The sequence below is a fragment of the Pituophis catenifer genome, unplaced genomic scaffold (assembly GCF_029215685.1).
Source record: "Pituophis catenifer annectens isolate HBS135680 unplaced genomic scaffold, rPitCat1.0.hap2 SCAF_2, whole genome shotgun sequence".
Taxonomy (NCBI): domain Eukaryota; kingdom Metazoa; phylum Chordata; class Lepidosauria; order Squamata; family Colubridae; genus Pituophis; species Pituophis catenifer.
In genome coordinates this window covers 104,972,586-105,116,764 of record NW_027256882.1, presented here as the reverse complement: position 1 = coordinate 105,116,764, position 144,179 = coordinate 104,972,586, and the positions used below count along the sequence as shown (strand labels likewise).

Sequence of the window (144,179 nt, the reverse complement as noted above, 5' to 3'; positions counted from 1 at the left end):
AACATTCCTTCAAACTGCTTGCCAAGAAGTAGTTGGGCAAACAGACGAGCCAGAAACTTCATCACGAAACCATCAAAAGGAAGATATGTTGGGTGGACTGTCTTGAAGTCATGGACAAGAGGAAACAGCTGTGGCTATACTATTCAGCCACCTAAGAGAGGTTATGGCAACTGTGCACGGCCTACTAAATAATGGGAAGTCTCAAAATCATATTCAAATCGTGTCCCATCTCTGAGACAATTAGTTTCTGGACTTGACTTCCTTCTGAGGTGTATCTTGTGCAGATATGAATAGCTTTTATTGGATGCTGTATAACGTGTTGTTTTAATTTATGTGGTCTATGTGAGTATATTTTAACAAACCAAACTAAACAAATCAGTTTGCAATCTAACTGTAACTGTGAGGAGAACAAGAGTGTCAGGGTTCACCAAAAGAAACGGTTTAGCTGTTAACCCAACTTTTTCACTTTACAGTAACTGGTAATCCTCAACCTACACCCACAATTGAGCCCACAATTTCTGTTGTTAAATGAGACATTCGTTAAGTGAATGTTGTCCCATTTTGAAACCTTTCTTGCCACAATTGTTAAATGAATTTGGCTTCTCCATTGACTGTGCTTGTCAGAAGGTCGCAAAAGGGATGATCACATGATCCTGGCCCCCAGATCCATCACTAGTGGCTGAATTTTGATCACGTGATCATGTGGTGCAACAACGGTCATAAATGTGAAATATGGTCATAAGTCACTTTTTTCAGTGTCGTTGTAACTTTGAATGGTCACTAAAACTGTTGTAGGTCGAGGACTACCAGATAGATTTGACATTACTGACTGGCAACCAAGCTGGAATAATGCAAAAATAGTTTTACTGTCTGTTAACCAATCTGATATCCAACTCATCTTTCTACTAATGAAAAACTTCCTTTTCTTTGTCCAAGTTATACCAATGTGTGTTTTTCCAGTGGTTTGGCTGTTGCCCACAGAAAAAGTTAATCATTGTGGTTTTGAGATTTCTGATGATAATGCACTTGAATGCCTAACTGCATCTTCTACGTCAACAAGCAAACAAAACTTTGCAGATAATCAGAAGGAATCCTTGGATGATTTAAATGAGGTGAAGTTCCAGGGGTGAAATGCTCCCGGTTCGGACCGGATCGCCCGATCCGGTAATGATGCCGGCAGATGATTCGGAGAACCGGTAGCAAAAATCCCTGCCCACCCCCCATGCCCAGCTGAGCCGTGCGATCATCAGAGGCTTTTTTAAAAAAAAAATTTAAAAGCATTTTTTCTTTGGCCAAAAAATTGCTTTTAAAAGTAAAAAAAGAAGCCTCTGATGATCGCACGGCTCAGCTGGGATCGTCAGAGCCTTTTAAAAGCATTTTTCGGCTGAAGAGGTTGTAGAAAAAATGCTTTTAAAAATAAACAAAAAAAAAAGTTGGCCACGCCCACCCAGTCACATTACCCCCCCCCCCCCCAAGCCACGCTCACAGAACCAGTAGTAACAAATTTTACATTTCACCACTGGATTATTTCCCCTGCTCCTCTCTCCCGGGCCAACTAGAGATTATTTTTAATTACCTGGAGCACACCTTGCTTTTGAATCATCAAGTACAATACACCTCTCCCATCAATATTGTCTCTGAAAAGCAAGTGTCAGGTTCCGGAATAATAGACTCCCACACTGATGATGATTGGAAGGTTCTTTATCTTTCCCGGTACAGACTGACATCCATTAATCAGAAAAGAAATTTTTGTTGGAGCTATTGCTCTGTGCTTCCTACCATCTTATATAGTTATGTGCATGATTATCTTAACTAACCTAAGTAACTCAGCCCCACCCCTCCCACACGTGCTCCTCACCCACCGGATACCTGCCTACATCTTGATTACCCCTCAGCTCCTCCCACAGTGAAACTAGGCTTTGGCAGCAGACCACAATCATTTTCTTCCCAAATCATTCATGGTTGCCTCTGTTCTCTCCAGCAAGTAAATAGCATTACAGTTTGAGTTTGGAGAAGTCAGAGAGGGCTGCCGGCCGCTGAGTTATGTCATCTGGTGGCGCCCAGCCCAGCGCCTCTCAGCTGTTCAGCGGGGAGCCGGCTTAGACCTGCCGTGAGGTCATTTGGCGTCGCTTTGCATTTGGCGGCATCAGAAGGGCACGGGCAGTAGCAGCTGCTGTCTGGGTGAAGGAACGGGGCACCTGGTGAGATCCGCCCGCTGTAATGGTGGGCCTGACGCGGCAGCCATGCCAGGGCTGACAGCAAGAACACTTTAAATCAGCGGTCACCAACTGGTGGTCCGTGGACCACTGGTGTTCTGTGAGAAAATTTTGGTGGTCCACAGAAAAATTATTTGCATTTTTTATATTGCACTAAATCAGAGGTTCTCAAACTACGGTCCCTGGGCTGGATACGTGCAATAAACGCTTGTGTTACTGCAGAGTCTTTTTATGCAGGTTGAAGCGGGGCAGAAATTCCGACTTGGGGTCTGTTTCAGCCTCCTGGTGTGGGGCTTTGGAGGAAGGCTGGAGGGAAGCGCCATTGGTGGTGAAGAGAAATTCAAGTTGGAGGGCCTTGCTCCAGTGGGACAGTATCATGGCCTGGAACTGACTGACCATCTCAGTCTGCTGAGCCTCCAGGTGCCGGTACCTGGCCTTGCACTCCCACAGGTCTTGGAAAGCTTATGCTCATAGTCCTCAGTGAGGCGCTTCTGCTGAGCCTCCTTCTCAGTCAGATCCAATTTGAACTGAGCCAGCTGTTTTGCCAACTCTTTCTCATGGTGGCTGCTTAGCTCCAACAACTGCTTCCTGTTGGGGCCCTAAAGAGCCCGGGCAGGCAGACGAGGAGGGGCTGGGAGAGGAGGGGCAAGTAGAGGCCGTCGAGGCGCCCCTCAACGTGAGTGACATCAAGTTGGCCATGACCACCCAGTCACATGGCCACCTAGCCACGCCCACCTAGCCGGTCATTAAGCAGATCATATTAGTGGTCCATGGGATTTAAAATTATGAATTTAGTGGTCCCTGAGGTCTGAAAGGTTGGTGACCCCTGCTTTAAATGACTATGTCTACATTTTCTCAAGAAAGAAAGCTTTGGAGGGTCCAGATCAGAATCATAAATCAATGCTACTTTGTTACAGTTTTCAAGTGCTGCTTGAGAATGACAATGCCTGTGATTATGACGGGATGTCCCACAGTAGCATGGAGAATGAGACAGCCAAAATTATTCTCCTCAGCAGAGAAGCTAATAGCTGGAAAAGTTTAGCATGATCAATGCCAGCCATTTACCATTCCGTCTCACAGTCAGAATGAGCAAGGTTAAAGGAGCTATGGCGGAATTTATCAGAGTTCACAAATGAGAATTTTTCAATGAATTCTGCATTTCCCCCTACATTTTGATATAGGAACAATAGCCTCCAAAAGCCTGGGACAAGATAACCAGGCTGAGCCCGAGGGAGGGGTCAGAGGCATCATATGTCACAAGTCCTTGCGTGCCCACAAGAGATCCAGCCCACCTTGAATGCCTCTCTTATCTCCTGCTCATTTCCCTTGATGGCCAGTTGGTCAGATTCTTGTAGAGAGCTTAAGCTTGCAATACATCTTTATACTTGTTTGAACTGCCTGAATCTCCTGAGTTCTCCAGTGTTTGACAAAGAGAAGCTTTCTGCTCCCATATTTGTGCCAGTAACATTTGAAACCATCCCATGTACATCAGTGGTAGGTTGCTCCCTGTTCGGTCCAGTTCTTGCGAACCGGTAGTAATGGTGGCGGGAGGCTCCGCCCACCCACCCGGATGGCATCATGGACAATCTGCGAATGCGCAGAAGTACGCATGTGCACAAGTGAAGCAAGCATGAGCGCTCCCGTTGTGAACCGGTAGCGGAGGTAAGTAGAATCCACCCCTGATGTGCATCTTCTATTATGCCTCTTGAAATCCCTGCTGTTGCAGGGAAATCACAGGTAGTCCTGGACGGTTGCTTAGCAATTTATCAAAGTTACAACAGACATCCTCAGGGTTACTTATGACCTGGATTCAAAGTTCTGTTGGCTGCCTTGTTCCCCATGGTCATGTGATTGGACATTCTGTAACTGGCTGTTTGCAGTGTCACACAGTCACACAACTGCAATTTATGATTTATTTATTTATTTTGCTGGAAACCAATGTTACTTCTGGTTTCTGACAAAAAAAGCCCATTGCAGAAGTGGATTTGCTTAACAACTGCCACGTTCACTTAATGACTGCCGCATTCACTTAATGATTGCTGCATTCACTTAATGACTGCCCCATTTACTTAATGACTGCGGCAAGAAAGATTGTGAAATTCAATGCAGGCACATAGTGATCTACTTAATAACCACTAAAGACTTACAATTGTAATGCCAGGCTCAATTATGGTCATAAATCAAGGACTACCTGTAGTGCATCTTTTACTGTATATCAACCAGAAAGTTTATGCTAGGAAGAAGGGGAGCAATTTAAACTTCAGTTTAGACTGCACAAAGAATACCTATTTTATTTTTCTATTTAAAGAGCTAATGTGGCCATCTATCTCACATAAGAACCCCAGCAAGATACAAAAGCAACAAACAAAAGGTTTTAAGAGAATCTTTAAAACAAGTTAATAATATGAAAAAGTTGTTGATTCTGTCACAGTATTTCGCCAGTTTGACACAGAAAGCTAGAAAAAACCGTGTTTTTGGCTGCTTGTGCTTTTTTTCCTTTTTACTTATTCACTAACCTGGAACTGGCATAAGTGATTTGAATTTCTGTGCTGAATATTACCTGTTTCCAAGAAATTGTAAAGCTTCTGAGGTATATTAACAAGCTTCATATTAGATAAACCAGAGTAGGGGAGTTAACAGTCTGGATCGGAATTGTTAAAATATAGTATGGACTGGGAAATCCCAGGATCGGCAGAATTTTTCCCATATGGATAGATCGCTATATATACCCCCAGGGATTCTGTCTTTGTCCCAATCTAAAAAGTAAGAAAGCAGACTCCGCTAACAGTCATTCTATTAGTTTGCTAAACGTTCTACTGTAAATAATCTTTTATGTCAGGCACTTCCTATAGAGACTGCAGATTGCCTGGAGCAAGAGAAATTATGGCCATCATGGCTCACCAACTGATTTTTAAACACTGAGCAAAGAAATATGTCTTTGGTCCAATATGTCCAAGGGAGACTTTATGTTATCTTCATAGATTTAAAATTGGCCTTTGATGCTGTTCGTAGGGATAAGCTTTGGAAGAACTAGAAGTCTCCTCAACAGATCCTTTGCTGCTTGCGCTGATTAAACAGCTCCGCAAGGACACCTATATTTAAAAGATATATAACAATCTAGGACAGCTGTCTTCCCCTGTTGCTGTTTAAAACAGGCTGCAGCAGAATGCATTTTCACTCTTTTGTTTAATTTTTCAATCAGCGGGACAGAACAGGCTCACAAAAGAAAAGCACTTCCCCTAGATAGTGGGTTAACTAATGGCCGTGTTAGTCTCTACAGATGTTGCTGCGGTTTTTCACTCAGGATGATGAGAACATTGTGAGCCTTCAGCATCCTAACTGGAAGCAGAAGATCTATTGATAAATGATAAGATGAAAATACTTGTTTTTGTTTTTGCTAAGTGATAAAGTAGACATTCCCAGTGTTGGATGTTAAAAAAATGAAGAAAGGTTCCAACCTTTAATGCTAGGTTTACTTTTATGAAATTTGAAACAGATAGATTTTCATCTCTGTAATCCTTCATGGACTTTTGCTGATCAATGAGGCTATAAGGATTTGTTTATATAGATGAGAGACGGGATATGGGGAAGAGATTATTTGCTATATTTTAAGACAAGTGATAAGTTACTAAAATGGTTTATATGTGTGATGAGGGTGGAAAGTCAGTTGATTTTTCTTTATTATATCCTTATTTTTTTTCTTATTTTTCTTTCCTGCAGTTTTTATATTTTTTTAAAAAATTAGTATTAATTTATATATTTTTCACTGTCTAAAATTACTATGCTACTATTTTAAAAAAAAAGTCATTCTCTGGCTGGAATCTGGTATGCCCTAAACTGAAATAATAGGTTTTACATTTTGATTAGTGGCTAAAACCTTCCTCAGCCTCCCCAGCATCCTTGACCTTGAATAACTCTTGTCTGTTATGTGGGCGGATCTTTTGCACACTGTGTAATATCACTGGGGATAGGCAGAATTGAAGAGATCTCAGTCCCCCATTACAAGCATATAGATTTATCTATGTCTTCCAGGCCCACAATCTATTATAAAGAACACCTAAGTATTTGAATGGGGGATGTGATGGCTCAATGGCTAAGATGCTGAGCTTGTTGATCGAAAGGTCAGCAGTTCAGCGTTTCGAATCCCTAGTGCCGCATAATGGGGTGAGCTCCCGTTACTTGTCCCAGCTTCTGCCAACCTAGCAGTTTGAAAGCACGTAAAAAATGCAAATAAAAAAATAGGGACCACCTTTGGTGGGAAGGTAATAGCGTTCTGTGCGCCTTTGACGTTTAGTCATGCCAGCCACATGACCACAGAGACGTCTTCGGACAGCGCTGGCTCTTCGGCTTTGAAACGGAGATGAGCACCGCCCCCTAGAGTCGGGAACGACTAGCACATATGTACAAGGGGAACCTTTAATTTAATTTAATTTAATTAATTCAATTTATATGCCGCCCCTCTCTGAAGACTCAGGGCGGCTCACAATACATTTTAAAAAATCATTATAAAAAAAAACATTTAAAAATTAAAAACATTAAAAACTCATTCATTTACCTTTACCTTTAAGTATTTGAATGCCTAAACATGAAGAGAGCTTACAACTTAGTCCTCTGTTCAAATAGTCAATCCAGGCACAGTGAATAAGCACTCAGTAAGGGCTATGTAAAGCCCTTGAAAAGAGCCCGTTGCAAAGAGTGTTGGGGCAAATGAATTATTTCTCCTTGAGCATCTTCTACAAAGCTCAGCATGGCTGCTTTGAAGGCTTTCCTTGGTGATTTCTGCATCTGCAGCAGAGGTGGGTTTCAGCAGGTTCTGACCAGTTCTGGAGAACCAGTAGCGGAAATTTTGAGTAGTTTGGAGAACCGGTAAATACCACCTCTGACTGGCCCCATCCCCATCTACTCTCTGCCTCCTGGGTCCCAGCTGATCGGGAGGAAATGGGGATTTTGCAGTAACCTTCCCCTGCCTTGCCCACCAAGCCACGCCCACCAAGCCACATCCAGAGAACTGGTGATAAAATTTTTTGAAACCCATCACTGATCTGCAGCCATTGTCTTGGGATCTTGAGACCCAAGGAGGCTGCACTGAAGCCTGGGGTGATAACTTGGAAAGTCTTCTAAGCAGCCACATCCAGGCCTCCAGAGCCCATGACTGCTTTAACACTTGAAGAGGGCATTTTGTCTTCACCAACATCCTTTGTGAGTGTCCCATTTGAATCCTTGACACAACCATTTGTACCCTACAGTGCCCTATCCATCATCATTACTGACAGACAGGCTTCGGAATATTTGGGTTTTAAAGCACTTCTGTTCTGTCCCTGTGAGTCAAATGACACTGAGTTTCTGCTTCAGTGTTTGTGATTTATAATGGTTAAATTGATAATATGGTTCTACAGCATCCAGTTAAGAAAAAGGCCAGCAATGATGCAGGAACACATTTTTTCTCTGCTTAGATCAGGAGGACTGGATTACTAGATGTTGCTAGATGTTGCATAATTGCTATGAGAGAAAATGTCTAATTAAGATATGATAGGGGATAATAATTGAGAATTTTCTATTGATGTGCAAACTTAGAAAGTTCCAGAGAGAGTTTTATCCCTCTTGTGATGATGCTGAACCTCCCCTCCAGTATGCTGCTCAGGGGCAGTACAGGGTTTTCTGGAAGTAAATGCTCCAAATAAAAGTAGCACAAAAAGTTTGGAAACCATTGATCTGCACTCAGAATAGCATGGTGAGTTTTATATATCCCTACTATTTCAGCAATTAATTGACATAATAATTGTGTTTCTCCAGGTCTGTGTATTGTATATATATTCAGATATATAATTAACTAAATTTAATATAATGGAAATATTACATATCTTGTTTTGGAAGTGACGTTTAAATTGATTTGCCTAATTAATTCTGCAAGCAATTCAGGCCACTAATAATAGGATCTACCCATCTGTTTTTGGGAGAGCAAGAAAAATAAGTCAGCAAATTAGTGACAACTAGAGAAAAATACAGTCATCAAAGAGAGTATAGGCGTGGTGACCGAACCCCCTTTTCTAAGACATCCATCATGTGGCTTTTAATAGCTTAGCCCTGGAGGGATGCAGCCTGTGACAAAACACAAAACCGGTTGTTCCTTCATGGTTTATACAGCAGGCAAGATATGCTCACATGTAATTAGTTATGGGATATAACACCAAACGCATCTTGTATTAAATATATCTGGAAATCTAAAATCTGGTTAGTTTTGAGAAGGGGATTGGCGAGATCATGAATGTTCCTAAAAATGATTCAATGACTTCTTGCTTGCTTTTAGCATCCTTTCTGCTCTTTTACCTCTATCATAAGCCCTCTATTGGAAGAATGGTGATTATTATCCTGGAAGTCACTATGGGTTCCTTGCATTCATTTCACGGGAATCTGATGGGAGCCTTTCAGTCCAGTCCCAAAGGTGACCCTGATGACACAGATAAACCTCCAGGTGGCCTTAACGACCCTCTAAAAGGATATAAATGACCAGCTGTCTGCAAGGAATATAAATCCTTCCATTTCCCACCATCCAGTCAGAGCTGAAGAAGCTTCTTGGATGAGAAATGAAAGTCTTCAAAGAAAAACCAGAAACTCCACTTGCCTCTTGAAAAAGCACCTTTGGGACAACAATGACCTGGATGACTGAGAATCTCCATAGGCTTTCAGTCAGGTCCTGCATTTGCTGCTTAAGTCACTGAAATGTCTTGCTTTCCTGCAGGCACCGGGCTCTCAGTATAACTGAGGAAAGCCTCCTCCTGTGCAACTCTTTGAGACAGACAGGTAGGCAGGTCATCTGGTGTGCTTGTGGAGCCCAAACATAGTGTAAACCTAGACAGCAAAAACCAGCTTGATTTCTACTTTATGTTGGCCTCAATTTGCATCTAACTTTGCGGATCATTTTATGCAAACTGGCATCTCAAAGGGGTGAGCCCAGTTTTTTAAACACTTTTCAGCATATGGGTTTTGACATGGCTGGGCACATTAACACTGTACCACTTGAAAAAGGGACGAGGAGCCTCCCGTGGTAGGTTTTGCATGAAGTCTTCTTTAAAGAAATGGATCAGAAGAAGACTATGGATTTTCAAAAGAAAAAAAAAAAAGAGGAAAGCTCAGGAGAACAACAACTTAATGATGAAGTCTCCTGGATGTTCCATAAAAAGGGACAGTTTGTAAGAAAAGTAGCTACCAGGAAAAAGCAACCAAGACTCATATGACACCTTGGTTTGTGTTGCAAAAAAATCAAGACTCGTGCAACGGTAAACAATAGTAAATGTCTAACCACAAGGGCTTTTGTGGATTGAAATCCTGATGGTTGTCCATTGCTCCCAAATGCTTACATCTTAATAACCCAATTAGTCTTTAAATGTGTCAGTGAGCTAGGAGAGACCAGCTATTTTTAAAGCAAATACAGTTTCCAGAGAGTAATAATTACAGAAAAGGAAGAGATGTTTTTGTACTGTACTTCTTAAATTACGAATGACAATCTCTGTCTTCTGGGAAGATAACAGTTTTAGAAAAGCTATGTGTGTTCTCCATTACCTATTGCTTAGGTCAAGGAAACCCTTCTTTTAAAATAAAAAAAAATGGACACAAATGTGGGCCATTTTGCATTATTTGGGCCTTGGGACAGGCCAGGAATCATCGTTTCTATTATCTGCCAGCTCAGGTTGCTTTCAGTAGCTCATCTGACTTGGAATAAAATGGTTTGAAGGCCCTGGTGTGGAAACTTTCCCATAGCTTTGAGAAAAGTTAAACACTATGAAACAAAAGATACTTGGCTAATAAAAAAACAATGGAAAGCTTGAGGTTTCTTATGAAAAATTAAAGTCACAATTAATAGAAATGCGATTGATCAAAATTCCCTCCAAGTCTGATTAGTACCTCACACATCTTGTGGTGAGGTGAATAGCAAAACTCAGTAGTCTGAATGTCTGATATCACAAATTATACTTCAATCTCTTCCAGCTGCTGAGGATGGAGAGATTTGCTCTTTTCATGGGCGATCCAGGCTTAGATAGATCAGGCAGATACATGTAGTATTTCCACCGCATGTATCTTGAAATCAGTCCCACTCGCATTATGTCATCTTAGTCTTAGATTCACCAAGACAACAATAAGTGGTTTACTCCCAGCAAAGGGGTTTGGAAGCCATCTTTTTGGAGCATTAGAAGAAGCCTTGGAGAGAAATCCTTACCAGATGAGCAGGTAATCATCTGGCTTGCTGAGCTGACCAGGGAAAGTATGGAGTTAGTCAGGAAGAACAAGCACATTTTAATGACTTCATGTGTACATAAGAGCAAATGCAGCCCAACCCACTTTTTACAAAGCCTTTAATCTATTTATATTACAAGACTGCCCAACTCAGGAAATCTGAACCTCAAAGTCTAAATGTTTAAAAGGAGGAACATGTGCTAAAGGAGAGGGGTGGCGTGAGGATTGGATTTCAGGGCTTTTTTGTAACTATACTTTTCTCCAGAATTAAAACAGTTTACGCAGCTGAGTTTTGAACTGGGCCTTTTGATACCATAGTTACGGCCTTTGTAGGGAATTGTGTTTAATACAACCCTCTTCCATTTTGTTGTGTTTGAAAATGGTGACAATTAAATCTGGGTGAGCTGAGCTTAGTTGGGAGTATAAACAGACAACTAAATTAAAACCACATTTTGGCAAAAATGCTTCCATTCGCTTTTGGAGGAAGGATCATATGGACATCCCTTTCGAGAAAAGAGTTATAGATACTGAATGACAAGTGGGGAGTGTCATACAGAAAGTCCTTGACTTACAACAATTTGTTTAGTGAACATTTGAAGTTATAATGGCATTAAAAAACTGACTTATGACTGTTGTTCACACTTACGACCGTTGCAGCATGCCCATGCTCATGTGATCAAAATTCAGACGCTTGGCAACTGACTCATATTCATGCCGGTTGCAATGCCCTGGGGTCATCATGTGATCACCTTTTGCAGCCTTCTGAAAAGCAAAGTCAACGGGGAAGCCAATTTCACTTAACAACTGTGTTACTAACCGAACAAGTGCAGTGATTGACTTAACAACTGTGGCAAGAAAGGTCGTAACTCCCCCTTAACAACTGTCTCACTTAGCAGCAGAAATTTTAGGCTCAATTGTGGTTGAAGGTTGAGAACTACCTCTACAGGTTTTCCTTATTACATCTCTTTAGATTAACAATCTAAATATGTTCCTTATCAATATGATTCACCCTAGGAGCTTCAAGGAGCACTAGAGACCAAGAGAGGCACCGAAGTAGTTTTTAGTTCCATAACAGGGAAGGAAAAAGAAGACTTCTGTCTCTTGCTCATGCCAAGAAAGACCATTTTAGCAAATGGGTGCTAGGCAAAATGTGCACCTTCATCCAATACTCCTTGGCTAGTTTGCATTCAGATTGCAAGAAAGAGTCCAAAATCCTTTATGTTGTCAATCCAGACAATTGATTGCTTTGCATTTGTGTCAGAAGCTGTGCTTACACGGCACAATAAGCCATTAATTAGCCAAAAAAATTACATGTTGTACAAACCCACTAAATTAGGTTAATTGAATCAACTATAGTGAATTACAGGCAAGGATGTTATACAAACACATAATTGAATGTAATGGAATTGAGTCTATAGTTTCACTTTGTAGGTTTTTTTCTTTGTTTTTCTGCCCTTGTGGCTGAAAAAAATGGTGTGATGTGCTTCCATTTCATTACCTGGTCCAGACAGCAATACGACCTTCTTAAATTAGATTGGTGATGCCCAGACAGACAATGTAACCGATGCAGAATACATATAACATCTTGTGAGGAAAGAAGCAAACTCTTGATTTATCTCCGAGCCAAGTTATTATTTTGTTGCTTATGTATAAAAAAATCTGAACAGCAATCAGGCATCAACCAAGATCACAATGATGGCAACTCCATTTTAAACTTGTTTCAGCAGATGTTTTAGAATGCTTGTACGATGGAAAGACACACGTTTCCTTCTTAAGGTCAAAAATGCCAACCGAGGACATTCTCTGGAGTCAACATATTTTTGTGCTGTCCTGTTACTTTGCAGTTCACATAGCCATTTAGAATGAATCAACTTACAGTATTTTTCAAAGTTTGTTCTAACTCCAGGTGTAATTGTGTAGAAGGAGGCATAGGAGTCCCCCTTTCATCCATTCTGTTCCACAGTGCCATCTATCAATGAATTCTTTGCCCATTCAAAAGGCTGATTAAAGCTGGAGAGAAAGGACTGTGGATTGGATCAATGAGCACTTGAGGTCGGAGTATTTTCTTTTTTGTCTTTTGTTTCGTGCCAATTATTTCTCCTTTTCCACCTATTCCTTTGGAAAAAGATACTAATATTTAGTCTGGTTTCCTGAAAGCAGACAGTCTTTTGTAAGCCGATGAGTTTTCTCTAGCAACATTGGGGATTTGGGCCCTGCCTCCGCTTCCCACATCAGACATTTGCATCCAATGTTTTTCCCATAAACGAATGGCTTTTTTCACAAATTCAAGATTCCATCCTTGCACCTCTGACATTTAATATTTCCCTTTTGGCCTTTGAAAAATAGAAAAACAGCAAGCCTGGGTGGACTGATTGTTTCAAGGTTCTTTATCCAAATCATTTTCTGTGAAAGTGAACTTTATTTTCTCTCTCCAAAATGATGGTAAATATGATTACTTCCAATAATTCAGACATCCAGTCAGCACTTTCCCACCTCCAAGATCAGCAAGCCTACACAGAGCTAGAGGTGGTTTTTTTAAAACTTTATTTTATTTTAATTCATTTTAAAAGCTATGCTATGTGTGCTATGCCATTATACTTTCAGAGTGTATCTATTTACATGGTAACAGCAACGAGGCACTGTAGATATTCTGAGCTACATTTTCTGTTTCAATGAGTCTTCCCAGGTACATGGAAAATGCCCTTCTGCTTGTTCTGATTTTAGACCAGCTGATTTTAGAGCAAACCACAGACTGTCTTTGGATTTCAGACTGGGTTTCACTTGGCTCTACCTGAATATGGAATTGTTGCTTTGCCACTGACCTGTCTGTAGCCCTACCAGTTTGGGTCACCCCATTAGCTAGGAGCAATCTGTGGTTATTCAATCAATCAGAAAAGAGCTGGAAGGGACCTTGGAGGTCTTCTAGTCCAACCCCCTGCTCAAGCAGGAGACCCTATACCATTTCAGACAAGTGATTGTCCAGTCTCTTCTTAAAAACCTCCAGTGAAGAAGTACCCACAAATTCTGAAGGCAAGCTGTTCCACTGATTAATTGTCCTCGCTGTTAGGCGATTTCTCCTTAGTTCCAGATTGCTTCTCTCCTTGATTAGTTTCCATCCATTGCTTCTTGTCCTGCCTATGGATGCTTTGGTAAATAAGTTGACCCCTTCTTCTTTGTGGCAGCCCCTCAAATACCGGAATACTGCTATCATGTCCCCATTAGTCCTTCTTTTCTTTATACCCTATTCCTGTAACTGTTCTTCATATGTTTTTGTTTCCAAGTCCCTAATTGTCTTAGTTGCTCTTCTTTGCACTTTTTCCAAAGTCTCAACAGCTTTTTGGTAATGTGACCAAAACTGGATGCAGTATTCCAGGTGTGGCCTTACTAAGGCTTTTATATGGCTGAGAATTGTATTGAGAAGCCAGAACAGGGAGATTGAAGGGAGCCCCTGACAATCTACACAAATTAAAACATGCAGGACATGCTAGTGCAGAAGTGGTATTAGCAGAATATTTTTTTTTAAAAAAAAATGGAAGTGGAGCTATCTTGGCAGTGCTACTAGATCAGGGCTGCAAAATTCCAAATGGTGGTAGCAAAGCAATACAGAAAATCTTAGCTATATGCTCTCCTCTATTGGTTTAGAGTTTTGCAGTCCAGATCTGATAGCTCTGTTCTTCAAAACACATTCTTATTGAAAATCCCTGATATTTATTTTAAAATGTACTATAGATTCCTTCTATCTGCCAGAGCATTCAAGGTAGATGAGTAACCAGGAACATTCAACTGAGATATGTTTATTTTAAAACAGAGTCTTCCCCCTAATCCTAACTCTTCAATATCTTAGGCAACCTTTTCTGAATAGAATTGAGGAGAAGTGCACCAGTTTGGACTATATCATGCTCACTTGAGTTTTCTCTGATGTCTTCAGGGATGTGTGCTTTTGCTTTCCACAACTGGTAGATTGAGAAGAAGAAAATTCTAAAGGAATTTCCTTTCTAAAGGAAGACAACAATGAAACACTTTGAAAATGCTACCAAGGAAAGATAGGCCCCAGGAGTCAAGCTTGACTTGAGGACAACTTTGTTATTTTAGGGAAATTCTGAGATATATAAATTGATATATCACCAAATAAGCAGTCAATTCTTTAATCACCTGGTCTGGTGAGTTCTCTTGCTTTCCTTTTTGGAAATGTGAGATTGCTTTTAACCTCATTGTGCACAATGTTACAGGCCACAGATTCCTCATGAGATTACATGCACCCAGGTAGCAAATAGCTGTAGATCAAAGAATAAAACTCTAGGACCACACAACATCTACATTGGTTTTGGTAGGCACAACCAGTCTTGGATACCTTCATCAATAAATACACAATACAGTATATGCCTGTATTTATATCTAGATAGTTTCAAGTAAATCAGTCACGTTTATGATTTATATTTTGGTACAAACATCTTAAATGTGCACTTAAAAGGCAATCTCAAAAGTGCTTTTTCAAAAGGCCATTTGATTTTCTTGTTTTCTTGTTTCTTGTTTTTCCTTGAAGAAGCTGAAGAGATTCTTGGATGAGAAGCAAAAGTTCTTCAGTTTCTTCAGTTCGTCTCATCCAAGAACTGAAGAAGCTTCTTGGCTGAAGAAGCAAAATGTCTTCAAGGAAAAAGCAGAAGTCCAGGTTGCCCCAAAGGTGCTTTTGAAAAAGCACCTTTGGGGCAACCATCACTTGGATGACTGAGAATCTCCATAGACATTTAAATGTAATATAAGTAGTTGGCTCTCATGTTTTATTTCAGTGGTATTCACTGTTCAAAATCTTATGTTCCATGAACTCAACAGGGTAGCTCTTAAATTCATTGCAATAATATTGAATTAAGGTAACGGATGAATCTTTGTATTATATTCTAGCATTTAGCCATCTCAAAAATATGTAAGACAATAATATTTCAAAATCATTGACAATTTCCTTATGGAAACTAGAGTTGATTGGATGTCCCATTTTACTGTTCAAGATAATGCATTCTATTCTAACTAGAACTATACCTAATTTCTAACACTTTCTTGAAATTTACAGCATTGGTGTTTAAAACAGGAATATGATATGGTGATAGTATAGGTTTCCATTTAATGAGTTGACAATCTAACAGCCTCCTCTAAACTTTCTCACGAGTGCAAATAGCAAGTCACACTATTATTTCTCATTTACCATTTTAAAATAAATCCCAGTCATTTAATTGGACTGTTTAAGATGCAATCTGATCTAGCACAAGATTTTGAAAGGAAATCAATATGGCAGTCTTAAGTTTTAATCAGAGTAATGCATTATGCTGGGAACCTCACATTACATTAAACCATAATGGGATTTGACAAGCATAGACATTAGGAGACTATGAAAAAAACTGAAGAATTTATGAAAAGGTACACTAAACTGGAAAAAAAAAATCAAGACTCCTGTTGCCTTCATCAACATATATGCTAATTCAGAGAATGTTACCTGGAAGGGAGTCTTTGTGTCTATTACCTGGGGTTCTTTGATTGATTTGATTTTTACTCTGTCACAATCCAGCAGATTTTCAGCAGCAAAATATAAAATAAAAACCCAAGGCAAAGCAAATGTGAAACTACAGAGAAAAACTAAAACCATAGAACACACAAAACTATGAGTCTCCATGATCGCCCTGCAATGGCCAACTCAGGACTTCTCAGTATATTTTCCTTTTCCCAACATCATTTTGATAATAAACAGTTGTGTCCCCTGCCATTATTTCAGGTTAATGTTAGAAGTATCCTGTTTTCCCTACTTCCCTGGTTTATTTATTAACATATTTTAGAGTTTTAATCCTTGCAGAAACCATGTCCATGTAGAAGAATTTTGTTTAAGACATAATAAACACACTGTATTATAAGAACTGAATAAGACCTTTAAGCAATTGTGGTCTTGAGACTTAAGCCTTAATTAGGGGTTATAAATGGAGAGAGGCATAATATAAAGAGGGACCAAATGTTGGGCAAAGAAAAGGTTATTTTTTAAACTCATAAGAATGAGAATGTATATTTTTACAAACATGAGCATTATTTGTTTCTTTTCAAAAAATGAAAACAGGCCTCCTGTGCCTTACAAAAATAAATATGAGGGAACAGAATCATAAAAGAGGCAGAAATGAGAATAGCTGGGGGAACGGAGATGGGCAAGTTGACAATGAACACACAGACACATATGAGTGGCGTTGTATTACTTCTAATTCTTTCCATCCCTCCTGTGATTGTTCCGTTCAGTTAAAGGCTTTGTTGGCAGGGAAAGAAGTATGTCATGTGGCTTTGGTGATGACCACATAGCTGAAATTATTCTGAATCTGCAGGGAGCCAAGGGGAGAACGCGTGCTCCAATATCTTTAGAACATCCAGTTCAGGTCCAAAGATTCCAGCTAAAATCGAGACTTATGATCTATCCCTATTCTTCTGCCTGTCACAGGATTATTTAGAAAAGATAGGTGAAATACATATTACTACTGTTATACAATGAATCAGAGCACCTTTCTTTAACTCCTAATAATCTAGTGGCCAATTTGGTGTAGTAGTTAAGGTATCAGGCTAGAAAAGAGGAGCCTGTGAATTCTAATCTCACTTTAAGCATAAAATCCAGCTGGGTGACTTTGCCCAAATCACTCTCACCTTGGTCAAACTCCCAGGGTTGTGTTGTGGTGGGGAAAATACCGGTAGTAGGAGTAAGAATATTAGGTCATGTTTGCCCTCTTGAGTTACTTTATTACTTTATAAGTAACTCAAGAGGGCAAACCAGGGGTGAAATTCAGCAGGTTCTGACAGGTTCTGGAGAACCGGTAGCAGAAATTTTGAGTAGTTTGGAGAACCGGCAAATACCACCTCTGGCTGGCCCCAGAGTGGGGTGGGAATGAAGCTTTTGCAAAATCCTTCCCCAAGGAGCAGGGAGGGAATGGAGATTTTGTAGTATCCTTCCCCTGCCACATCTACCAAGCCACGCCCACATAACTGGTAGTAAAAAAATTTGAATTCCACCACTGGGGCAAGCATAACCAAAGGCAGCATAAAATCTAATAAATAAATTATATATTTGTTAACTGCCCAGGATCATAATAACACCAAAGATAGTGTTTTATCACCTACGTTTTAGAGGTAAAAATATATAGAGCTAATGGCGATGAGAGATGAAGGGTCCTCACTGCTTTTGATAAACCAGAAGCAACTCTCCCAGATGAGAAACACCGAAAGTTCCAGTAATTTGTGTGAAGAGAAACAGCACTCCTCAAAAATGCTTGAAGCATCTTTGTCAAAAAGTCCATCTCTCTCTTCTATCCACTTATATTTTTCTTTGAGTTTTCCTGGTGGAATCCAGCTGATGACAAAGCATGGAGACAAGTAATAAAGGCCTCCTTATTTCATTGCCTCCATTTCAGTTTTAAATTTAGAACACTTTATCACAGAAGATTGGTCTGGGATATATGATGTGCTTGGGTGACTAAGCGAGAGTGACTTCATGCTTGGGGAGAAACATTTTGACAGATGTGGTAAGAGGAAAATATTCTTCAGGAAAACCAGCAACAGCTGCTGACTGAGCTGGCTGGATCATTGCAGCTGTGCAGGCCTAGAAATGCTGTTCAACCCAGCACAAAATTCCAGGTGCAGAAGTGAATTTGGGGGGGGGATTAGTAATTGAAACATGCCTATTCTGCTCACTCCCATTTGTGAATCCAGGTGGCTTACAAATAGGAATATATAATAAAAAGTCACATTCAGTATTCAAGGCAGAAGAAAATACAGCATGGATTCTTGTGTGCGTAACTTTGTAACTTTTATCAACTGCATCAAAAGATGAACAGGGGAATGCAAGCTGTTATTCTTTTGGAAAAAGAATACTTTCTGTAGGATGGCTGTTATGCTCCACAACACTGGATAAGATGTTGAATTCAATAGATATATTTAATGGGTTATGAGTCTGAGAGCACCTCTTGGGATTTGCGTGTACATACATGGATGCATGGCCCTGCCTTGCATAAATGACTTTAGAGGTTTTTGGGGCATTAGGAAGAACGTTATTTCCTTCCCACCCTCCTTCCCTCCCATGGTTTCTCTGGTGCCCTTAGCAGTGAAGGAACACCCATTTTGTGGAGAAGACTGAATTCAGTCTTCACCCTTCACTTTTCTCAACAAGAATCACCGGTAAATTCAAGATGTTACGTGTGATAGTGTGATCAAAGCTCTGCCTGGTTTTTGGACTACAGATAGTTCTGGACTTACGACCACAATGGAGCCCAACTTTTCTGCTGCTAAGTGAGACATTTGTTAAGTGAGTTTTGCCCCATTTTACAACTTTTCTTGGCACAGTTGTTAAGTGAATCACTGCAGGTGTTAAGTAAGTAACACGGTTGTTAAGTGAATCTGGCTTCCCCATTGACTTTGCTTGCAGAAGGTCATAAAAGCTGATCACATGACCCTGGAACACCAACTGTCATAAATATGAGTCAGTTGCCAAGCATCTGAATTTTGAATTTTGATCATGTGACTATAAGAATGCTACAATGGTCATAAGTGTGAAAAAACAGTCATAAATCACTTTTTTTAGTACCGTTGTAACTTTGAATGGTCATTAAATGAAGTGTTGTAAGTCAAGGACTATTTGTCTATCCTGTTGACAGCCCTGGTTAGATTTGTAGTCACAAGAGGGCACAAGGTTGGGGAGAGAAGAACACATGGGTTACATCATAAAGTTGATCTTTGTGTTATCTCTTGAACATTAGATTGCAGATCTCAGTGTCGACTGTCCTTAATGGATTACATGGGTTTTAAAAAGTGGCCATAATTTATAGTATATTGTGGCAGTGCCTACTTCTATATAAATAAATATATATTGGAGGGATGGCCCATAGCAAATCTACTCAAGGCTCAAGGTTGACAGAGCCTTCCATCCTTCCGAGGTCAGTAAAATGAGGACCCAGATTGTTGGGGGTAACATGCTGACTCTGTAAACCACTTAGAGAAGGCTGTAAAGCATTGTGAAGGGGTATATAAGCCTAAGTGCTATTTCTATTGCTACTGAAATGAATGGGTTGAACTTAATACAGCCACAACACAGGGTTTCTCCCTTTCAGCTCCTTGAGAAGCTGTTCTTCCCATCTCTAAAAGGAAAGGCTTGCTAAAGTTAAAAAAGAACTACCAACCCTTACTTGTGTATGTAATAACCTCTACAGGATGGGAACAATCATCTGAACATTAGAGGTTTTCTCGTGAGAGATGAAATACACTCTTCGTGATGACCAGCTCATAGTGAAATGACTGACAGGTGTATAAGAAACATGCCTAAAAATGTTAGGAAAGAGCAATAACAAACAACTCCAAGTTCCAGATGCTTTTTGCTATGCATGTCACACCATGATTTGAATTTGTTTATGTTCTTTGGACCACCTATCTGGTTAATAGCTTCCTAGCCCATGTCTGGTCATATTGTGTTTATAGAGTGATTATTTCCAACATGACAACATGGAAATAGAAGGAAACAGAAGCGAACTAATCACATCTGACCTTTTGTGTGTTTTATTGTCACCAAAAAAAAAATGGAAAACCTTACGGTTAAAGCATGGACAAATGATGCTTTTGTAATTCCAGTAAAGGCAAATGCTTGAATTCAGCATAACAACAGAGTTTTTGCCCACATGTCATCTACAAAATAAGAATTCAGCAGAGACATTTGATATGCTTCAGATGCTCACTTAGGTGCCAACCCATCTGTCAACCAAATGTGCATTTCTATGCATATTTTAACATGTAGTAACTAGTCACACAAGAACGTAAAGTATCTTTTGGGGCATAAACAAAGTTGATTTGGAGCGTTTCATTTCAAATGCTGTATCTTTTGCCCTATCTAGTGATATAATATTAATTGTTTGTAACCAGTTTAATCTTCTAGTGCATGGTGAAATCTAACACCGATGATTTGAACCTCCCAGATTTGCTCCAGACACTTTTAAAACAAATGTATCTTTTCCATTTTAAGTCATAGACTTTCATTATAAGAAAGTCCAACATCAACGTTGGAAGACATTAAAAATTTGAAGATAACAAGTGTCCTCTGCTCATAAGATATTGGTACCATTGAGTTGGTGCCAAGACTTTATCTTGCTTACTCATTACTTCCTATAGAGGTCAAATAGACATACTTTACTTGGGAGCAGTGGAAAGTATGGTAGATATAATAATAACCTACTGGTCACCCCTAGCATCCAAAATAAAAAAAAAAGGCTTCAGGAATTTATTGAATATTTTTTCAATACACAGACATTTCATAATTATAGTGCAAGGCATACATGGGGAGAAAAAAGAAGACTTGTGGTCACCAGCATGGTTCATAGAGAATGCTAAATTGTACTGGGTGGGTTCACAACTCCATCAGGCCATTATATGTTGCTGTTCCTCAAGCACGTACTTTGAAAAAAAACTGGCCTAGTCTTCTGTATGCACTCAATCATTATTGTAATGCTGACAATACGTTCATAGCAACCTTTCTCCCCACTTCCTTCCTTAGAAATAGAACAGAGTCTGAAATTAATGCAGAAGAATAAGAAATTGATCCAGAAATCACAAATGCTTTATGACAGCAATCTGGCTTGAAGGCCAAAGTGGTAATTTTTTACTCATTAGGTTAGTATTCCCTCTTTGGCAATTCCCAGGAGAAGCTTGATATAGTCTGACTTCCAACCACTCCTTTTTTGGCCTCCAGTCTTGGTTGGCCAAGGAAACGGTCCCACATTTCTCACAGTTGGAAACAATTTATCAGCAGAAGGAAACTGGCAAAGAGAGTAGCTGAAACCACACGGTGTAGTCAGAGATGAGGCTCTGGAAGGGCCTCTAAGAAATCTAGCCTGTCTTCGGTGGAACATGTCTAGTCACTGAAGAACTGTTGCAATCATTGGCCTAGTTTGTGAGGGCAGGGAAGCGATTCAGGAAAAGTAAAAGTAAAAAAAAAAAAAAAGCAGGGATGATGCAATTCATCTCGGGTCCCGGGTGGAAAGAGAGCATGCTGGAAGGCATCAGAGTGGAAACGCAACTGAAGTGTTTACCGAAGCTACCCTAGCAGTAGCAACAATGAGCCAAAATGCTGCTCATTGCTTCAGAAAGGGCTTCAACAAAAGCGAACTCAGAAGCTGGTTTTGATGTGGCACAGATCATAAACCTTTATTAGAGCTTTTAAGAAGTCCTGGGTAAACAGCCAACCCTGGATCTCTGCTCTCAGCTGCTAGTTACCGTCTGAGCTGCTTGAATTTGCTCCACTCTCTTATTATGCAAGCAACACAAGCATTTTACAGCTGGTATATAGATTTTTAAAACTGACCATTGACTAGAATGCATGGTCACATTATGCTGGCCATTCCTGATAGCCTCTGGAATATATAGCACACATGAAAAGTTCAAATGGATTTTTGGGTTATTTGTGGTTTGAAAGCTAAATAAACAAACTCCAAATTGATGAATATCATACTTGTAGTTTACTATCACTTTTCAAGTAAGAGGGGTTTTAATCCAATACTGCCTCTTAATAGAAACAATCTGCTTGAGTAGCAATAGCAATAGAAATAACACTTAGACTTTACAACCCCCTCTAAGTGGTTTGCAGAGTCAACTTATTTGCTCCCAACAATCTGGGTCTTCATTTTACTGAGCTCGGAAGGATGGAAGGCTGAGTCAACCTTGAGCCTGGTGAGATTTGAACTGCCAAATTGCAGGCAGCTGGCAGTCAGCAGAAGTAGCCTGGAGTATTGTACTCTAACCACTGTGCCACTGCGGCTCGTAAAAAAAAAATCTTATTCCAGAAGGATTAAACGAAACGGCATCTGCAGCAGTGGTGGGTTCTGTCCGGTTCTTTAGAACCGGTAGTAAAAGCGGTGGGAGGCTCCGCCCATCCGCCCAGACATCATAATTGATGATCTGCGTATGTGCAGAAGCTTCTGTGCATGCGCAGAAGCACACACTCCCGTTGCGAACCGATAGTAAAGGTAAGTAGAACCCACCCCTGATCTGCAGGCTCCATTGCTTTCATCAGAATGCCCTGAAAGAGCAACCATGTTGCAAGTTCTGCCTCTTTTTGGTGTGCCTATAGAAAAAAAAGTCTTGGGTGCAAAGCCAATGTGTCATCCTCCCACTCTCTATTATAAATGCTACTGGCCACAATATTAGCCTCGTACAGATAAAAATACCCTTGCCGATTATGTAATTGACTTACACACGAGCCTTCTCAAACCACTTCAAAAGATACATTCTAGATTTCTTCCCTCTACATATTTTTTCTGCACGATATACTTCAGCTTTTCTCAATCCATGGTCTTGTACCATATGTGTGGGGAGACTACAATTCCCCCCACAACATGGTCAACAATCATAGAGATGAGGAACTGCGGAGGCTGTAATCCCAGCAGAGTTTAGCTGCTGGAAGATGGCAACCACAAACTTCCATACTTTGCCATGGATATTTCCAGGTCAAACTGGGAGATGTTATGTTATGGTAATGTAAATGGAACCTTGCTGTCCTGGCTGTGCTTTTGCTATTTAGATAGACCAAGCCAGACACATTCAGCTAAGTGAGTAAAAGCTTATGTAAAACCAGCAAGGGGAATGTAACAGTCTGAGATGAAGAACAAGAGAACGTTAGCTGTTTGTTCTGTCTATAGTAACTAGGTTACTATAGTTATAATTATAATTATAACGAATAGTAGCGATAGAATAGGGCACGGGTGTCAAACTTGTGGCGTCACGTTGCCGTCATGTGACGTTTCGTGACTTTTCCCCATTTGCAGAGCTGGGGTGGGCGTGGCCTGCATCTGACACACCCGGCACGCGGGCCATCAGTTTGATGCCGCTGGAATAGGGTATCCCATAGGTAGCTAGGAGTAGTTATATGGGAGCTGCTACTCTTTGCTCAAAGCATTTACTACCTGAGGTTGATTCACTGCTGTGTATCAGGAAAAGCTATAACTATCATTGAAAAACTGGCCTTCAAAAAGGCACTTTTTAGCAGTTTGTAACTCAACAGAATAGGGAATAGGAAATTCACATTAGCAAGCACTTATCTTAGTATCAATGCTGACTTTGCATTTAGATTGGCTTTAGGACATCACTTCTTTCTTTCTGGCTTTAGAAATCACATTCTTAAGAAGAACTTTTATCCTTTTAAGTTTCCTTCTCTCTGTATTGATGATGATTCCACTTATCTACTGAGGTCATCACATCATCAAGCATTGTATGATCTGATTCCCCAAAGCTTAGATTGAAGGTAGTTGAATTAGTACTGGTAGTACATTCTTTGCCTAGAATGCCTTAAATCATTCTCTGTGGATTGGTAGGAGGGAAACTACAAATTAAAATGCAGTCAAAATTATAGAAAGAACTGGTAACCTCATTCACTACTTTCCCAACATATCCATATTTAAGGACACAATTGTAATAGGTTTCTACAATAGTCTAGTCTAGTGGAATTTGCTACTGCAGTGTGATGTATAAGGCTATCAATGGATATTGCTCATGACCACCAGAATGGCCTCTTACCAGCTGTGGGAAATATAGGAGTATCGCTATTCTAATCGTCTTTCCAGAGGCATCTCCTTATGGGCCACCATGGGAATGGAATGTTGGACCAAAGAGGTTTTTAGATGTCCTTTTCATGTCTTCACATTTTCAATGTGTAATTCATTCTGTCAGTTGCACATATTTTATGTAATGGTATCCTGTTTTACAATTTTTTGGGGGGAGAAAAGGGGGGGGGTAGAAGCAGCTTCAGAATAGGCATATTTACTGCTCTCACATGGAAAACTTGTGTCTGCTGTGATAGATGTATGCATTATTATTTTTACATCTCCTCGGCACTGTAGTAATAGTGGAAATAAAAAGAAATGCACTAGTGTGATGATTTACCTGATTTATTTAACAGGCTGATTGGCCTGATCTATCAACTTTGCAATTTTTCTAATAACAACATACAAGACTGTAAAGTTTTTCTTCACCAGTGTGATCTAAGGATTAGGGTGTTGGGTTGAGGCAAGGCTTGTTTCTACTCCCAGCCACAGAAGGTCAATAGGTGACCTTGGCAGTCACTCCTTCAACACAACCGGCTCCAGACAATCATAGCGAACAAAGAAAATGGCTTAGGACCTGGATATTTACGGGACCACCTGCTGCCACCAGCAGCCTCTCACCGGCGAGTACGCTCTCATAGAGAGGGGCTCCTCTAGGTGCCGTCGGCCAAACAGTGTCGACTGGTGGCCCCCAGGGGGAGAGCCTTCTCTGTGGGGGCACCTGCTATCTGGAATGAGCTCCCCCCGGAGATACGGAGGATCCCGGATCTACGCACCTTCTGCCGCGCCCTCAAGACTTTTTTATTTCAACAGGCCAGCCTGGCCTAACTTTTCCCTTTTTAACTTTTTAAATTGTAATTTTTAAATTTGTCTTAAATATTGGGGGTGTTTTAATTTGTCCCGGGCCAAATTATCTAATGTGGTTTTAGATTGTCTTTTAAATTTTGTAATTTATGTTTTATTTTTGGCTGTTCACCGCCCTGAGTCCTTCGGGAGCAGGGCGGTATATAAATTTGATAAAATAAAATAAATAAAAAGATGGATATGGACATGGGCATGCATGCCTACAAGCCTCCTGAAGCTTCTGGAAGAATGGTGGGAGATGCCAACTTAACAATAAATTAATAAAATTAAATAAAAATAAATCAGCATTCTGTGTTAAGCAGCAGCCAACCTGATGCATCCATCCTAGCATAATGTGCTAGGTATACCATCCAAAGAACATTATTTTATTTTCAGAAGCACAAAAACACTACACAGGAACAATTTACAGGTGGCAGCAAAAGGAGGCATACCCAGACTAGGCATTGATAAGTAAGATTATACAACACTGGAACAAAATGATGATTTAAAAATAATTGTCCTGATTTGCTGGGAGAAAAGGAACACTTTTTACACCTTGTTTCTTGGGATAGGAATTTCCACCTTATAGATGTGGCCATTGCTAACTAAAGGCATATACAATTTAAGTACACTGAGCAACTGTAAAAGAGAGGCAAGATCAAAGAGCCTGGTTTAGCTCAACAGTCAGAAGCACTGTAATTTAACACCAGCTGTCTGCAATTAAAATAAGATCGAATCTCACCAGGCTCAAGGTTGACTCAGCCTTCCATCCTTTCTAAAGTAGGTAAATTGAGGACCCAGTTTGTGGGGGCAATAAGCTGACTTTGTATAAATATACAAAAGTATGAAGGCTATTGCTTAACGCATTGTAAGCCACCCTGAGTCTCCGGAGAAGGGCGGCATATAAATCAAATTAAAAAAAATAATAAAAAAAGGGGGGGGAATGGGAGATAGGCTCCCAGGAATCAAATCACAAACCACTTAGCTCTTACAAGCACCTTGAACTGTATATGGAAATGCACTGGTAGTCAATCTGCTCTAGTTGATGAAATAAAACTTTTGCACAATCCCAGTATTTTTTTTTCCAGTCAAAAGTCTAGCAGCTTCATTTTGCACTACAGTAATCACATCAGCAAGTGGTTTTCTGTAATTCAGTTGATGAATAATGCACATATGTGGAACCATGGCCAAGGCTGATCTAATCAGCATCAGACTTGTTCAGCATACCAACTAAAGCAGCACAAAATAACTCCTGTATGTTTCCATCTTCATTACATCCAGTTTCCGTAGGTTTCAACTTAAACCCTGCAATTCTTTTGGTGATTGAAGTATCGTTTGAATTTAAAACATACAGATTTGTCTAAGATCAAGATTTGTAGTGTGAATGTTTCTGCAAAAAGAACCCAAAATAGGCCAGGTTTAATTAGTCCTGCCTACTTTATGTTTGAACATGCCCTTTCATATCCAAGGAGAAGATGCTTTAGATAGGAGGAACTATCTACTTGGGGGGATATATTACTTTGCAATCACCTATACTGGGCTATTGCTATTCATATTCACCGTGAATACCCTCTAACAGAAGAGTATATATTTGTGGGCAGTACATACATAATGGACAAGGCACAGCCTGAAATTAAGTACATGAAAGTCTAACCTATCAAGCTTTCTAACTATACACTCAGAAGCCTTAAGTTGTGAACTCTTGCCATAAATAGCAAAGCATCCTCCAGGAGCCAGTTCTGAAAGACCACAACTCATTTAAAAAATTTTCCAGACCACATGCTAATGTACAATAAATGAACATGTATTATTCACATATTTCACAATATTCAAAATTCTTCCAGCTGTCATCTTTAACAGCATTAGTTTGATGTTAGGAAAGTATTACAGTTTTCTCATATTTGTGTGTCTGTGGCTATTACAAATTGTGTGAATCATGATTAGGTGAATGTCATGGGCTCCTACTGAATGGTACACAAAAAGAACAATGTGAACAATAAGCCGAAGCATCAAGGATCATTTTTTTTCCCCCTGCACTGGACTTATGAGTTTTCTCTTCTGGTGTTCCACAGGGCTCAGTTCCAGAAAAGTGTGCAAGATGGTGACCTTCAAGATATAAAAAGCTAAGTTAAAAGGACATGCCTCAACATCTTTTCTAAAAATAGAGTTTAGGACCAAACAAAGTTCCAGAGAGAATTTATTTCATAGCCTGGTAACTAACTCTTAATTTAGTAGGTTATAACTGAGTTCCTTGAATAGATGGTGAACACACCTTTTAATTCATTTAAATTGATTTAATTTTCTTCACTCTTCTGTTTTCAGCTTTGCCCCCAAAGAATATAGGATTTATGGACCTCCAGATATTTTGGATGTAAACTCTTTCTAATCAGTGGGACCAGTGCAGAAGGCCGTCTTATGTTACAGCACAATGTTGTGTCCATTCATAAATATCTTCTCATGGGTGTCAGTTCTGCTTCTGAAAAAGTCTGTTCTGTTCTAAAATAAAATACTATGTCCTTATGTCTGTTTGCTTCTATGTCTTTTTATACTTGTGGCAGAATTACTACTAATAGAAGAAAATATTTGTAGTTCAAGGTTGAACTGTGGGGCCTTGGTGCTCTTTAAGCTTGGTTGTTTTCTTGCAGATATTTCATGATCAAACATCCTCAGTGCCAGAGTTTGCAAGAAAACAAACAAGCTCATAGATCAGTGATGGCTAACCTTTTTGCCATCGCGTGCCAAAAACGGGGGTCGTGCAGGGGGGGCCGTGTGTGTGTGTGTGCCCACACCCATAATTCTAATGCGCCCTGTGCCCCACTCCCATGCATGCATGTGCGACCCCCCCCTCCACGCTCCCCCCCGCTTTTGGCATGTGATGGCACAGTGGGCTCGGTAGGCCCGTTCTTTTGCTCTCCCAGGCTCCCATTTGCCGACTTCCAGTCCCACCAAAGGGCCTCTGGGGGGGCGGGGGGAAGGTCGTTTTTGCCCTCCCCAGACTTCTAGAGAGGCTCTAGAGCCTGGGGAGAGTAAAAAACGGGCCTTCTCCACCCCCCAAGCCCTCCAGAGGCAGGAAGCAGCCTGTTTTCCTACTTCCAGGTGGCCCAGAAGGCCTGAAAATGTGTGCACCAGAGCTGAGCTCGCGTGCCCACCAATATGCCTCTGCGTACCACCTGTGGCACGCATGCCATAGGTTCACCATCATGGTCATAGATAATCAAGAACCCCACAGAGTTGCTACTGTTTGTGTAACATAAGGCATTGGAACCTTAACCAAATTCATTCAGAGTTTTAAAAGACATCTCTGCAGAGAACCTCTGATTATGTTCCAGTCCAGTATTATTAAAGGAAACTTCCCACTTTATCTATTGCTAGGAGTGGTATCTCATATGTTAAGAGTGAAGTTCAAAGTCATCCAAGTAGATTTTGGGTCACATAATAGAGCTGTTCCTTCTTTACCTTTATTTTATAGCCTTACTCCCAATTTCTCCACAAAATCTACTCGAGATTTGGAAGGTTCTCCCAGAGGAGAAATTGATGAGAATGGAAAGATTGAAAACAAGGGAATTTACTCTCCGTGCTCTCAATGGATAATCCATGATCAAAATACCTCAATAGATTTCCCCTTTGGTGCTATAAGGACATTGTGACAAAATCTTGATGATTTTCCAATTTTTTTTAGTTGAAGTATACCAGTGCTGAAATGAATGTGTGATCAGGAGTACGAAAATCTTATAGTTGTCACAAGATCCTGATGGCTGGCAGTGTAAGAGAAACATTACCAGCCACATTGTTTCTGAGTGTGATGGACTATGAAATAATAAAAAATTCTTAAGGATAGAGTAGCAGTGATGAAACAGTTAAACCATAATTCATTTGATAATGAGGTGGACTCATAATATATTTAAACTCCATACACAATATGTTTTCCTAAAATGCTTTTCTGTATTATTGAATAGTTAATCCACACAAATAAAAAATATCCCTTGATTGAACTGGCAACAAATCACATTCCAGTTTTAATAATATGCTACAAACTTTTTCTGTAGGATAAGGGGCATAGCTAGAAGGAAATGAATTTGTAACAAGATGGCACCAATTTGAATACCGCATGAATGATCAATTCAGGGGAAAAAACTAGCAAGAGACACATTTGTAGGAATTGTGAGTGTTAATAATTTCCATGCAGATAAAAGATAATAAAAGTTTCATTCCTTGGCTAGTAAAGTTATTTGCATACAATAAAGCCTGAAATAGATCATTAAGTAATTATGCACAATTAGTTTTATGCAATTTGTAATGCTCACAGTTCAAGACCAGTTTCCAACATGGGCCATGTGTTTTAATATTATTATAACAGATCTGAAGTAGACAGCAGACTCCTGCAGGGTGAAAAACAGCCTTTGAAATGAAGTTGAAGAGAGAACAAAGAGCAATGCAAACTGATCTATAGCCTTACATATTCAGAAACCTGTGTTTCACTGCATAGGAGAAAAAGTTGATTATATCAGGTTTGTGAGGCACTTTCCACTCTAGAAATATCTGGGCTCATTTATTTGCAAGTTAGTTTCTTTCCTATGAGGTGTTCTCTTTATTGTCAAGCAACTATATGATTATTATAGCATGTGTATATATAGAGATATCCATCTTTTAGATTTCAGCTTTATTGTAGCAAAATGAAAAAAATAAGCATAAGAAAAATGATAGGTATGATTTAGCAGTTTTTAAACTGATAAATGTTTTAAGAAAACTAGAATCAAGGTCTGAATATTTTAAGCTATTACAACGAAACATATACAGTATTTGTACCCCAAATTGTATTAAAGAATTCATAATGTGAATTCTTGAAGTAATTTTTCCAAGTAGAAAGCTTTAATGAAAAATAAACTTACATTTAATCAAATCTTGTATCTGATTAAAAATAATGGCTGAATTTAATTTCAAGAAACAGTTGCAAGGCATAAAGGTAAATTGTTCACCCAAAAGTGCTTGTAAAAACACCTTTATTTCTAGTCAGGAAATCATGGGGGCTGTTTCAAGGCACTTGTGGAAAGGACCACGGACAGGCAGTCTGCGGCTTTGTTAGAATGTACCCTACAGACAAAATCCTAATTACAAGTCAAGAAAGATTGCTTGTTTATCAAACTCACTTGATAATGAAAGGACAAAAGAGATGTGAGATAAACTGGGGAGACTCTTCAATAAAACCAGATGGATTTCAAGGACCAGAAATTAGGTACCAATTTTGAATTTAAAGGCACCCAGCAATTTGTAAAATTGTAGTCTCACAGTATATGTGTTCCACAGAGCACTTCAAACCCATGAAACAGTATAATCATATCTCCACAGAGCACTTATAAACCACAAAACAATATAATCATACCTAGGGGCCTAAGGATCAACACAAATAAGCCAAATTGGAGCAAATGTACACAACTGTTGCAAAAGAAATAGTTATCTCTTGGCAACCAAGAAATAAAACAACAATATTGCTTGATTAATGATAACTATAATAATACATAAGTGTTCCCTGATTTACTGAAATGAAGAGAAGAGAAAAACACAAATATTAGGCCAAAAAACCATAAAAACTAATAATAAAATTACAACCCTTCACTTAGAGTTGAAAGCTACTGAAGAGTTCAAATAGGGCTGTTTTTCCACCTGACAAGAAACTTTGGATAATAAAGCTAATGTGAAAATAAAAGTGTTGCAATGCTTTAGTAACTAATTAATTAGTTTCATATTTATATACCAAAAAAAGGATTCCTATTTAATTGGTCAGCAAAAAATCACAAACACCAACAAAAACAAAAAGAGTAATGCAATGCTGAGATACTGTCCCTATTACTGATGGCTAAAAATAGGATGTAGCAGATGTGGTCCTTCTGAAAGGATATCATCAGTATTTTCCTTGCAAGTAGTGGCAGGCAGAAACCTACCAACCAGATGGAATTTTGTAGGCATTTCAAGGGAAGAGGCTCAGCAGTTTTCCATGCAGGAAAATTTCACTAGTCTTTCACAACAAAAGTATGCAGGTGGAGGGCGAAGAAAAAAAAAAAGATGGAGGAAAAGCTTTTGTGTCTTCTATTATAGCTTATATGGCTGACAGGGTCTGACTCCCTTCTGGATTGCTGGCTAAATGATCATTAATATATACATTTATAACAACTGCAGATGGAAAAAAAAATAAACTCAGTCAATCAAGCTTCTTTAAATGAGAGCCCTAACGATGCAGACAATATGTTAATGGTATAGAAAACTATGTTTTAACTAAAAGTACATACTTTTCTTCATCCTTGTTACATTTTACTTGTTAAAACATAAAGTGGTTTTCACACTGGGCAAGTTTCATCCTATGTTATCAAAAAATAAATGTCTGTCTGTCTGTCTGTCTGTCTGTCTGTCTGTCTGTCTGTCTATCTTCTATGTCTATTTGTCTGAAATGAGGCTTAATTTTCTTATAATTGTATGGACTTTTCTGTATTTCATTCAATTCATTCAAACACAATATTCAGTTCTGAAAATTCAAAGTCAAAAATAACTTTGTGATCTTTCAGGATTTCTTTTATATTGACTGAATTGATGTTTGCCCCAGAGATGAATACTAACATTCAAATTAACTGAACCTGAGAACAGTTCTATATTTCAGGCTTGAATATAAAATCTTATAGTTTAAACACAAAAGAGGAAGTAATAGAAATAGTTGTCCATGTGGTTTGATACAAAGGAATAACAGCAAGAGCAATTATGGTATCTCACAGAAAAGAAAGAACATTGGTATCATATGTAAAGATTCTGTTGTATCTGGTTCTTTGCTGTACATGCATTCCATACATTTTTGTTTACAGAGAATTTTACATTTGAGAGTTCTTGATCTTTACAATTGACAGCATCAGAAGACCTAGAAGGTCTGAGAACACACATATCATCTTTAACCTGCTCACTTTTCTTAACCAACAGAGGATCAATTATGGGTTTCCAGTAATGTTTTCTTTAGAAGAATTAAAAGGGCAGGATTAGGCAAGCAGAAAGTTCCAGCTGCTAATGCTGCCATCTGTCACAAGGATGACAAAAAGGAGGTCTTTATCACTTTGATTGTTCCAGGAAAAGTGTGAAATGACTTTTGCATTATTACCAAGAAAATTCGGTGTACATATCCGTGAATAAGGCTACCACATCTGGGCTGCAAAACAGTCAACCGTAGAGGGCACAAAACATACAGAATCCTCTAGCTTGCTGCTGCCTTCTAACAGATGTCCAAATTTTTGCAGCTTAGATATGGTAGCCTAAGTATGCAGTCACTAGGAGTAAAGCTCAACTCAAAAAAGATTTTGCTTTTTTTTTTGCAAATAAAAAAGCATTTGTTTCCTAGATACTGAACATAACTAAAATAACAAATAGGCAGCAACTAGATCAACACCACTTAAAAAAGGATTTATAAGATAATTTCTCTAACTATATTAATAATAATAATAATAAAACATGGTCTCAGTGTTCTATACCCTGAAAGCCACAAAGCTGTATTTATCGTATATCTATATTACTGACAAAAAGTAAAATTTAATGCAATGCTTTAAACTGTCAGTTCTTAAAGTGCCTTATTTTTAAATGGGACAAAAAAAAAATACTGGTTGTATGTGGAAAAGTTCTTTTTAAAAAGCATCTATTTTTACATTGATTTTGGATGGTCTACAGCAAATATTATTTGCAGGGTTTTTTAAAAAACTCCAGCACAACAACCAAAAAGCGAAGTTTTATAAGAAATGGGGGAAAGCAATTTTTTTCCAAAGGTTTTCTGCAACCAATACTGTCCCACCTAAGGTCCCAAAGGTAATTCATTTGATCTCTGAAAGATATTTTGCTGAGAATAAACCCTTTGGACTCTCTTCTAGCCCTTTCAACCTGGCTGGGAAATAGGAGTATCTAATTAAACAAGTTCAACTTTGGCATTGGGATAAACAGCTACCACGTCGTATCCTTCTGGTGGTTTAACTCTTTCCTTGGCATGTGTCTCACAGTATAGTTGTTCCTCAATGAAGAAATAGCCCCTTTGCTTCAGGTTGAGGCCACAGTCGTCACACATGAAACATTCTGGATGGTAGAGCTTGTCACGGGCTTTCACTATTGTGCCACTGTTAGAGTGAAGGAGAGAAGATAAGATAAGAAAGTTAAATACTTAAAACCTTATTTCTTGCAGGTCAATGAGTTATTACATAAGCCTAAACATCTGTAGATATTCTCAATCATTCGGTCATGGTTGTCCCAAAGGTGCTTTTTTAAGGAGGCAACTGGACTTTTTTGTTTTTTCTTTTGAAGACGTTTTGCTTCTCATATTCAAAAGATAAAGTCTTCAAAAGAAAAAACAAAAAAGTCCAGTTGACTCCTGAAAAAGCACCTTTGGGACAACCATGACCTGGATAACTGAGAATCTCTACAGACTTTTAGCTATACAATTTGGGATGAACACCCTTTGAATAGTGTGGAAGTAGGAATGGATTTCCAGAAGAAAAAAATTGCAGACTACAGGAACCATTTGCACTACTCAGGTGACCCTGAGGACACAGATGCTTCAAAGACCTTCTAAAACAGGGCTGTTAAACTCGTGGCCTGCGGGCCGGATGCGTCACACGCTGGCTACACGCACACCCAATTTAGTGAAGGAGAAAAAGTCGCGATACGACATCACACGACACCATGACAATGTTAGTTTGACACCCCTGCTCTAAAAGAATGCAAATTACCAGCTGTCTGCAAGGAATATAAATCCTTCCATTCCCCACTATCCTGTCAGGGCTGAAGAAGCTTCTTGGATGAGAAGTGAAACAGCTTCAAAAGAAAAAACAAGAAAGTCCAGTTGTCGCCTAAAAAAGCACTTCGAGACAAGCCTAAACAGTTCTATTTTACCTAGGCACATCTCTGGCCCCCAAGACAAAGACTAACAGTTAATAAGACCTAATAGCCAGCCATCAACACCCCAATCTACATCTAAAACACTACACATAACAGGCACCATATAAATATCACACAGAGAACAGCCCAAAGCACACAGAGAAGTTCCCTGAGGATGGGCTACATCACAAATCTGAAAGCTTGGAAGATAAAACCTCTGGTCCCGGTGACCAGCCCAGACTGGATCCTGCAAAGACTAAGAGCTTTGCTTCCACCATTTGCAAAAGCCGAGGATGTGCAGCTGCTTCTTAATTCCATATTTCTGAGCTGACCGGATTCCAATGAAATCAGGGAATCCTCTTTTGCATGGAGTTCCATACAAATTTTGGAACAACACAGGTACTTTGGATCAAGAGACTAACATTCGTCAATGTTAAAGCTGCAATACATATTTAATTAACCTTCCTGTGAAAGAAGAAGTCCAGATGCCATCCTGCTCTTATAATTCCACCCAGCACATAAAGTAGTTTTATGGCCTATACATTACAATGAGAGTTTAAAATGAAACAGATGGCACTTTTATTCACTAGCTTTCCCAAACAGGATATAAACTATTAAGGCTCCTGGGGAGATTCATGTACTTACACAATGCCATTACCACATCTGGTGCACTCAGGGAGCATCTGCAAGCCAGACATGGCTCCACCCAGTTTAGGGACTGGAGATTTAATGTGTCTCGGACTGGTCACTTTGTCGTACTTTTCACCTGGCAACAAGGTAAGATAAAATTTCAGTATTATTGATTTAAGGCATGTGGAATGTCCCAGATATGCAAACTTCTTTGTTTAAATACAGGTAGTCCCCTAGAACAGTTCATTTAGTGACCATTCAAAGTTACTTTGGCACTGAATAAAGAAAGCTGGTACAAAAAAGCCGTATAGATGGAACACAGAAGACAGATGAAGTTGCCTAATTTAGAAAACGTTTTGACTTTATAGATTTTGGGGGGGGGGTTATGATCTCTTGCTATCTAAAGGAAATCAAGCAAGACAATAACACTGCTAAAGTGCACTTTTATAGCGTGCCAGATTTATTTATTTTACTGTATGTATGTCAGGACTCAGAGAGACCTTTAAAGGCCTATAATAAAAGCAAGATAGCATGTTAGAAACTGGCTCTTTTTAAGGATTATATTATGAAAAAAAACCTATGTAGTTTGAAATAACCAAAAAAAGAGGGAACTCAAGAAATCTTTATATACAAGATTGTATACATGTAATGCAGATATACAGATATGCAGATACCAATGTCCACATTCTGACTGCTCTGCTTTTTAAGCAGCCTATGCATGCTTCGAGACTTTGCTTGCTAACACTTATGTCAGTGTCCCCTTTCCCTGTTCTTTTTAATCCGGGGGGTGGGGTGGGGTGGGGTTTCCTGATTTTCTTTTCTTTTTCTTCTCCACTCACATCAATACTAAAATACAGAGACCTGCAATTAGAAGTGGAAAACTGTGGCAAAAGAAAGCAAAGATAGTACCAATAGTAATAAGCGCCTTGGTGCACAATTCCCAAACCATTGGAGCATCAGAAGAACAGTGTTGGCATTGATAAAATTACAGTTAGTCAATTGCAAAAGGCAGCTTTACTTGGAACAGCTTATATTAATAAACTTGGATTAAGTATATTAAAAAGAGGAGGAAGATATATTGGAGATGTTTGCCATCTGGAGTTATTTGTAAAAATAATAAAGGCAAGATACAAATAAATAGATAAAATATCCTGTGATGATATTACACCATCAAACAACATCTGCCTATTCCAGGTCTTTGGGAAGGACTCAATAGGTGTATCAGGCCTGGAAGCCTTTTACATTGGGCCTTCAGGCCTGCCACATTTTCTACTGTGAAAAAATGGGAGGGGGGATTGTATGGAGTATGGGAGATATATAGTCAAAATAACATTCTCTTCTCAGAGAGTCAAGGACGCCTTGCCCTGGTGCCTGGAGTTGGATGACTAGGAGGCATCTCCAGTTGGGATGGTGATTTGATTGGACCGTGTGATGGACATCTGGGTGTTGGGCAGAGACTTGAACTTTCCTTTGGGTGGGAAAAGCCTGGAAACTTTCAGATTCGGGTTTTCCCAGATGTGACAACATGACATCTCTAATAAAATGGAACTTTGAGGAATCTCGAGCCGCAGAGACTTCTTTCGTTGAGGGTGTTACTTAGATCCTTGACACTGTGGATTGAAATGCCAAATCCAGCCAAAACATCTGGCTGACTGTGTGACCAACCATCATGATCAAGAATTATTGCACATTTGGTTTCTAAGACTGGCATGTACCTTAAGGTATGCATAAGAGGAATGTTTGTGCTCCTTACCATTCTCTCCAGCTTCCAACATGCCTTGCAGATACCGGAAAGATCCTGACTGCTTAGGTTCTGAAATGGGCCTTTCATGATCTTGTAGCATTTTGTACACATCCGAGTCTGTGTCGATTCCATTTTTGTTCCTCGGGAGAGACCTTAGAGGATCAGCACTATTTGAATAGAAAATGAAGGTCAACCAATTGATGCCAACTGAAGAGGTACCAACCTAATCCATTAAAGAAAAGGAGTCTTTCATGAGGAGTTTCTTTCACAATGTGTTCTCAAGCTGTTTCATCAAATCATGAGCTTGATAACTGCAACTTTTGGCAAACAAATCCCATGTTTACTAATGAGGATTCAACCATTTGTTTCTGCTTTCTTGTTTCTGGAGTGATGGTTGGTCATGTACATGTGCAATCTATTATATGCAAAGAATTGCCAATGAAAGAGCCCTTGAGTTCATTCTACTGGCTACTGAACCATATATTTAAGACTAACCAGTAAGTGCAGGACAGCTGCTGCAATTCATTGGATAACTGTGTTACACATAGATCATTTAAAAAAAAAAAGCATTAAATTAAATTACTGAAGGAATTGGAAGTCCTCCCACCACTGAATAATATTTGGCACTGGAGGGTTTTTTGTTTGTTTGTTTGTTTGTTTGTTATTGCCAAACATTGTTTCAGGGATACTACTTAAAGAAAAGAAGCTTCACTCCTTATAAATTTTATTCCTTGTGAATTGGGTTGCATTTCATCTATAATACATTTGGAGAAAAAAAAGTTTGATGTAATGTTTGATATAAATGGCAAACATATATGGCTAAGAAGTCAAAATTAATGGTCACTCATACCATCACACTGGGTCCTTTGGGGAGATCTGTTTTGCCACTCATAAATTTTAGAAGGAGTGGTGAAGTAGAAAAAGCTCATTTCTGTTCAGGCTTATTTAAATGGTGCATTCCGAAACTTTACATGCTACCATAAACCCCTGGAGAGATGCAACAGTGTCTGGACTATATAAAGTCCCTGAAAAACGTGGACTGGGGTTGGAAATGACCGTCAAGGTTGGTTACTCTTAAAACTGCTGGATCATTTTGCCACCATTTTAGCCCAAATGGCTGAAATTCCTCTGAATTCTTTTTCATTTGTTTTTCTATTGATTTCACTTTTATCATCCCAAATGGATTTCCTATTTCTTGTTTATTTGCATCTGGAATCAGCAGAAATTATGGGTTCAAATTTGATAGATTTTAAACATCTAAAATATTTTTTAAACAAGCCACCTTTCATTTTAGAATTTAGAATTTCATTCTATTCATGATATTAAAGAATATAACCGTGATTTGTTATTTTTCACATGATCCGTGTTTATAAAATCCAGCTAAGACATTATTTAAACACAGTCTACAGTAATGTCCTTCAGAGGAGAGAAATTATGCTTTCAGAAGAATGTATATTTAACACCAAAGTAAGCTTGTACTTGGAAAATGCAGCATCTTAACTTAATATATGGCCAGCTCCAAACTTCTATTCTTTTGAATTTTTCTTATTCATACAATATACCACGCAGGTCATTTGATGCGTTGTGTGGTTAATTCTAGCTAATGGCCCAGGGATGCTACTGCAATATAAACCCAGATTTCTGAATTTAATCTAGTAGCCCAGACCAGTTTAAATCTCAGGCCTAAATATTCATGTGTTACAAAAATGTATCCTCATCCTATTTTTAACAATTCCCTATTTAAAACTATTATTTTGTAGCACTGCATATATATAATTTAAAGAAACAGTGTGGTGTGATAGTTAAGGCACCAGGCTAGAACCCTAGAGACTGAGTTCTTAGGCACAAAGCCAGTGAAATGACCTTGAGCCAGTCATTTATTCTTAGCCCTAGAAGGAAGGTAATGACACACCATTTCTGAAAAAAACTTCCCAAGCAAACTGCAGAAACTTGTCCAGGTAGTTTCTGAGAATCGGCACAATTGAACTGGGGTGGTGGTGGGTGGTGGTAATATAGCATTATACATGTTTTTTTTAAGATGGCTTTACAAATGGGAAAGTCTATGGTTATTTTCAATCATCCAGGTCTTTGTCCCAAAGATGCTTTTCAAAAAGTTCAAAACTGGACTTCCTTGGTTTTTCCTTGAAAACGTCTCACTTCTCATTCAAGAAACTTTTTCAATTCTCAGCTGCCTTTTGAAAAGCACCTTTGGGACAAATGGGAATGTTCTAACATGAATTTCATTTTTCTTTTGCCAATTTATCTTGAAAAAAAAATTATTAGGCTGCTATTTTAACAACGGTGTACTAATAGATAAAGCTGTAATACAAACACTGTTTTACCCATGGTCTGTTGAACAAGTTATAATTTATTGTCATGTGATAAGCTGTAAATCAGTCTAAAATCTATAACAAAGTGGGTTTGAGATAACTCCAAAACAGTTAATGTTATGAATCAATGTGATATGTGTCTTTTAATTAGGCTACTCTGCTACATTTTCAGCCATCACTAGGCAACAAAAAGATGGAGAGAATTCCTCTGTTTTGCTGCTATCTACTTGCCATCAGGATTTCTGGAGCATAAGTAGTGTAGTTTGACTTTTAGTAAAATAGTTGAAGAGTTGGTTGATTCATTTGGGTAAATAGTGCTAAAATGATTTTTCTCAAGTGTTTAAATCCATTTTAGGTGGTGGCAGGATACTCTTCGAACAGAAGCACATAGTTGTTTTAGTGTGTGTGAAAGAGTGAAGATTTTTACTTGGAAAAATGGTGCAACACCCCCCACCCCTCGACACTTACCTTTTTATACTGGGTGTGACCATGTCTGGACTAAAACATCCAAATGACCATCAAATGGATGTGAAAAGTGAGAGCTATGTGTATCTCCCTACTGCCGTCTAGCAATTGCATTTTTGCAGCATGGATGCAGTAACCCTATTTCATTAATTCAATTCAGGCATTTCTAAAAGCAATTCAATTGATATGTACACTTTTTACTCCATACCTTTGGGGAGTTGTGATATGGAAACCACTCATCTGTGAGGGTAAACTAGAATCTGGACTGTTGTTTACATATAGACGTGAAGGATTATTGTATTGCAAATTTAAGGTCTGCTTGTTGTCTGTTGGACTTCCTCCAGGTGAAAAGGCCATGGGTCTCCTGTTTGGAACAGGTCCGTTATCCTAAACAAAAGAAGAAATCATGATAAGTTGCCCTTCTCCGTAATAAACTACCACTTTCAGTAAATGGAGACCCATTAGGTGGTCCACCAACTGCAAACAATATTTATTTAATAGTAATGGAGCCTGTAAATTGGGGAATAAGAATCAGCAAAGAGGATCTGTTTGAAGAGGAAGAAAATATCTGTATTTCACATGTGTAAGACACCTGTTGTACAATGTCTGTGTTTTAATTTGTGTTGTATCTAAGTTAATTGAAATACATATTCAAGTTAGATCTAGCTTTGAGGAAATGTTTTGATCCTAGACAAATAAGAGATAAATGTATGGATGAGCAGATGTAAACATGCCAGTTTAATGTCTGTAAAAACAATAGTGTTATTGTTTTTTAAGATCTGTAATCTATTCATATGAAGTCAAGGGGAACCTGACTAGGAAACAGTCCTTCTACATTATAGTTTAACATTATGGAAATACAATTAATTCACACTCCTTCTCAGTCAGGAAGACTTTTAAAACTATCTCTTTAAACTGCTGTTTGAATCTTAGGATGATTGCCACTTTCTATTTATTATTATATAGTAAAATCCATCAATTATTTTATTATTTTAACAGTTATTCTGTTTTTTTTAAAAAAATGCTCTTGTATCAAATCCAAAATCTGTGAAATTGGGACTTAAAAAAACTGCTGTAAAGTGAAATAAAAAGTAACTATCAAGATAAAAGAATACAACAAAAAATATGCCAAAGAAAGAATGCACAGTGCTACAGTCATTTGGAGTTTTATTTTTAGAACAAACATGTACGAGTTTGGTTTTACAAAATAGAATGTCTAGTCATTTGTTTACATACGCAATCAACAGTGGCTGGCATTAAAAGGTGTTGCCTACCCAGAATTTCCTAAAGTTTCCCTCCTCTTCTTCCCCTTCTCTTTTGCTATCTGTTCTCATAATCATGCTAGCCATGAACGCAAAAGGAATAATGCGAAAAAGCAGAAGCCATTATCCACCTAGCCCATTTATCCTGGAGAGTCCTAGAAACTGGACCTGGGGGAAATTCCCTGTGGAAATAACTGCAGTAAAATTAATCCTACTTGGAGGACAGAAATAGAGAAATGAGCAAGAAAAACAGCAGTGAACTGGAGAAGATGGAAGAAGTAGACTAAGAACTGTAAGCAGTTTATATAAATCAGCTCTTGGAAATAAACTTAATTTATTATTCTTTAACTAAAGGTTCCAGGCAACTTAATAAAGCACAAACAACATCAGCAAGTAGATGATACTGTAAATAAGATGCCATTCATGTAGTTTGGTGGTGGTTAAAGCACCAGGTTACAAATCAGGAGACTATGAATTCCAGTCTTGTTTTAGGCATGAAAATGGCTAAGTAACCTTGGGCCAGCCACTCTTTCACAATTTACCCCCCAGGATTGTTGTGGGAAAAATAGGATGAAGAAGTAGTATTAAATATGTTGGCTGCCTTGAGTTATTTGTAAAAATAATAAAGTTGGGATTAAAAGTCTATATCTATCTATCTATCTATCTATCTATCTATCTATCTATCTATCTATCTATCTATCTGTCTATCTCCCACTTCATAAATCTGTTAATATTTATTTGCTAAGTCCATGTTATAGCTTCGCTCACATTCCTCAACTAATGCGTGTTTTCCATGCCTCTTTAATACAATGTGAAAAAAAAGGTAGGGATGAATCATTGATATCTCTTTCTGAATCCTAACGATAGCCCTCATTTTTTTTACTTAAAATGTAACTAATTTTTGTTTTAAAGTACCTGAAACTCACATAAGACTTCTATAAACCTTCCCTACAAAACAAAACCAATTCTAAACCTGCACTGATTTATTCTTTCAGCAGTAATAATTAGGTCATGATATTAGGTCTTTCTGATATTTCTGATATTTTATTAAGACAATACCTGTTGTTTTTTTTCTCTTCTTGAGAAAAAGGGTGGTACTGCTTTAAAAATCAGAACAACCTTTGAAAGTGCTAATGACCTAATTTAAGCAATTTTGAAGAGCAGCAGAAAGTAGTTACACTCATGTAGAGGCAAAAGCCCAGTCATACAATAATTACAATCTCCATGCTTAGAGACTGCAGTTTTATGATATGCATAAGCAGTGTAAAGATTTTTCTAAAATTTTCTGCAAATACTTTATGTTTTGCAGTTTTTTAAATATTTACCTATAAATGAATGCTACTCTTAAAACTAGCTGGTTTTTCTTTTCCATAAGAAGGATTTCTCTAGAACATGTGTTTGTGCTAGAATTGTTTAGAATTACAAGCCCTGATTAACTATGGATTCCTTACTTCTCATTTATTTCTTCCTGACTTCTGGGAATGGATGCTGATTATGACAGTAAATGGCATCAAGCCAGTGTGCCTTTCCAACCCCTCAGCTGGTGCCCGACTATTTCTCTGCACTGCCCTACTCTTGTACAGGAAAAGGAACTAGGAGGGGAACAAACAGTGTCTACACAATCAGGAACGCAGCCAGCTTTTTCTGGTAACTCCTTGTACCTAGAAAATGCTTCTGTGGACCTATCACTCAGGCAGTTCTACTGAAATTGATTGGGCCATGGTTTATTTATTTTATTTATTTATTTATTTTATTTGATTTCTATACCGCCCTACTCCCGAAGGACTCAGGGCGGTGCACAGCCAAACAATAAAAACACATACATACAAAATTTAAAAGTAGAATAAAATCAAATTAAATAATTTTGGCCCCGACAAATTTAAAACCCCAAACTTTTAAAACCAATTTAAAATTGAATGTATAAAATACTAAAAGATATTTAAAAATTAAGAATCTTTTATAAAAGAGGAGGAAAATTAGGCCAGGCCGGCCTGGTGAAATAGTAAGGTCTTTAAAGCGTGGCGGAAGGTGCTCAGATCCGAGATCCTCCGTATCTCTGGGGGGAGCTCGTTCCAGATAGTAGGTGCCCCCACAGAGAAGGCTCTCCCCCTGGGGGCCACCAGTCAGCATTGTTTGGCTGACGGCACCCGGAGGAGCCCCTCTCTATGGGAGCGTACCGGCCAGTGGGAGGCTATTGGTGGTAGTAGGCGGTCCTGCAAGTACTCAGGTCCTAAGCCATGGAGCGCTTTAAAGGTGGTAACCAAAACCTTGAAGTGAACCCGGAAGACCACCGGGAGCCAGTGCAGCTCGCGCAGGAGGGGTGTTACATGGGAACGCCATGTCGCTCCCATTACCACCCGCGCGGCCGCACTCTGCGCCAGTTGGAGCCTCCGGGTGCTCCTCAAGGGGAGCCCCATGTAGAGAGCGTTGCAATAGTCCAGGCGGAAGGTGACAAGGGCATGAGTGACCGTGCGTAACGAGTCCCGATCCAGAAAGGGACGCAACTGGCGAATCAGGCGAACCTGATGAAAAATCCTCCCGGTCACAGCTGTCAAGTGCTCTTCTAAAGACAGCCGTGAATCCAGGAGGACACCCAAGTTGCGAGCCCTCTCCGTGGGGGCCAATGATTCGCCCCCAATAGTCAGTGATGGCGTCAACTGACTATATCGGGACGTCGGAAACCACAGCCACTCGGTCTTGGATGGGTTGAGCCTGAGCCTGTTCCTCCCCATCCAGATCCGTATGGCCTCCAGGCACCAGGACATCACTTCAAGGGCATCGTTGGGGTGATCCGGGGTGTAGATGTACAGCTGGGTGTTGTCCGCGTACTGATGGTACTCCACCTCGAAATCACGGATGATCTCGCCCAGCGGCTTCACATAAATGTTGAACAGGAGAGGCGAGAGGACCAACCCTTGCGGCACCCCACATATGAGGGGCCTCGGGGTTGACCTCTGTCCCCTGTCAACACAGACTGCGACCGGTCAGAGAGAAAGGAGGAGAACTACCACAACACAGTGCCTCCCACCCCTAACTCTTCCAACCGGTGCAGCATGATACCATGTTCGATGGTATCAAAAGCCGCTGAGAGATCTAACAGGACCAGGACAGAGGAGCACCCCCTGTCCTGAGTCCTCCAGAGATCATCAACCAACGCGACCAATGCCGTTTCCGTGCTGTACCCGGGCCTGAAGCCCAACTGGAACGGATCAAGATATGGTTTGTTCTTTCCCGTTAATGAGAAAGCAGAGATGGGATGGTCAAATACCAAATTATTTCTGGAAGCATGGTCTGCTTCTTATACCAAAGGCCTACAAAGCCAGAATCAAGAAGACAGCAACAAATAGCAAATTCCACTCTGCAAAGAAACTGAAGAAATAGTGGACCACCTAGTTAGCGGCTGCCAGAAGATTGCACAAATGGACTACAAATGACAGCACATCAAAGTAGCAACAAAGGTGCATTGAAATATCTGCAACAAATAACATTGCCTTCAAGCAAAAATTGGTGAGATCACAGAATAGAGAAACTCATAGAAAATGAAGAAGCTAAAGTGCTCTGGGATTCTACAATTCAAACAGAGAAGCACCTGACACATAACACTCCACATTTAACAATTCTTGAGAACAAAAAAAGTCTGCATAATAGATATGTCAGTGCCTGGAGACAGCAGAAGAGAAGAGAAAGAACCTGGAGAAAAACCACAAAATATAAAGATCCACAAATAGAAATAAAATGACTATGGCAAAAGAAAGAAAAAGATACTACCAATTATAATAGGCTTCTTGGGTGAAATCTCAAAATACTAAGAGCATCACTTCAACATCATTGGCATTGACAAAATTGCCACCAGTCAATTGCAAAAGGCAACTTTGGAATACCATATACCCTGTGATGGTACCTTTAGCAGCATCACATAAAAGCATCTGCCTATCTCAGGTCCTTGGCAAGGACTTGATAGGTGGATAAAAAACTTTTTTCAGTGTCATTATAACTTTGAATGATTGCTAAACCAATGGTTCTAAGTAGAGGACTATACCTCTAGCAAAAATTATCACATATATTTGACATCCCCCATCAATATGTTAAGGTTGCAGAGGGAGAAGAAGAATCAGGATAAGGACACGTATCCAGCCTCCTTCTCCATAGGATTTTTCTTCCTCTCATTGTACAGAAGTCAGGGTGAGACTGTAGTGGGCATTTCTCATTTTCTCTGTATCTGTTTTTTTTCTTCCTGAAGTCTAAACAAACCTAAGGTGAGAAGTGAAAGATATGAAAGTAAATAAGCTCATTACTTGTTTTAAACAACTGCTGTCAGAAATCATAGAGGGACATATAGTTTGACTATTTGTCTTTTGGTCTTAGAGCTATCATTTTCCAGATTTTTAGTTTTTGCTACTTTAATTAGAAATAGCACATTTTCAAATGTTAAACACACTTTTTAATTTTCCTGACTTTATTGCTCTGTTACACTGAAGGGGAACAGGAATGGTAAGCTGGAAATATGTTGCTTTGGCTAAATCCAAAGTTTTCCTATCCTAAATTAGCACAAGAGAAAATAAATACTTAAAATATTCAAAAACAAGCATATGGCAATATGTATAAGAAAATATGAGATAATATTTGATACAGCTCATTTTGGTTTTACTGAATATTATAAATTCGGTGTACAGATTTATTCTCTCTGAAGAGAAACTTTTTGATTTGTTACCATACTTCCTGCTGAGTCATGTCAACTAGCACACAGGGCCTTTCATAACTATAATAGTTTTGGCAGATTCTTAGTTTTGGAAAAGTGATTTAACGTTTCTGAAGTGCACAACCCAATTCAGCATCGTTTATTTCAGCCTTTTCTCCTACTGACACAAATATGGAACTTTTGGTGAGTCCTGATAAAGCAAGTGGGGGGGGGATTCATGTAAATTTAGCTGCTGTGTAATTTTAAAATATATATTTATTTAAGCATACATTTTAACTAGTTCGTGAGAACTAGTTAAAACTGCAGCTATCATTTTAAACAAAATGATAGGGCTAACCACTCTTTTAAAAGTAGAGAGATTTTAATGGATTTTCTAAGAGAAGGAAATCCATGTTGACAGGATTCACAAAAATTCCAATTCTAATTCAAAATCGTGATCGGAGCAGAAGAAAATCTAAAAGGCCAAAAAAGTGAGTGAAAAACACTCCTTTATCATTTTTTCCTACTGTTTTGGAAATTCTATTTTTGTCATTGTTTTAAATTACATTTTCCACCATTATTGCATGTCAGAAAAGTTAAGAGTTTTCTTGTTTGTATCAATCAAAACAATTATTGCAATTTAAACAAACCCTTTTATCAAACATAGCATTACTTCTCCAACTTTCTACAAATCAGCAAATGTTGGATTGAGAATAGCTCTTTTCCAAAGTAGTCACAATATGCAGATGGCATGTCAGAGACCATGGTGTTCCTATGATTCATCTTTCCATGAGGAAGAGCCATTCAAGAACCAGTGATGAAGCAGGATTATGTCCCATTGTCCCTGATTCAGTGGCGGGTTGCTATCGGTTCACACCGGCTCGGGCGAACCGGTAGCGGCGGTGGTGGGAGGCTCCGCCTACCCGCCCGGATGTTTCTGTGCATGCACAGAAGCACCATACACACGCATGCATGCACAAGCAAACCAGTAGCGACGGGATTTGGAACCTGCCCCTGCCCTGATTCCATGCCTAGAGATTCAGACCCCAATCTACTTGCCTGTCCCTCAGGTATGCAGTTTTCTTCCTATGGAAGGCCAGAGAGCACAGACATAAAGGAGTGCTCAACTGCATAAGGAGGCATCATGGTGAGGAAGAGGGGAGGAGGAAAAGGAGGTTGCTTTTCAAGCACAAGTTCTTGTAATCAGAGCTGATTGACTTCCATCTTCGTGAGACAGACAGGCTGGGAGACCCCTGAATTTAAGGCACTCTCTGAGAGCCTCACAGTAAGGGAACAACTTCTGTGATGTTATGTAGCTAGTTTCCAGCTTTAAGCCATGATACTCTCCTTGGAACACCTGGACTCTTTCTGCCTCACTGTCAACAAGAAATTTCTGGTTATCTTATGCCTGGAGTGCAGCTTGCTTTTATAAAATTTATATTATGACTGCTTCCTCCCCAGTTAAAAAAATCCTGTCCAAGCCTTGTGAACTGGGACACACAAGGATATATTTTTTTCTAGAAAAGTTATTCTGTTCTGCAGATGGAAAAAACATTTTGGAGCAACTCCAAACAGAACAAATTGGAAGTGCATGGGAAGGAACATATAAAACCAGGACCAAATGGAAAAGGTTAACATTAGCTCTGTTCTAAGCCATTTATTGTCTGAATAATTATCTTTAAGAAAACTTTCACTCATACCATCTTGGCTCAGTTCTACTTCAAAGGGACTGCTCATCTAATTCACTGTTACCTTCATTTAGACTGATAAGTTCAAGAAATAATTTCTTTTCTCTCTGTCCAGTGCTTTTAAAAACAAAGAAACTCCATCACTTAATAAATAAATTTAGTGACCCCACAGTTATTAAATTTCCATCAACCTGATTTACTCTTAGCCTCTATAAGGCTTTTAAAGCTTACATTTGCACCACGGCCTTTCCTTAAGATAGTTATTTCATTTGCAGCAGTACTTTTCTTAGTAGCTTTACACTTTACAATGGTAAACTTTCCCTGAGAGGATGCTCTTCAGATGCAATGGAAAATTTGGAAGTTGTTTGCCACACATGGCAACAGACCAATATTACCATGGATTAATACTTTATCATTTGTCATAGAAAGTTTTTGTGTGTGTTGAGGATAGGATCTTAAAGGGGGCTTAGAAATATTTTGAATGAATGAAATCATTCATTTGTCCATTCTTGCTATGAGTGGAGGTTATAAAAAATATGATTATGAGGTCCTCTCATTATCAGTTATGATTAAGCTAAGGTCTTCTAAAGAAAATGTTAAGAGGAATATCTCCTGCCATAAAAACAATTATAAAATTATATAAATGATAACAAAATTCAGTTCTTCTTATTGTTCATGGTCAGGTATCAGGACACCTGTAAATATTACTGCCCCTGTGGAATTGTCTCTGTGCCTGTGAAACGCACTTGGGTTTTGCGGGAGGAGTTTTTTTGACCAGATCTATTTCAGAGTCTTCCATGCTGGCTGTCTTTATTCCATACAGTTTCTCTGTGTCTCATGGAATCAAGAGACATTCCTAAAAAGAAGACAGGGTAAGCATGCAGTGGCCAGCATTTTTGCTTTGCAGCAATTTTAGACAGTTGAAGCACGAAAAAAAAAGCATAAAATGAACCGATCCAATATTTAGTCCTTAGCAGTGAGCAGGGCGGATGTAGAAGAGCAGTAGGGGAAACATGGATATATTAAAGGATTTCTGGGAACAGTCTAACACTATGAGAAGAGGAAGCTTTATGACCTAAAGATATGAGAAGAGGAAGCAGGGGAAAGATGAGTAATTTTGCTTGGTGCAGGAGGAAGTAGTTGGATTACTGCTAGGAAAGAGCAATGGGTGGGAGTCTGGCATTTCTTGAGAATGATGCTGAAAAAGGAAGACCAAGTCTGGGATGAGAAAAATAACATCCTATGGGTGATCCTGAGTGAGGGAGAGGGAAAAAGAAAGGAAAAAAAAAACAGTGAGTTCTAAGGAATCTTAAATAAGGTACATTTTAGCCTTGGAAGCTTGTTCTGTGTCTCCTTGTTTTCTGTTGGCCCAAGAAACTGGTTTGATTTTGTTATTCCGAAGCTCGGAATCAACTGTGCCTTGCATTTAGGAATTTGAATTGGTCTTTTAGGTTCTTTCTATGATTGGTTCACTTACCACAGTGGCTAATTTTTGATACTACTCATATTTCCCCAACATTCTAAATATGGCCAAAACTCTAAAAAAAAACCTTGTATTAAAAGAACTAAGCATACTGCTGCAAATTGCAGAATCATGTATCATTCACTGTTTTTTTTAAAATGCAGTGTTTTTGAGCTGCTCTTCTACAAAGTAATGTAGACTTCAATTCCCAGAATTTCCCAGATAGCACAGTTGTTGCTGGGAATCCTGGGAGTTGAAATGCTTGTATCTAAAGCATGCCAAAGTTTTTTAATGACCTCACACAGATGTAGTAACTATAGGTAGTCCTTGACTTACAACAGTTCATTTAGTGACCGTTCAAAGTTGCAACAGCATTGAAAAAAGTGGACATTGCAGCGTCCACATGGTCACGTGATCAAAATTTGGATGCTTGGCAACTGGTTCATGTTTATGACAGTTGCAGTGTTCCGGGGTCATGTGATCATCTTTTGCAATTTTCTGGCAAGGAAAGTTAAGATTCACTTAACAACCGGGTTACTAACTTAATGATTCACTTGATTCACTGCAATGATTCACTTAACAACCATGGCAAGAAAAATGGGGCAAAACTCACTTAGCGATTTATGTCTCAGCAACATAAATTTTGGCCTCAATTGTGGTCGTAAGTCAAGGACTACTTGTATTATGTGATTTTTCTATGAATTAAATAAAATATCACTAGCAGTTATGTTTCATTGCTACAGTAGGTAGTTGGAGGCTAGTCTGCATACCGCACTGTTGTTTTTATCATTGTTAGAAGAATTACATGTGCCATTGTCTCTAGAACTACAGTGCAAAGGAAGCACAAAGAGACTGAAAATGTTTATGGGACCATAAAATTGCTCCATGGTATTAAAAAGTAAGTGAACAGATGTGCTGGTTTCCCAAAGTTAACTGTGCCAGAAGAATTACACTAAAATGGAAACACGGTTTTAAAATTGCTGCATGATTTTTATGTCCTCCTGGAATGAGTAATTGTTTGCTAATAGTTTTCTTCTTAGATGGATGTGATAAATTATGGCTGCCAGAGCAACTCTGACTTCAATATTTGTGGTCCTGCAGAAAAGATGTTCCAATAGAGAAAGGAGCACATCCGACACAGAAAATGGAACATCGTGGCAAAGGAACTGGCTTCAGTTTTTGAGGGATTTCCAAATTAAGCTCTTCATCTCATCTGATCTGGCCTACTGATTTCACGGGAAGGATTTTTAAATGAAGGACGAACAAAGCACACTACCTCAGGCTAATTGGCATGAGATGTACTCCCTATACCTAATATTCAGAATTGTCTCTGAAAAGAGATTTATCAAGCTGTGAAGCACTTTAGATTCAATTTCCAAAAGGTGTTTCTGAACAAGTGGGCACTCAAATGTAACGTTGGTCTACAACACCTTAAAGCAGCCATGCCCCTTGGAAGACTCTAGAAAGAGTGCAGAGAAGAGCAACAAAGATAATTAGGGGACTGGAGGCTAAAACATAAAGAATGGTTGCTGGAACTGGGTATGTCTAGTCTGATGAAAAGAAGGACTAGGGGAGACATGATAGCAGTGTTCCAATATCTCAGGGGTTGCCACAAAGAAGAGGGAGTCAAAGCACCTGAGGGCAGGACAAGAAGCAATGGGTGGAAACTAATCAAGGAGAGAAGCAACTTACAACAAGGAGAAATTTCCTGACAGAACAATTAATCGGTGAAACAACTTGCCTCCAGAAGTTGTGAATGCTCCAACACTGGAGGTTTTTATGAAGAGATTGGATAACCATTTGTCTGAAATGGTATAGGGTTTCCTGCTTAAGCAGGGGGTTGGACTAGAAGACCTCCAAAGTCCCTTCCAACTCTGTTATTCTATTCTAAAACAGTCTTATCTCAGGAAATGGCTCTCACATACCCCAAACACCTTTTAGGAATCAGATCCAAATCCCTAGTGTACATACGGTAGTAGTAGTAGTAATAGTAGTAGTAGTAATAGTAGTAGTAGTACAGTAGTTGTATTACTGCCAATTGGTAAATCATTATATCAAAAGCTGAGTTAAGTGTTATCCCTGTAGAGATGTTTCATGATGCATGATGAATTCAAAGATATTGGATTTCCCTCTAAGACACCCTTTCATTAAGATATCAATTCTGTAAGCTTTATGTGTTCAGCAGTATCTTGCTTGGTAAGTTTCCAAACGTGGGGGATGAGATCACACAATTGCTTTCCCTCATTCCTGCTTGAGATGAAAAAGGATTATTGCTATACAAATGTAAATCCTTTTCTCCTAGAATTAGTAACATTATCTGTCATATTACAAAAAATGTCAGAGGACAAAAAAGAATGATAAAACCTGAATAAATGGGATGCTTTAAAAAGATTTAACAATAGGAATAAATGAGAAAAGCATACTATGAGCTTTTTCTTGCAAATCTGGGTTCCGTACTTTTGCTTGTAAACAGGCTCCACTAAAGCTAGTGATACTTTGTGTTAAATTCCATAGGTTTGGGATGAGCAAATTAAATATTTAATTTTGCAGAAATAATTTGTAAATGGACAAGAAGAAAACATCTGGAAAGTAATTATGTGCATATGTATGTGCAAATGGGTCCTATATAAACAGACAGCAAAGCATCTGTGCCAAGAAAAGAAATGATTTATAATCCAAAACTTCAAGTTATTCTAACATTTTGTTTCCATCCAGTTTCCCCAGGCAGACAATCTTTAAATTTCTACTAATTTCAGCATCAATTTCTCAGCTATATATGCCAGTTTTAGCACTGTTACATTGATATTTACCAATTCAGAGATTAGTTCACACAAATCAATCAATCAATCAATCAATCAATTCATTTATATTTTATATTTCTGAACTGCCCATCTCCCTCAAAGAGGAGCTCTTATATGACCTATATATGAATGTTTTATTTATAGGAGATAAAACAATCTTTTTGGGAGATTTAACCATTTATAAGAATAAATATTTTGTATCTATGTTCTATCCTTTATCTACATACCTGAGAAATGTTTCAATAGGTATTATTCTTCATTCACTAGACAAGGTTTCAATTTGGAACTTCGTGAACAGGATGACTGATTGAAGGTAAGTGGGAAAATAAGATGATAGTCCTCCGGAGTTCTTATTTAACTCTGAAAATCTGCCTTATTATACAGTATAAACAAGGCCTACCAGGGAAAGTAAAAATGGAAAACCAACAATAGTCCTTTGTATATAGCAAAAAGAGCCTTTTCAGTCATAGACTAGCAATTCTGCATATCACCGCATGCATCGCTAAAAGAACAGCAGCCACAACATTATTTCAGAACCGCTGTCAAGCGCTGTCATTAATCTTTCCTGATAATTTCTTTTTCATTTTAGGATATTTGAGGTATTTTGGAATGCTTAGAATATGAAGCCTAACGTGTATTCAAAATAACTTTGAACATATGATTAGTGGAACATGAAATAATTAAGTTATCTTATTTCACCTCAAGAATATTCTTCACATGAAAACACTTTATAGGGACAACCTATTTCATTTCCTTAAAACTGAAATTCTTAAACAAAAAAAAAAAGGCCCAAATATGCTGATAAAATGTATTCAAATTTGTTTCATAAGCCTTAGTTTTTTAAAGATTTCCTGTCAATAAGACAGAGAAAATGATTCAAATTCAACTCTACAATTCATGCTGCTATTCTCCATTAATCTGCCACACAGAGATACTGTACATTCCATGTGTTACTCTATGCGCAAATTTGTAGTACACATAATGTTCTAACTCCAATCTACAGTTTCAATCAATAGGATCTAACAAGGAAAAAAAAACTTGCTAGCAAAAGAGAGATTCAAGAGTGTTATAAGAATAAAAATATAACCTGGCTCATACCACATTCAGAAACATACATTAAGAGGAGGGCCTTTTAATGAAGCATTTACAATTGACTTAGATCAAACTAGATGAATGATGCAAACATATTTTAAACAATTCCTCGAATTTTTAATCAACATGAAAGCTATTCTTTAAGAAAAGCATTTGCACCAAGTAAACTAATTTTCACGTTAACATCTGTGCAAGGGAGAAAAATATGAAAACTAAAAAGAATGTAAAAAGAAATAAACTACCCTCTTTTAATGTTTTGCAAATAAAGTATTTATTGTGTCTTATAGTTTTATTATAGAGAATGAACATCAATACAAACAGTACTAAAGTTTTAAAATTTTCTGACATACAGAACATTCAATTCAAAGACATCTAAAAGGAAATATGTGGGATTTAAAGAACTTAAGTAAAAAAAATTGCATACAAATCTTTTCTTGGAAAACAGAAATACTTTCTCATATTCTTTTTATAATCATATCTGCTAGTAGATTTTGAGGGTATCAGCAATGTATTTGTTTCTCCACTCAAAGGCATTTATACATAGGATACTTTTTTTAAAAAACTGCACTTTATTACCTTGCCAGAGGTTTATCTGTATCAGTGAAGATATAACTTCAGTGAGCAAAATAATCTTTTGAAATTAAAACTATGTTAGTGTTGCTTTTTAGGTCTCCTGTTTCCTTTTCTACATTTTGGAATACACATGTGGGACAATCAGCTTTTTCTGGACTCTCATAGTTCATGATATCAATATTTCATTTCTAAAGAATTCAACAAACCATTTCAGTTAAATGAAAGAGAACTAGGTAATATAGCATTTGTATGTGTATGTATTTTATATAAAATGTACTGAATACTAAATATATACCCAAAATGTATTAAAGCTATAGCTATGCTCCTGACGTCTAAGCTATTCCATTTTTGGATCAGTAGATTTTATATTGATCTTCAGAACTTTGTTCTGATTTATACATGAATATCTCTTGTTGCAAAGAAACTAGCTTTAAACTGAAAAGGGAATATATTCCTTACTATTATTTCCAGGTTAAAAGCTAGTTTTACCTTTTGTTGAGTTCTTAGTTCTGGTGTGATTTTTTTGGTTTCTTCTTTTACTTAAGGTCCTACTTTTACCTTCCTTTTTCTTTCTGCTTTATTTAATTGTGACCTTTTCTTTGGTATGTATGCTGGTTTGCCTAAAATGGAGCCCTGACAATTCATTCTGAATTAACTCTGTATATAGATGTTCTTTCACAGCCTACTCAATGACTAGCTTAGTTCATGACAATAGTCCTGTGCCTTGTAAAATAGCTTAAGAAAACCCAAATACTTAAAATAAATCAAGTCGGAAAGAAATAGCCAGCACTTTTTAAGATGTTTGCTCAAAAGTATACCAGGGATAATGATGTTTTAAACATTTTGAGTGGCTGCATCATCCATTAACCATTTCAGGAAGCTTTATCTGTATGGAAATATTTAGTAAATATGGTGTTGCAGAATCCTAAATGGTTTTTAAGTATGGAAGAATATTTAACTTAAATTATGTTTGTTCTTAATATTTATTCTGTAAAGTTGTGACTAAAGAAAGGATAAATGAGTAATATCCCTTTCTTTAAGACTTAACCAACTGGATGGAAATGAGTTTCCATAAACTTGAATTTATGATACCCATTTATTGATTACTGAATGAGCCTAGCATCCTTTTCCTAGACTAGCACACTTCTCTTTTCCTCACTTTTTTTCGCTTGTAATATTGGCCGGAAGAAATAGTTAGGAAGGTTGTACCTAATATTTTGGGTTCAAATGTTTAGTCATGTTATCCAAATTAATGAACAATAATTAATGTTCAACTGTAATTTGGGTTATGAAATCACAGTTTAACACTGGTGATTTCTTATTTTAGGGAGTACTCTTTACAATAAACAAAGACATAAATAAAACGGCTACCAGAGAGTGCAGGGATGTGGTTGGTGAAATCACCAAGAGAATAGATGCAATTCTTGGCCTGCTGTTTTTATTTGGGATAATTCCTTCAATATATAGGCCAAGCCTTGCAGAAATTGAACATATGTGTTTTATTCCTCCTCCATCCAACTGCCAAAACTTCTTCCCACGGGAAAAAGAAACACATCACTGAAAATTGATAATCCCAATTTCAGTAGTACAATATTGAGTGGTCAGGGACTACAAACATGGGACTGGGTAACATTTGTACCTAGCACAGTATATAGACAGCAAGTTGCCAAATTTTGTATTACATTCATGACCACTTTCTGTTCAGAGCTCTTTGTTTCCTTCTTCAGGCCTACTGAGAGTATTGTAAGAGTACAAACATTCTTGACTTACAACCATTCAACCATTTAAAGTTACAAAGGCACTGAAAAAAAGCCACTTATGATTGTTTTTCACACTTACAACTGTTGTAGCAGTCCCATGGTCATATGATCAAAATTTTGATGCTTGGCAACGGACATCTACTTATGATGGTTGCAGTGTCCCAGGGTCAATCTTCTTTTGCAACCTTCTGACAAGCCAAGTCAATGGGGAAGCAATATTCTCTTAACAACTATGTTACTAAGTTAACAACTGCTGTGATTCACTTAACAACTCTGGCAAGAAAGGTTGTAAAATGGGGCACACCTCACTTAGCAACTGTCTTGCTTAACAATGGAAATTTTGATCTCAATTGTGGTGGTAAGACAGTGGTGGGTTTCAAACTTTTTTACTACTGGTTCGTGGGCGTGGCTTGGTGGGCGTGGCATGGCTTGGTGGGCATGGCTTGGTGGGTGTGGCAGGGAAGGATACTGTAAAATCTCCATTCCCACCCCAATCCAGGGGAAGGATACTGTAAAATCCCCATTTCCTCCAGATCAGCTGGGACTTGGGAGGCAGAGAATAGATGGGGGCAGGGCCAGTCAGAATTTTTACTACCGGTTCTCCGAACTACTCAAAATTTCCGCTACTGATTCTCCAGAACTGGTCAGAACCTGCTGAAACCCACCTCTATTGTAAGACGAGGAAAACTGCTGCTTATTCCCCCAAAGCAGGCCCCTTTCTCTAGCCAGGGACATAGAATGGGAAGGTAAATGGGAGATGGCTAGGCTTGAAAGACCTGATCTGTAGGACACTGTTGTAGATTATTACCAATTTTCATTCCATTTTACAAACAATAGATTTTATAGAAATTGATTGGTTCATGATAACATTTTCCACAGTGTAGTTTATAAAACGTTTCACGGTGTAATTTTAACCAAACGATAAATTGTGATGACCTGTAAAAACTCCCATGTAGGTATGCTGGCTTATGGTTAAAGATTACAGCCAGAGGCCAAACTGGCAGGATGTCATAGAAGCAGTTCAATGCATGGGGAGAGCCCTGTGTTTTGAAGTGTTGTCTCGTTCTTGATATTTGTCCAATTGTAGAATTATTTTCAAAACAACTAAGAAACTAGATTGCTAAAATTCCCTTGAAATGTTTTAGTAGAATCATCTTCAAACTGCAGATATAGCGCCTTGAATGAAAGATCATACAAATCAGTCTCCATTTTGCAATAAATGTATATAAACAATGTGAGTTAAATTCAGGATGATGTACTTGAATGGGGATATTGGGATTTCCTTGTTTAGACTGCTGTGAAATTTATGGCATACATTTTTTTTCAGTGACCTGTGAAATCTACCATGCAAGCATATGTGTTTTTCATCAGATAACTTATCATAAAAGAAAAGGTGCTTCTGCAAAATCGCATGCTTGCAAGATTTAGCAGTTCATAGATTAAATGGTAGTTTTAGCATGAAAACTGTCGTTTGAAATGACTGCCCATGTGATAAATTTCTCTACTGACATGTGATGTTTAATAAAACTAATTTATATCTTTTTTTCAAAGCTATACAATTAAGAGTTGGTTTATTTACATATATTACCATCAGCTCTTTTCATACTTAAGTCACAATTGCTATTAGAAAAAACAAACTATTTATTTTGATAATTAATGTCAATACGCAGCAGACATGGAAACAGTTGAGCACATTTCAAATTCATCTATGTTAACTTGTGACAAAGTTGTTAAAATGTAAATTGTTACCGTGCCCTTGGTTCAGAATGCAAATGCAGTGGGCTGATCTGAGGTTGAATTCAACTCCAGCACAGGCACGTACAGCACTACATATTATTGCCTGCATATGCTGAGATGATCAGAATATGATGGGTCCTCAGGGCTCTCTGAACCTGGTTGGGCTAAAGAATCTCTAAGACCGCTCCCTCCCACACAGACAGGCAAGACATCGGAATATAAACTGACAGCAAACAGCACTTCTCACTCGCACTGATGTTGTTACCTAGTTAGGGTAATGAAACGTCTACAAGAAAACAAGCAACTCAGAGAGCACCAAAGATCCCACATTTCAACCATGAGCGACGAATATTCTCCTTTAATGATCAGGATAATTTAGCATATGTATTTGTCATAATTGTGAAATTACAAGTCAGGCAAAATAGGAAGTGAAAAACATACAAAGTGGTCCAGTGTGAAGTATATATGACAAATCAGTGATATTTTGGGCATTCATATAATTTAAAAACAACAACACAGAAATTGCTGTCTCTACTTTCATCGAACATTTCTAAATATTTCTCCATCATCACACTTTCAAGGAACTTTGGAAACTGACCCACAGCTTTCCCAGAGTTCCCTATTAACCAAATATAAACCTTTGTTTCTTGAATAATTGTAATAAATAATAAACTATGCCAAACAATTTTTCATACTTAGTGCTAGTTCATAATGTTAGTTCTACTTCTCTGACTATGATCAGTTTGCTTAAAACTCTTCTGCACAGGAAAATTCTACGTCTGAAACCTAAAATTTTAGCAGCAAGTATACTTTTGACTCACTGAAGAAGAGCCTAATGCTGGGAACGATTGAGGGCAAAAAAAGGAGATGGCAGAGAATGAGGTGGCTGGATGGAGTCACTGAAGCAGTTGGCGTGAGCTTAAATGGACTCTGAGGGATGGTAGAGGACAGGAAGGCCTGAGGAATGTTGTCCATGGGGTCAAGATGGGTCGGACACAACTTCACAATTAACAACAATACTTTGGTCATGATTTTCCACTATGAAAATAAGCTCCAGCAAACCTCTATATCAAATGTGTCTTTCTTTCTTTCCTTTTGGAAACCAAGGGAACCCTGAAAGCATCTGTTTCTGGCTATAAGCTACATACAATTCTAAACAAGGGAATCTATGACTTGCTTGTGGTTCCATCATCAAAATAATCATACTGGCATCTTAATTAGTTTCAAAACAGTACATTTCTCCAAAACTGCTTTACTTGATTTTGATTTTGCATGTGTGAATTGATTCAAAATAGCTTGGCATTTTATAGGTAAAGAGACTGCAGTTGGATATGATGGAAAATTGTAGTCTATTTTAAAGCCGGAAATGAATGCTTCTGTCTCAAGAGAATAGGTGGAGAGAGAGGTGAGGGTGAGCCTAACACTTACTGCAATATTATTTCCTGTTTCATGCAAATTTTATCTTTTAATCTCAGATGGAGACTTGAAAATCTGGTGATTAATTGTTAGCATACTGGAAATGATGTCTTTCCATACAGGTCTGTGGACGAAAAAGTTTCGTAACTTTTAAGAATGCTCTCCATTTTGCATAATTCATATTGCCAAGGTTAATCTCATCTGACCTATTTGGGGAAGCCTGTTTCAGGATTTGCCTGATAAGACTGCCTCTATAACTTAACATTCTAAACAGATGATCATGTTATGTATGGCGAAGACAAATGGAATGCCTACTACCATGGAAACACTCTTCCAAACAAACTAATTGTACCCACCCACGTTTTAATGTATTCCATTTTTTTGGATCTAAGGTGTGCTTTTTCAGATGTTAGCTTCTCTAAATAATGTCTTAACATGGAGTAACTTCTTTCATGTAGAGTTGTGGGTGGCTGAAGAAGGAAAGTTGGCACACTTTCAAACAACAGGAAAACAGTCTGCAGAGTTTATTTAAGTTCATATTTAAACAGCTAAAATCCTTAGAAGAATGTTGCTCTGGCCCAAACTATTTGGTCCAATAAAATGTATCATTTAATACATGAGGCTCTTATCACTAAAAAGGAATTAATTCACTTTCTGTTCCCATGTCAAAGCTCCAGTTGTTCTGCTTTCAAGTCCAGATGCACATAATGAAGTTTTCTCAATAATGATACAGAAACATTTCCCTCTGAAATGCATTTGAAGATGCTAACATATTTCTGTATCTATGGTCAAGATCAAATAGAAACAGTACATGACAATGTCTTCTCTTTGCTAAAGTAGTAATTCTTTTCTTCCCCTGATAATTAGCCAATGTTTATTTTTTGTACTACTTATAACAGCTCTTTCCGTTGTCCTTTGCTCAGCACTTTGTTCTTTGTTTAGAATTGTCAGACAACTCACTCATGCATCTCTAGTAAAAGAAACATTTAAAAAGAATAGTCATTCTTCAGAGCAAACAATGGTGCTCTGTTAGCAGCAAGCTTATACCCCATGTATTTTCACTATACTCTGATTCTTATTAGAGAACAACTTTATAATGTTATTCTACTATTTTATGGAACCACCTTACAAACATTGTTCAGATGCAACCAAAATTATGTTTAGCAGGACTTATGTGGTTATAATATTTAATGAATGCTGTAACCCATTGTAATACTTTTTCAGAAGTATTTTAAGAGATCAGGGAATATATGAATGGATTTTCTTTTCGTTAAAAGAAAATCACTTTTAAAATTTAAATTAATTACTTTAGCATTTACTTTTAAAAATATTAGATTCACTAGCAAGGGAGTTACATTGAAAACCATGTTTTCTTGCCTTTTTATAGTTCCAGATGATTAATTCCCCCCCTGCTAGATTTATTCCATTTCAAAGAAAAAGTAGTTAAAAAGCAGAAATTTAGGGCCCTATTAGAATAATTCCAGCTAACAATTGTGAAGTGCATGTTTTTCTGCATCTAAATGTAATGCTTCTTTTCTAGTAATAACAGTAGAGTCTCACACAATTGAAATTGTTAATTCATATTGAAAGAAAAGAAATCCAGTTAAAATTTAAAAAATAGATATGTAATTATTTTAATAAGGTGTTTACACTAAATGTAAAAGAAAAGGGGGGGAGAAGTGAGATTTTATAGTTTCTCATATTGTAAAACCATCCATCCATCCATCCATCCATCCATCCATCCATCCATCCATCCATCCATCCTTCATTGTGTTTGTCACTAATTATATTGTCATGAAAAAACTAATTTTTACAAAGGAACTATCCCCTCCCCAGAAGACAATAAATGCAATAAATTGTTCAGGTATCTGTCTTCTTCCTCTAACCAGGTACATAGTTGTGAGGTGGGCAATTCTAACCCTGAAAACTATTATAATGGAAGGGGAAACAACCATTTGTTAATACTCATGTACCAAGTCTGCAATTCCTATCTATATGAATCATTTGTGTGTTTTCCCCACCACGTCCCAGTTGTTACTTTAAAATGTGAACTACTTGATTTACAGCTCTTCCACAACACATCCAATTTGAGTCTCACTTTCATAATTTAGTTAAAAGGAAAATAAACTCAGTGCTTTGAAAGGAAAGAAACCTGTTTGGATGTATACTTTGAAACCACCTTGCTGACAATATTGTATCAGTTGAACTGTTTTGACTTTTTTTTGGTGCAGGTCAAGATACCAGTTGTTATTTAAAGAACTCTGAGCAGGATATCTGAAAACACAATTAAATGTTCTATGAATACATCCATAGTTACATGATTTGTAAGAACGTCTTGTCTGATTGATAGTTTTTTCTCCTAAGCACAAAAGATAGTCAAAACCATTTAATTTCAAACATCTGTTGCAAAAATTCAAATGTAATTACTTCTATTCATTTATCACTGAAGGTGGCCTTTCGGTTATTCTTAATTTGTTTATTATAATATTATTTTGTTTATAAAACTCAAGGGCCTAGTTTTATTGAAACTGAAATAGTTTAATTAAATATACTGTCTGCAATGCTGTTGAGCAGGAGATGTCTCCCCAATCATTATTCTGGCTGGACTTAAATACTTAATTATATCATGCTATTTACAGCATTGTAAGCATTAAACAGATATTTACCCTGTAATTCCTACAATAGACTAACCATTTGGAGACATTTATCATGTTCAGCTTAGAAGGCTGTACTATTAAGTCAGCATCATGGAATTCAAGCAAGCTAATTCTTCTTAGCTTCCAATTGCGGAGTCCTGTTAAATCCTTCTTGATGTACACGTTTTGCTCTGGATGTTGTCTGCCTAGCCTTTTCAGGATTGTGATATATATCAAGTCACGATAAAGGGATAAACAGTAGTTATTCCAATGCTGTATTTTCAGTATATATTTATTATTCATCTACTTCATCCTGGTTTACATACTCTGTTTCCTAAAAATAAGACATCCCCTGATAATAAGCCCAATTGCGCTTTTGAGCACATGTGCTGAAATAAGCCTCCCCCCCCAAAATAAGCCCTCCCCGAAAATATTTAAACGCAGAGCTGGAAATCAGGTAAGATGGCAAGAGGGGCCCCATCTTGCTCTATGCACCCCAAAATAATAAGACCTCCCCAAAAATAAGGCCAAGCACTTATTTCGAGGTTCAAAATGCAGAATGCAGCCGCGCGAGTAATAATGGGAGCGACTTGTCGCTCCCATGTAACACCCATCTTGCGCGAGCTGCACTGGCTCCCGATGGTCTTCCAGGTGCGCTTCAAGGTGTTGGTTACCACCTTTAGTGCGCTCCATGCAGTGGTGGGATTCAATTTTTTTAACAACAGGTTCTGTGGGCATGGCTTAGTTGGGGGTGTGGCTTGGCAATCATGTGACTGGGTGGGCGTGGCTAGGTAGGCATGGCTAGCTGGTCATGTGACTGTGTAGGCGTGGCTAGCTGGTCATGTGACCGGGTGGGCGTGGCTATGTGCATAGGGACTACTCAGAGGGCTGAAAAAAAGTCATTTCTGACTGGGCCTCGCACTTTTGACCAGTCCTCACACTTATGACCATCCTCACATTTATGCCCATGCAGCTTTCTTAACAACCATGTCACTCATTTCACAACTGCTTCTCTTCACCATGGTGACAAGATAGGGCAAAAATGTAATATGTGAGGACAGTCGTAAGTTCGTGGACTGGTCAAAAGTGCGAGGACCAGTCAAAAATAACTTTTTCAGCCCTCTGAGTAGTCCATATGCACAAAAGGACTACCCAGAGGGCTGAAAAAAGTGATTTCTGACAGGTCCTCGCACTTTTGACCGGTCTTCGCACTTATGACTGGTCATCATTTATGCCCATTGTAGCATTCTTAACAACCATGTCACTCATTTCACAACTGCTTCTCTTCACCATGGTGACAAGATAGGGCAAAAACGTAAAATATGAGGACAGTCGTAAGTTCGAGGACTGGTCAAAAGTGCGAGGACCAGTCAAAAATAACTTTTTCAGCCCTCTGAGTAGTCCATATGCACAAAAGGACTACCCAGAGGGCTGAAAAAAGTGATTTCTGACAGGTCCTCGCACTTTTGACCGGTCTTCGCACTTATGACTGGTCATCATTTATGCCCATTGTAGCATTCTTAACAACCATGTCACTCATTTCACAACTGCTTCTCTTCACCATGGTGACAAGATAGGACAAAAACGTAAAATGTGAGGACAGTCGTAAGTTCGAGGACTGGTCAAAAGTGCGAGGACCAGTCAGAAATAACTTTTTCAGCCCTCTGAGTAGTCCATATGCATTAAAGGATACAGCAATAGAGAGGGATGAAGGAAGGGAAGGGAAATTAGAGAAGGAGGGAGGGTAAGAGAGAGAGGAAGAGAGGAGGAGAAGGAGAAAGGAAGAGGAAGTAGGGAGGAGAAGAAGAGGGGGAGGAAGAGAAAGTAAGAAGGAAAGAAAAGAGAGAGGTGGTAGGTTTGAGGAGAAAGATTGCTGTACAATAAAAAAGATGAAAGGGAAGAAAGCCAACCCCAAACAAATATAAAGATATTAAGATAAAGAATGAATTGTTAAACTTTAAAGAATAAAAGAGAATAAGTATGAATAAATAACAATAATTAGAAACACACATACAAACATACAATGTATTTTCTTTGAACAGAGTATTTGGCTGGTTCACAAATTTAAACAGTCTTTAGTCATTTCAATTAAATTTACAATTTCTATATTTCCTTTTTGCCATATTTATTCCTCATCTATTTTTGTAAAAAACCAATATTACCCTTCATCCTCATCTCCAATCTTAATCAAATTCAATTTTTCCCTTCTATTCTATATCATACCCCTTCCCATTGTCATATATTTTTATATCCATCCTCACATTGGTTAATTATGTAATATTACAGTTGTTTAATATAAATTCAACATTTTAAAATAAATCAATTAGTTATATAACTACCTTTTTTGTATATTAATCAATATGAACATGAATATTCCAATTATTTCCATGCAATCCAATTTCTTACAAATCAATTAATTATATTTACCAATAATAATAAACCAAATAATTTCCCCCATATATTCCTCCAAACCACAACTTAACCATTTCTGCTTTCAGAAATATACAATTAATAGTATCTCAATTATTACAATTCCCTACTTAAATAGAGCTTTTTTTCTTTTGTGTTTTAAAATCTTGAACTCTCCTCTTTTTCCTTAAATTTCCCATTGTTTGCACCTACCTTTTTTGGTGAGGAAAAAGAAAAGAAATCTGCCTGCCTAATTATCCAACCTTGCAGCAACAGCAAAGCAGTTTCAGTTTCGTTTTTCAGGATAGCTAGGGGGAAAAAAAATTGCTCCAGCAAGCAGCAGAGCCCTGAGCAAAACAGCTGAGACAAATCAGCTGAGACTCGGGAGCCGATCTAAGCAAGGGCTAATTAGCCTATGCTGAAGCTCCGCGGGCCAATAAAATTACAAAAAAACACCGAACCCTTTGTTAAATTGCTGGCTCACCTGCCCCTCGCCCACCACTATTTATTGGCAATAAATAGTGGTGCGGAGGGGCGGGGCAAGCCAGCAATTTAACAAAGGGCTTGGCTGCACCACTGGCTATAGGGCGGCCCTTTGAAGCCCCGCGGCAAGAATTTGAACAGTTTTTTTTCCTCTAGCCATCAGCTGGGACTCCGGAGGCAGCAATAGATTGGGAGTGGGCGGGGTAAGCGAACGGCTGGTGATCCAACAGAGCAGAGAGTGAGGGTGAGTGAAGGCGTGGAAGCTGCTTTCTCCATCCTGCTCTCTTGCGTCCGGAGCCGGTGGGGAACCACGTGGCAGCCCACGTGGATCCCAGGCAGCGGAACTCAGGCTAGGGAAGGGGTGGGCAATTGTGGCTCTTTTACAACCTGTGGCCTTCAACTCCCAGAATTCCTGAGACAGCCAAGCTGTCTCAGGAATTCTGGAAGTTGAAGTCCACAGGTTGTAAAAGAGCCACAATTGCCTACCCCTGGCTACGGTAGGCTGGCGCCGCGCGGGTGGGAGATGGTGCGGGGCGAGGGGCGGGCGAGCCAGCAATTTAACAAATGGTTCGGTGTGCTGCGGGGCCAATAAATTACAAAAAAACACCGAACCGTTTGTTAAATTGCTGGCTCGCTCGCCCCATTTATTGGCAATAAATAGTAGTGCAGAGGGGTGGGGCAAGGGGCGGGGCGAGCCACAGCAATTTAACAAAGGGTTCGGCCGAACCCCCTAGAACCCCCAGAATCCCACCACTGGCTCCATGGCTTAGGACCTGGTTACCTACAGGACCGCATTCTGCCACCGATTGCCTCCCACTGACCAATACGCTCCCACAGAGAGGCCTCCTCAGGGAGCCGTCAGCCAAACAGTGTAGGCTGGCGACCCCCAGGGGGAGAGCCTTCTCTGTGGGGGCCCCGGCCCTATGGAATGAACTGCCCCCGGACATACGAAGGATCCCCGACCTCCTGCGCTCTGAAGACCCTATTATTCCAGCAAGCTGATCTGATTGGATAAAGGTTTTTTAAATTGGGTTTTGATAGGGGTTTTAAAATGATTTTAGTTGGATATTTTAAATTTGGCTGAATGATTGAATTATTTTAATAAGCTTTTAACTTTTGTTGTATATTGTTTTTACCATGGCTGTTCACCGCCCTGAGTCCCTCGGGAGAAGGGCGGTATATAAATATAATAAACTAAACTAAAAATATATAAGACAGGATTTTAAAGTTTTAAAAGTGCTATAATTCTTCTCTTTTTATCACCAGAATAGATTATGTCATAAAACTATTGAAGATTATGTGAATTTAAATACTTTGTTTCTATTTTGTATTTGATTAGTTTCAAAAGTAAACACTCGGTTTATACAGGTAGTCCTCGACTTACAGCCACAGTTGAGCCCAAAATTTATGTTGCTAAGTGATAAATTTGTTAAGTGAGTTTTGCCCCATTTTTCTTGCCCCATTTTTTAAGTGAATTACTTTAGTTGTTAAATTAGTAACACAGTTGTTAAGTGAATCTGGCTTCCCCATTGACTTTGCTTGTCAGATGGTTGCAAAAGGGGATCACATGACCCCGGGACTCTGCAATTGTCATAAATATGAGTCAGTTGCCAAGCGTCTGAATTTTGATCATGTGACCATGGGGATACCTCAATGGTTGTAAATGTGAAAAATGGTCATAACTCACTTTTTTCAGTGCTGTTGTAACTTTGAACAGTCATTAATGAACTATTGTAAATTGAGACTACCTGTACTTAATCTTTCATTTTTCTGTTAGATATATGCTTCATTGTACCTTTAGGTTTAAATGGTTGGCTACTCATGGCTGCTTTATTTATTTATATTATTTTTAATACAATCTAAAATACTATTTTACATGTAATTCACTATCTCTAGAGGTGAACGGATAGAATTATTATTATTACTCTTCATAATAGCAATCAGATGGCTGTTCAACCTTGTATAAAAACAGATTTTTTTTCATCTGGAAGCCTTTTGATATTAATAGACAAGCATCCATACATACAAAGATTTTCCTAATGATTCAGTGCCATATAAAATATAATTGATGGTATTACTCTTTGGACATGAATATTCCCAAAGAGGAACCACAAATTACATTGTTTTCAGAATTATTTATTTACCCAACTATTGTTGCTTAGTTACAAGCAGACTTTTACTAGCATGCTAAAAATGACAAAGTGATTTATTTACAGGAAGTAACAGTGTGGAAATGAGAGAGTGAGATGGTTAACAGAACCATGATTGTTTTTCCCATGAGCTTTGACCACATAGGTGAAGCATAAATGAAACTAAGAATAGCAATATGTCAGGCAACAATTTACTAGCAAATTGGGAATATAATGTTGGCCATTTAAGCATCTCTGTTGTTGTTGTTGTTAGTTGTGAAGTTGTGTCTGACCCATCACAACCTCATGCACAACTTTCCTCCAGGCCTTCCTGTCCTCTACCATCCCCGGAGACCATTTAAGCTCACGCCGACTGCTTCAGTGACTCCATCCAGCCACCTCATTCTCTGCTGTCCCCTTCTTCTTTTGCCCTCAATTGTTCCCAGCATTAGGCTCTTCTCCAGTGAGTCCTTCTCATTTGGTGGCCAAAGTATTTGAGTTTCTTCTTCAGGATCTGGTCTTCTAAAGAGCAGTCAGGGTTGATCTCCTCTAGGACTGACTAGTTTGATCGCTTTGCAGTCCAAGGGACTCGCAGGAGTCTTCTCCAGCACCATAGTTCAAAAGCCTCAATTCTTTGATGCTCAGCCCTTCTTATGGTCCAACTAACCACCTCTATATCTCTTTCTAAACCTAAATGAAAGCTACCTATCTATAGGTATCTGCCTAAGGGGGGGAAGGGGAGGGGAGAGGTAATTGCTTACTTTGAGTACTGAAATTATCAATTTCTGTCAAATTTCAATTGGATTGATACACTCCTCAAAAGTAATAAAATAACAGAAGTACTATTACTAGAAGTAATATAAGAAATGATGATATTAGTTTCAGATGTTCTAGTTAATAGTTCCATGTAATTTAGGTAACTCACATTAGTGTAGTGTCTTGGAAGCCCATCATGCACCATATTTAATGTGTTTTATCATTACTGGATAGAGCAACAACAATAACATCTAGGAGTATTTTAAATGACATTTCCCCCCTAGCAATTTGAACTCCTGGAATGAGTTGTCTCTAAAATGGTATTGTGATTTGAACAGAAGGGAGGGAGGGAAGTAAAACTATAATTTGTACAAATTGTACAAATTCATTCCATTCATGATTTATTTCAATGACAGTACAGTAGCTGCAAAGTTTTTGTATCTTTCCACCACTAAATCATCCATAGACAAGCTTATAGTTCCTCTATCTAAAATTGTGCCAGGGTGTTTTCTCATCTTTTTCTTTTCTCAAGAGCATAATAATTCTTTTCACGTTTTTAATGCATTCCATTAAATTCAACTGTGGGTTTTATGCACCAAATGCTGCTTTGTCTTCCAAAAAAGATTCACTATTTATACCATGAATTTTATTTAATTTTTAGCTTCTTCATGGAAAAATTAAGCTTAACAACTGAGATTCAATTAGTTTAGCACAGTTTTTTAAAAATTAAAACAGTTTAGGTTTATATTTCCTAATACTTTCAAACAAAACTTAGATACAGTGCTAGAGGGTTTTTTTTTTTTTGGAGAGGGAAAATAAAGAAAACCCCTGCCATTCTTGTGATTTTCAAACACACACACACAATTCATAATAGAACAGATTCTTAAAACTTGCTGACCCTTCCTTAATTTTCTAGGGAGCTATTGTTTTAGTTATCTCAAACTAAAACCTATCATAGTTTTTCTCTTCACCATCCAGGTCTGTTATTTCCTGTTTCTAGCTTTCTCAGTCTCTCCCTCATGCTCTCATTGTCCGATAAATATTCTAAAGAATAGAAGTGTCCAGCCAGCGAAAACCTTTGTTACTTTGTTAAATCACTGGCTTCAAATTAGTTTATTTGATAACCAGTTCTCCTTATGGCAGAGTGAGACCAAATCAAAACTGCAGAAAGGATGCATTCTTTATCTACCAGTTAAACTATCAGGCTAATAAAATAAAATAGTGGCTATATCAAAATGACCATTAGTGGGCAGCAAAGAGTTAGAATTTCCAGTATTTCTTGCCCTCTTCTGGCTGCTTGGATTTTTGCAATGGAGATATGATAAACTCCCCTTTTTAAGCTGCCTTCGAATCAGTCTTGATTACTGCTGATTGCTTGGACTAGTCCATGAAGTTCTCTTGTCAAGATTTCAGAAGTGGTTTAACATTGCCTTCTTCTTGGGCTGAAAGAGAATGACTGCCCCAAGGCCACCCAGCGGTCTTTGTGCCTAAGGCAGGGCTAGAACTCATGACTAGAGCTCCTGGTGATTAGCCTGATACCTTAACCATGGCACCAAACTGTTTTTCACAGGTGTAATGTTGTAGGTATATTTTGTTGCCATTGCTTAGTGGACAGAATAAATAATATGGGATTTCATCAGCGTAATGGCAACGTGAATAAATGAGTACAGGGCAGCTATTTCAAGCAGTTCAGCAGGGAAGTCAATTTACTCAGACAAATGATAGATTTCTCTGGAATTGTTAAATGAGGCTAATTGGGATGCTCCAACTTCCCAACTTCTGAGCAGAGGGTTAAATTTGATGGTCTAGATTTTATGATATAATGAAATGAAATGAAATGGAGTGAGTGAGTTAGTGAGATTTGGACCAAGATAAATGAAGAGAAATCACAAATCCTGAGTAAGAAGAATGTAAAAAGAAAGCAAATATCCGTTCTTTTATAAGCACCATATGGTTGTGTTTTGACTAAAAGTCTATAAGAGAAAAAACCTAGGATAATTTATATTAATGCTCTCTTTTCTTCAGTGGCCCGAAGATTATTATATACTCTAGGGGAATGATGAGCGTTTCATTCTTCTCTCTCATAAGACTTTACATATATTCAAACTAATAATAATTGCCAATATTTACCACTTTAAAATGTTTAGAACACTTTATATACAATTATTATTATTATTATTATTATTATTATTATTATTATTATTATTATTATTATTATTGTAACTGCAAGATAAATATTAGAATCAACAGAAGAGAATATGTGTAGCTCAGGGCTGAACTGTAGAGTCCTTGGTGCACTCTGATTTTGGTTGTTTTCCTGCAGACATTTTGTTACTAGATCATATAATATCTTCAGTGCTAGAAGGCAGTTGGGTTTGCTCTCTGTTTATATATAGTGCCTTGCCCTATCCATGTTAATAGAGGTGTTGTTTTCTTCTTGGCAGTTCCTTGATTGGGCTCTCTCAGAATCACTTCTCTACAACACTAGGCATCTTGGCGGCTCATCCCAACCTGGGAATCTATAATTTCTAGACATCAGGGGGTGAGTCAGTAGCACCTGAGAGCTATTCTAATCCATCAAGTGTAGTTGTGATCCCTTTCTAAACAATCTAACTTTCCCAAACTTGAAAAAAGCACTAAACAACCTATGATCCATTGGGTCTTCTTTTGTCAATATTTGCTTACTTAAAGAAATAAACAGAATGGCCATGGGTGAGCACAAAAGCAATGGGAATGCAATTTCCTGCTGGCTTCCCTATTGATTTTGCTTGTGGAAGCTGTTAGGGAACATCATCTATCATGAACACATGATTGTGGTGGTGCTGTAATGCCCAATACTTTGCAAATGCAACTGGTCTGAAGATTCTTAAAATTTCCATGAATGTAACAGGCTCTAAATTATGTATGCATTTTTAAGTTAAAGTTTTTGATGTATCTCAATTCAAATTTGTTGTCCCACAATGCCCTATTTTGGCTATTTGAAGGTTACAAACAGATAAACAGACAAGAAAGTTTTAGTGGTATATAGATATTAAATTATACTAGTCACAACATGCTTCACAATCCTTTTGTAGACTATCATGTCTCGCGAGACAACAATTTACATAATAGATATATTCTGTGTTTGTTTATACTGCATTCAAAACCAATAATAGGTGATAAGAAATTTATTTATTTATTTATTTATTTATTTATTTATTTATTTATTTATTTATTTATTTATTTATTAAATTTTTATACCGCCCCCTTTCCCGAAGGACTCAGGGCGGTGAACAGCCAAAATTAAAAACACACAATACAAATATTAAAATACATTAAAACGAAATTAAATTATCTTTAAATTGGCTTCTCCAATTTAAAACCCCTTGCCCATAAAATTCCCCAATTAAAAGATTTTTAACCCAGCCCGGCTTGCTGAAATGTTGTGTCTACTGGGAAAATTTTAAAGACTCCACAGAAATATTTTAGGTACATAGTGACTTTGATTTAATGCCTGCTCAAGAGCAAAGAAATACATACTTCAACAGCCTATAACTACCTGCAAGTTAATTACTGCGAGCAGTAAATAATAGCAACTTTTCAACTACTTCATCTAATTTGCCAATAGTAAAATAATGAATTGTGAAAGTTGCTCTCCTAAACTTTTAATTTGCCTGACATGTAAAGAAAGCTAGGATAAATCTATCCTAGTTGATGACCAGGATTTGTGAAATAAAGTCTCCTTTGAGTTGAACCTGTTTCCTGCTTTGTTGTAAAAATGTAAATGTGGTTTGCCACTATCTCCTTTTAGGATTTTTGTTTTCATTTTCCAATTCCAGTCCCTGTTTTCCCATCCAAGTACCAACTGGATCTGTTTAGCTTCTTCCAGATTAATCAAGGTTCTTTCAACTGCTCTTGCAATCTGAGGAATACTTCTATTGGTTGTAATCTATATCAGAAATCATAGAGACTACTGCTACGTATGGCAGGAATAAGTTTTGTGATATAGGCAGGCATTATTTTGGCCCACTATCCAGTCACACAGTTAATTTCCATTTTAAAAATAAAGAGCAAATATATTTTATACTGTTGGTTAATGGCAAGAATCAAAACTAATGTGCATTCTCCCTCAGAAATATATTTGGCAGTAAGAATTCATGCATTTGTTTCCAATAGACTGTTCCCCCATATGGACAATTTTGGAAAACATCAACATTTTTTGAAAAGAGTTTTTTTTTTTTTTAGAATAAATTGCTGCAGCTAATTAATTAGCCAACATAGCCAAGAAATGGGGAAAAATATAGACAGCATCACCATGCTTCTCCAATAAACACAGAATAAGGATGTTCACACTACATTTGCCCTACAGAAGATGCTATTTCAGATAAAGATTGAAATAATATACCTAAATATACCTACTTTATGTAATAATATCTTTACCTTGCTTTTTCAACAAACAGGATACTCAAGGAAATAGTAACCTTGAGAACTATTTTATGATAAAATAATTCAGAATAGCATTAAATTATATGCTTGTTAACTGGAGTTGACTTGCATGGAAAACATGGCAAATGATGGGCAAGTCCCAGGCAAAAAAATAGCCTTTCATTATCTTGCTCTCCTTATAAGAAATGGTGGCCCCAATTCAGTGGTGGATTGTTACCAGTTTGCCCTGGACCGGCAAATCGGTAGCAGCAGTGGTGGGAGGCTCTGCCCACCTGCCCAGATGTCATCAAATATGCTCTGCATGAGCGAACTGGTAGCAAAGGTAAGTAAAACCCACCCCTGCCCCAATTTTGATAAAGCTTCTGAAAGTTCTGAAAGGAACTAGCTTTCTGCAATAAGTATTTTTTTATCTCTTTTTCAGTTGTGTCTGATTCTCAGAGGTAGCAATAGCACTTAAACTTATATACCGCTTCATAGTGCTTTACAGCACTCCCTAAGAAGATTACAGAGTCAGCATTTCGCCCCAACAATCTGGGTCCTCATTTTACTTGTATCGGAAAGATGGAAGTCAATCTTGAGCCGGACAGGATCAAACTGCTGGCTCTTGTAATAAGTACTGTATTAGGACTTTGCAAATCTTTGCTATTTTTATCAGCAACTTTTGCAATCTTTTCAGAAAGCCTGTCCTATTATTTTGAAACCTAGCACACAACAGCATCTTTACAATTGCTCTGGTATTGTGCTGATGCAATGGTGGCAGGGAACAGCTTCTTCAGTGTCATCTACTATTATATAGATCCTAAAACGTAGAGCGTGTTTGACTGTACGCATTCCAAGTTTTCTTCGGTTATATTTCAATGCTTTACTGCTTTAAGCAACTCAAGAAATCAAGATCTGTGAGAAAATGATGTTAACTGTCTAAACCATATCACCACTTCACAGATGTTTCAGAATTACAACATTTCATTTTAGAATTAGTCCATGGGTAATCATGAACTATCGCACAAAGCTAAATCAGAAGTATATATAATCCATTCCAAGAAGTTGACAGATGGAATTTAAACTGGTAGAAAATCTCTCCTGCTAGCTAAGGGTATTGGTGGCAAAACGGCTTTCGCTCCAAGAGCACCAAGAGTAGGATACTAATGAAGAAATATCCTTTACTTGCTCATTTACTGATTTGCCTGCTGCATCTATGTTGCATTGGCTTTTTTTTTTATACATTATGCTAAGTAGGAAATATATTCTCTAGCATTATATTTTTCATACAAAGTCAGATACAACTGAATTTGAATGGAAAATATACTTCACCAGAACAAGTGGATTTTATAGACTGTTGCCACTGTATGCCGAGTCTCTATGGGCTGCTGCTAGGAAAGGTTAGTGAAAGTGTGATCACTTACCTAGCCCATATATGGACAGCATGAAATGTAAAGATTAATTTTTTATAAACATCAACATACCACACTATCCAAACAGACATTTAGACATTACAGTTGGATCTAAAAATACTCTGGAAGTATATCTAAACGATACTAAAAGAAGGCTCCAATTCCAAGCAAATGAACAAACTTTTTTTTTAAAAAACTAGAAAAGAAACCATCGTTTAAATTCCTTTAGTACTGGATCTACCTAATACTCCTCCTTACTTATGTGTTCACCCACCAAGCCCTCAACAGAAATGAAGCTTACCAACATCTTTTTTAAGTCAGTCTTTGCTATGAATAGAATAGAATAGAATTTTTTATTGGCTAAGTGTGATTGGACACACAAGCAGGGGTGAAATGCTCCCGGTTCGGACCGGATCACCTGATCCAGTAGCGATGGCGGTGGGTGGTTCGAAGAACCGGTGGCAAAAATCCCTGCGCGCCCTCCCCCCGACCATGGCCTGCTGAGCCGCACAATCATCAGAAGCTTTTTTTTTTTTTACTTTTAAAAGCATTTTTTCTATAACTTCTGCCGAAAAAATGCTTTTAAAAGTTAAAAAAAAAGCCTCTGATGATTGCGCGGCTCAGCTGGGATCGTCAGAGAGACTTTTAAAGCATTTTTTTTTGCAACCTCTTCCGGGTTTTTTTTTTGCAACCTCAAAGCATTAAAAAATGCTTTGAAAGTCTCTGTGATGATCTCAGCTGAGTTGCCTGATCGTCAAGCATTTTTTCCTGCAATCTCTTCCATGAAAGAGGTGATTAAAAAATGCTTTAAAAGTCTCTCTGACAATCCCAGCTGTGTTGCCTGATCGGCAGAGCCTTTTCAAAGCATTTTTTTGCATTTGCAGAAAAAATGCTTTGAAAAGTTAAAAAAAAATTGGCCACGCCCACCCAGTCACATTACCCCCCCATCCACCAAGCCATGGCCACAGAACCGGTAGTAACAAATTTTACATTTCACTCCTGCACACAAGGAATTTGTCTTGGTGCACATGGTCTCAGTGTATAAAAGAAAAGATACATTCATCAAGAATCATAAGGTACAACACTTAATGATAGTCACAGGGAACAAATAAGCAATCAAATCATATTAGGAAACAGTCAGTATAAATCGTAAGGATACAAGTAACAAAGTTACAATCATGCAGTCAAAAGTGGAAGGAGATGGATGATGAACCTCTATAGCTTATTTCAAATAGACCATAGAATGGCAGTGAACATAAATAAAATACAAACTGTAATGGATTTTGCATACTTAAATATACAACAGATCCAGAAAGCAACATATTTTTCTGATGTCCTAAGTATGCATTTAATGTTCAACTATATTTTGTATATTTTGTATTGAGGAAGATTTATTTCCTATGTTTATGAATTTTTAAAAAATGATTTAAGTTATGTAAAGATCACATACCTGTGATTCAGGTTCTACACTGACACGATAAGCTTGTGCTTTTCCATCTTCTACAGTATTAGGTGACCAAACCTTGCCTTCAGCCCTGCAATGGAAAATTAAGAATTATATGTACAATGTACTGTAGATCGTTAGTAAACTTGAATATAACTTTTATACATTTCCAAGAATCCAGAAACCTGGATGAATCAAAAACACTATTTACTTATTTTTTTTTCCTTTCCTATTATATTCTTTTCATACTGATAAGTAAAATTCATCCAACTATTCATTCAATCAATCAATTTATATAGTGTCCATTTCAAATTCATGACTCTGAGCAGCTAACAACAGTTAAAAGCACCATGAAAGTCCAAATAATACAAAAACAATACTCATAATCAGCAGCTGAGGTAAAAATGAAAAAAGCTATCAGCAAATCAATGTAAGCATTGCATGGGCTCTGCCACAGACCCAAGCTTGGTGACACAACCATTTCTTTAAGGTCTTACAGAAGGCCAGAAGGGTCAGAAGCAATCAAATTATTGGGCCGGGAGTGGGGGAGAGATTTTTTTTTAAAAAAATATTTATTTATTTATTTTTCAAGTACGTATTAGATAATATATATACAATGAAAATGAATACAAATAAATAAAACAAATACAAATAAAGGGAACATTAGGACAGGGACGCCCTGTCCTAATGCACGTCCCTTACAGACCTCTTAGGAATGGGGTGAAGTCAACAGTAGACAGTCTTAGGTTAAAATTTTGGGGGTTTGGGGATGAAACCACTTAGTCAGGTAGTGCATTCCAGGCAATGACCACTCTGTTTCTGGAGTCATATTTTCTGCAATCGAGTTTGAAGCGGTTCACTTTAAGTTTGTATCTATTGTGTGCTTGTGTGTTGTTGTGGTTGAAGCTGAAGTAGTCATTGACAGGTGGGACATTGTAGCAGATAATTTTATGAGCTACACTTAGGTCATATCGAAGGCGGCATAGTTCTAAATTGTCTAAGCCCAGAATTTCAAGTCTGGTGGCATAAAGTATTTTGTTGCGAGAAGAGGAATGGAGGACTCTTGTGAAATATTTCTGGACACACTCAATTGTATTAATGTCCGATATGCAGTGCGGGTTCCACACAGATGAGCTGTATTCGAGAATTGGTCTAGAGAAGGCACCATGAGAGAAACCTCTGCTAGATTGCATTCTCTAATGGATCTGACTCAGAGCATGCCTCATATGCCAGACCTATAGGTTGGAGAGGGAGAGATGGTTCTTCACATGAACTGGCTTCATGCCATGGAGGGCTTTATTGGTAACTATCAGCACCTTCAATTGAACCCAGAAGCACATTAACAACTCACAGAACAGAGGTGTATTGTGTGCTGATCAAGGAGTACACATTATTGTCCATGTTGCTGCATTTTGTACCCCACACAGCTTCTAGATGTTCTTCAATGACTGCCCCAGTAAAGTGCATGGCAGTAATCTATTTGGGGGGTGACTGATGCATGAGTGACTGTGAGCAAACTCTCCTGCTCCAGGAATGGGCACATGTGCCAAACAACATGAAACTGTACAAAGGCCTGGCTACAGCAGCTGCCTGTGCCTTAGGCCCAGGAGATCCCTCAGGTTGCACACCAATTCTGTTTGAAATAGTACAGTCACCTTCAAAATTATAGATAAAAAGTCCTTAGAACAAGGATCAGGGGTGGGTTCTACTTACCTTTACTACCGGTTTGCATCACGCCTGCGCGCGCAGATCACCTATGATGATGTCCGGGTCAGTGGGCGGAGCCTCCCGCTGGTTTTACTACCGGTTCTTACGAACCGGTCTGAACGGGGGACAATCCACCACTGACCAGGATGCCCTAATACCCAAGACCACTTAACCTTGCCAGGGTTGAGCTATTGTTTCTCATCCAAACCTTCATCGTCTCCAGACACTAAACCAAATTTCAACTGTATCACATGGGCAGTCAGAGGTGGAAATGGATACCATTGGACCTGCTTCTGAATGACTTCACAAAGTGGTTTCATGGAGATGTTAAATAGGAGCTGAGCAAGTACCAAGCCCTGCAGAACCCTGCAAAAGAGTGACAGCAGGCTGGACTTCTCCCTACCATCAACACTGACTACCCTGGAGGAAGGAAGAGAACCAGCACAACACAGTGCCACTCACTCCCAATCACTAAAGCCAATCCAGAAGGATACCACTATTGATGTTATCAAAACCTGCCAAGAAGTCAAGAAGAGCAAAGATGGATACACCACTTCCATCCTGCTCCTGCCACATGTTATTTACAGTTGCAATCAATGCCATTTCAGGCCCATCACCAGATCTGAATTTCAACTGAAAAAGCTCCAAAGTTTCCACTTCCTCCACCATTTCCTGGAGCTGTTGCACAACCACGTTTTCTACAACCTTTTCTAAAATCAAAACATATTATGATTTGCAATTCATTTCATTTGCTTAAGTTTATTTTTTTTTAATAAAACAACCCTGTAATAATAGCATTTTATAGCCTTTAGCCGTTCATTTGGAGAAAGAAAAAAATGTTCTATTCATTTTAAAATTGTCTAGCTTAACTATACAATAATTAAAATATTGTCTCTTTCCATGTTTAACTTAGCCATTACGCTCATGGTAAGGATTTCCAACATATTTGCAAACCGTGGTTAAGAAATCTAGTTTGCTCTAACTACTGAGCCACAGATAAAACTGTCAAGAAGGACAGAAATTAATATTTGGGAGTGGGGGCAGAAATAAGGAAAAAGCATGAGTACCAAACTACTAGTATCCTATCTACATCCTTGGCCTTCAATTTAATGACTTAGCTTGTTATTTTACCACAAATTAATCTTTGTGGACATCAATATATTAACAAAAGTAGTCAACTGCTATCTCATCAAAACAACATAAATAAGATTTCATAATGTAACTCACTTTTGGTATTTCTATTTTTCATTTTAGGCCACACATGTCAGTTTAGAAAATGTAAAGCTTCTTGTTTCTAGAAGGTAATAGTTAACAAATGCAGCTGAGAATCTTTATTTATATTTAATTCCTGATCTGTTAAACACTGAAGTTTAAGTGAACTGCTGGCAGTAATGACACACAAACTATTTACAGCATGTCAGGGTTTTAGTCTAGGAAGTTTTTACCTAGGGTTTTTTTTTCTCTTGTCTAAATGAAACAAGAAAGCATTGTGTTTTGAAACAGTCAATGAATTATACAGTCTACTAAAGCCTTCCATAACTATGATAAGAATGTTGTTCTCAATTTTTACAAGTGTTACATTCTGAAGTAAGTTCTACTGTGATCAGTGAGAATTAATGTATTTAAAGTTAAGATTAAATAAAGACAGACAACACCGATACAGACACACAATGCGCACACAGAACACAGGAAAATATTGGATGCTATTTACTGTCAATCAGCTGAAATAAGACACCAGAAAAAATTACAGAAATTACTGCCAGATTCTAGGATTCTGAAATAAGCCCTCATGAACCAAATCCTGGTTTAAAAGTGATCATAAAGTGTCTTCTAATAGTAAGTTTATTAAAAATTACAATGATAAACTACATAGAAACTTTAAAAATCCAATAAAAAATAAAAAGTGCAAAAAAAATTCCCTCCACATAACAGAGAAGAGTTATTCAAGGTCAAGGATGCTGTGTGAGGAAGATAATAGTTTTATCCATTAATCCAGGGGTCTCCAAATTTGGCAACTGAGGAATTCTGGGAGTTGAAATCCACAAGTGATAAAGTTGCCAAGCTTGGAGACCCCTGTACTAATCAAAATGTGAAATCTATGGTCTTATTGTAATTAAGGGCAAACCAGATTCTAAACAGTGAATGATTGTTTAAAATAGCAATTTTATTAAAAGATACAATTAAAAAGATTAACATTAATATAAACTAAAAAATAGAGAATACAAAGAAAAAAAGGAAAGTGAAGGAAATGAAAAAATAGAAAAGATTAGAGTAAAAAAAGAAATATATAAAGAATTGACTTTCTGCCTTTATCACAATTATAAACAATTTTACTTATAACTTTCTCTAAAAATACAACAAATGACCTCTTCTTCCCACAACCCATCTCTTATTTATAAACAAATTCTTAAAACTTCATTATTTAAATCCTGATTAGAAAAAATCCATTAAGGGTCACCACAACTAAAAATATATCTATTTTAATCTTGATCAAATAAACCAACTTTATATTCCTTCCTTTTACTTTTAACAATTTTGATTTTTAGTTCCTTCAAATAATGTTCTAGAACTTGATTAAGTTCTCATTTTTATTTCATCTCCTCACAATATTCTTCAAAGCTTTAGCAAGCCTCTTTTGTAAACCCAATATAGGAAAATTATCCAGAGCACTCTCTTGGATTTTTGTATATCTTTTATGTAGACAAAAAACCTGCAGCAAGTGTCCCCTTGAACTTTGTCTATTATGAATCCATCAAATTTAGCTTGGGTAGATGTATCCAATGAATAGCTAATGAGCATAATGTGTTGTAGTGATATTAACTGATTTTAAAGAAAATACTATGTGTACAGTCCAAAGACTGGACTAAGAAGTGATCATTTTCAGATGATTTTGAATATTATTAACCTATGTTTAAATGCAACATGTTGCTTCTCCACAAGTGACCTTTTCAAGTACTATGTTATTCCCAAGGGAGATCCCCCATGTGGAATTTGCTTGTTAGTGATTAAAGGTTTAACTCTTTTCTTGGGCATTTCATGAACTATTGCCAGCTTTTCCTTAACAACTGTTGCATTATTTTAGGATTGATTTTATATGATATTTTACTGATTTGTCCTATTTTTATTCTATATATTGGAATCGGGGTGAAATCTGAATCAGTTTGCTACTGCTTCGCTGGCCACGCATGTGCGCTACACGCCAAGCGCATGCTGCACCTGTGAATGTGCAGTGCGCACCATAAGGAGGCTTGGGAAGGTAAGTGGAACAGCAAGGGGGGGATCAGCTGTGGCGGGCAGTTTAGCTTCACTAGAAAGCAGGAAATCCTGCTTTCTTGCCAAGCTAAACCGCGTGGCACAGGTGATTGTCGGATTGTAGCATTTTTAAACTAGCAGTTCGAACAAACCGGTAGTTTTTATTGCTACCGGTTTGCTCGAACCAGAGTGAACCGGTAGCATTTCATCCCTGATTGGAATGCAAGTTTGTCATATAATTATGCTTACTTTACAGAAGGAGAACAGAAATTATAGGTGGTAAAAAATGAAGTTCACCGCTATGACTAACAACCGATTCTGAGAACAAAATACATATTTAAACAAACATTAAGTAGAATATACATCCTATTTATATTCTCACGATACTTTCAGATGGTATTTTAACATTACAGTATCAGTCAGTTTCTATATTGTACTAGATTTCACATATGGTACTAATCTAGATCTTGCTCAGTTTATGTTAGTATACAATTCCTTTATAATCACCACTATAAACTTTCCTTCTCTCTTCACTTGACAGAATTCTTAGTTGCTATAGACAACCAAACAAATAGTTATTTACAAACCTTGTTTAGCATATGTATAGGAAAATGCCTACAAACCTGAAATTGTTTCTCTAAACAAGTAATGAAATGAAATTCCAGTTAATCTGTTGGCAGCAAACATTCTTCCTCCCCTTCCCCACCTCCCAATAATGGCTCCTGAATATAAAAGTTGATGGTTGTTAATATTTATTATGGATCTAACTTGTGTATTGAAATCAGAGATCCAGTATTTCCTCAAGGACTTTCCAGAGGAAAATGATGTAATTAATATTTGTTCTTACCCAAAAATCTGAGAAGTGATTCTTTTTTAACCTATGACTCAATCTGGAAATTTGAGAAAATTATGAATAATGCTTTTCATGTGTACCAATATCACTCTGCTGCATACAACACATATGTATTTATATGGCATCACTATCAGAGATGCTTTATTATATCCAAATGTGTTGGAAACAAACTACCTAAATAAAACATTGTGGTTTTAAACTACCATGAAATGGAATTGGCTCTTGACTTTCCCCTGTGCCTATATACAACACACATTCCATATAATTCTCCAAATAACAAATCATAGCATTCATATATTATGTTCCTCTATACATTATTAATCATTTAATTACTTCTTTGGAGACCTACAGGCTATGGAAACCTGGAAACCTTGTATTTTTAAAAAATGTTTCTTTATAAAATAGTTTTATGCAAAATTTATCTAGGAAGCTCACGAATTCACATGTTTTATGTGAGTTTCAGTATGCCATCTGTAGGTCCTCTAGAGCAGAAGTAGTCAGGCCTGAATTAAACCATTTTCTAATAATATATCATGGAAATGCTAACAAGGTATTGCATGCAGGACTGGCTATAAAAGTGTCATTCATTTTTCTAATTAAGACCAAGCATAAAGAACCGCAGCTCCAGGATAGCTATGGTCTGTTTTAAAGCACATGACCAAAACAAATCTAAGCAATTGCATCAAATGCCATTCTGCTTCAAGTCAAATCCATAACACCACAGTTAGTCAAATAATCAAAGTCATTCATTTGAGAGAGATAATTGTAGGACTGGTTTTTAATAATCCAAAAGCTTTTTTCTTGGTTATCCAGCCTGTCTGATAGTGAGCAGAAATAAGGCTTTTCTGGTCTGGTGTCTCAATTGCCCAGTTAAATCTGGTGCTTCAGATTTTTCTCCAGAATATTCATTGTGGATCTCATCTATGTTTATGTTAAAATACCCTGCAGTCAATTCATCTAACGTTTCTAAAAAAAAAAATGCATCAGCATTGCCGTTTGAAGTTTTATTTTTTTTCTATGTGTTTCTGCAAATCCTTAGTTGAATAAAGAATGGGATATGAGGGTGTGCATATTTTGAAAAATTCAGAAAAATTTCTCAGGCTCTGATATGAGACAATTTATTAAAGCCACGTATAACAGTTAAAACCCACTTTTAAAAAGAGCACCATCTTTTTTTTCCAAGCTCCGATAATAATAATGCTACTATCTTATCCAGAACTCAAACATTTCTTTTAAAAGAAATAGTAATATTGTATCAATCTCTAATGCTTTTCAGTTTTCACTAGCTGAGAAAGAATATGGTTTTTGCATAATCTACAAAATAAAACTCTTTTTACAACATATTGGTAATAATTCATTCGTATGGTGGTGTATGGAAAAACAATTGCCAGAAGATGAAAGAGGTTCGTTAAAAGACGTCCTTGTTCTTGACGTGATCATTAATCACACAGCTACAGTTGGGTCTCCATGGAACCTTATTTGGCAAAGAATGAGCAGCACCAAATTCCAGGAGGATTCACTCAGCAGATATAAAGAGAAACAAAATCATAAACAACCGAGTTATTCCATTTGGCCCACAGAAGTCTCTTCCCCACCCTTGTTTTTCCCCCCTTAATCTCAACACATAAAAATAGTGAAAGTGATTTGTTCAAGTCAGATTTTGGTTCCGTTTCTTTTGGCCTCCATTCTGTCTGATGGAAAATAAATGGGGCAAACAAAGAAGAACATGTCAAGGACACAAACAGGAAAGCAGTCTCATCCTTCACTGATAGGAATGCATGTGTGCAAAAACACAGTGACTCAAATCTATAGGAATTACTAAACCAGATTGTAAAGAAAAATGAACTGTCTTTATATGTTTGGGAAGTGTAGCATGAATCTAAAGTTAAAAGCTAAACATACATTTACTTAAAATCTCAAGAGATAATTAAGCTATCGCAATAAATGCCGGATGGGCATTTGCATATGCAGCTGATCTAAATTAATAATTACATTCATATGCAATACACTTTTCTCAGTAGGAAAAGTACTTCAATGAGGTTGTTCTCATTTTCCAATTCTTTCTTGATTATATCTTAAACTTTATCAGAAATCATTGGAGTTTTGTCAATTATATGGTATTTTAAAATAATGAAAAATGGTTCATCCTGTTTGTTTTCTGAACTATTAGAAACTACTTCATTTAAGGGCAACAATTATATTTAATGGGATTAAGCTAGGGGGAAAAAACCTTTATCAGTAATCCTTTACTAATTATTATTATTATTATTATTATTATTATTATTATTATTATTATTATTATTATTATATATTTACTAATTATTATTATTTACTAATTATAATTATAAATTAAATTTTTATACTGCCCTTCTCCCGAAGGACTCAGGGCAGTGTACAGCCATATTAAAACAACATATGCCCACACAATTTAAAAACAGTTTAAAATATATTAAAAATTTGGCCCATATATTAAAAACTACGAACACTCAATTAAAATTCATTTTCTAAGTCAGCCCGGCCTGTTGAAACAAAAGAGTCTTAAGGGCATGGCGAAAGGTACGTAGGTCGGGGATCATGCGAATCTAATCATCCTTCCAATCACTGAATTAAAGTATAATATAACAGCGCTTAAGAAAACAATATTAAATCAGTAAACTGTGAAATGTTTGTTCATACAAGTTGCACTGATAGCAACATAAAGAAAACACATTCAGGTTTCTGGAAGAATTCCTACAGGAATGATCGATATAGATCGCAATAAATAATTTTCTGATGGAGCTAGTTTCTCTTTTCCTTTGAAAACAATGCTTTGCTAAAAGGATGACTCATTTTCAGTAACAAATAAGTCTGCATCTGGCTTAAGCAGTACTACTTTTATTGGCCAGACATCTTTATTTGCAACTCAAAGACTTGCTTAGGGCTGAGTTAAGAAAAACAATAACTATATCATCCAGATGTTTTATCTGGTCAAGGCTTAAAAAGAACCAATAAAATTGTTAATATAATTACAATGCTTACTGCATAAAATAAACATGTAGGTTTTCCGATTGGGAGAGATGTTGCTTTTTAAAATACTTAGTTGACTATTTTAGAAGTTCTCTTCTTTCTTCTCCAATATATAAGCCTAAATAATCATTTATCTTAAATAAATCATGATTAGCCCACCATGAAGACTTTTTCTTAATTGCCTAAGGAAATCTTCATTGTCCTTCCAGGTTTCAACCTCACTCTTTGTTCCAATCTTTTGGGGAGCCTTTTTGGATCTTCTTCTTATACTTATTGGCATTTGATGTTTCATATGCTATGATTTCCATGTTCTCTCAGTGTTTCCTGTAGCAGCAGTTTATACAATTCAGCAATTCCAATTTGTTCAGTACTTTATTTTTTTCTGTATATTTTGGTGTTCTGCTCACACACTCTTATATTTGCTTTGTTTCTCCTGGGAATTCTCCTTGAGAATTGACCCTGGAAGGGCATGGAATGCAGAATTCCATAGACAATTAAAAACAACAACCAATCACGTGTCTCTGAAGGAAGGACCAATCCCATGTCCAATCTATAGATACTTGACCATTGTTTTCACTTATTTATTTATTTATCAAATTTCTATACCGCCCTACTCCCGAAGGACTCAGGATGGTGAACAGCCAAGATAAAATACAGATAACACAAACATTAAAAATCCATTAAAATTATTAAATATTTTGGCCGAAAACAAATTTAAAACACCCAATTTATAAAACAAATTAAACGATTTAAAAATTTAAAAATTTAAAAGGGAGAGTTAGGCCAGGCCAGCCTGCTGAAATAAAAATGTTTTGAGAGCACGATGAAACGTGCGCAGATCCGGGATCCTCCGTATCTCTGGGGGGAGCTCGTTCCAGATGGTAGGTGCCCCCACAGAGAAGGCTCTCCCCCTGGGGGCCACCAGTCGACACTGTTTGGCCGACGGCACCCTGAGAAACCCTCTCTATGGGAGCGTACTGGTCGGTGAGAGGCTATTGGTAGCAGAAGGTGGTCTCGTAAATACCCTGGTCCGATGCCATGGAGCGCTCTAAAGGTGGTAACCAAAACCTTGAAGCGCACCCGGAAGACCACCGGGAGCCAGTGCAGCTCGCGCAGGAGGGGAGTCACATGGGAGCGCCACGCCACTCCCATAACCACCCACGCAGCCGCATTCTGGACCAGCTGGAGACTCTGGGTGCTCCTCAAGGGGAGCCCCATGTAGAGAGCATTGCAGTAGTCCAGGAGGGAAGTAATGAGAGCATGAGTGACCATATTTAATGAGTCCCGATCCAGAAAGGGACGCAACTGGCGAATCAGGTGAACCTGATAAAAAGTCCCCCTGGCTATGGCCATCAAGTACTCTTCCAAAAACAGCCGTGAGTCCAGGAGGACACCCAAGTTGCGAGCCCTCTCCATGGGGGCCAATGACTCGCCCCCAATAGTCAGTGATGGCACCAACTGACTATATCGGGATGTCGGAAACCACAGCCACTCGGTCTTGGATGGGTTGAGCCTGAGTCTGTTTCTCCCCATCCAGATCTGCACAGCCTCCAGGCACCGGGACATCACTTCAAGGGCATCATTGGGGTGGTCCGGGGTGGAGATGTACAGCTGAGTGTCGTCAGCGTACTGATGGTACTTCATCCCGAAACCACGAATGATCTCACCCAGCGGCTTCACATAAATGTTGAACAGTAGGGGCGAGAGGACCAACCCTTGTGGCACCCCACATACAAGGGGTCTCGGGGTCGACCTCGCTCCCCTGTCAACATGGACTGCGACCAGTCAGAGAGAAAGGAGGAGAACCACCATAGGACGGTGCCCCCCACCCCTAACTCCTCTAGCCGGTGCAACATGATACCATGGTCGATGGTATCAAAAGCCGCTGAGATGTCTAATAGGATTAGGATAGAGGAACAACCCCTGTCCTAAGACCTCCAGATTAGACTTGCCTAATATTGCTAAGTTTTTGGATTTTTGTACATTTATAATATATATATATATATATATTTAAGAAAATGATTTTATATGACTAAAAATGGCCAAGTAGATTCATATAAATCAAATGTATACTGGGTTCAACAAAATTTCTAATGCAATCTTCTGGATATGGTATATGAATTTAGAATTTCTCTGGAGATTCATGTAATGTAGCACAACCACAATGAAATTATTTATAGTTAATTAAATGGCGGGTGGATGACTTAGGGAAAAGCCTCTTAGCCAAATAACACACTATAAATATATAATATAAATAAAATAAATTAGAATAAAATGAAGCATTTAAACAAAACTAGGTGTCTTTAAGAGTAAATAGCAAGCACAGCTTAGACAGAAATAATGCTAAAGGACAATTTAAAAGACATGAAAAAATATTTTAAATCAAGAAAACAAATATACATCTTACTTGTATTTAATGGCTGGTGAGGGCAAACCTGATGATATTCTAAACTCTAAATAACCTTGTTCAGTAATTACATGTACTATATATGAAACATTACAGAGAATAGGACCCCAAGTTTTAATTACCACAAAGTCAAGTTCAGTACCATAAAATAGCTAGATTCTTCAGAAGGAAATAATCTTAAATTGTAATATATTTATATTTATATTAGTATTATAATATTAGTATATAATATATAATGTAATATGTTCTAACTTTATAGTTGGTTTAGATAAGCATTTATTGTAGTATACATATAGACACACACACATATAGCACACAAAAAAGTTCAAAGTAGACAAACTTTGAAAATGCTAACTTAAATTATAGAAAAAAAGAGAAAAGCAAAATTTGACTTCATTTATTTGTCTGTTTGATTGATTGATTTCTACAGCCATTCATCTCAACAAATAACTCTGAGCAGAGTATATCATTTATATACTTTGTTACAGAATTATGAACTGCTGCCTAAATTATATGGATTTCTAATTTAAAGATAAATGCATTATATAGACACTTAGACAGTCTCTTCCAAAGTTCTGACATTTTAACAACTTTAATCAGGAATTTTAATACAGGACCTTTATTTATGAAATCTTCTGTTATTGTATATGGTATATGCATTGTATTCTCACCAAGGTTGATGGGAAATTTTGAACTGACATAAACGTATATGGTTGAGGTCTTCTGAGATTTCACACAGGTTCTTTTTATGTATATGCTGCAATAAAAATCCCCATTTCCTTTTATGTATTTTTGTGGAATGTTTACATGCTGGGAAGCATCACAGAAAGATATTTCCTATTCTCATGTCAAAAATAATCTTACAGTGGAAGAAGTTGGAAATGTTAAATCATAAGGAAAAAGCAGACATCCAAATTTTGTGAAGTATTCACATTTTCTCTGGAGGTAGAACTGGCCAGTATCAGAGACATAAACGAAATTCATTGAACAAAAATTTGATCCATTTTGTGTGCCAAATCAACACCCCAGTTTACTATAGGAGAAAACTGGAAAAACAGAGATACAGTGGTATCTATTCAACTGCTTTGAAACTCATTGAATTTTGTATTTGACAATTTTGATGGAAAAATTTTGTCCTAGTCCTAGTTAGTTTGATAGTCAACACACAAGCTAGAACTTATCTGTCTTGGCTGCCTTGTGACTTACTGCATTATCCCTTATGGGAAAAAATTGTTTGGTAATCATCGATTTTGGTACTCATCACATCTCCCAGAACCAATTAACAATGAGTATTGGGTACCACTGTGTTAGAATTTATTTTCTAACATGTTAAGAACATTAACCTGAAGTTTCAGAGTTTTCAAGACTGTAGTACCTTAACATTTTTTAAGACAAAGTATAAACAGTAAAGAGAAAATACTTGGTATATCAGAATGCCATTTTGGTTTTGGTTAAAAAGGTCTTCCAGATACAAGTATCTTTCAAATCACTAAAATAACATTAAATGCATAAAAATTATTTTGGCAAGACTATAGAATAAATTGCAATTTTCTGTGAGACTTTTGGACACAATTCCACTGAGAGATTACAAAGAGACAAAAACCAATGTAAAATAACCCTCCTATAATTAATCAAGTTCAAATCTTCTTATAAAATATGTAATTATGACCAACCTAGGCATTTCCTTTACTCAAAAGTAAACAGTACACTCTGCCATATTAAAAATTACCTGTATTTATCTTCAGAATAGGCTTTTAGAAGACACCAAACCTAAAGACTTAAAAAATGCCATTCACTTAAAATTGTAAAATTTCAGTAAAAATTGTACAGGATCAAATATTGAAACATGTGACTTTGTCCCCCTCCCCCCCATAATTATGGGTCTCACCAACAGTATGTAAATAGAGCCTAAGATGTCAAACATATTACAATAACTCTGGGCTTCTTTAGCTTCAAAAGTACTGACATATTAAAACTTTATCACAAATCTTATAGTGAGCTTAATTTGATTATTTTGCAATCCATGCATCTTGGAATTGTTTCAGTCAAAATCCCTAAGAGAAGTTTTTCAAGTTCCCAATTCCATTCTTGATGTTATTTTCTGATCTGAGGTTGGACCACTGTCAGTAAAGGCAAGAATCCAGATCACAAACTTTAATTATTAGTTTACCTGAACTGAATCACCACGGGCTTGGTTCCTCTTGTATTAACAGATCCCTGACACTCTCTTTGGAATCACTCTTAAAAGGCTGGTTTCCAAATGTGTAATATCTGTCAGGAAGCACTTCTGACAATAGAGTTAGAGAGCAACAGAGCCAATATTAAGGAAAGAATAGGGATCACCAACTGGATGTGCTATGTGTTCCAAACTGCCAATATTTGGAAAGAAGACATTGTTCTCTGAAACCAGGAGATCAAATCCCAATTATTGAAAGGCCTTCATACTGACAAATAGAACCCTGCCAGTATCTGGAATTCCAATTAAAATTGTTTTTTTATGAAAATTCTGCAACTTGCAATATATATATATATATATCTCAAGAAGGAAGAGGAACAGGATTGTATTTCTATTCCCAGTATGCCTAGAACATTTTACCGAGAATGCTGGAGTATGTCATATTTAATTATTCATGGCAGAATGAACTAAAACCAGAGGATTTTTTTTTTTTAAATGGCCTATACACACATGCTGAGAATTAAAATAATTTATTAATTTGCCACATAAGGGACTACAACAACAACTGAAAATAATAATAAAGATTTGTTTTTCTTTCTTTACACCAAAACAGGCCATGAAACCAGGCTAAAAAGTGCTACATAAATAATAACAATAACCAGAGTTTTCCTCTTCCACAAGGAATATAACAAAGAGGTTAGGCAATGAACATCTGCTTGTGGACTGTCAATCACTGGGTATAAACTGCCCAACCACATGTGCGTATAGACCTGATAGGTCAGCATGAGATAGAAAGTTGAGACATTTACCTGTTCACAGATAGTATCAGTTGATCCAGACAAGCTTTGATCTTGTTTTGTGCTTCTAAATGTGTCATATTTTCTGTGCTGTCACCATTAATTGACAAAATGACATCACCTGGGCAAAGGTTAGCGACAGCAGCTTTACTTCCTGGATTTATCTATAGGATAAAAAGAAAGAAAAGTTACAAACTATGATATTTTGATTGTGTAAAACTCAGATCTGTCCCTGAATTACAAACATATGGAAGGGGGGGGATATTCTAAGAACCCAGTGTGTTATCCTGTAGTTTTTGTTGTTGCTGTTGTTGCCTTCGAGTCAATATTGACTCCTGGCAACTGCCTAAACAAGTCTCTGCAATATTCTTGGCAAGATTTCAGAAATGATTTGATATTGCCTTCTTCTTCCTAGGCTGAGGGTGACTGGCCCAAGGTCAGCCAGCTGGCTTTGTGCCTAAGGCAGGACTAGAACTCACAGGTACCTGACTTATAGCCTGTTGTCTTAAGTACTGTTGTATATCACACTTGGCTTTCTCCTGTCAATTAGTGGCTCTAAATACTACATCCTAGCTAGTGCATATAGTTGGCAGTTAAAGAGTATGTGATCATATTTTCTACATCTGAGTATGATATTTGGTGAAATTGCCCATATTTTACCAGAGAATGGAACTGAAGTTAAAAGTAGAATATAAATGTAATCCATTAATTTGCAAAACTGAGTAATTAAGTTGGAAACACAGCCACAAAATAATATACATTAAATATACCAGTATTATCTCAATATATTTGCAAAAATATAACTTTTGGTTTTCAGAAAATAAACTCTTGTTGGGGCTTGATTTCTCTTGGAATTGGTGCACTCAGTAAGTAATTCAAGCACAATAATTCTTGGAAAATAGTATAAAATTATCTAAAAATGCTAACACTAAATTCCTAAAGCTCTAAGCTGAGCTGGTAGGAGAGTACTGGTAATAAAAAACAGTCACCAACAGTTTTTCAAAGTATGCTTTGGCAATATTTGTTAAAGATGCCAGTATGACTTATTCAACAAACTATATTTCTGGTTTAATGTTTTACAACAATGAAATTCATATTTCGTAGTGATAAAGCACCTTTGTTTTTCAATAGGCAGATCAAAATTAAGTATGTAAATATTCTTCGTAGTTTCTAAATGTTTGCCCTTCCAGAAACCAAATCTGATTTTTATATTTGTAACTTAATAGAAAGAATTCTTGAGAACTGATTACAATTTCAACTACAAAACTACAATTGGGCCTGGTGGTTCAGCAGACTAAAAGCATTGTGATTAACACCATCTGTCTGCAATTACTGTAAGTTCGAATCCCACCAGGCTCAAGGTTGACTCAGCCTTCCATCCTTTCTAAGGTAGGTAAATTGAGGACCCAGTTTGTGGGGGCAATAAGCTGACTTTGTATAAAAAATATACAAAAGTATGAAGGCTATTGCTTAACGCATTGTAAGCCACCCTGAGACTCCGGAGAAGGGCGGCATATAAATCAATTTTTTTAAAAAAATTCGAAATCAACATTTTTAACTCAAAATTCAACAAGTTCTAAAATCTGGCTCCAAGTATATTTGACTCTTGGAAATCTCCAGCCTTTAATCCCAAATTTTAGTGCTTTGTGACATAGATCGGTTCTTTGAAACCAAGCAATAAATGATAAAATATTTCTGCAATTAAAAGAAGCAGCCAACACTATGGAAGCCATACTAATAGCTTCCTGCTGAGGTGTTATCTTCCCCAACAGCTTTGCTTGGCTAGTACTCAAATAGCTTGTCACTTGCCAGTCATGCATGAAATATCATGCTGTTTATTAAACTCTACAGCATTTTCCCTGGTGTTTTGTCTTAATGCCAAGATCTTGCAAAGACTGTTACTTTGTTTGAGTGTGACTAATGGGAGATGCTAGTAATATTTGTAGTGCAACTAAAATGCATTTTAAAATAAAACAAAATCCTTCAGTAAGCATTGATTACACTGGTATTAAAAAAATTGAATTCCACATATACAGCTGACCTTAACAATAAATCAGTGGCTAGTGAGTATATGTATGTATTGATTTACCTCCTCAACCTAATATCCTCCAAGACATTTGGGACTGTATACTCAGCATACTGGCTGGGGAATTCTGGGACTTGAAGTCCACATATCTTAAAGTTGCTAAGGTTGAAAAACAGTGCTGCAGGTCATGTAATTTCTACTTGGAGAGGAGTAAGTTGGCAAGGGCAACATTTATTCCAGAAGTTTCCTCAACATTCCTTCACAACTTTTGTTATTACTTCTGTTAACTTGTCATGAAAACATAAACTCTAGATATTTTGGCATTATTTAATGAGAAAATGCTCTGATGGTTTTAAACATATCTGCCCCTTTAAATACAATATTTTATTGCAGCTACAATCTTATTCTCAAGGTGTGTTTAATATGTAAATACTTTTCATCATCTCCAATTGTTTTTTTTAATAAAGAACATCTTGCTTCATGAGGATCAGAGATAAAGATATTTCCTCAGTATATACTATTTATTTTCCATCAAGACACAGAAAGACCTTTCTTTTTTAATAAACAAACAAACAAAAAAAGAGAATTTTCCGAGGTCATTAGTGGCTTTCAGAATCTGATGGGACATAGTACCTTGGTGTGATTTCTCTCTCTTGATCTTCTTTATTATGTTAAATAATATTATATTGGGAATAGTAACATATCAAAGCCAATGTCATAGCTGACAATTCTTGACACAAATCCATTCTATACCAGATCTACCATTTCTGGGCTGCAAACATTTACCCGACAACAAATTCAAAAAACTAAGACTCTCTTCTGTTATCTAGAGCTCATTCAGATTTTTGTAGCAGACAAAGTAGCCATATCTAATCTGAGCTCCAAACTCATGAAGAGACCCAATTTAAGCTCATTTGTAAAATAACCTGTTAATTTATTATTAATTTTAATTTAACTAATACATTCATTATGGTATGTGTTACACTTCTACTACTTTTCTGTTAACCTGTCCAGTTTAGGTTGACCACATTTAGGCTATAAAAATCTGGATCAACAAACAAATGGAACAAAGAAAGTTTTCTGTATCTCTGCCATCCATTATTTGTCTAAATTTGGTTTATGACATGGTAGCCCTTGACAACAACAACAACCAGAACTTTGTGACCTTTGGGTATGTGTGGTTAATTCCTAAAGATTTATCTCTTTCTGCAACACTGAACTTTTCCCAAATGCCTCTTGACCCTCTTTTTTTCTCAGTAGTCTTGATATAATGCAAGACTTCAATTTATGTAAGATTATTCCAGAACTGCTCTATAAGTATTACTGATCCATTTCATTCAGATTAGTGGATTTAATTACACTCTCCCATGGCAATTCCCATATCCAAATAATAAAATTGCTTTGCAATGTAATAATGAAAGTCCAAGTTTTCTTGTCTGGTTTGGAAGATGGGCATAGTTTCAAATATAAGTCCTTCCTAGGTATCTATTTGCTGTTCATAAATCATTTTTTTTCTTGAAGCTGCCCTCTGTCCCAATAAGGTAAGGAGTCCAAGAGTTTGAACGAAAACTTTTTTATTTTCTTCCTTCAAATGGGACCTGACTGATTATTGAATAAGATTATACAGTTATTTGTCAGGAAATTTAGGCACGTGATTTATTCTGATTTTGAGATAATCTTTTATTCACCTTTTTTTTTAAAAAAAATGCATAGGAAGGGAGGGGGGATTAAATAAATGGTACTACCCATTTCTAAATTACTAGATTTTAAGTACATAATCTGCCCTTTTAGGTAGGCCAGCTGAAGAAATAAGTTACTCCAAGACTACTGGAATTCTGCTACTGAATGTCTCACAGAATTTCCCTCTTATACTAAAGAGAGTCAAGGTGTAGTTATCTTTTCTCATCCTCTCTTCCTTCCCAGGCCTATGCGAAGGTTTAGCTAATCATTCTTGTATTTCTTCTATAGTGTTCCATATGATTCTAGGTAGATAAGTCTGCCTTTGTTATAGTATACTTTCTTAAACAAATAAAAAAATGAAAAAGCTTATTTAGTTCGATGTTGTTTCCATTAAGACCTGGCAATGGCTTAATACAGACAAAGGAGAAAAACATATTACTTTTAAAAGATTATACAACTAAATTGAATTAAAGCAGCCTTCCTAGAAATTGGGAAAACTGACACTATCAATAAGGGGAAAGTTGAATCAAAACAATATTGTACATATTGTGGTCAATAATACTCATTGATAATATTCAATCATATGTCACCTTTATAAACAATAGCTGAATTGTTTTGGCAAACGTGAGTTAATTTCTTTGGGAGAAAAAATGAAAAGCCACTCCTGTCTTCCAAAAGAAGATTTAAATTGACCTTTTTACATAATATGAATGAAGTGACTCAGTACAGAATACCTTGGATATTCCAGTTTATTTTTTTTGGCAGGACTGGAATATTTTCCAAAGTTTAAAACTTTCTATTGTGTTTGTAAAAGTTGAACGAAATAACAGCGTTCAAGAGACAATGTTACTCTTGTTTCCGGGTTGCTAAAGTTGATGCCTTCATCCAAGGCTGTCCTCTTTTTCAATGTTTGCATGATTTCTATACTCAGATTGATAACTGCATTAGGAATGGAAAAAGAACAATATATGCAGAGTTTGCCTGGTTACCTAAACATAATATATTTCATGTAATCTTGTCTCACTCATTAGTTCAGTTTTAGGCAGGAAGATTCTTTCTCTTATCTTCAGATTTCAATTCATTTAATCGTAGTGATTTTTGTACAGTATTTTTGTAACCATGACCCCCAACATTTTCCATATTAATTATTGTTCTGAGCAACCAAGAACAAAAGGATCATAAGAGTAATGCATGTTCTCTTAACACCATACAAGAGAATTAAAGTACATACTGTGCCTTTTAACCTAGTTAAATTAACAAAAAATGGTCTTATGTATATTTCCCAGGAATGAGAAATTTGAATATATGCAATTCAGGCATATGCACATCACTCAGTTAGGCAATCCATGACCCATAACTGTCCAGATCCAATAGGAAATACATGCAATCCTTAAAACATCCCCATTTTCAGATGGATGATGAAGTTAAAAACATCACCAGTTTATCTCTTGGGGTCTCTTTTGTTTTACACTTAGCCTTTAGAAAAATGTTTTTGATTATCTGATCCTTGGGTTTTTATTATTTATTATTTTTAAATGGTTTTAGTCGGTTTTTATTATTATATGTTTTTAATCTGTGTTCGCCGCCCTGAGTCCTTCGGGAGAATGATGGCATATAAATTCTGTAAAATAAATAAATAAATAACTAAATAAATTATCATATTAATCAAATTCAAGCATTATATATTGCCCCATAGTGCTTTACAGCACTCTTGTCACTCAAATGTTAAAATGCATTCTTCGCTATCTAATTACAATAATCTGGAAATGTAGGAATGGAATCCATTTGTATTAGATTGTTTCTAGCATCTTTATTAGAATAATATTATACTAGAAGAATTTGCCCTTTTGCCCTTATAAAACTATTTCTGAATTACTGTTCAATTCTGAAAAGAATCTTGCAATTTAAAATTCAATTTTTAAACAATGAAGGGAAGCAAGCAGATCATAGTTCTGGAATTATTTCCAATTTCTTTGTCAGCAGGAGCCATTTGTTTGTGTATATTAGAAAACATATAATAGCTTCATAACTCCATTATTTATTTATTTATTTTATTTATTAATCAAATTTCTATACCGCCCTACTCCTGAAGGACTCAGGGCGGTGAACAGCCAAGATAAAATACAGATAATACAAATATTACAAATATTAATACAAATATTAAAAATCCCTTAAAATTATTAAATATTTTGGCCGAAAACACAGATTAAAACACCCAATTTATAAAATCACGAATTAAAAATTTAAAAGAGGAGAGTTAGGCCAGGCCAGCCTGCTGAAATAAAAAAGTTTTGAGAGCACGACGAAACGTGCGCAGGTCCGGGATCCTCCGTATCTCTGGGGGGAGCTCGTTCCAGATGGTAGGTGCCCCCACAGAGAAGGCTCTCCCCCTGAAGAGTCGACACTGTTTGGCCAATGGCACCCTGAGGAGTCCCTCTCTATGGGAGCGTACTGGTCGGTGAGAGGCTATTGGTAGCAGAAGGCGGTCTCGTAAATACCCCCGTCAGATGCCATGGAGCGCTCTAAAGGTGGTAACCAAAACCTTGAAGCGCACCCGGAAGACCACCGGGAGCCAGTGCAGCTCGCGCAGGAGGGGGGTCACAAGGGAGCGCCACATCACTCCCATAACCACCCACGCGGCCGCATTCTGGACCAGCTGGAGCCTCCGGGTGCTCCTCAAGGGGAGCACTCATGTAATTATGGATTACATGACTGGCAGAGAGTTAAAATGGAGCAATTGCCAACAATTGCTGCCCAGCTGCCATCTCTCCCTGAAGAATTTTTTTTTCCCTTGGCAGTCCCCAAACAGATTTGGCCCATTTTCTAACTTGATCTTATCTCTGCTGATTTCAACTCCACCTCGCTCTCCTATACCAAATTTGGTCCCATTTCTGTTTGGTTCTCAGAATTAATCCCATGGATGGACAGATAGAAATAATTTATTCCCAAAGTTTCATTGACTGGAAAACATTGGCTGGTTCTCTAAGTGCATATTTCTACTCTCTCCTTCTCCTTCTCCCACATGTCTGCATTTGTGAATATCCTCTGCAAAGTCTAATCAGTGCAATTGCATATCTGTGTATCTGCTCTGACTTGTGGTTTTACTTGCCCATAGTTTTCTGTATGTGTGCACTGAGAAGAATGGAGTAGACTGTATACTGTATTCTCCCCTCTGAGTCACATGACTTTCAAACCCATTTACCAGCAATGGCTATAGAAGAAAGACATTTTCTTCTGTAGAGAGTTTAAGGAAATTCAGATAAAACCTGACTTTAGTCTCTCAAGTGTCTCACTGCTGCCACTAGAGATTGGGAAACGTTGGTGGGACAAAGTAAGTTTGGGGTTTAATCACCAGTTTTCTCTGGGCCACCCAACCAGGAGACAGCAGGATTTATGAGTTCGCAGCAATCTGTCCAGTTGCTTCTCCCTAAAAGATGCAGGAGGAGAAGAAAATTTTCCCTTTATAGTCCTAAACTAGGTCAAGATCTAGCTCACTTTAAACTTTTATCATTTTTGTCAGCTACTTCCCTACCCTCCTCCACCAAATCCAGTCCTACTCTGTTTCGTTTAGAGAGAATTATTCTGATGAAAGATGGAGAGAAGCCCTTTTACATTTTATTGTGTTAGAGAGAATAAAAATAGGACAGCAAAACTAATCCCATTTTCCTATAAAAAAAGAGAAGCCGATCGTTAGTAAATCAGAATTGGTTTAAAAAATGTAAATGATAGTCTGTTTAAATGACAGCTTTTGCTTGAATGGAAAAATGAAAACAACAGTAAATACTGTACTTCCCAAAAATTGCCTTGGTTCCATTGAGGAAAGGTGAATGTTAAAATGGTTTTTTGAAATTTAACACCCGCATCTTCTTTTTCCAGTCAGGAACCTTAGAAAATAAAAATGATTGTCTTTCAGCAGGCTGCCTTCAGTTGCTGATGTGTGGATTTCTGAAAACTGTCCTCTGGAAACTGACATTTCCTTTATAGTCATAGTATTAAAAAAAACCATCCACTCCAGAGAGCACAAGAGCTTGCAACTAAACAGTATGGTCCTAGTTATGAATATTGCTGCTAGCCAAAAGGAATTGAATTATCTCATTAGCGAAGAGAGAAAACAAAACAAAATAGGGCTTGGCATATTTATTCCTGTCATCCCCTGATGAAAAACTTATTCCTCCTCCAGCAATGCACTTGGCTTCTGGATTGGGGAAGGGATAAGAGAAGCCAACACAGAAGCTAAGCAAACCACCTAAGCTGGACACTACTGACCGTTCCCTCTTCTGTGGTGGTTACAGCAAATGTTAACTCTTTCAGTGAGTTCTTTACTTTACTTTATTTTGAATTTATATATCGCCCTACCCCCGAAGGACTCAGGGCGGTGAACAGCCAAAAGATAAAACACACATAATACAAAATTTAAAAACAATGTAAAAGCACATTAAATAATTTGGCCCAAACAATTTAAAACACCCCTATTATTTTCTAAGAAACTTTTGCTTCTAGAGAATATCAATTTCCCAGAAGGTAAAATTGTACTTTAGAAAAATCAGTTATTTGTCCATACCATTCAGTATGTGGTAGAGATCCCAAACCCAAAAATACCTTTTGAAAATGTTCTTGGGGATAGGATTGGGTCCAATACCAAGTTCACAGAAGGCAATCCAAACATGTTCAGAGATAATTTGATCGAGAAAATGCTTCAAGACAGATGTAAAACAGCAGTAGTAAATGTATTGTCCCAGCAAAGCACAAAATGACAATTCCATAGAAGGCAAATCAGATTATTTAGAGGGGTACACTTAACCAAATAAGTAAAATACCCTCTTATGTCATCCATCCACATTCAAAGGAGAAACAGGCAAATCACTTACACCCCATGCAATATACACACTTAAGATATGTGCTGCTCCCCTTAAGCATCAAGATATTCGGCATTTCTCCATTCTCAAGAAGCAACTTTATTAAACATGAATGAACACATTTATTTATTTTATTTATTATTTATTATCAAATTTTATTTGTATTCCCACTTTTATTATTTTTATAAATAACTCAAGGCAGCAAACATATCTACCACACCTTCCTCCTCCTATTTTCTCCACAATAACAACTCTATGGGGTAGGGTGGGCTGAGAGAGAGAGAGAGAGAGAGAGAGAGTGATGGGCCCAAAGTCACCCAACACAGGCATGGACTAAACTCACTCTTGCTTTGTTGCACAAAATTTTCTGTGGTTTGGTTATTCTTTTAAAAGTTATTTTCTAGGGTTGATCATCAGCAAGAGTTTATTAGAGTAACCAATATTATTAAAGAATGTACTTTTAACTACTTTCATTTTAGAAATATTAAATTATTGTAATCAACTTGAAAAAGTTTTCTTAAGTATACGTAGGGTTTTTTTAATTTCAAGTTTGTTCCTCTTATGTTTGCATAACTGTATTTCCACAGTAGCTAGGTACACCTGCATCAGGAAAACAATAGTTTAAACTTCGTTTCAAAAATGCTGATGTCATTATACCAACATTGCAAAATGGTGTAAATTCTCCCAAGTAGCTTGAATGTTTTTGTTTCATCTAGCTTGGCAAAGACAGAAAGTGTTTAGGGTGTGGGAGATTTATTTTGTTAAGCTTCCACCAAGGTCAGACTTGGAATGAAAAGATTATAAATAATTTCTCCTGCCTGATTTCCACTTCTGGATTGCCGGTGCGATAAACTAATTGAAGTAATTAATAAGAGGCATGACATTAAAATGGCTCTAATTATCTTTGTGCCAAAACATAATGAAGTTAATAAACAAAGAATATTTTACAATTATGTCCAAAATGAAATAAATTTAAAACAACCTTTTCTCCTTTGAGAAAACTGTGAGGTTATTTGAAGTAACTTGGGTTTTCTACAGCAAATTCATAATATGTTAAGTGGAGATGGTTAAGTTAGGAGAGTAATTTTCAGTAATACATCTGTGGTATCTTAGATTGAAAGGTTCCCCCACTGTACCACATTATGAAACTGCAAACAAGATTCAGTCACAAAATTCAGGTTGTATGATAAAGCTAAACTATATTTTAGCTGTAGAAGAGCAAATCTAAGAGCCCTTCCAGATACTTCTTAACACAGGCAAAGAAAGGAACTGGAAAAATTATCTTTTATTTTCAATATTTTGTCATTCTATCTACATTAAAACAAAACATTCTTAACTTTATCTTCAGCTGTTGAAACTTCCACAAAATTTATGGTATCCTTTTGGGCCAGCTATAGGGAATGAGAAGCATGGTGTTGCTGTGGTTCTCCTTTCTTCATGGCAAGTTTTAGATGGTGTTCGGTGGAGCAGAGAGGTTGAACTCGAAGGCCCAAATTAAGGCTGATTTAGTGCTTGGCATTCTCTCCTCTCCCCCATATGAACCACTGGAAGAAGTCATTGGGATTCTGAGTATCATTAATCCAGGCTGATGATTTACAGTGGTATCCCTCAATCATTGGATAACCAAGTAGTGCAATTAATGTTTTATCCAAGTGTCTGGAAGCTCTTGAGGGAGACAGGGAGGAACAGGCTTAGATTTGATCTAATAAGATCAAGGGACCAAGGGTGTTCTGTCCTCTGGAACAGGGGATCTTCCATTTTTTGTACTATCCCACTTGGTAATCTCAAAGATGGCAGCTATGGCCAGGAAAACCTTTGCACAGGTGTAGCACTATGCCAGTTGTGCTTTAGAGATTTCCTCATGTTCTGGTCACTTTTTAGGTGGCCATTGCACAAGGTCAAGATATTTGAAGGATTGCATGTCTTCTATGGTGCTATCCATCTTTTGATAGATTTGACTTGTTTCAGATCCTATTGATTAAACAATGTTATCTATCAGGACCTAGGAAGTGGGCCTTCTCTGTTACTGCATCTGCCCTTTGGAACAGCCTTCCCTGAAGATTCATAGGGTTCCTACTCTGCCTTCCTTCAGGTGTTCTTTGAAACCCTGGTTTTTCCTTCAGGCCTTGGGCTAGGATAGTTCAATGGTCCCTTTAAACTGGAGGGGAATTAATGGAATTGATCTTCTAATTTTGTGAGGCTACCTGGAGTTAGATAGGCAGGCGGGTGGGCTGACGGACAGACAATGGATGGAATGGAGGCAGAGACAGATAGGGATAGACACAGATAGGGATGGGTGGAGAGAGAGAGAGAGAGAGAGAGAGAGAGGGAGGGAGGGAGGGAGGGAGGGAGATGGATGGATAGATAGAATAGATAGAGATGGATGGATGGATGGATAGATAGAATAGAGATATAGATAGATAGAGATATAGATAGATAGATAGATAGATAGATAGATAGATAGATAGATACAGCGATAGAGATGGATGGATGGATGGGTGGGTGGGTGGATGGATAGAATAGAGATAGAGATAGATAGATAGATAGATAGATAGATAGATAGACAGACAGACAGACAGACAGACAGACAGACAGACAGACAGACAGACAGAGGCTTATTTCAATAAAATATAGTATTCCAGTTTGGGTATAACAACTTACGATTAATTGAAAAAATTGTGGTCATTTCCAATTTTCTCCTCATATACCCACCGGGGGGCGGGGGTGGGAGACGAAGCACACCAAATTTACTGCACATGCTTTTACAAGAGCTCCCCATGCAATCAATTTCCTACAATTTTATCACTAAAAAAATTAACATTCACTCACATTTCTACCTATGACAATAACATAATATTCAATTGGTCAGCCACTTAATCCCTTCATAGTATATAATTCCTTTTCCTACTGTTATTTGGTGACTGCTATCTCTGAAATGCAATTAATAATATAGCATCTCATCTTACAACTGTGCATTAGGTTTGTAAAATAATTTTTTTTTACTATTTGGTCTATTGGCTTAATGTAATTTATGCAATTTTTAAAAATGAAATCACTTGAATCATTTCCTAAGTGAAACTAATAACAGCAATTACAGAAATCAAGCTGTGATGTGAATCATAGCAAAATAGTTCTATCTTCTACACTTCTTTAATGAAATTATTACCTGATAACTCGCTAAAATCTCAGCCACAGAGACAAACTTTGAAGGACTACAATCTTAAATATTTGTAAAAACCCATTAAAACATACAAGACTACTATTTTTCAAACTGTACAATATGACAGAAATATATATACAAAATGTTTGAATAAACCTGAATAAGACAGAGCTGCATCTCCTTGCTAAGAGATTAAAGTTGTAATGAATGAGGGATTTAATGGATCATTTCTAGAGGTGGGGCACATACTTAACAGATGTTTGCACTGTGAATAATAACTCAGATAGCTATTCAAGACCAAAGTTGTCATCTTTATTTAACCGCATGTAGACTACACAGATACTGACTCCTTAACACCGCGACTAGTATACAATTTCTAATGATTTTAAGATACTCGTGTTATCCAGGAGTTATTAAAAATACCTAAGTGAAGGAGAGGAGCCCTGCTATTTATGACATTATGTCTACAGCAGGGGTGGGTTCTACTTACCTTTACTATGGTTCACAACGGGATCATGCTCGCTCGCTTCGCTTACGCACACGCCTTGCTTCTGCACATGCGCAGAACCTTCTGTGCATGCGCAGATCACTTCTGATGACATCAGGGTCAGTGGGCGGAGCCTCCCATCGGTTTTACTACCGGTTCTATAGAACCGGTCCAAACCGGGGTCAACCCACCACTGGTCAATAGGCTGTGCAAATGGTAGCATACACAGAACCCTCCATTGTGTAGATATTTCAATTCCATACTTGGACACAACTGGTTTAATTGACATCTCAGCCACAATTTATTGGAATGAGATTGGTCTCTACTGCCTGCATTGTGGATACCTCTTCTTTTAATTACACCTGAATACTATAAAGTAGACAGTAAAGATGTTGGTCTTTGCTAAACAAGGAGTGGAAAGGAAGGAAATGAAAAGGCTGGAATTGTTGCATACCAGAACTCAATATTAGAGAGAATTACATATAGCAGCAAATAAATGTATCTTTTTCACAGAGGCAAAGAAAAATAAGTAGCACATTAGGGCAGAAAAAAAAATACTGCAGGCACAGATTAGTTTTTAATCTCTCATCTTTTCTTTGTTATTGTGGCAATGATGGGAATCTTATCAAATTAATTTTATCATAAATTAGCCTAATATTACAACTATTTCATACAAAAATATATAAATCAGTCTTTTTCAAATTTGGCAACTCTAGGATGTATGGAATTCAACTCCTAGAATTCCCCAGAGTCCACACATCTGAAACTTGCCAAATTTGAAAAATATCCATATAAATGGATAACCTTAGAACAAAATGTTGTTAATACACAGTGACTACTCTAAAGAAAGCAACAAATGTAGAAAGAAGCAGGAACAAGGAAGCAATGAAGGAAATCTAACATAAAAGTTACCATAACAAAAATATGGCTTAGTGTGAAATCTTCTCTTAGGTTCTAGACTAGCTGCTCACTTGCTCTTCAAGTACTTTAGGGGGAAACTATACTCAATTTATCAAGGAAATGTATAAATAGTAGGCTCTAATTTTTCTCCAGTTTGCCATGACATTATTCTCATTCCTAGCAGGTTTTGAGGCTTGTAATTTTGTTGCCTTTTGCAGAACAGTGTGGATTCTTGAACCAAGTCTCAGGGAAAACTCATAGAAACATGTCAGAGCAATAGAATTTAAAACAAGCATGACTGAATTCTTCTCTAACAACACTTTATGACAGTGTAGAAACTCATTTAGTTAGCATGTTAGTGCAATTACTTAATCACCCTCCCAAAGTAATATATGAATAAAATGTAGCTGAAATTTAAAAATAGATTTTTTCTCAGTTTTATGAGGGAGGTCCAATAATACAACACACACACACACACACACACACACACACACACACAGAGAGAGAGAGAGAGAGAGAGAGAGAGAGAGAGAGAGAGAGAGAGAGAGAGAGAGAGAGAGAGAGAGAGAGAGAGAGATGGCTATATTAGTGAAAAGAGAACCAAATAAATTGCTTGCCTATGTAAGAACAGTGCATGTACAACAGAGAGAGAAAATGCAAGTATTTACAAGCATATATTCAGAAGATTTTATTTTGTTACAAATGAGTAGGAAAATGATCCAATGCAAGTTTAATATTAAAAAGATTAAAAAGTGACCAAAAGAAAAATGGATTTGCTCACCTATTGTTATTTCTGAATAAGCCTCATTAAACACTTTATTAATTTGCTTTAAAACCCAACATAAGTGAAGTTTCCATGGAAGAGTTTAGGATACTATGTCTGGATTGCAGAAATGAAGATGATAAATACATGATACCAGAGATCTAAAAAACCCATAAATTTCTGCTTCTATATAGTTGTCATCTGGATTTTTGGTATTCAAATCTAATAGCCTTAAATGAGATAGATTCCATAACAAATGGTAGAGAACAAAAGAAAGGCAGTAGTTTTCTAAAACAAATAAACTATGTTGAAGTAATTTATAATTTTACTTGTTCCTCATTTGTACACTGCCATATATTTATCTACTACAATATTTTCTGCTATTAAAATCCCAGTTTAAAACAATGAGAATTTAAGGGGGAAAGCCTATCTAAATTAAAAATTACATAAATTAAAAATACATACAGTAGCTTTTGCAAATAAAAATCCAAGTTAATTACTTGTTATATGTGTTCTGAAAATTTTCATTTTCCCTTTTTTTTTTCTTTATCTCTTTTTTTTTTTTTTAACTTGCTGCAGTGAATTCTTCTAACAGAGTCATTTACAGAAATCACTTTGCAGGTTGTAGATGGGAAAACACCCTTAACTGTTTTTCTGTGCAATGGCTTGACAACCAATCACAAGTAATATAAACAAAGCATTTATCTTCAAAGATAAAAACAGTTTTTTTCAGACCTAAGATACTGAAAGATCCAAAGTTCATATAGTTTTGCTACATTAAGCATATTAAGACAAAGTACAATACTCTAAATTTTTAGAGTAGAGGGAATATCTATAGTGTATGGCTTTCATTGATTACATTCACATTTTAAGCAAGCACTTTTCCTTCTCAAGTAATATAATAATGGACATGTCTAACATGGACATTTTTCCGGGCAGCCTGGTTGGATAATAGGTTCTTATAGTATTATTTTTTGCATTTAAGATAAAATATTCTCAGATACAATGGGACCTTATTACAGTACTTGCCATTCTTACATCTTTCATTACTTCCTTTCGTCATATGCAGTAAAATTAATCATATTTTTAAGATTCATATTCATTTCATTGTCGTGTATCCAAGTGAGTAGACTTATGGGTAAAATAGTGTATTGGAAATAAGTCTTCTGAGCTAATAACTCATCAAGCTTCAACAATTTCGTTCATCTTTGGATCTACAAATGGTACCTTCTTCCCCATCAATTCTAGCAGAATATCCCACACACATTCATTCAACACTCAACAATTTTCTCTAAACAGATATCTGGTTCTTCATTATCACTAATTACTCCAGCAGAATTTGCAATCATCTCCAACTTTGTTATCTGTTCAAATAAAAACTGAGCTTTGTTCATTGGGACACCTAGACACGTGATGTTTATGGAACTGTATTTATGGAGCAGCTTAGTTCTGGCATTTTACAAAGTATTTTTTGAGGAAAAAAGTCAAAGAAGTTTTTTTTTATTACAGATTAAAATGATCCTTCAAAATAACTATTTTTTTCATCTCTAATTAACATTAACTTTGTATTAAAATATCCGTAGCATGTGACCATTGTGACATGCTCAGATCAGTCATGTTTTCTCTCTCTGCATCTGAATTTCAGTTGGGTTGCTGAAAGTAAAATTCAATCCCACACCGGAATAGAGTTGCTCAACTGAGCTTGTTGATCAGAAAGATTGGCAGTTTGGTGGTTCAAATCCCTAGTATAGGTCTCCTGCATGAGCAGGGGGTTGGACTAGATGACCTCCAAGATCCCTTCCAACTCTGTAACTGTTATTATTATTACAAGTCACTAATATAAATAAATTGTATATATAGGAAGTCCTCGACTTGCAACCACAATTGAACCCAAAATTTATGTTGCTAAGTGAGAAATTTGTTAAGTGAGTTTTGCCCCACTATATGACTTTTCTTGTCATGTTTGCTAACTGAATCACTGCAGTTGTTAAATTAGTAACACTGTTATTAAGTGAATCTGGTTTCCCCAGTGACTTTGTTTGTCAGAAGGTCGCAAAAGGACACTGCAACCGACATAAATGTGAGTCGGTTTTCAAACATTTGAATATAAATCATATGACCATGGGGATACTGCAATGATCATGAGTGGTCATACAAAATAGTCATAAATCAATTTTTTTCAGTGCTGTTGTAACTTTGAATAGTCACTAAACCTACTGTTGAAAGTTGAGGACTACTTGTAGCAAATTATCTTTATGATGAATGAATATGTGCCATTAAATCATTTATGTGGTCATCCTAATGACCACATAGTGCAGGCCTGCACCCACACTAGGACTTCTAGGGCCTTCACTACCAGAGGCACTATGTGCTCTGCTTAAGGACTGCAAAGGAGAGAGCAGAAATTGTGGTCATTAAGCATGGCAATCACATGGATACCTCACTTAATGACCACCATGACATATGACTGTAATGGGCAGGCTCCATCACAATCATAAGTTGAGGACTACTTGTATAATCAATTACTACACAGATTTGATTCTTTTTCCCTAAGCAAAGAAATTTTCCCTTGTCATTATTACATATTAAATATCCATTACTTTCTGCCCGTTTCTCCAAATTATCAAGTTTGTTTGAAATGCCATTCACCTCTTCTAGGGTACTTTATATCATCTGCAGATTTAATAAACTTTTCTTCTACGTTCTCAATCAAACAGCAGATCTGTTTTCACCTAGGCTTCCTTAGAAATTAAACAGCACAAACTTAGTCCTGGCAAACCTCTTTAATTCATATGGCTGTAAATTACTTTCATTTACAGTCAAGAAGGCCCAGACTCAGGGCAAGGCCAAACTTGGCACAGAGTCACAAACAGAATTTCCAAATCTTGAATCAGTCAGATGAACTAATTGCTTCCTGAAAAAGTTCATGTCCCGATTTGCTTCTCTTTTATGTCTTATGGGAGGGGCCATGCATCTCCAAGCCTTACTCCCAAGTCGACCCTGTTTCCTTAATTGTTCCTGTCTCCTGGCAGCTCTGCGCATGTGCACACTGGGAACAGGCTCACACTGTTCTTCTGCCTCAGACTCCGGAAGCAGCAAAGAAGTATCAGATGGCCTTGGCTCCCTCTCTTCCTCCTCAGAGCCATTCTCCGAGCCTTCCCCAGACTCCAGGACTGGCCCACGTTCCTCCCCAACCTCCTTACTGTCCAAATCTGCTGCCATCTCTGCTGGCTGCTGGCGGGCTACAACAGGATCAGGCAGGAGTAGTATGCTGTGAGTTCCATCTCCTAACAAGTTCCAGCTGGCAAAACTCTTTTCTGCTGTAGCCTCCACTCTCTGGAACATCATTCTCCCTGAGTTGAGGTTCTTCAAGAATGCCCTTGAAACATGCTTTTTTCATCAGCCTTGGGGATCCCAGGGTGCAAGGCAGCTCTATGAGATTAAATGATGTTTGCTTTCCTGGTTTCTTGGGTTTTACTTGCTTGTTATATTTATTTTGCATGATTACTTTATATTTATTTTATTTTGGTTTGCTGGTTTTAGATTCTTGTGGAAGCATTTAACTATTGTTGTATTGTACTCAGCCCAGAGGTATGTGTTTGTGAGAAGGGTGGCTATATAAATATGGTAAGTAAATAAATAATAAAATATTGAAAAGTAGGTTACCTAAAATATTTTTATGGCACCCACACCCACTATCTTTTTCCAATTTGGCAAGGAGCCATTGATGGCTTGCAATCTATGTATGATTTTCAAAACATATTGTTAAGCAACCACTTGATTGCTGCACTATCCAGCATGTTTGATCTAAAAAAATAAAAAAAAAATCGCTCAAATTAATCTGCCACAATTTGTTCTCAACAAATCACTCCTGGTAGTTACTGCATTGTTTTCGATGTAGGTTATACTGTAGATCCATCTCTTGATGATTGGTTCTAAATTGCTGAGCTCACCCTTGATGGGTTCTAGAATCTACAAACTGGTTTGTAGTTTGCTATATTTTCTTTTGACCCTTTTTAACATCATGGGTCAATAATTCTCTCCTCCAGTTGCTTGGCAGTATCCATTCTCCAAGAATCATCAAATATAATAGATGAGAGTTCAACCAGACCACCAGCTACTTCCTTTAATATAGTACTCTACAATTACTCTAGTCCTAAAGTTAAACTCAAAGGGATTTTTTAATAATGTTGCTGTCAGTCTAAAATACAAACCTGCCCTTTCATTCTGCTCTTCCTAAGTAGAACTCATAGTTTTGTTGAAGACTGAACTAAAACAGGAGTTAAATAGCTCTGCCCCTTCTTTGTCACTTACGAGCATTTTTCCTTCTTTATTGGGCAGCTATTATAGGGATTGATTTTAAACCAGTCTGAAGAAGCCCTGTTTCATTTTTAACTTTTTTTTTTTTTGCTAATTTCAGCTAATTCTGAATTTTGGCTTTCCAGTTATCAGCAGTACAGTTCTGGGGTACCTGCTCTTCTTTTGTGATCTGGTTCTTTCATTTTTCTGTATTTGTCTCCCCAAATCTCCCTTTAACTTTTTAATGTAGTCATACTGGCTTATTTTGCTATCCTCCATTTTTTCTCTGCATTGGAATAGTTTGTGACTATAATTTATTGTCTTTCTCCTGCTTTTGAGCTCCTTTTGCTATTAGCTTCTCTTGCCATAGGTTCTTACTGATCCTTACTCAGACTTTTTTCAAATCCACTTTTTGCAATCAAATATATGTGTACTCAGTTGATTCAGTGTTAGTTTTCCTTAAAAATAAGGAAAAGTTCTTAAAAGTTCTCAAAAAGAACTCAAGGATTATATGGTAACTTTCCCATAGTACCAGGTCTATACTGTACCGGATAATATGCTGTATTCTGTTGCTATTATTATAAAACCATGCACATTTAAAATTAAAATGACCAGATCATTAGCCTTACTCATTTTAACTTTCATCATGAGAGAACAAACTTTCACAAAAATCATTCAGAAACAAAACGTCATGACCAGTACTTGTTTATTATGTACATTAAGCATCTTAATAATGAACACTAATTATTTTAATGGATAATTATGCAATGTGATCCTGTTATCTTTCTCAGGAAAAAATGCCACTGAATTTTGACACTGCCTATTAAATGTGCTTAAACTGCCCAACCTATTTTCCCACTGCTTTTGGGAAAACTGTAGTTGCAGTAATCACACCTAGGATCTGCCTGTTAGAAATTAAAGCAGTTTAGGAAATGATTTCCTTATACATAGGACAATAATTTCTGTGACTAATAAGTCCAGGGGAAAATTCTCTGCCTTCCCAAATGTGATGACCCAAGAAGTGTGTGTGTGTGTGTGTGTGTGTGTGTGTGTGTGTGTGTGTGGTGTGTGTGTGTAAAATAGGCAGCATAATTCTTTGCCCTGCATTAACATTTTCTATCAATCCACTTATATTGATGGGTCTGTTTCCTGCAAACTTTTCATTTCCCTCTCTCCAAGAAACTTGCTTGCACGTTTCTTTTTAAAACAACAACAACCACCGTGCGCTGTTAAACTCTAATCCCATCCTTTTCTAGTCACTCAGCAGCTCGCTTTCTCTTTTTAAAGTCTTCCTTTCCAGCCTAGGCTCGGGAGTGGGAATAAATAAATAAATAAATAAGGAACTGCCCCAAAGTTCAGCGCCTCGCAGGTCTGAGACGGCTCTTCTCAGCATCCAAAATGCTGAGGGAATCTGGCTAAAATCGCACGCCAAGCATCTTTTCTCTCTCGCAGGGGCGTTTACACCCGGGCGCCCTCCTGTTTCTCGTCCCGCTTGTTCGCCTCAAAGCGACGAAAAGCCGCAACGGCGGGGAGCGCCAGATCGCCGAGCTGGCTGGCCAGCAACAAGTGCCTCCCGCAGGGTCGACAGGAGCCCCGGAGGGGCCTTTGAAGTGCATCGCCGCTTTTCTGTTTGGCGGGCTGGCTGGCTGGCCGGCTGGGGCTTTCCAGGTTGCCACGGGCTGCTGTAATGGTGCCTGGTGCTGGCTTGAGGATGCGGATCGACAAAGGCTACTATTTTTTAAAAAAAAACCACCCACCCACCCACAGTCCTCTGATAACCTTTGAACGAAACCAGGCGGGTACAAACGTGCTTTCCTGGCATCTAGGCCCGCCAGTTTTCTTTCTTTCTTTTTCTTCTCCCCCCCCCCCCCCTCTCTCTACCAGTCTGCCCAAGACGGCGCAACGACGCGACTGCCGAAAAGTGCCAATTCCCGCCTCGGTCGCCTGAGGCGCTTCTGCAACCTCCATCCATCCCCCGCCAGCGCGCAGAGAGAGAGAGAGACGCGGCTTTCCCTCACACACTTACCCGGGAAATAGTCAGCGGAGTGCTAAAATCTTTCCCTCCGACCAGACGGAACCCCCATGGCGAAGGACCGTTCAGAGCCACTGTCTGGGGCATGGCGGGGCTCTTCAAGCCAGAAAGAAAAGCCGGACGAGGGAGCGCGCCTGGCCAGCCGGCTGAAAACAACTCGCAAAGCGGCGCCTCCTTACGCCAACTTCTCGCCTCTCCTCTCTCCTCTCCTCTCCTCTCTTCGCCTCTGTTGCTTTCTAATCCACTTAAAGCGCCTGCTAATCTCCGGTCCGGCCTGACGTCTCTCGGCTTCCCCGTACAGGGGAGAGGGAGGAGGAGGAGGAGGAGGAGGTACAGGGGGCAGAGAAAGGGAGAGGCGGGGCCCTTCACGCTTAGGGCGGGCGGGAATCCAACTTTCTCCTTGTCCCTTTTGCACAACGAGCCGTTGGGTAAGGATATTCCTTGATTAGACTTGGGGAGGGATTTTTTTTTTTTAAGTCACAGAAACAACCTTTTCTTTCGAGGGTTCCTGCTGTTCTTTTATACCTGAGTCAATTGCTAACCAATGCTCAGATTATTAGGAGAGAGGGGGGGAAGAGAGGGAGAGGGGGGGAGGTAGATGGAGGCAGAGGGAGAGAGGGAGGAGGGAAGAGAGGAAGAGGGAGGGAGAGAGGGAGGAGGAAAGAGAGGGAGGGAGAGAGGGAGGGAGAGAGAGGAGGAAAGAGAGGGAGGGAGGGAGGAAGAGAGGGAGAGGGAGGGAGAGGGAGAGGGAGGGAGGGAGAGGGAAGGAGGGAGAAAAAGGGAGGGAGAGAGGGAGGGAGAGGGAAGGAGGGAGAGAGAAAAAGGGAGGGAGAGGGGAAGGGAGAGAGGGAGGGGGAGAGAGGGAAGGGAGAGAAAGGGAGGGGGAGAGGGAGATGGAGAGAGAGAGAGAACTCTCAAATCTCAGGTTCATATGCTTTCCCTAACTGAAGAGCAACTTTCTAAGGAAAGCATTCAAAAACAACAACAACAAAAACAAGAAGGAAGAACATAGGTAGACCTTGCCTTTGTTTCCTCTCTAGTTCCAGCAATCTTGGCTTACATTTACATTTCTTTTCTCTGTACATGGTTATGCAAACAAGCCTCTGGTAGAACTCCCTCTCCCCAATGTATGAATTGGTTTTATTTACACAATATTGTATAAATCGTTACAAGCAGTTGGAACTCTGAGGGGCTTACGGAAGAATGAAAAATAAAATGCCTTCCCTTTACTTTTTATATTTATTAGATAGATATTTTATCTATCTAAAAATATTACCTATTTTTAGGAGACTTTAAACTGAGCTGAAACTAAGGAAAAACTGGATCCAGCTCCCACCCCAATATTCTGAGTAGTGTTTTTTGGAGGGGGAAATGCAAGAAAAAAACCTGACTTCCATGTGTTGTAATTTATAGTTTCCTAGATCAGAAAGGATCCCAAATAATGCAGACTTCGATGTTAAGGATATAGTTTGCTACACTAAAAAGTTTAAATTTTTCCTCACTTGAACTTAATAATGGTATAAAAACTTGCTATAGCAACATGTTTTTTATGCTTTGTCCCCATGATGTTTTTTTCATCTTATTTCCGGTCCTGATTAGGATGAGTTTAGTCATCTTTAGATGTTCTGATGTGAAAGCTACATTTCTCCTACTCCTGCAGCCCTTCCTTACTCTATAACAGGGCTGTCAAACTCCCGGCCCGTGAGCCGAATACATCACATGCTGGCCACGCCCACGCCCGGTTTAGTGAAGGGGGGAAAAGTCCCGCTATGTCACATGACTCCGTCATGACAACGTGAGTTTGACACCCCTGCTCTATAACCCTAATTACTGCTCTATAACTATCCAAGAACCCCCCCCCCCCAAAAAAAAATAACTTGTTTCCTTGGAGGCAAGTTAGGTGATTACAATTAACTTACTATGTTACTGGAAATGGAAGTAAAATATCTCAATAAACTTCTGAAAATAGTTTTTTTTTCTTTTTTTTAATATTGGTTTGTCCTTTCTACCTTGGTCAGCTATGCCCATGTATGAGTCTCTCTCTCTTTCTCTCTGTGTATATGTGTTTGTGTGCGACACAATTTACAGCTTTTCATCTGTAGCTATACAGCAGTGACACAAGCTATTTTGCTGCCCCACGTCACACAGGAAAGTGACCCTCATACACAATACCCTTGAAACCAAGTCATTTTCTAAGTAGTTTTGTACTTATTAAACTGCTGCAACATTCTTCTGTCTGAGATAAGACAGTTCCTATTTTTGTAATTGATCCTCTTGTAACAATTAACTGTATTAATAAAGTTTACCCTCCAGCACTTCAAAAATAAAGGGAGACATGCTTATAACAGCTCAGTTTAAATTCCAAAGGTTATTGTTTGAACTTTTTCCACAACTCCACCTCCTGCATGCATCATTACATAATTCAGAAGTCTGTGCTCCATCTCCTGCATTGTTTACGTTTATCTGCCCTTCTCTGTTTATTCTATTACCAGTTTGGTTAGGCTTGAAAAGGAAGGCAAGCTGAAGTCATGGTTTGCCCAAGAAACTGTGGCTTGGAGCCAGTCGTTATTTCTAAATTTAGCCAAATTGTCCTGTGAATAACAATAGGGTGAAGAGGGGAGAGAAAGAAGAATCGTATACAGGGGCTTTTACATGTTATTTTGTTTTTTTATTTATCAAATGTAGTCACTCTCAGAAAAGATACAATACATCAATAAAGATACAATGCATCAGGAAAAGGATCCAGGTAAAACAAGGATTAAATCAATTACAAGTTAAAAGGTGGAGGGAGACCTTCGTGGCACCAACTATAACTCTCTGTGAGACCCATATACAAGTTGGCAAAGCCAGGTCTTCAGACTCTTTCGAAAGGCCAGGAGAGTGGGGGGGGGGGCTTGCCCCACCTTTGGTGAGGGAAGATATTCCAGAGGATGGGGAAGACAGCACAGAAGGCTCTCTTCCTGGACCTGGATAAAGTCAAAATTCTTTAATTGACAGGGGTCTGTAACATGCCTTCTCTGTCTGACTGGGTGGGATGGGCTGATGTGATGGAGTTAAGGTGATACCTTGAATAATCTGGTCCCATAGCATAACCAGTACCTTGAATTGAACCTGGAGCAAATTTTCATCCAATGCAACTCATGCAGGAAAGGCATTATTTATTTATTTGTTTATTTATTTGTTTGTTTATATTTCATGTTCACAGACTGCCTGTCTCCTTCTGGGTATTAGATGTGCCATTCTTGGGGTGCCCAAAATTTTTTTTTTTTAATTTGATTTATATGCCGCCCTTCTCCAAAGACTCAGGGCGGCTTACAATGTGCTCAGCAATATGTGCTCAGTCTAAATCTACTGATTCCCAAGGTTATGCCCCTATTTCTGTTTCACAGAATTTTCATTTTGTACAATCAAAGGTAATTGTTTGCAAATTGTTTGCACAAGCCAAATTCTGAAACTTCCAAATACTCTTCAAGGGTAACCCCATGTAGACTGCATTGTAATACTCCAGAGAGGAGTATTAAAAGGAGGATCTATTGTATTGATTTTTTTTTAAAATAACTTTATAAAATCATTTTTTTTAAAAAAAAAGTCCTAACATGAAAAATGGCTTGCTGGATGTCTTATAATTTCTTTGTAGAAGTTGATACGATGTATAAATATATTGATGTAAACTATCAACAATCCACTCCCATTTATTTAAGGGCTTAAATTTACAGAGAATCATAAGGACACTTTTGCAATGCATGCTAGTAATTTAACAGTTTAAAAAATTGAAAATGGCACCTGGCTAGAATGTAGGAGACTATGAGTTCATCCTGTCTTAGCAACGAAAGCCAGTTGGGTGATTTTGGGCCAGTCACACTCTCTCAGCTCAACCCACCTCTCAGGGTTGTTGTTATGTGGAAAATGGGTGGAAAAAGGTGAGTTGGATATGTTTGTTTCCTTGAGTTATTCTATAAAAATAAAGGTGGGATATAAATAAAATAAAAATAAATAAAATGTCAAATTGTGTTCTCTGTTGACCCATTCATTGTTTGTATGATGAATACCAATAAATATTCTCTTTCTCCAACTCTGTCAACCTTATAAAAAGTACAAAAATGCTGAAATCTTGTTGCTACTGTTTGATTTTCCTCCTCGTTGAAAAGTTGGGAGGAGAACATAATAGTTAGACTGAAATGGGTGGTTCAGTGGGTGTAGTAGTTTTGATTCTGACATCACAAGCTATTATTTGCTTACCTAGAAACAGGTGAAGTGAGTAGCTCCGTGTGTTAGAAATGCATACTCAGATTGGAATGCTTTAGCCATATGCACAAGCTGTAACTGGACATATGATAATTTGCAGAGCTGAACAATATTCCATTGCTGAGCACACTCCTTCCCCCCTTTTTTCCTTAAGAGTCTGAGGAATTGTTGTTTGTTTACTTCACCTCCCATCTAATCTCCTTACATGCTGCTGTTAAGCCAACAGGTTGTGATCTGGCCAAGTTTCACTATAGCATAATGTCAATAATCTCTCAACACAGCCAATGGCATGGAGTCATTGCTAATAGTGAGGGGTTTTTTTCTCTCTCTCGTCCTGGAGTAAATTGCTGGTTTCAATCCAAACAATCCAAAAAAAGCTACCCATTATCAGTTTTTTTTCCTCAGCTGGTAGTGGAAGCTTTATCTGCAACATGTCCTTGTTCAAACAATAGACAGCCAGGCAAACACATAGAATGTGCTGTGAGCTGGCTACAACAGACAAGCAAGGCATGCTCACACCATTTCCCCCATCTTTACTTGAGCCAAGAGGGATATATTTGCCTCGTGGGAGGGTACTCTTTACACTACTATGATTCTATCTTGTATTGCATATTTCTACAAACTCTTAAAAACTCACTTAGCCACCTTAAACTTGGTTTGACTTGGCTAGATCAAATAAATTGCTGGATCGAATCTGCATACAGTTTAATTTGGTTCTACCTGGAAGTCAATGTGTGAAGAAATGATAACTGTTTGAATTTCTTGCCTATTATTTCAATGGGAGATTTCCTTTGAGATATCTTTGATCAGCTTGCTACTGAGGTAGGCAAATGGTCCAGCCTTGCTCTGGTTTTGTCATTGTACAGCAGAGGTGTCAAACTCAAGGCCTGCGGGCTGGATCTGGCCCGTGGGGTGCTTAGATCTGGCCCACTGTTTCCAGGGACAACCCTGAAAACAGCAAAGGACTGGCCTGCAGTTCCTTTGCCAGTGAAAATGGAGCTTGGGAGGCTATTTTTGCTGGCAGAGCTCTCGGGCCACCACAGATGCCCCAACATGAGTGATGTCAAGCTGGCCAGGCCCACCCCAACCCCCAAGGTCAAACACCTTGATGTGGCCTTCAATGAAATTGAGTTTGACACCCCTGTTGTACAGGATAGGCGGTCTTCACACTTTACTATGAAAACAACTGAGTCAACATAATACAACTGTATATATTAGTTGAATGCTTTTTCATGTTAGTCAATTTTTCTGGAATAATGGAGAACATACCTTGACATTCACTGCATGGCAACCTTTCAAATATTGGAAGAATGCTACCAAGTTACTCTTAATATTTTCTTCTCAAAGCTAAACGTTTCCTATTCCTTCACTCATTTTTCATAAAATGTAATTAATTCCCCTAATCTCCTCCATTCCCTTTCTTTGAACTTATTCTGCTTTGTCTGAATCGTTTGTAAAATGTGGAGTGCAAAGGAGAATCAAAAGGTAATGGAGAACCTATGACTTTTCACATCCTCATCACTCTAGCAGAAAATATGCCCCGTATTCTTTGTCTCATCAGTTTTTCCATATGGAGAGAAATAAAGAGATTTCTTTTTTTAAAAAAAAAGGGTTTTGTGGTTTGTGGAGCATAGTAATACATAAAATTCTCAGTGTTTGCATGTTTTTGAACCACATTTTCCATTGGTAGTCATCCTTATTTTTATTACTTACTTTTTAAAGGCAACTTTCTTATTGATTTGGGATGCAGTACACTATGCATATTATTTACAAAAATAAAAATAAAATAGAAAAAAGATAACAAGACATATTTAAAATATCTGGGGATATAGCTAGAAAGCAGTTATCTAGCAGAAGCCTCCTTCAGTAGCCTCCCTTGACGGCAGCCTCCTTCTTTTCTCTTGTTCATGTTGCTTTTTTTTGGTGATGGTTCAGAAGTGATTTACAACTGCTGCCTTCCGGGATATTTCTTGGCATTCTAGCATAGCCTATAGCTCTTTAATTTGCTAGTAATCTACTCTTCAAATGGTAACTGTGTTTTAACTCTGCTTCTGAGCCCAGACCAGATTTGCCATTTACTCCCAACTGTTAAGGGATTAACAGTTGTATTTGAAATGTAATTGAAATGTATACAACTATAACCAAACTAAGCCTTTTTAAATTTACTGGAACTTACTCCCAAATTGCATCTTTAATGCATGTATTTAACTCAAATTTATATGGCTGGCCATCTGGGTTAATAAGATTTTTAAAAACCAGCAAAAAGCCAACCCAAAATATAAAATAGGCATTCACTAGCCAAGATTAAAAGAACCACAACAAAATCCCCATACCATATAAATGCAATAAGAAACATTTTGAGCTGTGTTGGTGTAGTGGTTGGAATGCAGTATTGCAGGCTAATTCTGCAGACTGCCAGCAGTTCAATTCACACCTGCTCAAGGTTGACTTAACCTTTCATCCTTCTAAGGTCGGTAAAATGACCTAGATTGTTGCTGATTCTGTAAACCACTTAGAGAGGGCTGTAAAGCACTATGAAGTGGTATATAAGTCTAAGTGCTATTGGTCTTTCATTAAACTTCATTCATAAGCTCCAACAGACCCAAGCCTTGGATCACAGCTTTATCTTCTGGTCTTTGAAAAAGGCAACAGGGTCCAAGACAATCTGATCTTTTAGGGAATGATATGGCAATACAAAGAATCCTGCTAGATGGCACTCTTTAACAGATGGGATCCATAATATTCTTCTCCTGCCAGATCTGACTGGGGAGAGGTGTTCCCACAAAGAGCCTTGGTAGTACAGGGGTTTAAGGCACCCTGTTATTAAGCTGGTTATTAAAGACCAGCTGCCTGCAATTACTGCAGGGTTCGAATCTCGCCAAGGCTCAAGGTTGACTCAGCCTTCCATCCTTTCTAAGGTAGGTGAAATGAGGACCCAGTTGTGGGGGCAATAAGCTGACTTTGTATAAATATACAAAAGGATGAAGGCTATTGCTGAGCACATTGTAAGCCGCCCTGAGTCTTCGGAGAAGGGCGGCATATAAATCAAATTTAAAAAAAAAAAAAAAACCCTGTCCCCATGCCATGGAAAACTTTATAGGCAATCACCAGCACCTGTCATTGAACCCAGAGGCATATTGATAACCAATACAGTTTTTCCAAATAGAGGTATAGTATGCATAGATCAAGAAATCCATAGCTGTCTGTTCTATATTTTGTATCATATAGAACTCACTACTATAGTCCATCAGGAGGTGACTAAGACATGGGTGATTATGGGCAGAGCCTTTCAGTCCCAGTCACAACACAAAGCTATGCAAAAGATCTCCTAGTCATTGCCACTACCTGCTCCTTGAATAGGAGCTACAAGTCAAGGAGGAACTCCTTGTATGCCAGTTTTGATTGGGCAGTACCACCCCATCCAGAATAAGAAGTTGACTCCACAGAACTAGGAGGTCCTAGAACCCAAACCATTCAGTTTTGCTAGGGTTGAGTTGAAGCCTCTTTGGTCCATCTAAGCCACCATCAGACACCAAGATAGCATGTCCACAGCATCATTTGGATGGCCCAGGTGATATATTCCATCCCACAATCTAACTGTGATTGTTGTCCAATATTAGATATGCTATCATCTGCCAGCAATGCCCTTCTAGATTCTACGTATGATAAACAGAACAACCTTTGCCCAAAAGAACGAATAAATACAATTTTGACGTCAGGGCTCAAAATAAGGACAAAGTAATGTCAGAGCATTTTAACTTCCCAGGACACTCTATATCAGATCTCTTTTGGTAAAATGGGTTTTTAAAACTCCACCACTGAATGGGAAAATGTTGAATTCACATACATTCACAAAGATTAGAGGCAGTCTTAGAAGTTCACAAACACAATGGGGTTTTAACATATTACAATTGTTAATTGATAAGGTGTTTATAATCTGTTTTACCTGCAACCTGCACCTACACAAACAACCTGTCTTCCCATCCCTTCTCCCCCCACCTCACACAATTTAAATCCTATATCTGTCTAGCTAGTCTATAAATCTGACAAGGTGAGCTACAGCTCTTGAAAATTGATATCTTTTAATAAAATTTGTTACTCAGAAAAATGCTACCAGACAATGTTAGGTTTCTGACATTATAGACTAATACAGCCTTCCTCTTACAATATTTTCTCCCCCAATAATTTTTGGTTCCCATTGCTTTGTTACCATAACCTGCCCAGTCTCCTTAATTTCTTTTTATCTGTTCTTGAATAGCCTGGGCTCAATGCAAAAATAAAATTCATGCAGTATTTTTGAGGCCAACTATTTCTAATTGCTATTCACATGCTAAGATGAAGCTTTTCTTCTTATTCCCAGGCCCATGACTCAACATTTCCTCTAATGATAATGATTCAGTGGAGAAATTCCAACTGGAAGGTGTTGTCTAAAAAAAAACAAGAAACTCTTCTTCTACCCAAATAATTTCCAGGTAGTCATCCTGTTCCTTCATCAGAATTATAGGATTGCAAATCAGCCACCACCCTCTATCTAGCTATCGATTTGTAACTTTACATGGTGCTTGCCATATCATGTGCTACTCATAAATGTACCTCAGTGATATATGAAGGGAAAATGTGTTACAGGTTCTGTTGTTTTTATTAGTCAACCCTTGCCCCCTTAATAAACTGCAGGTTTTAAGATTGGGTGGCAAACACAGCTACTTCTTCCTCCCATGTCATAGGAACCCAGTTACTCTGACCTTTTTCAATAATGTTGTTGCCTAGCAGAGTTGGGAAATTGAATGCAATTGTGGGAGCTTCTAGATGTTGCATGATTTATTTATTAATTTATTTATGAATCATATGACAACCTAGGCTAGGAATATTTTAGATATCTCCATATCAGATATCTGCAGAGCAATAGCTTCTGCTGTTGCCAAAAGGAAAAAAAGCCAGCATTCCCTTGCAGAAAAGTGTGTGTGTGTGTGTGTGTATGACAAAGTGAATGTATTGTGTTACAGTTTTTGTGTGCAAATATGTAAGGGATTGTTGAAAAAGGCAGTGAAGAGGAACATATAATAAAAGTAATATATGCAGGAGAATCAATGGAATACTTGGCAAAAGGTTTACACTGAGATCAGAATAAGTCAAGGATGTGTAATATTCTTTTGATTGTTTAATATACTGTATTTATGGATGGATGCCTAAGGAATGCTTGTAGTGACATTAAAGATACGTTAGTGGAGAGAATGAATATACATGTACTTTTCTATGTAGATAACATCATGCTGTTGGCTGAAAACATGAACATTAGATAAATGATAAAATCCAAGGCCAAAGAAGGTGTTTTTTTGGCACAAATAGCAAAAAAGAGAAAGTAGATGATGTTTGTCAAAAGAAGGAAATCTAGCTGTGTACAAGAGCAAGTTTATGTCCACATTCTTATATAGGAGTGAGAATTGAGGTATGTCAATAGATCCAGAAAAAAATCATGGTTTATGGTGGAAACTAATTAAAAGTGGTCCTTGGGTTACAACAAATCATTCAGTGGCCATTAAAACTTATGATGGGGTTGATTGAGGAGGGTTAGGACTGGTCTTCAGAATTCCACCTGTTGCAGTGTCCCTCTGGCTATATGATTGCGATTCAGGCACTTAGCACCTAACTCATAATTATAACATTGCTGCAAGACATGGTCACATGATTGCAATTTCCAATGCTCCTGCTGGCTTCCCACAATCAAAGTCAATGGGGAAGCTGACCAGAAGTTGTGCTCACATGAGGTCCTCATCTAACCTGTGTAGTCCTTGTTTAATGGCAGCAACCAGAACTGCTGGAACTGCCATTGTTAAGTGATGTGGTCATGTGACATTGAACTTTACATTTGCAATTGAATGACCAGGATGGAGAACATTTGGAGAACATGAATGAGGATTGAATCACCAAATAAATACATCAAGCAAGAATGGATGGCTTAAGAAGAAGGTCTTGGTGGGTTCAAATTAGGTAGAAAAGTTCCAGTGAGATCAAGTTATGAGATCCTACAAAAAACAAAGGTAAAAGTCTGAAGAATAAAAGACAATATATTAAGTGTCCTGATACTGGCAACACAAGGATGGCAAGTAGAAAAGTATGGAAAGGCATTTCAAGTGGTGTTGGAATAAGTTAAATTTAGATAAAGTTTCTTCGTTTATCTCATGTCTCTAATTTTTTTACTTGCTATTTTTTACTCCCTTCCTGCACTTCAGGATAATGTTTCTGCCTCCAAAAAAGAATACCCTAATGGCTAAGTATGTGTATATAATACATGTACTGTATGATGTATGATATAAAGATATGGACTTCTGCTGGAACTAATGTGAGTAAGATGTTTTTAAAAAGAAAAAAAAGCACATTTTGAACCTTTTATCTGAAGATTTAAAAAATAATATGAGGATGATGAATCTTAATTAGATAATGCATAATAGAATGATTTGGGGAGGAATAGCAAAGATTTGCTGCTGTAACACTTTAGACTGCAACAGTTCAGGAAAAGTGAAGAATTTCCTGTTGCTGTCCATTCAGGCAGAAAGTGGAAGATGCTTAAATTGCCAGGGTATGCACACACATGAAGACAGTTTGAGCTAGCTTGTGTATTCCAATAGTAAACATTTAGTTAAATAGAAGTGAAAATTATGTTTGTTCATTAGTTAATTGGTATTCCATCTTTTCTCCATGGCTCCATGCTTAGGACCTGGTTACTTACGGGACCGCCTGCTGCCACCAGTAGCATCCCACCGGCCAGTACGCTCTCATAGAGAGGGCTCCTCCGGGTGCCGTCGGCCAAACAATGTCGACTGGCGGCCCCCAGGGGGAGAGCCTTCTCTGTGGGGGCACCTACTATCTGGAATGAGCTCCCCCTGGAGATACGGAGGATCCTGGATCTACGCACCTTCCGCTGCGCTCTCAAGACCTTTTTATTCCATCAGGCTGGCCTGGCCTAACCTTTTCCTTTCCCCCCTTTTTAAAATGTAAATTTTAATTCGTTTTTAATTTATTGGGGTGTTTTAAATCTGTCTTTGGCCAAATTGTTTAATTCGATTTTATTGAGTTTTAAATTTTCTATGTATGTTTTTTATCCTATGGCTGTTCACCGCCCTGAGTCCTTCGGGAGTAGGGTGGTATACAAATCAAATAAAACTAAACTAAAAACTAAACTCTCCAGGATTTCACAGCATTGTTTCTCAAGCTGGGAAATTTATCTACTTCCAAAATACCAACTAATGGACATGTTGGTTGTGGATTTCTGAAAATCAATGTCCATTCACCCGGAGGTTGCCTGTGCACTGCTATATTTTGAAGGGCTTGAAGGGGTAATATGTAATTATTCTCATCAGCTATCCCATCCTTTCCTTTTACAGGGAGTGTGATAGGAGCAAGAGCTTCATTTGAGATACTAAGATTGCTGGACTATCAGAGAATATCCTATTCCTATTAACATATTGTTCATATCATTGGCTCTAGTTGTTTGAATAGCCTACTCTTCTTTATCTGATAGTTCCCAGAGAAAATACTTATTTGGTGTTTGGTATAGGATTGCTGTTCCTCTTTCTAGTTCATCCAGTATTGTAGCTCTCTTTAAAACTTGCTGTTCCAAAAGAACATTACAAAAAATCATGTCAATTATAGAGTTTTGTGCAACATTTAAAAAAATCTCTAAAGATGAAATGATTCTAATTTCCCAAATGGATTTATTGTATCTTTCATTCATATTTTTTTTCCATAAGTAGACAAAACATGCATTGGAAAATTGGCAGTCAGGCATGGAGTGTATGCATGGGTGATTTTGTGCAAGAAGAGAAGTAATGTGCTTGTCAAAGCTGCTTTTAAAATTATATCCATCATCGACAGCAACACTGTTATAGTTTCTGTACACAAAAGTTCCAGCTGAGTAACCCTCCTGAAAGAGGTTTTACTGCTTTCAGATATAATTGACAAATACAAAACATGAAATCCATTTAATTTTATCTCAACTCTATCTTAGTTCAAAACATTCTATTTGCTGCCCAATGGAAAATGAAGAATGCACAATGTTTTGAGACCCTTGCCTTAAGCCTGGACATTTGCAAAAATATCTGACTTTTCTCTCTCCCTCCCCCTCCCATCACAATTTACACATTCTGGCTATTATAAAGCACCCATAAGAATGATGTGACATATTTAAATAATACAATAATTTTTAAAGCTGAAAAGTTTAATTATTTTAATAGGAAATAATGGCCAGAATCAAAGGTGAATCCTAGGCATTCTTTGATTATTTTAAATCATTATCCCTTTTGCTCTACTTAAGCCTATCATGTGATTGAGAGTAGAAACAATTAATTATCAATATAATTTAAATATGCATCTATTAATTGAATGAAATGGATCCAAAGAATGATACAATGATTTTTTATTTATTTTTTTAAACCTATTCAGTTGCCATTTTCAGGTCACACACAAACTCAGAGATTGTTTTCTTTTGAAACCTACATAGGAGCATGATTTTAAGAATTAAACTTCCACTGCCCAGCACATAACTATTCTAGATGTTTCAAGAGCAGGTAAAGGCTTGCATCTGAAATATTACGTGAACCAGTCCTAAATTCCACAACTACAAAAATCTAGATTAATGTTGATATTTGGGAAAGTTGCACCTTGAAACATGGATAAAAAGTAAATTACATCATAAAAATATTGGATAGAGTCCAAAACAAATTTGAATTGTATGATTGTAATACTGCCAGATTAATTATTATGCCAAGGAAATTAGATCATAATTAGATCATAAATGAGTATTCTGCTTCATAGAAATTCAGTATCAGCCTTTGTATTTCCCCTGGGCAATTCTTTTCCCAGAACTGAGTTCTACAGAGGCCATTATGCAATTCATTCATTCATTCATTCATTCATTCATTCACTCATTCATTCATTCATTTTTGGTATTTTTGTATAAATACATGTGCAGATCCATCTTTGCCTCTGATCCAAAACCACGGTTACGTTCTTCACCGAGGCACATGAGGATTCTGCTCCTGTTATGATTCCTTTTCAGTTGAGATCAAGGACTACATCTGTTGCAGTCTTTATATAAAACCCCTGTCATTTTTAAATTGAAAAGAGGCATGCAGATAGGTGAAACTAATAGATCCTTATATTTTGCAAAGTAACGTATGACCTAATCCAATTCCCACATCTCATAAAAATAGTTTAGTATCATATGCCATGCAGTGTAATTCTTGGCTAAACAAAAGTACTTCAAAATACTTTTCAAAATATGTACTTTGAGAGAAAGCAGGTTCCCTGCAAGTTCAGTGTATTTGTATAAATTTAAGAGAAACAGAGACCGCTGCAGAAATGGGATGGATCCTTGTATAAATTGGCACATGTGAAAAGCTCTGGATCAAAATAATTTGTCCATCAATCTCTAATTCAAACTTTCTCTTTCTTGCACCTCTCTTCCTTGCAGTCTTTCTCCAGTCATTCCCCAACATTGCTGAATTTACCACCACTTGTTGGAACCCAGCTGCAGATAGAGTCTGGTTGACCAACTACAATACAGGGGAAAAAGCCAAGTCCCTTCATTCATACTATCAATTTGTTCTTAAAGTTTCATGCAATGTTGATTTAAGGCAGGGTACGGACAATCTGAAGTCCTTGGGCCCACATGCAGGATCCAAGGACCTTGTTTCGTAGGCCTTTGAGCTCCCTTGATTATGATTGCTGAAACCGACCATACTGTTTCTCATATCCTAAGGAGGAAAACACATGACAACTGCGATAAAAGTCCCAAAAGGCTTATTTTTATAAATTTTCCCAACAACCTCTCCTCTCAAACATCACTATCAACTTGAGTCATCTGGCGGTACATACTTTGTGGTCCTCAGCTTTCCCCGATGTGTTAAATGTGCCTTGAACCATCAAAAGGTTGCTCACCCTGAAAAGCTTAACTTTAGCTATTGTGCATATTATTTATACGACTCTGCATTTCCTTTCCTGGGGAATTGATTTATGAGTATATCTGAAGTAAGCATATGGTTGGAAGATTTTATCTCCCACTGGAGATTAAAGCTGCAAGGGAAGGCTCTTGAGGTAGACCAGGTCAGGAAACAGACATATACAACATATTAGAGCTTTGTGTTATTAATATAGGCTGTACAAACAGAATTTTGAAACTCTAATCATGTTTCTCCTTTTTACCTTCTAATACCAAAGAGGGTCAAAGTGGGGCAGTCTTGAGTTTCTTTCTCATGCCTTACTGTATTATTTTCTAAATGGTTGCCACATTACCTCTCTCTGTAATAAGCCTCTCTATATGTCATATAAAACTCTCAGATATATTTCAACAAAGGGCTCAAGGTTACTTAGCAGCTTAATACAGAACTACTTATTAAATGCTTAGTTTGTCATTTAAACAATTCATATACAAAGCAATCAGCATAAGAGATCTCAGCCCCAGAATATGGCAGTTGGGGCAAATGGAATGGAAGTTAAAGTCAAATAATAGAACGTGATTGTTTGAAAGGTTAGGCTAGTGTTTTAGAAGGGTGGAACATGTTTTTCCCTTTGAAAATACATTTTCGTTTCTTTCTACATGAGTAGGTTGTTGGGTTTTTTTTAAAAAAAGATTATGTCTCCAGTCAATCAACACTAATAAATGGTTAAGCATCCATTAATTCATTCTCTGCAGAATGAATGATAGCTTGGTCTCAATTATAGTAATTTTGCAATAATTCAGTGGGGAATAAAAGCTTTCAGATTACTGTAAAGGAGCTTGTAAGAGAAAAACCTGATTGTCATTGTTTGGACTTAGTCCAGGCAAACATGAGCCCTAAGGCAAAATTTGTTTCGGGTTTGAAAAAGATTATTTAATTTATAGGCTTGGCGGTTACTGAACCTTTCAGCTTGGAGCTATTTTGCCTTTTGATAGGTTTTTGGAATATTCTCAAATGTTGCAAATTGTATCCATTTGTTTGTTCAAACTGTCTATAAAGTTTTTATCACAATTTATGTCATGCTGCCATAAAGCAAATGCCAAGAGGTCATCAAATGCATTAAATAATTCTAGAAAGCTTTCTGTCACATTCAATGTTCTTGTACAATACACTAAGGTACCACATGTACGTGATAGAATTGGCTGACATATTCAGTAACCAAGTAATTTAGCAGGGTGATTTTATGAGTAGAATAATTTTATGGCATGAAAATAATTTAAATTCAATGATGCTTTGTGCAAAAGTATTTATCTACCTTTGTGTTAATGATCAGAAGAGTTACTGAATTTATTTAAATAAGCGATCCATGTGTGTGCATGTACATAATGTACATGCACATGTATCTGTTTATAGTTCATTTTTTAAGACTATGTATTATATATTTACAATTGGCCATCAAAGATGCCACTGCCGATTTGATATGGACACCTAACATCAAAAACATCATCAAAAAAGCACAACAAAGAATGTTCTTTCTGTGCCAACTCAGAAAGTTCAAACTGCCCAAAAAGATGCTGATACAGTTCTACAGAGGAATTATTGAGTCTGTCATCTGCACCTCTATAACTCTCTGGTTTGGTTCTGCAACCCAACAAGACAAACAAAGACTTCAGAGGATAATTAGAACTGCAGAAAAAACTATTACTACCAACCTGCCTTCCATTGAGGACCTGTATACTGCACGAGTCAAAAAGAGGGCTGTGAAAATATTTACAGACCCCACACATCCTGGGCATAAACTGTTTCAACCCCTACCCTCAAAACAATGCTATAGAGCTACACACCAGAACAACTGCACACCAGAACAACTGCACACAAGAACAGCTTTGTCCCGAACACCATCACTCTGCTAAACAAATAATTCCCTCAACACTGTCAAACTAGTTACTAAATCTGCATTACTATTAATCTTCTCATCCTTCCGATCACCCATCTCCTCCCACTTATGACTGTATGACGGTAACCTTGTTGCTGGTATCCTTATGATTTATATTGACTGTTTCCCTATGACTATCATTAAGTGTTGTACTTTATGATTCTTGACAATTGTATCTTTTCTTTTATGTACTCCGAAAGCATATGTACCAAGACAAATTCCTTGTGTGTCCAATCACACTTGGCCAATAAAGAATTCTATTCTATTCTATTCTATTCTATTCTATTCTATTCTATTCTATTCTATTCTATTCTATTCTATTCTATTCTATTCTATTCTACATCACTAATTTTGAGCCTCTTTCAATACATTGGATATAAAATGTTTTTAGATAGGGGTTGCTACATGGCATAAAGAATCTTAATTGATAACTTAGACTTTCTTCAAAAACTGAAGAAATCAAATACAATTTTACAATTTTGGTGGTGAGTCAAATGAACATTAAGATGGGCATATATTATGTGCAGACCAGTTTAAATGTAAATTAATATAAGAAAAGAGATTAAAGCTTTGAAATTGTTCAATTGTTACTCCTTGACTATGTATATTGAATAGGCAACTGTACAAGTAATCATGCACATGGGTGTGGAGGGGAATGTGATTTGGTAATAAGTAAATAGCAGCCTTAAGAGATGGGACAATGCCACCAACAACTCTCTAAAGATTTCTGCCATCCTAACTTAAATATAGGAAATACATTTTATTTCAGGTATTTTATCTAAAGATATTCAATAATGTTCTAGGGTAGCATTCAGTGGTGAGTTTCAACCGGTGTTACAACCAGTTTGCTTTGCGCCAAAGCGTGCCAAACCTGTGCTCCACGCAAGCGCATTGCATTTCAGAACAGCTGAGGCATGGCAATCCGCTCTGCTGCACCTATCAGCTGGGCTAAAAACAAACAAATATAGGTAGATATAGCGTAGGGGAGGGCGGGAGGGCCCATCTGACGGTCAGAGTGAACCGGTTCACTCTCAGTTCACCATCGCCGCTACCAACTCATCCGAATCAGAGCGAACCAGTAAAAACCCACCACTGGTAGCATTTATATCTGCCTTGTGTAAAGGAACTTAGAGCTGATGTTGAAGAGGGTATGAAACAGCTATAAAGAATCACTTTGGACAAGAGATTATATAGTCCAGAGATTGAAGGAAGCATGAGAAAAAAACTCAAAATAATTCCGCCCTGATTTTGCTTAGTATAAGATGGGACAAAGAGAAACTTTGAGTTTCAAGATTCTGTCATTATATTCTGTACAATACAGCTAGTCTCCACTTATGACCACAACTGAGCCCAAAATTTACGTTATGTGAGACATTTGTTAAATAAGTTTTGCCCTGTTTTACAACCTTTCTTGACATAGTTGTTAAATGAATCATTGCAGTTGTTAAGTTAGTAGCAAGATTGTTAAGTGAATCTGGCTTCCCAATTGACTTTGCTTATCAGTAGATGACAAAAGATGATTTCATCACCTCAGGACATTGCAACAGTCATAAATATGAGCCAGCGCCTAAATTTTAATCATGTGACCATGGGGATGCTGCAACGGTTGTAAGTTTGAAAAGCAATCACAAGTTACTTTTTTCAGTTCCGTTTTAACTTTGAATTGTCACTAAACGAACTGTTGTAAGTCAAGGGCTATCTGTAAAATGCACTTCTGGAATCCTAATGGTTTATGTTCCTTGACATGGCCTATTTTCAAGCACTGACAGTTATAAATAAGTCTAGATGGCTTTCAGTAAAAGCAGTCTGAAGCCATGAATTGCCAAAGGATTTTGGTCTAATAGGAAGAAAAACATACACTATGGCATTCCTGAAGATATAGTTTGCAGGTGCATATAAGAGAGCATCTTAGTTTAATATACTGTAAATAGGAAGTTTTGGATTGAGAAGAATTAAACTTTTTAATCAACCAATTAACTATTATGGATATTATTTTTCAGTGCCTTCTTTGAAATCTTTTGCTCCAGACTGAAATTACCAGAACATATCTTCCTTTCGGGCAACATTTTCAAATGATATAATATATAATCACTACAAATGATAGCAGATATATGGTCGCGTTGGTAGATGATCTCTGGAGGGCACGGGACAAGGGTTGCTCCTCTGTCCTAGCCCTGTTAGATCTCTCAGCAGCTTTTGATACCATCGACCATGGTATCATGCTGCACCGGTTGGAGGAGTTGGGGATGGGGGGCACCGTATTATGGTGGTTCTCCTCCTTTCTCTCAGACTGGTCGCAGTTCGTGTTGGCAGGGGGGCAGAGGTCGACCTCGAGGCCTCTCATCTGTGGAGTGCTGCAGGGATCGGTCCTCTCGCCCCTTCTGTTCAACATTTATGTGAAGCCGCTGGGCGAGATCATCCGTGGCTTTGGGGTGAAGTACCATCAGTACGCTGATGACACCCAGCTGTACATCTCCACCCCAGGCCACCCCAACGATGCCCTTGAAGTGATGTCCCAATGCCTGGAGGCTGTGCGGATCTGGATGGAGAGGAACAGGCTCAAGCTCAACCCTTCCAAGACTGAGTGGCTGTGGTTCCCAGCATCCCGATATAGTCAGTTGACTCCATCACTGACTATCGGGGGCGAGTCTTTGGCGGAGAGGGCGCGCAATCTGGGAGTCCTCCTGGATATGCAGCTGTCCTTGGAGGAACATCTGACGGCTGTAGCCAGGGGAACCTTCTGTCAGGTTCGCCTGATCCGCCAGTTGCGGCCCTTTCTTGATCAGGATTCCCTGTGCACAGTCACCCACGCCCTCGTCACCTCGTGCCTGGACTACTGCAACGCTCTCTACAGGGGGCTCCCCTTGAGGAGCACCCGGAGGCTCCAACTGGTCCAGAATGCGGCCGCGCAGGTAATCACGGGAGCCGCCTGGCGCTCCCACATAACAACGCTCCTGCGTGAGCTGCACTGGCTCCCAGTGGTCTTCTGGGTGCACTTCAAGGTGTTGGTTACCACCTTTAAAGCGCTCCATGGCATAGGACCTAGTTATCTTCGAGACTGCCTGCTGCTACCGACAACCTCCCACTGACCTGTGCGCTCCCACAGAGAGGGCCTCCTCGGGGTGCCATCAACCAAACAATGTAGGCTGGTGACCCCCCAGGGGGAGGGCCTTCTCTGTGGGGGCACCTACCCTCTGGAATCTGCTGTCCCCAGAGATAAGGAGAATCCAAGACCTCGGTGCCTTCCGCCGTGCTCTTAAAACTTTCTTTTTTCAGCAAGCGGGGCTGGCTTAATATATTTTTTAACATATTTTTAAAATATTTTTAATTGGTTTGTTTTTAAATTGGGGCCAAATTAATATATATCCTTTTAATTGTTTTTAATGTTTGTATTGTATGTTTTTATCTGGCTGTACACTGCCCTGAGTCCCTCGGGAGAAGGTGCAGTATATAAATTCGAAATAAAATAAAAAATAAATAAATAAAATCAATGGTATTCTTCAATTAGTACATTTTTTTCCTTCATCCTAGAACTTGTTCTATTAAAATGTTGTGTTTATGACTCAGTAGTGCTATGAAAATGATTTGGAAAAAGTGCTATGGGCATCCTATGGCCCTCTGGACCATTGTACCCCTTGAGGTGAGATCTGCCCCCACCCCTTTGGCCTTCTGGGTGGGCCTTACTCTGACTCTGCTGATAGGCCTCGGGTCGCGATGGGGTGTTCCATATTGGAAGTGGTTAGTGGATTAAGAGAAAACTCCTCTTCAATTCCATGGTTACACTGGTTACTTAGCAAATTTTAAAATAATTATAATGCTAATATTTATTATTTTAATGTTTTATTATTGTGGTTTTTATCTTGCAAGCTGCTTAGAGTCACCTGATGGTGTCTCTTTTTAAGGTAGCCTTTCCTTTTTCAGGCCTCCAACTGAAAAAACAACAACCTTGGAGCTGATTTAAGAGTTCACTTAAATGAATCGGTATCTTAAAAGAACTGAAAGGTTTTTTTCAGACTCACAGAAGTTTGAAAGTCAAGAGACTGTTTTAATGGAGAGAAAAACTGTAGTTGTATAAGATCTGAAGCGCTTCTTCCAAATCACATTTGAAGTCTGCACAGATGCATGATTGAGCAAATGAGCCCAATATTTGTTCCCAGTTAAGTTCCTTGCTTAGTCTTAAATACATTTGTGCATTGATTATTGTTTAAACAAAAAAAAAGCAAGCAGACATGCAAGTGGCCCTCATTTCTAGGCTTTTCAAATGTTGGCCAGGGTAGAGAAAGAAGCCATTCCTGTCTTTCAAAATTGTCATCCACCACAAAGGCCTGAGAAAAAGAAACATTGGAAAATAAATTAGTTCAAAGCAATGGTGAAATCCAATTTTTTTTTCTACCAGTTCTGTGGGCGTGGCTTGGTGGACATGGTGTGGTTGGTGGGTGTGGCTTGGTGGGCATGGCAGAGGAAGGATACTGCAAAATCTCCATTCCCACACCACTCCAGGGGAATGATACTGCAAAATCCCCATTCCCTCCCCACTCTGGGGCCAGCCAGAGGTGGTATTTGCCGGTTCTCCGAACTACTCAAAATTTCTGCTGCCGGTTCTCCAAACTGCTCAAAATTTCCACTATCAGTTCTCTAGGACCTGTCAGAATCTGCTGGATTTCCACCCCTGAGTTCAAAGCAAAAAAAAAAAAAAAAAAAAAAGGCCCTATCTAGTGTCAGCCTGATGAAGAGCATCGGTTTATACTGTTGAGTTTATAACGCATTCGCACCCTGAGGCATTTAAACAGCGCACACAAAATGAACAAAAATATAATGAATGCAAATCTAAAACAGGTGACCGAAAATATATGCAGTTTTTAATGTAGTTACATATCTGTGTATTGTTTTAAAACAGAGTCAAATGTAGGAGCATGCATTTGTTAAGAAAATATATATCTTTTCCTTCAATAAAAATATATTCTTTAAGAGAGTGGCTTATTACATGCCAGAGGCTTCTAAACATAGTTCAAAAGTTTAATGTTACATGGTAGTCACTGAATATTATTAGACAATCCTAAATCTTCTATTCTTCCTTAATCCTATAAAATCCTTTCCTAAGCCTACCGCAGTATGCATGAAGGTCATATATGGTTAGATTTCAGTATGTGTGCTTGTATATTAACCAAATTACATATGGAGTGACTTGACAGATAAAAAATACTTACAGTATAAATGAAACCTGGCAGAGCCAATTTATACATTTTTCTCACTAAATGCAATCAAGTTTATCCTCAAGAACCAGTTCTCAGGCTACATTTCCTGAAGCTGCAACCTCTTAATAGGGAACACATTTTTATTTATTTATTTAAATGTATAGCCTGTTCTTGTCGATACAGTTGTGTCCAATGTAATTCTGATAGGTGTTACATCCTTAGCCCTTTAGTTCCTTAATTAATTTATTATGTGCTGCTTGCCAATGTAGGACTTTCTCCTTTTTTTTGAAAGAAGTGCAAGGAAGAGCACTCTGATCAACATTTAGGAGCTGTTCATGATATAAAATTCTATGCATTTTTCTTCATTTTCTCTCTTCTTTAATTTTATATCATTTGTATGGTTCTTGTGCCATCAAATTGGTATCAACTCTTAGCAACTGCACAGAGGTTACAACCACTGTTCGGACATAAATTTCTGGTGCTAAGTGATGAGGTTGTCCCAAAGGTGCTTTTTCAAGAGGCAACTGGACTTTCTGGTTTTTTTTTGAAGACATTTCGCTTCTCATCCAAGAAACTTCTTCAGCTCTGACTGGATGGTGGGGAATGGAAGGATTTATATTTCTGTGTCATGAGGACACAGATAAACCTCCAAGTGACCTTAATGACCCCGCTAAAAGAATGCAAATGACCAGCTGCCTGCAAGGAATATAAATCCTCCCATTCCCCACCATCCAGTCAGAGCTGAACAAGCTGAATAACAGAAGAATGATTTTTGGGATCATCAGAAGATTAGTTACTTTGAGAAGATCTGTCTGGGATTAACCAAAGCACAATTTGCATAAAGTTTGCAGCTGACCAAATAATAACAGATTCTCCCCACCACAACCATTTATAACATTCAAGGGGTATTACAGGTAGTCCTCAACTTATAACAGTTCATTTGTTCAAAGTTACAAGGGCATTGAAAAAAGTTACTTATGACAGTTTTTCCATACTTAGGATTGTTGCAGCATTCCTATTGTTAACTGATCAAAATTCAGTTGCTTGGCAACTGATTCATATTTATAAATCAGTATCCTGGGATCATGTTAATAATACCTTTTGTGATGTTCTTACTGGCAAAATCAATGGGGAAGCCAGATTCACTTAACAACCGTTACTAACTTAATAACTGTAGTGATTCACTTAACAACAGTGGCAAGAAAGATCACAAAATGGGGGAAATTCACTTAACAAATGTTTCACTTAGCTACAGAATTTTTGGGGTCAGTTGTGGACGTAAGTCGAGGACTGCCTGTATAATATTCAAAGGTGGTAATGTTGTTATGCTAATGTCTGGCTTTCTAGTAACTCTAATTACTCTTATTATAGGATTTAACTGATCTGTTTCCTATGGGAATAGTGGTTGGGTGAAGTAAGCAAAAATCCCAGACACAATCTTTCTGGCAGAACTGTAGTTTGCTGAACAATGATGCTCTGTCTGTTTTTCAAAATTTTTGCCATACAAGTGCAATTATACATATTATTGTATTTTTCAAGCAAACCATTTTCTAGTGGTTAATGACATCATCCCTATGAAAGGTTCTATCCAATCAGATTTCAGTACTTCAGCCTTACTTTAAACAATTTCAGAATGGTTTCATGAATGAGCCTTGGCATTTTAACATCCTGGAATTGAAATAACATTAAAAGATAAACAAAAGTATATACACACAAATGCATAATTACTTTAGGATCAAGTTACACTTTGCATGCACATATGTCTACAGATGGAGATGCTTTGGGAAATAATAGTTTCTTCCATAAACCAATGGAGAAACATCAATATATAAGTGATACACTTTAGTGAAGAAAAATTTCTGTCTCTTTATGGTATATTTGTAAACCCTAGCCTAGGCTGTGTGGGGGCACCTGCCCTCTGGAATGAACTGCCCCTGGAGATTCGCATGATCCCCAACCTACGTACCTTTCGCCGTGCCCTTAAGACTCTTTTGTTTCAACAGGCCAGGCTGGCTTAGAAAATGAATTTTAACTGGGTGTTTGTAGTTTTTAATATAAGGGCCAAATTTTTAATATATTTTAAACTGTTTTTAAATTGTGTGGGTATATGTTGTTTTAATATGGCTGTACACCGCCCTGAGTCCTTCGGGAGAAGGGCAGTATACAAATTTTATTATTATTATTATTATTATTATTATTATTATTATTATTATTATTATTATTATTATTATTATTATTATTATTATTAAACTGCTTGCACCATGCTTCAATTTCACAAAACTGTGGTATGCATGAATCACATCATTTTTTTTCTAAAACAGAAATTTCTTGTAAACCTAATATGAAATATATGCTGGCAGTATGATATGTTTGTATAAAAAGCAGTTCTTTTTGGAATTTGTATGCTAATATCTATGATGATTGTTATCATTTTATTAAATACAGTAGTCCTTAGGAGATCTTGTCTGGTGTAATCGTTAAGGCATCAGGTTAGAAACCAGGAGCTCTAGCCACACTTTAGGCACAAAGTCAGCTGGGTAATCTTGAGCCAATCACCTCTCTCAGCCCTAAAAAGTCAACAATGGCAAGCCACTTCTGGCATCCTTCCTAGAAAACTGCAGGGAGTTGTCTAGGCCAGGGATCTCCAACCTTGGCAACTTTAAGACTTGTGGACTTCAACTCCCAGAATTCCTCAGCAGGCTGCTGGCTGAAGAATTCTGGGAGTTGAAGTCTACAAGTCTTAAAGTTGCCAAGGTTGGAGACCTCTGGTCTAGGCAGTCTCTAAAGACAATTGTCACTTGAAGGCACATGTATGCGTTCATACCCACACCACACCCACACCAAGAATCTATTTTAAGCAACCCATAGCCCACAGAGCTTCTGTAAGTTGTAACGCCAAGCTTAGATAGCAAATAGTTGAAAACAGAAATACAATTCCCACTGATTTTTCAACAGATGAAACAAAATGAGCCATAAACAAATGAAAACCACTTGAAATACATTAACAGACATTTATAAACTTCTGTTTTCACTTTGTCGTTATGGGGTACTGAGTGTAGATTATTAAGGGGGGGGGAATGAATTTCAACAACTGTAGAATCAGGCTGCAGCATAACAAAATTGACAAAATTGAAGCAGTCTGAATACTTTCTGAATGCACTGTAATATTTTGACAATTAGAAGGGCAAAGAAGATGGGTAATTGCTTCCTCTGATTCTCCAGCATAATTGCTCCCTTGGAAGAGAAAGAAAGGGAAATTCCATACATACATCATATCCATTGTTTTATCAGCTCACCAAATCCAGAGCATAACATTAGAAAAAGAGACATAAGGCTGTAGTTTCATGCCAAATTCCCACAGTTTCATAAAGATTCTTCAGATGCAGAGCTGTAAGTATCTTTTAAATACCCTGCTTTGCATCCCTTTCCTGGGGCTATACATGGAAATTGTACAACTCAAGAATCACTCTCCTTGGGGTTCTTCTTTTCTGAAAGCGGAATAACTTTGACTTTGTGGCTCATGAACCATCCCCTTGGCAAAGCTAGGAATATTCCATAATTTAATTTAGGATCTAAACCTTTGTGTATAATTGTGTATAATACATTATGTTGAGTCATCAGATGCCATAATGTAATTCACTGTCTCTTGGATTATGGCTTGAGCTCTTGGAACTGAAAGATTTTCATCCAATTTTCATGTGATGGTCTTTCATACTCCAAAAGGGGAAAGCGTAATTAAATATTATTTTCCATTTTGGCATGAATTTAAAGAAATCTAGTTTCATCATATTAATTTCCTTGTATATGTTTCATTTTACTCTTCCCTGCATGGTTGAAGCTGGATTAAGGGCTTTAGAGACATATGCTGATAAATATTACAACATGTTTAATATATTAAATGTGAGAATTGTTCGTAAATTAGAGCAGAAAGAATTCTGTCTACCATTAAACAAGCAATTGATACTTTAGAGAATTGTCTAAATGTTTATATTATTTCTCAATTGAGGCAACAGAGGAAAGATTTTGGTTCATCCAGCTGTAATTTTCATTCTCTCATGCTGCATATAAATCCTAATATTTTCAGCATTTTATACTCAGCTTTTATGTATACAGATTTTCTAAAAGTGAACTTTCAAAATGAAACCATTTAGTGTTATACTGTTTATCCTAAGACCCTAAAATGTAAACATTCATTTTTCAAAAAAGTTCAGAAATATCCTACACTGGGACTTTTACACAGAAAATATGTTGATAAATCTGTATCTTAGTAATATTGCTTGTTTTCAGGTGTAGTTGATGATGATGTATTTCTATGGCAAGAATAATAAATGTGCTGCACATTAAAAAAAAGTCATGCTAAACTTTGCACGAGGAAAATATTCAAGTTTCAAATATGACACACATTAAGCTAGAACAATTAATCAGTGGAATGACCAGTGATCAGATAACCATTTGTCTGGAATGGTATAGGTCTCCTGCTCAAGCTGGGGGTTAGACTAGATGACCTCCAAGGTCCCTTCCAACCTTGATACATGTCCTGTTCACAACTTGCCTCCAGAAGTTGTGGGTGCTCCAACACTGGAGGTTTTTAAGAAGAGATGGGACAACGATTTGTCTGAAATGGCCTAGGGCAGGGGTGGGCAATTGTGGCTCTTTTACAGCCTGTGGACTTCAACTCCCAGAATTCTTGAGACAGCTTGGCTGTCTCAGGAATTCTGGGAGTTGAAGTCCACAGGTTGTAAAAGAGCCACAATTGCCCACCCTTGGCCTAGGGTCTCCTGCTTGAGTGGGGAGGTTGACTAGAAGACTTCCAAGGTCCCTTCCAACTCTGTTATTCTGTTAACTCAAACTTTCCTTTTCATTTTGGGAAAAGAAACTAGTTTTAGTTGTATCAATGATATAAAAAGGAGAAATAGTCAAAAGCTCAACTTAAAGCAGCCCAAACATCCCCTAATTCCCTAATAATTAGCAGAACAGAGCATTTTAACCATCTTGCTAAAGCACAACCGGAAGGGGGCAAATATTTGTTCCACAGGAATAAGGCAGTGACAAGCAACATCAGCTTCTGAATCCCCACCTAAGTTTCTTAAAATAGCCTGGAATTGAGCACTTTCAATCAGAAGATTAACATTGTTATTTTACTCAGGACACGAAAAACAAAGAAGGAAGAGTGTTGCTTTCACAGCTAGAACGGTATAGCAAGAACAGTATGTGGTTACGCTGTAATTAAATAACTGAATAATATAATCCAAGTTTGCAATCCCCAGTGCAGATGAAGAGGATGAGTTTCATGATCAAGTTTGATATGAAATCGAGAACACGCAAGTAAGAAGAGTGGTTTTTGATTGGAGACTGGAATGCCAAAGTTGGAAATGTTAAGGAGGAAGTGTAAATTTGATTGTATGTCTTAGGAAATTAAAATGAAGTAGGGGAACAACTTAACAATTTCTGCCACTTGATTTTGTCATAGCTAACAGCCTTCAAACCACTCAAACAACACCTGTATACATAGACCATCACCAGGTCTATGATATCCTGATATTCAAATATATCTGGGAAAGGTCAAAATGATGGTAGGAAACTGGATTTTCTCCCCTAAGAAATACATCTACAAATCAGAAGAGTTTATCTCTTACTGAGTCATGGCCTATTTTTGTTCTGTTGTTTGAAATTGTATATACATGCATACAAAATAAGAGGGACCTGAGAAATGGTTTTAACATTAAGAAGAAGAGTAAATTCTGATATTAAATCAGAGTTGAAGCATGATTCTCCATGCGCAGAAGACTTTGGAAAACTTGTCATTTTTCTGAATTGAACACTTGCTAAGAGCTCCATTTATGGAGAGGGATTCTTTTAAGATGGATCTTGCATTACTGTCTGGCTGTTAGAGATGACAGGAAACAGTGATGATGATACAATCGAGTTACAAGTCCTATGAATTTATTACTTCTTTTTGTGCTGTTTTCTTTCCACCTGAAAGACTACTTAAAGAATCAAATTTGTTGCAAGACCAAACTCCAACTCCAGAATATCTGTGGGATTCAACAAAGGTGCATTTTTACTTTTGAAGGATCTGCCTTCTATCAGGAAGCATTAATATCTAACATTCCTCTGCTCACAATATATGCAGAAAGAAAAGGGCGGGATCCAGAAATTATCCATATGTAGGGAAAGGTATGTACTACTGTACTTTTCTTATTTTTATGTGGTCCCATATTTCTCCAGGAAAGCTGAAAATTAGAAATCCTGTTTCCTCTAGCAGGGGCTTCCATGAGACCTCTGTCAGTTTCATAATTCATGGAAGGGCATGTTTTATCCAACCTGCAGTAGAGCGTGTTGACTAATACATTTGCAGTTTTTGAATGAAAGATGTGGAATTGTGTGGCTGCAAATGAAAATCACCGTTTCCATATCTTTTAGTAAGGACAGAGCTAATCCTAATCATATCACATTTAGAAGAAGCTGATATGACATTGTCCTGATCTAAAGTCTCCAGCTCTGAGAAGCTGGACATCCTAACAACCAAAAAGGCCAGGAACTGCAGAGGACAATAGTTTATTGACATGGCAGCAAAAGAATCTGGGAGAGAGACTTTGGTTAAAGCTATGCATCAATAGGACAAACCTAGACAATGTAATGTATAGATTTGTAAAAATCCCCATTTGATTATTATTCTTACCTTCTCAATATTCCACTTGTAAAAAGGTGATACATACATGAAGAGTGTGTAGCAATAGTGTCTTCAGCTAGGGCTTGTGCCCTGCCTTCTTCACAGATTGTCATGAGTTTTAGAGTTAGGGTTAGGGTCAGGGTCTTCTATTTGTAAGCATTCTTTCTTTCCATCCCATCCCCCACCCATAGACTAACTAAATGGTGTACTCTATTACTATCCCTAAGAATCCTATGCCTGAAAATAGCTTTAATATACTGCATTAATCTTGATTAATTTCAGCATTGGAAGGATAGCAAAAGTAGTTGCTAGCGATAACAGTGATGGCTAACTTTTTCCGGGCTGAGTGCCCAAAGTGTGTGTGCATGCGCCCCATCCCCCGTGCATGTGCACGTGGCCCCCGCCCATGGGCCCTATCCCTGAGGCCATGCCCCCCCGCATGGGCCCCACCCCCGTGCATGCATACACAGCCCCCCACATGTGCCCCACCCCCGCACATGCACGGCAGAAACCCAACAACCAGCTGGTCGGCAGGAGGCACGCGCGCATGCGCAGCAGAGCTAAACTGGGGTGACGGCTTGCGTGCCCACAGAGAGGGCGCTGCGTGCCACAGGTTCGCCATCACGGGTATATAACATGTGAATTAGGAAGGTGTCTATCTGAGCTGCTGTTGCATTCCTTCTGCATGTTTTGGGCTTAAGCTGTATTGCTTTCTCCTAGTTGCTTTGGTAACAGATCTCACCTATCTTCCAATAAAGTCAATTTTTTGTGCTCTACACTCATATGCTTATCAGTTTTTGTAAATTATTGTAATTTACTTTGCATGAGGCTTCCCTTCCACGTGCAAAATACCAAAGTGGGTTTGAATGAGGATGTTCTAACAGAGCTTTTTAAAAATCTGTGTTATTTCAACATTTTCTTAAAGAAATAAAGTCATAACAACGACAATAAGTCAGATATTGTCAAACTTTGTAGTGTCGTGACTTCCTAAAGTTTCTAATAAAATTAACCTTTTGTATCACCTCAATCTGACTATTATCTCAAAATTGTACAGTTGAACTAAATTTCAATGGGAAAACTTGAAAAATGCAGTATGAAAATGTAAGGTTGATTGGGGGAGAAAAAATGGGGGGGAATTAGAAATGTTGGTTTTGATTCTTTTATTCACCGAACTGAAGACATACGGGGAGGAAAAAAGAGCTTTATATCTCTGTTCAGTGTTTTAGAGATTCCCAGAAATGAGGGAAATATAAAAAAGAAATGGATTCTGGTTTCACCCTAATTTCTGATGCATAACAAGAAGGGAAGGGCAAACGCAGGCTTTCAAGATTCTGATAATGTAGCCTATATAATAGAGTAGAGTTCCAGTCAAATCTGTGGAACCTGTTTTCTGATCTGGACTACAGTGAAGAATGGACAGAGCATTTAGGACAAGGTTTCCCCCAGACAGCAGTGGCAGAGCAGTCAGCAACAAAGCCAGTAAACATAAGCGCTCACGGAAATCTATCAAGAGAGATTTGGAAGAGACCAGGATCAATTTTTTAATATAAATAATTTATTAAGCATTATAATTGCAACAATAAAAACTAACACAATTTGGGAAAAAAACCCTAAAAGAATAAAAAGCAAAAGTAGAAGGTGCAGAAAAGAAAGGAAAAAAGAAAAAGAAGAGAAAGAAAAAAATAACATAGTAAAGAAAATGAAAAAAAATCTATAAAGAAGTGACTTCACATCTTCATCACTGTAAACAATTTTAGGAACTTACCACCTTCCTTTAAAATATAACAAACAATCTCTTCTTCCCAAATCTCATTTCTTATATATAAACAGATTCATAAGTCACATTGTTCAGTCCTGATGTCAGCAAACATCCATTAAGAATTACTAGAGATAACAACATATCTATTTTAGCCTTGATCAAATAAACTAACTTTATATTCCTTCCTTTCACTTTTAACAATCTTGATCTTTTGTCCTTTCAAATAATAGATAGATAACCTATCTATCAGTCACTTTATTTCAGTGACTGCTGTGACTGAATCTAGATGTTCTTCTTCAGATACCATGAAGCTCCTCCTAGAAGGTAACAAGAAAAACTGGTCATGGAGAGGATGTGTAGCATCCCTGACAATACTGTGGACCCTACTCAAGCAGCACTTATATGCCATGTCCTGGACAGAAGAAAGTGAACTATCAATAACCATTTCTGCCATCCTCACCACTCTCTATACTGACTTCCTGTCCAAAGTAATAATGCTTCCAAATCAGACAGTAATGCAATATGAGAGGATGCTCTCAATTGACCCTTTATAGAAAGTGATAAGGACAGGGGAAGGAAGATGCAATTTTTTCATGTGATGCAGAAAGTGCAGGCAGTGCTGTGCTTGCTTCACCAGTATCTCACTGTTGAACGAGTTTTTGAGCAAGGCTGTTTTTATTACACCAGTTCACCAAACCCTCTACTTCATTGAGGTAAGCACTCTCATTGTCATCCTGAATAAGGTCCACTACTGTTTTAGAACTTTCTTTCCTTTTTTTTCGCCAAAAAATTCCAAAAAAGCCAAGAATTCTCGCCAAGAATTCCCCAAAATTTTTTCAAAATGTTAAAAATCCTCCTTTGTAAATCCAGTGTAGGAAAATTATCCGGGTCACTCTCTTGGTTTGTTGTTTGCATAATACTTTCAATTGTACTTTCAAAAGTAAAGAGCCTTGGTAGTACAGGGGTTTAAGGCACCCTGTTATTAAGCTTATTAAGACCAGCTGCCTGCAATTACTGCAGGGTTCGAATCTCGCCAAGGCTCAAGGTTGACTCAGCCTTCCATCCTTTCTAAGGTAGGTGAAATGAGGACCCAGTTTGTGGGGGCAATAAGCTGACTTTGTATAAATATACAAAAGGATGAAGGCTATTGCTGAGCACATTGTAAGCCGCCCTGAGTCTTCGGAGAAGGGCGGCATATAAATCAAATTAAAAAAAAAAATTGTTAAGACATCAGGTAGTTCCTTTTGTATATCCTGTGTAACATGTTTTTCCATGTCATTCTTGTAAAATCTACTTTCAATTCACTCTCAGTCTGAATTGGTAGAACTCTTCCATAACATAGTTTAGACACAGTCTATCTATCGAGATAGCCACTATTAAAAATAGCTATTAAAAATAACTTCTGGGTTGGTTGTTCAAAAATATCCCTCAATATGTCCAATATTAAAATATCTTCTAGCGTCCAATTTTTAAAGTTTTATTGTGTTTTTATTTTAAAAGGAAAATAAAATAAAAATGTTGGTAGGGGTGTGGCTACTCCTTGGTAGTTCCTTGATACATTTATTGTTTTCTGTTTGATTCTTTGTCTGGTGTTAATCCCTTCTTCTCTGGGTGTGTGATTGTAGTAGTTAGTTGTTTCTGAGTTGATTGAAATATATGGTAGTATTATCTTTTTATAACTTGTATTAGTTGTGGTGTAGGGGGTTGAATGTTCAGGCACTCCATAGTTACTCCAAGGTCATATCTATGGCTTGCTACAATTATGAAAGTATGAATGTTTAAGAAAAATTCTTCATTATTAAACTTTCCTCCCTTTTTATTATAGTTGATATTGGTAAGATACGCAAAACAATTTAAAAGTATTTACTTGTTAAGAGACATCAGCTATAATAAAAAAATCATTGGCTATAGTTCTCCTTAGAACATGATTAATGTCAGACAATATTGAGTCCAGAGTGCTATTAAATTAAATAAGCATAATATTCATAAACCACAACTGTGCATATCAGGTTTTATTAGCAGGAATAAATAGAAATATTTATTAGGTATTTAGGTTCCAATATTTTCCATACAGTTCACTAGGTTATGAACTCAACAGTTTTTTCCACTCTCCTTGCATAAGCTATCTGTCTGCCAAGCCTTCAACATGGTCTTGTGTTTTGGGTTCAACCTTTTTACAATTTCCAGCTTTTCTGGCAGAGCAGTGAAAATGTGAGTTTATGAAGAGGTCTGCATTTCTGTGAAAACAGATTTTTTTTCAGTTAAGAAAAATATTGAAAATTCCAGCAATTTAAAAAAGAAATTCTAGCTTTCACACCATGACCTTAAAAGCCCACATACAACCTCTCACCTGCCAAATTCAAGAGTTTACAGGAGCAAAACTTTCAGTTTATATGACAATAGCAGAAAGAGTAAAATGGATTGTTCATGCCTTGCTTTATATCTCTTCTAATCCCAAATAAATGGCCAAGATTTACCCCTGTTTTGGAAGATTATTATCATTTCTGAATAGAAATCTGTTCCTAAATTTGGCAAATCATACCTGCTCATTTTTAATTAGATTTTTAAATCTTGTCTTTGACGGCAAACATAGCTAATTTTCCTTCCTACTCTTATTTTCTCTACAACAATAATCTGAGGGAAATGGGCAGTTAAGAAGTATAAAATACTTCTTGTAGTACAGTGGACTAAAGCACTGTTATTAACAGATTAACATCTGCTGCTTGCAATTACTGCAAGTTCAAATCTCACCAGGCTCAAGGTTGACTCAGCCTTCCATCTTTTCAAAGGTAGGTGAAATGAGGACCCAGATTGTGGGGGCAATAAGATGACTTTGTATAAAATATACAAAAGTATGAAGGCTATTGCTTAACACATTGTAAGCCTTGCAGTGCAGTGCAATATGTCTGTGGGGGCTGAGAGAGAGTTACTGGCCCAAAGTTACCCAACTGACTTTCATGCCTAAAGTTGGACTAGAACGCACAACTAACAAATATTAGACATTCCCATGGGAACTGATCTGAATTCCACCCAAAGGGCTACAACCATGGCATGGGTAACAGCACTGAACAGTCTGCTGCAAAATGTCCCGTGTGTAAAACAAGTAATTTGTTTCTAAAATCGGCATGTAGAAAAGTATTGTTTTGTTTTTCAGGAACTGTTTATATCGAGGAAGCTTATGTTAGACACCTTGCAGCAAGCAAATAGCCTTACAAAAATGATGTTAGGGAACTTTGCATCACAGAAGGAGATTATAGGATCATTTACACTATTAGGGAAAGTTGTAAATAAAGGTTCTAAGGAACCAAAAATTGGATGCAGACAGAATTTTTGTTTTATCATTTTTAATGCATTAGAATTCCCCAGTGAAGTGGCATTTTGTCTCACTAATATGGACAGTAAAATGAACCAGATATATATGAGCTACGTGCTTCTAGTCTACAGCGTGCACCCATCTCAGCAGTAAATCTTCGTAATTTCTTCAAAACCATGATTGTCAAAGGCAATAAGGAAGCAGAGATGAAAACTAGGAGTAGAATCCTAGTGCAATTCCCAATAGGGAGTCTTATCTTGATGCTCTCCCAGCATTTTTATAATATATTCTTATTAGCTTTACATATGACCGAAAAATAACATAAATGAGCAAGCTGATTATTTACAACACTTGTTTTAAAAGATATGTGCACAACAGCCCCCAAATGGTGGCTTCTTAAAATAAATAGATCTCTCAGACCACCGCTGGGCAGAAGCTATCAAGGAGTCCAGCAGTATAAATCCCAGATATTGTGTTATTGAATGTCTGCCATAGGTTCTTCCGGACATCTGGAAGGATTTAAATTATAGCAATGGGCTAGTCTATTGGGACGTATAGAGCACTCTCACACGTGTTGACCTGTGAACCCTTAGCTCTGGGTAAACGCTATTCAAGCTTCCTAAAATACTTTGAAGCAATTACAATAAAGTATCATGTCTTGCCTGCCATTAGTACATCAGGTTGTGTCATCAGCTTCTTGGAGCTGTCTTTTTTAGTGTTTACCCTGTGGAGATGGCTTTCTTTCTGTCCATTGATTCATTTAATTTTAACCCTTTAGGGGTCATCAGGTTTCACCAGCTGTGACATTTAGATAAAGATATATTTGGGCCTGTTGCAAGAGAGTAGTAGAAGGTGGGAAATAAGATCCAAGAAGGCCATATTAGTTGCAACCAAATACATTACTTTTCAAAATGAACTTCCTACATCTTTCTTTGCTAAATTGTGTACTGGACATGAGTATGAAAACAAGGAATATGTGAAGTTGACATACACAGTAAGAGGCAGAAAGAGTTGTTTAAAGAAGGATGGCATCCTCTGACAAATTCTGCCCCCCATTTGGGGGGCGGGAAATGAAGAAGCAGCCCCCACCAATGTCTCCAAACTGGCCCATCCTCTTCCCATCTTCATCTTACCCATTAATGGCCTTTGCCTTCACTCAATTCGGTGTTAATTGTAATTCCAGAAACTAAAATTTGACAGATTTGAGACTGCATTTTAATCAGAGATAGCAGTGAACAGGGTGAAAAGTATTAAAAAGTAGCATGGGGTCCTAGCTAACAGGAAGGGGTGAAGTCTTTTTTCCAGTGTAAAAATGGAACAGGTAGTCAGCCTTTACAATCGATGCACTTAACGACTGTTGTTGCAGCATCTCCACAATCACATGATCAAAATTTAGGCGTTTTCACAATCAGCATGTATTTACGATGGTTGCAGCATCCTAGGGTCAACTTGGATGTTCGGGTATTGCTTTATCTCTAGAAAGTGCCACAGTTAGAAGAAGACCAAAGACAAGATTCCTACAGAAAGGAGCAACCCAGAAAAGCTTCCTCTCTTTGTAAGTTGCAATTGTAGAGGAAATGGCAATTAGGACAGCCACCAGTGAGCAGATGCTGGTTGCTGTGAGTATACAGTGTTATATTACAACCCCAAAGGCCCAAATTTTGCCAAGCTCTGTGATATAGGAAGGGCAACAGAAATTTGAGGGAACCTTTAATTACTATCTGTTAGTGACCTAAGGATTCCAGCCCCATAAACCAAAGACTGTTGTAGCTATAATTAATCTGCTACTTTTTATGGATTTCAAATGCTGCCTGTTCTCACTGTGTTGCTGATTTTAAGGAATGAGTTTTTGTCTGCCAAAACAAAATTAGAACATAAAGTAAATTAGAACCATGAGAAAGTAAATCATAAGCCACACTCAATAATTATATAATATGAAGCACTCTACAGTGGCTATAAGACTGAATCTCCACCGAGAAGCAAATGTGGTTATTTTTATGTATCTTTGGCTCCCTTTGAAAGCCATAGCTTAGCCTTCAGACTAAGAATAGAAACAAAATTTTCCAAGTTTCCAAACCTACAAGAAGGACAAATTCACAGATCTGGAAGGACCCCACATTTTAACAAGTTGAAAGAAAAGAATTTCAATTTTATATGCTCCAATGGCCATATTCACATGATGCATCTCAACCAAGATCCGGTCCTCCAGCAAACCTGCATGTCTTTAAGTTAGGCCAGGGGTCAGCAACCTGCGGCTCTGGAGCTGCATGTGGCTCTTTCACCCCTCTGCTGTGGCTCCGTCACTCAAAATATGTATCATAACCGCCAATGTGTGACACCCGCTGGCATGCAATTTATTGAGCTTTTCAACCCCCGGTAGATCAACCATGGATAAATCCAAGAAAAGAAAAGTTTCAGAAGAAAACAGAATGTTTAATTCAACTACATATGCTAGTTTTGTGGCCGCTCAAGAAATAGTCAGGTATTGGAAGGGTTTTGTGGCTCCCGGTATTTTCTTTTCTGTGGGAAATGGGTCCAAATGGCTCTTTGAGTGTTTAAAGGTTGCAGACCCCTGAGTTAGACATCGGCCCTCTTTTTCTTCTCACTCCCAATCTTTCCAAAGGAGGCTCTAACTTCTCTCTCCAATTCCTGTCTTTTTAATTATTTTCTTCCCTCTGGAGGGAATTAGTTTTCCTTGAGAAATGGTGTTGCTGGGATCAGGTTGGATTTAGGAAAACAACAAAAACCTGACTAATCCAGTGGATCTTGTGGGATGGGATGCTATAATGTTTTTTCATCCTTTGATTAATCTTCTTGTCTGATGAATGTGATTCCTCCATGTATAAATATAAGCGGTACAAGTACAAGTCTTATTGTACTTGTTTTATGGTAAATTTATGGATACCAAGTAGTTACCTCAAGCTACCTTCATCTGTGTTTGTTTGGAAAGCAGCAGCTGTTGACAAAATGGCAATCTTGACAATACAATTGGAACTTGCTGCAAGACAACATACATACAAGTTATAGCACTGCTCTATACCCACCAATATCCTATGAAGAATGGCTAGAGGAACTAGATATGTTTTGCTTAATGAAAGGAAGACTGATGGGGAGACATGATAACAGTCTTCCAATATCTAAAGGACTGCCACAGTGGAAGACGATGGCTATTTGTTTTCCATAGCACCTGAAGGCAGGACAAGAAACAATGAGAGGAAACTCATCAGAGGGAGGTCCAACCTGGAAATAAGGAGGAATTTCCTGAGAGTAAGAACTATTAAGCTTGCCTCCCAGAGTTGTAGTTACTCAATCACTGGTGGTTTTCAAGAAAAGACAGGACAGCAATTTGTTTGAGTTGATATAAGGACTTCTGCTTTGCTTGGATTTGACCTCCAAGGTCCCTTCCAACCCTATGATAGCAATAGCACTTAGACTTATATACCGCTTCATAATACTTTTACAGCCCTCTCTAAGTGGTTTATAGAGTCAGCATATTGCCCCCAACAATCTCATTTTACCCACCTCGGAAGAATGGAAGGCTAAGTCAACCTTGAGCCAGCGAGCAGTCAGCTGAAGTAGCCTGCAGTACTGCACTCTAACCACTGTGCCACTTGGTTCTTGATGATGCTATGATGATGCTATGAA

At 37.8% G+C, this 144,179-nt stretch overlaps 1 protein-coding gene across 1 annotated transcript; it reads right to left on the bottom strand.

Annotated features, from left to right (window-relative positions):
- Window positions 1-28,804: 28,804 nt before the first annotated feature.
- On the bottom strand, window positions 28,805-107,759 carry PDLIM4 (PDZ and LIM domain 4). Its single transcript, XM_070937318.1, has 7 exons — window positions 107,473-107,759; window positions 87,288-87,439; window positions 73,084-73,168; window positions 39,144-39,322; window positions 36,150-36,307; window positions 34,412-34,532; window positions 28,805-33,009 (listed from the first exon to the last, which is right to left on the bottom strand). The coding sequence occupies exons 1-7, from the start codon at window positions 107,563-107,565 to the stop codon at window positions 32,805-32,807; spliced, it is 993 nt and encodes a 330-aa protein (XP_070793419.1). The 5' UTR covers window positions 107,566-107,759; the 3' UTR covers window positions 28,805-32,804.
- Between the last annotated feature and the right edge of the window lie 36,420 nt (window positions 107,760-144,179).

What these genes read in the sequence shown, in the direction of transcription:
- PDLIM4 (XM_070937318.1), bottom strand. Translation starts at nt 107,565, where the DNA reads ATGCCCCAGACAGTGGCTCTGAACGGTCCTTCGCCATGGGGGTTCCGT. An exon ending in CTCCGCTGACTATTTCCCGG is followed by an intron (nt 87,440 to 107,472) that starts GTAAGTGTGTGA and finishes TTTATCCTATAG; the next exon opens with ATAAATCCAGGAAGTAAAGC. An exon ending in GTTGGAAGCTGGAGAGAATG is followed by an intron (nt 34,533 to 36,149) that starts GTAAGGAGCACA and finishes CCTTGTTGCCAG; the next exon opens with GTGAAAAGTACGACAAAGTG.